The 144179-nt window shown below is 46.6% G+C and overlaps 3 protein-coding genes across 3 annotated transcripts; 1 reads left to right on the top strand and 2 right to left on the bottom strand.

The window, feature by feature from the left end:
• Window positions 1-15621: 15621 nt before the first annotated feature.
• On the bottom strand, window positions 15622-44215 carry LOC139059316 (uncharacterized). Its single transcript, XM_070537546.1, has 2 exons — window positions 44025-44215; window positions 15622-16844 (listed from the first exon to the last, which is right to left on the bottom strand). The coding sequence occupies exons 1-2, from the start codon at window positions 44052-44054 to the stop codon at window positions 16104-16106; spliced, it is 771 nt and encodes a 256-aa protein (XP_070393647.1). The 5' UTR covers window positions 44055-44215; the 3' UTR covers window positions 15622-16103.
• An 18004-nt stretch (window positions 44216-62219) lies between these two features.
• Window positions 62220-131066, top strand: LOC139059315 (uncharacterized transporter YutK-like). Its single transcript, XM_070537545.1, has 11 exons — window positions 62220-62361; window positions 64324-64695; window positions 68319-68488; window positions 69344-69485; window positions 72549-72770; window positions 81659-81820; window positions 82561-82686; window positions 117391-117521; window positions 119011-119185; window positions 126822-127161; window positions 130934-131066. The coding sequence occupies exons 1-11, from the start codon at window positions 62341-62343 to the stop codon at window positions 130996-130998; spliced, it is 1926 nt and encodes a 641-aa protein (XP_070393646.1). The 5' UTR covers window positions 62220-62340; the 3' UTR covers window positions 130999-131066.
• A 6170-nt stretch (window positions 131067-137236) lies between these two features.
• LOC139054381 (gem-associated protein 5-like) lies at window positions 137237-141821 on the bottom strand. Its single transcript, XM_070531298.1, has 3 exons — window positions 139428-141821; window positions 138717-138765; window positions 137237-138674 (listed from the first exon to the last, which is right to left on the bottom strand). Exons 1-3 carry the CDS (start codon window positions 141470-141472, stop codon window positions 138234-138236), a joined length of 2535 nt encoding a protein of 844 aa, XP_070387399.1. The 5' UTR covers window positions 141473-141821; the 3' UTR covers window positions 137237-138233.
• Window positions 141822-144179: the final 2358 nt, after the last annotated feature.

Below are 144179 nucleotides of genomic sequence, written 5' to 3'. Positions count from 1 at the left end.
GCTTGGGATGGATTGCCACACGGCCGGTGGAGAGGTTGGGCAGGCATCGTGCGGTGTCTCCTAGACAACCGGGAATACGCGAGACGACGTCCGGTCATCCCACAGAGCCTGTGAAGGCAAAGCTAGCTTATCCTTTATCACTGAGTGAACGAGTTGAGACACAAATTCTTGACTATGGAGGCGGGTGACTGGTACTCATCCGTAGCTCTCTGAATATGAGATGCTTCGCAAAAAATTGTGGTGCGAATGATTTACCGTAGCTGTATCATGCCCGTCTACAAAATTTGACCCGACAGTTTCAGGGACACATTAAAAACACAGATATTGTGCCATAGTAGTGACGCTGAACAGAATAGCAAAACGGTGAATGAAGAAACTTGCGTTTCATTGGGCGAACCCGTGCCCTCAAAGATAGGCTACACTCCAAGAAAAATGATAGAGGCGAACACAGTCGGTGATCGTCGCAAATCTGATCAGCAAATCAAGCGCGTCGGCTTTTGCACATCAGTCGTCGGAGGTTCCGGACTAATCGCTGGTGCCCGCGTGTCTTCCAGAAAGTACTACACAATTCGGGCCGTGCATGCATGTATTTATATTTGACAAATTTCGCTGATGACAGATAGCGGATAGAACCATCGATAACATTCGAGAAACTTCCGATACATGGAGGCGCTTTCTGCGCTGAGCGATAATATTTGTTAAACCGGGATGCGCGGTCACCCGATAAACAAGTGCCTGTGTGAGTATCTACGGGGTTTTCAAGAGGCATTTCATTTTGTTATATCCAATAATTTTTTTATGTCCCATTTCATTATATCGAAGTTGGACTGTACCACGCATTTGTTATGATCTTTTGTGTTACGTTACAATTACGGGCCCCAAATCTGGTGTTCAGCATCACTAGGAACAACCTGAATTACCTGCGGGTGCGCGAGCCAGTGGAAATGTCAAAGGCAGCTCCATGAATCGTGAAGTGACCAATGTGTGATAGCAGACAGCCACAAAGCAAAACTCTACAACCAGCATAGAAACATTTTGCTTATGTAGCAGCATGTAATTGATTTGTTGCAATAAATATTATCTTATACCTTTGGCCACTTTAGCTCTTCATTTGTGTGGTTAGTCATTATCTATGTTAAGCGTGGCTTTAACACGTCACGTGGTATCGCTTTCCTGACCCGGTTTTTATTTCAATGATACTAACCTGTGTTCAAAGAAATTTGCCATAGGTATTGGGCTGTAAGTACAACAAGCTCTTCATTAATATTTCGAGCATTAGGAAAATTCCTATTTATTTGTACATTTACCAGTAAATGGGAGACACCCAATTGCTTTCTAATTATTTATTTATTTTAATAATGTAAGTATGTCTTGTGTGTCTAAATTCGCGAGTGTTCCAACTCCCGCCCACGGCGGCCGCATTTCGATGGGGGCGCAATGCGAAAACACCCGTGTACTTAGATTTAGGTGCACGTTAAAGAACCCCAGGTGGTCGAAATTTCCGGAGTCCTCCACTACGGCGTGCCTCATAATCAGAAAGTGGTTTTGGCACGTAAAACCCCATAATTTAATTTAATTTAATTTAATTCCAACCATCCATGCAAGAAAAACTTCCGTCACAGTGCGCCGGAGTCCTTAAATATTATTCATTTACAAACGTGCATCAGTGGTTATAAGGTAAGTTCTCTTGAGTCTTCTCACACAATCACATATGGGCAGTGTGTGTCGTTCCTAGGCAGATTATTGAATCTAAGTAGCATTTCGTTGGCTATTTGATATCTGAAGGAGACAGACCATCTCAACTGCAATGATGGGAATGAATTTTTCTGTCTAGACGCGATTTAAGATGCCGTCATCTTTGTGCTATTGCTTCCCCATCACATTAGTGTTGCCGCTGGGAATTGACATCGTTGGTAGATCTTGCTGTCATATTGCAAGTACTCCTACGTCCACAGAGCAAGAGGTGAGTTTCGCATCACTCTTAAAGTGCTCACGGTTAATGTACATATGAAGCAGTCGTGTCTGGATATTGAGCCGCCACATTTCTAAAAAGCTTTGAAATGGTCGGTACGTATGTCACTTTGGCGCCATAAAGACTTAATACTGAATAAAAAGCATGGCTGCGATACCTAAACATTGACTAGAAGGGGTAAACCCTTACTTTTCGAGAATCTTATTATTCCGTTACAGAGGCGTTTTAAGACACCTACAAAGCATCTCACAAAATATTTGATAGCTGTTTACCGAACCGCGACAAGCTGACTTGCAGATCACTTTATCGTCATTTTCAAAACAGCTGCGAAACATCTTGCTAGACGTCTTATATCCCTTATGTGACGGCCCATTACACGGTCTTCACGATGGTTGCAAGACCTCTTAAGACATCGTAAAAAAGTTGCCTCAGGACGGCTACAGAACGTCTTGAATATTTTGTGAAAAATGTCTAGAAGGTGTCTCAGAGGGTTTATAAGGTAATAGCAAGACTACTTGATAAACTTCAGACGACGTCTTGTAGATGGCTAAAGGACTTATCGTATTGAGGGGGATGGACGCCAATGAAAAGGGAGAGTGCACTATGTGAGTGACATAAAAATTAACAAACCAATGTGAACTATTCCATGTGGTATATCGTACTGAGTTCTTATAATAGATCATCGTTTTTTCAAAAAAATTTTGTTTTTGAACTCTCAGCGTTTAACATTGTGCGACATTGGGTTTCCTCCCAAGTAGACTCAGCAGTGGCACGAAAAAATGTAGTACAGCATCAGTGCGACATTCGGAAATAGGAAAACACTTGGAAAGACATGGTAGAGGTGTGGTTTAAAAGTAGAAAAAAACAGGTGTAAAGCTTCTTGAAGAGAGAAAATGACATGGGAAGTGGCACGTTCAATTTTTATAGCTTGAAGATCCACAGCTGTGCAGTGGTAGTACATGCCAGTTACAACACAATACACTTAAAAAGCATGGCATATGTTTCCTCTACGCATAAACAACTACTAAACGCTAACAGAGGAAGAGAAAGCAGCTGAGGAGGAACTGCGCACACACAACAAAAGTCCTGACTATGCATTAAAGCCTGATGTTAGGTGTGATCCGTTGGTTCAACAGAAATAAGAAGCTAAACTGTTCCAATATCACGTCCTATGAAACATTAGGTCGTCGCAAATTGCTTTGCACTGTTACGGTATCAGCATATGGCTTAGCAATACCACACATGAGTCCATTCAATTAACACTGCATGTGAACTTGAAAGTGAGCTTTGATAGACACTGAGAAAATTTGAACATATGCATGTTTCAGCTAAGTTTTATAAAGCGCAAAGGAGCTTCACTGTGTTCAAACATGGGCATTTGGTGTACATCTTTTATTTTAATTTCTCAGAACGTCTTTGTTCTTAGCTCTTCTAAGACTCAAGTTTTAAGTACTGCTCTCTATCGTGAAAAGAAACTGGGAATTCGGTCACTTCTACAGGTTAGCTTGCGTGGGTATAAACTGGGAGCGGTTGTTCTGGTCAGCGCTTGCCTAAAAGATAACCTCTCTTGCGCGGTCATTTACACCAGCTGGCAATGTCATTCAAGAATGGCTTTAATTCAGCTACGCGAACAAGAAGCGGCTTCGTAATTACATTGGGTAGAAGCAGAGGTCCGTACTGCCAAGGAATATTTTTAGTGAAGTCTGTTATAACAATGGGCATGTTGGTGACTCAAATAAACGTGCAATTGCGCAGCTACCAGCAATGGAAATAAAAAATCCATGTAAGCAATATAGCTGCGGCGAACTTTCTCGACTCAGATGAGAATAACATCCACAGTTTTCCTTCATGTCTGTTGCAAATAAACATAGACCCGTCTACAATCTGATTAAAATAAAGTTACGTACTTGAATTTTTATGTAGGCATGAAATATTGCTTATAGCTTCTAGCCAGCGGCTAGTGGGCAAGCCTTCGTTGCATCCTGTCTTTGTTACTTGGTACATACGAATTTCATTGCTCGTCAAATATGCTTCTAAACTGAATTTTTGCGTTATAGATGTCGTGTACCCATGCTATGTTTATTTTTATTACCTATTGTTTTGTTGTCCTCACTCCCACACGCAAACTCCCAATCAGCTGGATGCTCAATCAGCATTGTATTTGCCGATATTTGTTCGCCATTGTAGCTTCACACTGCTTCACGTGCTTAATTTTTTGTTCACAATGAATTTGAATTTATCAAGAAGTTCGCTCAAGTAAACTATACAGCAACACCTTACTGAAATAAATAACTACAGTTAAATGAGAGCATATGACCCGAATAGAAAGTAACATCGTCAAATACTTTTCAAGCACCTGAAACTGAGTAAAACCGTATTCTGCATTTCATTATCCTCTCTAGATTTTACCTTCCAGTGTGCTGCTACTATATGAAGTATTATTACGATAGAACATGTGCGCTTCTTGCTGTAAACACTAAAATATTTTCTTTTCCGTATTATTCACGTCCCAGATGTACAGAATTCGTTATTTTTGGCTTCGCTAATGCAAGTTTAGCAATACCGCATATACGAAGGTTCATCGTGCCTCGCTCATGATTTGTTGTGGCGCCCTGCTTCATGAAAGCCGTGGTTCAGTGACGCGGTCAGCCGGCGTATATAAGGGCACACAGGAAGACGTCTTTTAAACTACGGCAGACCATCAGCATTGCTGCTTGCCTATTCCACATTTCTCTACAGGTAAGTAAACCCGAGCAAGGGACGAAATTCAGTACCTTCTAATTCGCTAAACAGATTCTTTTCAAATGTATGCTTCCCTCTTGGCTACGCTAAGGGGTCGTGCAAGAAGTACAGTCTGGTGGTAGAGTGATACAGCTTGATGAAGGGTGCCTTGTTCTTTCAGTGTGCGTCAATGTTCTCTATGCCGTGCGCGTTGGCTTCCTTTCTCCTGTCCCTCAAGTTTTATTTTGTTTTCAGCACTGAAACGGAGGGACGCTTCTCAGAACCAAAACTACTTACTAACGTAGCCAGCTTTTCTTCACATGTGGGATTAGTTCGCGTGAGTGCCACCACGTGGCTTACTGACCTTAACCTTTTCAAACTTCCTGCAGCGACGTAGTGATGACGCCAGCAGAACAAAAATAAAGCAATTAAATGCTAGGCCTGCGCCCTGAACTTCGCCGCAATGCTTGTCCCACCTGTTATCAGTGTTCTGATAACAGGTGGAACAGGTGGGAAGAACGTTTAGTGGCGAAGAGCGATGATTGATTCCGTGCTTTTGAGACGGTTCTTTTCCTCTTTCTTATGTTTTTCTTTAGTTTTGACGCTACGGAGTAAAGCTAGGGCAATCGTCAGCATCACCCCGTGGCAGCCTTTCTTCAGCTGGCACATACTTCCGAACATTGCACAGCGTCTACGAGTAATGCCGTTGTGGACGGCTTTTGATTCGGACTTATTGATTTAGTTAAGGTGCCCCCAATTATCTCCCTAGCGACTTTGCTATTCACACTCATGGGCTGCCACAGCAGCTGCAAATTGAGACGTGCGTAACTATTTTATGGATAAGTTTTTCTTTGCACCTTGAGGCAAAAGACACGATACGAGATACGTACAAACTGTCCCTGTGTGGTCGTCCGTTAACGTGTTACGGCCGAAGCAGCTCACAATAGTACGTCCAATTTACTGGCCACCGGGCCAGGTACACCTTTGGGCATGACATGTACAGTACTTGCAGTTATTTGTGAAAGTACTGTCCTTTCACGGTTATCCACGTGTGTGAAAGAAACCGTTATATTAAATTGTTGTGCAGTAATATATGGGGGAGCTGTCTTTTCTCCATATTTTCCACCATGTTTCCGTTCTCCCTGTACATTATAGTCGCAATGTACACTACCAGGTATCGTACGCCAAAATGGCTACCCACATGCTCAGAGACCTCCCGCCCAACTCCTGACACTTACATGTATTCAAGAATTGTGCGACAATTCCCAGGACATGCTTAAGGAATCGTAAATAATAAATTATGGAGTATTACGTGCCAAAACCACGATCTGATTATGAGGCACGCGGTAGTGGGGGATTCCGTTATAATTTGAACCAGCTGGGGTTCTTTAACGTGCGCCTAAATCAAAGTGCACGAATGTTTTCGCATTTTGCCCCATCGACATACTGCCGTCGTGGCTGGGATTCGATCCCACGACCTCGTGATTAGCAGCCGAACTCAATAAAAACTGAGCAACTACGGCGGATAAGGAATGTTGACAGTTCGGGTAAGGGGACAGTCGGCACGTGAGACAATTTCATTGCCTCCTCATGGCGCGAGAATCGGTACGAGCCGTTGAAGAATGACCGTAGGGTGCAATGTATTTAATGTTATGGAATCCGCGTCCAAAATTTTATACCCAAATCACTCTGTAACGACTGAAGACCAGGCATCTCGCTTATATGTGCAGTCACCTGACAGTTGCCGGGCACTGGCGTCGGCAAAAGGACCTACTTGAGCTCTCTGCAACACTAGCAAACATTCTCGCCTTATTTCGCACCATCAGGTTTCAGCTGAACTCCTTCAACAGTCAATATATTTGTGCGGAATCTTAGCTACCAAACTTATCGTTTTTTGTCTCCTTTTATATTTAAGGTAGCACGTTTCTGAGATTTCCAGTGGTTTCACCTGTCCCAAAATTTATTATGATTTTTTTTACAATTGCTCTAAAGAAATGGCTTCGCTGAAAGTTCGGTCGTTATTCTGCAGGTGACATCAATCTGCAGTCATTTATTTTTTAACTAACAAAACCGTTCCGATACTACGTTACGCAATTTTACAGGGGTCCCATTTCAGAAATTCTCAATGCAAAAAAATAGCATAGATCATTAGATGGTGACATAGTGTAATTTATAGCTCTCGGACAGCTTCGATACTTGAGTTGAGAACACGCCTACTAATCAGTAGATTTATGTTCGTTCATTTATGTATTCAGACAACCGATAGTTATGTTACGTAATCTCGCTGTGATGTCCCAACCCAATTTATAGCTCTGAACTGCATAGCGCAGTAGAATAAGACCAGGAATATATTAGTATATTTGAAATTATTCTAAGTGGAAACCGGAGCTTTACGGGTCACATCCCTAAACACATGTAGTCTGTTTTATTGCGAAGCAAAAGACGTTTGTAACACCCTACTACAGCTGTGTAAAAACAACTGTGGTCTGACATTACGGGTCTGGTTTATTACTTAAATGAGTGCAACAAAATTGTAGTTGAAGAAACCACGTTAATAATTAGTTTCCATCCCTCTCATTCCCTTGCCTGTCTTCTTATCTGTGGGTCTCGCCCACTACGGGAAATGTTCTGAGAATGTAACGGTTAAGTGTAAGATATGATGTCAATCTTTAGTGGAGAAAGTAACACGAGAAAGAAGTCATATATCTGCGCATATTAGCAAACACAATAACTATAAAGTGAGATATTACTTGCGAAAATATATAGTTTACGTCTGGGCAGTGAATGTAGAGCTAATGCCATTTGGAATGCTGTCAGCATTACTCAATATATGCAAATTTTTCGGGTAGTGCAGCTTTCCTAAACAACGTGTGGTAGTCACGCAGTCTTCAGCCAGGGGTGCCTTCAGGAGTGAAAGGAACTAGGTGCACCACTGCTTGTTTGCACCTCCTTGCTTATATCTCAGGTTTATTTTTTAAATGTTCGTCTATTTTTGGTGCGTGTAAGGTGACACATTGACACCATTTTCTAAAAGAGTGAGATTGTAATTGAATTATTCTTGTTCTTCGTGGTATGCTGCTGGAAAAAAACGACGTGTAAATGCTCCTTGTTTGGTCTGCCTCCGTGTACTTCAAAACATTTTATTCTATCACGAATACAGGAACAGATTTACTTGCGCTCTCTTTCCTATGTCCCTTCACGACCGTTTAGAAACTCAGACGGTAAGGTTATATTAGGAGTGGACCACTATGCCAAATTTTGAATGCAAATTTCATGAGATTTGACTTTAGAATTCACTATTCGAATTTTTCGCGTATTCTTTTCTTTTTCTAGTGTAGGGCATAACAACAGTACCTGGGGAGAAGGTCAGATGAAAGTAGAGACTTCTCTTAATGAGTCTACCGTATCGAGGTCGTAGTTGTGGGCGTAGTTAGGAAACGCGCTGTGTTCAACTTGTGCTCACGCATTGAAAACGAATGCCACAGGTTTTGGAAAACTACAAAATGGTTGTCTGAGAATATGGCAACCAATATATTGATGCGAATGCCGCCCGTGGCTCATTGAGCGAAAAGGGCGGCCTTTGCAGCACCGAAATGTCACCACAGTTGCGACGGGCTGCGACGCCACGCCCCGAGCGCTCCTCGACGAAGCCCAGTGGAAGACATGGTGTTGCGTGAGGGGAGAGGGTTTCGCCACTACGGCACGTGACCAACGTATCTCGACTGAGCATATGTGGCAGCCTGAAGGGCTTGTGGGTGCTGCTGCCGCCCTCTCGTCACCCAGGACGTCTGTGGCATGCGCCGATGAAACCGCAGGCTGCTGCTGCTGCTGCTTCTGCTCAAAGCTGGCTAGAGCAGCACGTACCGCTGTTGTACATTAGTGGCTGTGCTAAGCTCGAACGACCACTCTGCCGCGCTCAGTTGGAAACTAATGCTTTTCGCATTCACGACTCATAAGCGTTGCTTATGTGTTCTCGGATTTTTTTTCGCTAGTTTCATTATGCCTGCATCATTCAGAAACAATGTGTTTCGTGCCATTCACGCAAAGAATACGATCGAGCCAAGTGTCACTCAAAACAGAAGCCCGTTGCTTTATTTGCTCAACTATTTATGCGGTGTGGGTAGGAGAGGGAACACGTTTAAGATAGCTTTCGAGGGCATGCTTGTTGATTCTATTGTTAGTGGGCATGCACAATAATGCCGAGCTGAAAAGATGTTAACATGATGCGCTTGTCTTTGTAAAACACGATACACAATGGGCGGTCGTATCGAACTTGTTCATTTCAGTGAACAAACCTTCGAAGCGTGTAACTCGTTACATATGGTTCACTTCTGTGATTACTAACGATGACGCACTACACCAGATAACTCAAAGGACGTCCTTATATTCAAGTCCCTCAGAGGTCCAGATGTGAAAATGACGTGCCCCTGTATAATTATATACGTGCACGTAACTTTCACATCTGGATTTATGTAAGCATTTTCTTTTAGAGCCAGTCTACAGGGAAAATTTTATAATATGCTTTATTAACAAATCAAAATACATTCGGAATGCGATTCGATATTCTATCGTCACTTGCTCGCATATTTGTACCCGATTCGGTAAAATCGTCATTCTAAAAGATTCGGTTATAACTTCGTTCTTTTCTTCTTTTTTTCTTCATATTGCTATAGCTCCAATTCGGGTGGCGTAGTGGTATAAGAACCACAACATAGCAGTCCTACTTTCTGCTGAACATAGACTATGACGCCAACTTTGTGTTAATGCTTGCGAAGCATCGAGCGTGATTAAAAGCCCGAATTATAGATGTCAAATCGTAAGAGTCTCAAATTTGTGTATGGATTATATAAACCCTGATTTGCTTCCTCAGTGGTGATCTGAGCGCAAAGTGCATTGTTCACAGGTGAATGCACAATGGCTGGACGCCCAGGAATGAACCTTGTTCTGGTGGTCGCCACCATAATTGGTAAGGTTACTTTAGCTGCCCGTAATTTGTAATTCCCTGCAATATTGTTCAATCACAAAAAGTGCTAGCTGATATCGAGTGCTTGCACTCGATATATTGTGTTTACGGATTGACGTAGAAATCTTACTCGCGCAGCTGTCATCCCTGAAAAATCAACGCTGCACTAAGCGTAAGATCAAACGCCCTCCTGCTGTGGTCAAGCATGAAACACCATACTAAAAGCGTTGATAAACGCGGCCATCTTATCGCAGCTTCACACTGGTGTTGCCGACATAATTGTTTTGCGTATGTGTGGGGCGAGCCTTCCTTACGACAGCCACCTAAATTTCTGCAAATTTATTAGTTTATGACTTTGTACATGATTAGAAGGTTTCATACGCTACAGACAACTCTGCTTATTAAGACAAAAAATGCACACTGCTTAGCTAGCGAAGCGCTTCGTCTGATGAAACTAATGCTCTGCGTAGAACACAAGCTTCCTTAATTTTTTTAAGCCATTATTGGACATCCAAGAACAGAGATGTGAAATGCAGTGATCGCATGTTTGCTTACTCTCAATTTTAATTAAACGGCAAAGTTTCCATGACACTCCTTTAAACTGTGCATGGCGAATGTCAACGTGCGACCATTCTGAATTTCTCGCATGTTTCGATATTAAAAGTTTCATTGTATAGAAGACCCGATCGATCGCACCGTCAAGAACTCAGCGGATGCAGCAGAAGTTATTCACGCAAGTTGTACGAAACGCTTATCAGGGCATCTGCTTAGACTGTTACAACCAGTGACCGCCCACCAGTGGACACACTGGTGAGGCTAGAAAAATCATAGAGGACGTTCCTGTAAAATTTGTAAATCTTCTCAAGCATCTTTGTGTCAAAATCATCTGCGGTTAACACGCTGTTTGTCAATGTCGTTCTTCTTTGCAGCGACAATGATCATTTACCCAAGCGAGACCGAGGCCTTGGCAACATTGTACGTGCTCAGAAAACTTGGACGAGATGATGAGTCAGCTGAGCGAGTTGAACCATTTGAAGAAGCTGAGCGAACCGAGCCAGCTCAGTAATATAGAACGGCTTTGAGGATCACCTGGCTGCTGTGTCTTCCATTCAGCACCTGCGATTTGCATTTAATGAAGCGGTTCTTAAACACCGAGTTGAATTGACGAATAAAATGGAGTGCTTCTACGAAGATCGTCTTTTTCCACTTTCCTGTGTCGTAACCTTTTGTCCTTTCTTTTGAACAGAAATCTCTTGCTCTTAGTTATATTTGTTACTGGAGTGCTTAATGTGGCTACTTTAAAGGGCAGAAATTCTAAGGTTTTCTGCTCTGAACAGCTTTTTCTTTTTCAGCCCCAGTTAAAAGACGACATTCACTGCAGTGTTCTGGGTGTTCTGTGGTTCTCCTATATAATACCACGTACGTTCTCTGAATCACCCTGATCTGGCTTCAAATAGTTGTTATCAGATCATTGATTTATAATCACATGTCTTTTTTTATATTTGAATGTTTCATGTTCAACATAGCTCCATAGCTGTTGCTGTCCATCGATCCAATTGAGCATGCTGTTTCCTCACCTCTGACTTTAGGTAACACCGCTTTCCCTGCTACTGTTCTTGGTTTCAGCATGATAATTACCGATAATATTACTTTTCGCAAGTCCCCGAATAAACGAAAGAAAACGTATGTTGGCTCAATGTTTAGACTGCGAGTCAATGCTTGTTGGATGTTCTCAACATTTTCAGTGTTTTCCCAACGACCATTCATGACAACGTTATCAAGCACAACCGTAAGGCGAGTACTGTTGGCAAATGTGGGCGATCGGAGATATTACCTGGATCGCATGCGATCCTGTATTCTGAAAATTTCTGTTGAAGAACTGAATTTATCTGGCGTTAGCCTGACATGGTTATCTTACATTAGAGCAAATGTTATTACACTGTTTGGTGTTCATTCGTCTAACGGAGCAAACAGAACCTAAGATGCGTGTTCGCGAGACCATCATTAACGAAGAATGCAGCGACACGTTGAACTTTAGCCATCACGTAGAGTCGTAAGTGCAATAAACCTTGGCGCAGGTGTCTATGCCTCTGCCTTTAAAGCCATTTACTAAGCGCCAGACAAGGAAGAAAAGGCATTATTGAGTAAATAATATTTAAAAACAATGTTGTGTCCTCATTCGCGTATCAATCTATTCAGTCTGTAAGGTTTACCTACACGTGGGGGCGATTAACAAATTATGTAAAAAGAACTCAAAATAAGACACTTTTCTACTTCAGAACTGGCTCAGGGACAATTCGCCGTACCGATTAAAGAGTGGCACGGCAAGATTCCTCATTTCTGAGCGTATCTCATTTGTTTTGAAACATACCCTGTCATCCCCAGAATTGTTGCGGAATAGGAAAACTTCGAAAAAAAGTTATTTTCTTTCATTGAGGACATTCGAGAATAATACGTTGGCAGGTGCTAAGATATTTGCAATCCAACTTTTCGAAACAGTCAATGGCTCCGACACTTGAGCTATAAAAAGAAAAACCTAATGTACCAAAGTATATTAAGGTACAGTAACTGTGGTATGTGGTTACAATTTGCCACCTGGTATCTCATATCTGCATCTCATACACTTATCACCTGAATATTTTGTATATGCATTACGATATATTTCAAGCATTTTCGCCCAACCTCTACCACCTACGCCTGCTTTGCGTTGCCATGTACGTGTAATTCCATGAGCATAGGTCGGCAAGGTAAACAGAACTCAGTCAGGCTCCCTACAACATATTTCTTTCTTCTTGAGATCTTCCTAATTGATACTCATGAGTTAATTGGTGAATGATGATACTGAAGCATTGCACTTACATTTGACACGTATGCGCACACATAGAAATGAGATGCACAGGCGCTGAACTGCAAGTGGTTGCAGTCGAGCGCCTGTGTATGTCCTTTGTATGTATCCGTGTACGTGTCAGATGTAAGTGCGCCGCTTCAATATCCTTGGTATCGATTCATTTGCATTCAGACTCACCAGTCTTCGTATCAGCCGGGCTCTCTCTGGCTCAGACTCACGGGTCCGTCTGAATCAGAGTGAGCCTGACTGAGTCGACTTAATTATGAGCAAGTTTTCTTACCTGTGCACAGAAACCTCGTGTAATGTCCAAAAGGCATTGCGGAAAATTCACTTGGGACATTGATTGATATAATTGGCTTTGAAAACGAAAAAAAAAGGTATGAGGATCCAACAGACGCGTTCAAATCCATAGGAAAATGTACCTTTGGCGAAGTGTTTCATTAACTGGTATAAAACTGTTCATCTTCTACAGAGCGCTGTGCAGCATAGCGGTCACCTGCCTGCCCAGCATGACGGCAAGGCGCGGTGATCACGTGACCAACGTGACCGAAGTTTACACAGTTTTCTGGATCGGAGCACTCCTGATTTTACTATCAGTGGGATCGAGCATTTTAAAATTGCGCCTTCTCCAGCATCGGTCCACTTCAGATGGCGTGAAGCCAACTCAGAAGAGACAAAAACTACTGGGAAAAGTCGCAGAAACGTTTCTTTTAATGAAGGAATTCTAGTTTAAAGCGTACGCCTGTAACATGGAGGCTATTTACGTATATCCTGTGTTATGTGACTGCATAATTCCATAAGGAACAGAGCCAACCACCAGCAAATCTCTTAAGTTAATACTTGAAATTTATGTAAATAAAAACTGCATCGTCATATACTTACGCATGCCATTGTAATTATAATTTCGCTATTCCTGGAAATTTACCAACCACAGCTACATCGATTACTTAGTTTAACTCATAAATAAAGCAGCACAAACATTTCAGGTACAAAAAACACACAAGAGCTGTATATTGCTCTCTATTGAGGAAACACAATTTTAAGTTTTATATTGCTCTTTCAAAGAGAGTAATGATCCACGCAATAGCACAACTGAAATTTGGCCATGCACAGCCTTCTGCTGGAAGACTCCTGTGCTGCTCATCCCGGCTTTGGCCCAGGGTTTTGTGGGAACAAACTCTCTTCTGATTCCTACTACACTTTCCTGATGCTAAAATGTTTACTTTCAGTCGTCTTCCATGCCCCCCAAACTGCAACTTCCGAGTAAGGTGGTCGTATCCTGCTACTCATAACACCACCTCTTCACTACTGATAAGGCGGCTTTCCTTGGCCATCAATTTTTATGAACACCTTGGGGTTCTAGTATAAAATCCTTTATTGATAGTCGTCTCGGAAATGCTATATTCACACCTGCTGTACAGAAGAAATCACGGCACAATGGGGTCAGGACAACATGATCCTTGTTATTCATAAAGGTGCCCAAAGCACAATTTGTACTTCTGATAATTCACTGTACAGCGCGCAGGAAACAGGAAGGTAGGGAGAACGACACTCAATGCTGATTCAAAGAAAAAGAGCTGAAAGGGCTAGTTGTACGACAAACATAATTCACGAGCGCACATTCTTCGGCTTGGTTGTGTGGCACAGTTCACTCAGGAGAGTAGAAGCGACAGAACGAAGGCATAAGGGACGACACACCAGCACCAATACCTCATTGTATTGCTTTGGGCCTTCGCTTGGTCTCTTCTGAGCTACGCAGTGAATTGTGCCATATAAGTACGGCCAAGTATCTGCCCTCGTGAGTTCGGAACGCTCCAAGAGCAAGATGCTATCTTCATAATTAAGAAACTATAGCAAGTCATTCGCGGTCGTCATCATGAGATGAGGATACGCACCAAATTTGACCCGGACTTGAGCTTCCGTTCTTTGACTTTGTCGTCATTATTGGTCGGAGCTGTCTATCGATAGAGTAAAGAGCAAAGCCACTTTATTCACGTTTCTTCAGTAACGACACATCCACAGATTTGGATTTTTTATGTAGGATTTCCTACCGTATCATGAGAGCTCTCACTATGACACGTGGCATATTGCTGTGATCGAGCGATTGACCTCGAAACTGTCGAATGAAGTCAAACACTTTGCCGAGTTCATGGTCGGCCGGTCCGCTTTCTTGGTAACATGGCAAGCTTTAATCAACGTTATAAAACGCTGTGTACAACACGCAACATAACCACACATGTTAGCAATATGGTAATGTCAACGGGCTACTTTCTGCGGAAAAACAGGCACTAGTCATCTTTCGCCTACGAGATCTCTCTGAGACGATTTCACGGCATTCATTAGCAAGGCCTCGCCACTCCCCATCCTTCAGCCTGAACTTGAGCATGAAATGTTTTGGCTCTGAAACACATATTACCTTTCTTCAGTAATAACTGTGACACCATATTCGGCCCGCAAGGTATGGTTCCCAGAAGTCACGTTTATGGTACCCGTTTCAAGTGCTTAAAACAAGAAGGCGTAAATTGTCGTTATAATTAAGGAGTGCACAGTATGTCGAATCGAAGCCCTGATAGCACATCGGTGACATCGACTGCACCTACTCGCACCTACCATGCTTTAAAACTGGCACCTACCATGCTTTAACTTAACTTGCAGTTTTCTGCAGTTTTCTGCAACTTTCGAGCATTCATGTTGTCTGCATGCCTTACCTCTTCTTTGCATCGTGAATCCTTACCAACTAGCTCAGCTCTCTGTTGTTCTTTCTTATTTGGCATTGCCAATTAAACTTTCCTCTCTTCTCTATTTTAGTAGTTGCAGATTAATATAGAGTCATAAACTTCTTGCGAGCGAGAGTATTAAAGATCGTATTGCGATTTCGCCCAACTCGCTAGAAAGATGCTTATTTTGTCATGAATTGCATTTAACCACATCACAAGGAGTTGTTGGCGTTGTCTGTAGCTGAAACACAAACTAGGCTCAACAAGCTTGCGTGACATTACCGCTCCGTTGTATCCACTTAGCATATATCTATTGACAGATGCCCACCCTATAGAGTGGAGCCGCTCGGTATTCAGAAACGCAGTCGTAGGTGACAGGTGAGACGCCAAAACTATGCAGTGTAGTTCGAAACGTAATGTTTCTTTTTAATATTATAATCTACGCTTCTTCAGACTATGTTGAATGGTGGCCCTGCAGTAGGAAATAAATAAGATGATGCAATGACAAGTCCCTTACGCCAGTGCGCGTGATCAATATGCCCAGCGTAGTGTGCCTTAGAAAATGTTGCACTACCTTGTATGTTCGTGAAGAAGGACATAAAATTAAATCTTCAGGTCTTTCGTTCTGGCCATCTCGCTCTTTTTGCCAAAATGACAAACGACGACCGATGCTACAGCTACTGCTAAAGACGCAAAACCAGGCATGAGCGCTGCACATATGGTGGCCCGCAGCACTTTCTCCTTAGCTACTGACGTCCTCGCGCAGTTACAACCAAGACTGAGTGACACGACAAGCTGCCTCATACTTGCTCGCCAAAGTTTGCACTTTCTCAGCTTCCGGTGCACAACGAGCCTGACAAGTTCTGTCCTAAAAAAGCCTCTTCAATTCGTCACTGCCCCACGCTTTGTCGACTCGTGAATCACGCCGGTCGTCTCGTGAATCGCTTCGAAACCACCGTACTTCTCGATCGCCTTGGACAGAACTTCTTCCAGCTTAATCAGTTCGTCGGCCGATGGCGCCAGTTGTCGCACACTCCGCCTGCGACGTCCTTGAATGGCAGCCGACGTCGCTCCATTAACGAGGAAGAAAGTGTTGGTCATCAGCGACGCGATGATCGGGAGCAAGAAGGCGGACACCGCCAGAGGAGCCATGATAAGGATCAGCAGGGGAAACACGATGTCGTACTCGTTCCTGTAGTCGTGCTTGCCCACGTAGTGGTCGTAATAGTAGTCCCCTTCAAATTCGTCGTAGCGCCGCCTGTCCTGCCTGTGGCGGCGGCGGTGAGGATGGTGGCCGTCGCCCTCTCCGCCTTTACGCTTGTCCGTGGCTGGGGGCCAGTAGTTGTAGTAGGGCGGATAATCGGCGCCGTCGACGTCGTAGTCTGCCACCACCGGAGTGGTACTACTGCTCGAGCCAACGTGAGCACGGCGACGCAGCGGCGCTGGGCCCGCGTCGAGACGGCGACCGTGGCGGTACCGGCGCACTGGACTACGGTGTGGGAGCCCCCTGCTGGCTCCGACAGCGATGATTTCGGTTGGCGATGACGTTGTCGATTTTGGGTACGCTTCGCAGTACACTGCCAGGAAGGCGGACAGCAGGAGACCGATCTTTGGTGGGGAGACCTGCTTGAAGGAAAAGGCGAATAAAAAAACCAGTGAGGAACTCTTGCGCATATGTATAGGTGCTTGACTACAGGGACTTCTAATGAGCATGCACAGTAATTGTGGTGTTTGCATGGACATCACAGTCATAAGCTGACTAATTTCTCATCATCTCGAGAAAACAGGGCAGGTAGACGGTAGCACAGGAAGTCACGGTAGTCTGAACACTGCACTGGTGCAAGCCAAATAACGCGATAATACGTAGCTGCATGTTTTATTCAAGAAACACACATATACAACGAACGCGCGCATATCACTATGCTTTTACCGTATAAAACAAAGCAATAATCATAAATTTATTTGACAATATGGAATATGCGCGAAAACATCGTTAAATTACCTTAATAGTACTAATGAAGTAAAAAGTACTGTATTTTTGTGGAGAACACTGTGAATACAGGCTCGCAAAAAAAAAGGTCGAGCAAATTAATTTGTCACCAGATTGCTGCAAACTCAGCACCCTTCAAGAATAGATTTCGCCAACCAGGCTGCAAAACGCACGCAATAAAAAACGTGTGCGTATTATGCTTTTTCTAGTAGCCCCTTACGTTTTCAAACACCATTACTGGCACCGAGTCAGGGAAGTAAGGACTTACTTGTGAGTATACCATAAAAGCAGGATATCGTGGTGGATTCAAACCCACGAACTTCAGGTAGGAATCTCATTCAATATGCAATATCTTTTTTTTAACTTACCATCCAATAAACAAGTGATTTTTTTTTCTTATAGTACGTTACGAAATTGCAGCTGTACTATATCTGCTTGTTTACGACAGCGAAGGTAAAATAAAATGGAGACCAATGTTTAATTCTTGGTTGTACTATCCATGTGCAAGAATGATTGATGCATATTCATCGGGTTCCTATATTCTGTGCGACAAACCCGCCTATTATCAACGTGTATATAACGTAAATTTCGCTTTCATTTAGATACATTCTGATTGAATAAAGGTACGCGGCATCATGGGTGGGAAATTCTGCAGAGTGGATAAGTGCTACTCACACAAAAGGATCAGCTGTACACTGTTCAACTCTAATGCATGGGGGGCAAAAATTTTGGGGAGTTCGTAATTGTTCATTGTGACGGATACATTCAAAAAGCAAAGTCGGAAACAAGCGTGGTCAACCAATTAAGGTCTTATTAGTCCAAAGCATGAACATTTACGAATGCACCACGTGCAGCTTTGAATCACACAAATAGGAAAATTAAATTTATTACAATGAAAATGCCATATTCGGTGAAACACAAAATATCTTACAAGGGAAGTAGAACAACATCCGGTGTTTCACACGACTGTCTATAATTATTAAAAATAGGGGATTTCAGACATACTGATACCTCTCTATTAGGCAAATGTGATTCTGCAAGTATGCTTCTGCACTAACAATGGTTATGCGATGCTTGTGCAAACACAACAATGCCTTCATAAGAATTTCACAGTTTCAATTCGCTTACAAGGAATATCACTGCTCAAACAGAAACAAAAGCAGTCGAGCAGTTCATTGCCTATCGGTGTGAGTGAAAGTGATAGCTGTGATTGCCTCCTATCGCACCCACTAGAATGATGCCTGGAACAAAAAACTTTAATAGGCCGGGGGCGCTATTAAGATACGTCTACACTAAGGGCGAGAATGCGCGCAGCATGCTGGAGACGGGTGAAAGCGCGCCGCGAAAACAGGTGTTAAAGAGTTAACAGCGCGCACAGACCAGAACGGGGTGAACACAGCGTTGTGTCCTGTTCCTCACTCTGTTTGCGTCTGTGTGCGTCGCTAACGCTTTAAGATGCTTTACCAAGTAGCCCACCAAGCCATTCTTGAAAACAGGCGATCAGCAACGTTTTCCTACCGCGGAGTAAATCGGTCTTGGAGCTATTTTTTGCGGCAGGCCGCCTGTTGTCAATCAGGGAGACCAATTAGGAGCTGCCGATTCATTCACGTGGGCGGACGCTGCAAGAAAATGTATACCCCTCTCCCAGCATCGCTAATCGCAGCCGCAGTGAATCCAGCTAAGGGCGAATCACTTGCTGGCCTTGGTGGCAAGGACGCCTGCAAGTGTGGCCATGCCAATGCTGGTGCGTTCGGCCACCTGCCCCATGACGCGCGCGTTTACGTCGATATAGTGTGGGCGTGTCCTAACGTAAACTTATTCTAGTCTGTTTTGTTTCGATTCTGGTCATTAGCCCTCCGGCGATTAGCGAAAATCCTTTAGGCTACGCCCACTTCACCTGTCTCTCACGCTAAGTCAAGAAAACTCCAATAATTCTCAAAATGACACGTACACACTGCTTTACACATGATTAGGCAGGACATATATATATATATATATATATATATATATATATATATATATATATATATATATATATATATATATATATATATATTGTTACGCATGAAGAAAACGAAGACCGGTGAACGTGCTTGCGGTCCCGCGTGGAGGAAGGAAGAAGAGAACGACGCTGAGTTGATCAATCCGCTGGCCGTTCTTGCGCTCACCTTCGCGACTTAAAGTAAGTGGTCCCCTACATCTGTAAGGGTTATAAACGGTCTCCTTCGCGCGTAACAATATATATATATATATATATATATATATATATATATATATATATATATATATATATATATCTACATATATATATAGTCATATAATGAGAAGCCAACAAACACTGACACCAAGTACAACATAGGGGTAATTGCATGTGCTTAATAAATGAAATAAAGTAATGATAAATTAATGGAAATTAAAGTGGATGAAAAAACAACTTGCCGCAAGTGGGAACCGAACCCACAACCTTCGCATGTCGCGTGCGATGCTCTACCAATTGAGCTACCGCGGCGGCGTTTCCCCATCCACTTTCTTGGGTATTTATGTGTACTAGTAGAACCCTGGGAGTGTTAGCCAGCGCCCCCACTCACAGACCGTGGTGGCAGACGTGGAACGTCAACACGACGTGTTGACGACGTGGAACGACGCGTCCACGACGTGGAACGACGTGGAACGTCGCAGACCATGGTGGCAGACGTTCCACGTCTGCCACCATGGTCTGTGAGTGGGGGCGCTGGCTAACACTCCCAGGGTTCTACTAGTACACATAAATATCCAAGAAAGTGGATGGGGAAACGCCGCCGCGGTAGCTCAATTGGTAGAGCATCGCACGCGACATGCGAAGGTTGTGGGTTCGGTTCCCACCTGCGGCAAGTTGTTTTTTCATCCACTTTAATTTCCATTAATTTATCATTACTTTATTTCATTTATTAAGCACATGCAATTACCCCTATGTTGTACTTGGTGTCAGTGTTTGTTGGCTTCTCACTATATGACTAATAAATATCGAGTCTCTCGGTTAACCCCCTTTCTTCTCGTTTACATATATATATATATATATTAGCCCTCCGTTACTGGTGAAAACATTTAGGTCCCCGCGGTCACGCGACGTCAAAAAAAAACGACGAAAATCCGTGTTTTACTGAAATGCAATAGTTGTACTATCAAGAGCCTGAAAACAATCTGCTTAAGGCTTTCATTACTTTTTGTACGTAGATGAATTCGTCGTGTAATAGATTGGACGAGTAAAGGCAAAGGTCTACCTAAAACAATCAATGACGTCCATTTATTGCTAGGTTATCGCTACTGACTATGCGTCTGGAGGCACGGCCGATCACGTACAGTGCACCAAAAGTGTAATTAACGAACTGCTTCTCGAAGTTGTCAGCGAAGCAGTCGAAGATGGTTGATGACTCTCCGCTTAACAGCGCTGAGTGCTCAACCTTCTCGTCTGGTCCAGCCGTTGCTGCCATTCCTCACTTCTTTTGGCAGCTTAACGTTGTCAAGCCCTTTCGGCACATGGACTACGTCGTTCTGTCAACTGTCCTGCGATAAGTATCCGTTCGGACGGCGTTTTAGCATACCGTTGCGCGCCGCTACCATCGTCGAGAAACCGCCGCAAGTTAAGCAAGGAGAAGCCGAGCAATCGAAGGCACCGGCACCACTCTCCTTATTACTGCTTTTCCTTTGGGACGTCTACAATTACGTCAGCGCGGCTTGGGTCACCCAGAGACGCCGGCGTAACCTTCATATCCCACTACCTACTTTCGCTCTGCTGGCTCAGATCCACTGAAATGCTCTACACGTATGCGTGCTCCTGGCTTGTGAGGGAAAACATGAGGAAAACCTGTCACGATAAACAATGCTAATAGCTTTAAAGCTAAACAGAAGGCACCTTCTGTAAACTAACAGAGCGTTTAATAGGGCTGTTCAAAACAAAATCTTTGTGCATCTCCGTCCAGGCTTGCGTCGGCTGTTATTTAAGTTTGACGTCAGTGTTTTGAAATAAAATCCCAGCGGCATAGCTCTCCATTACAGCTCCCCGGATTTTATTGGCTTTAAATAATTTGAGTCATCGTTTTTTCAGATGATGGCGCAAATATTGCATTCATTGCTTGAGCACCAGCGATGAGCGAGCGTCATCTATAGAGTCGGCTCTGTTGACAGAAAAGAAACGGAGCTAGTGCAGTGGCTTATGTGTTAGCGGTTCTCTGTGTGTTATGTGCTGCGAGCGTTGACCGCGTTGCGTGCCCTGTACCCGGGATGTCTGAGTGGCGGCCTCACGCACGTGACGTCAGTGGAAGGGACACTCTGCTGCCTCGCCGCGCTCACCCGCTCGCTAAGTGCATGTAATTGACGTTCTTGCCCCGCCGGCCCTGCCAGTGTTACCTAAATATGAGTATGGAGATTTGAAGAACAGTATGGTGCGGAATGTTCCAGAACACTATATATACCGGCGTAATGGGGCGCAGTCACCATCGTTACTACGCTTATTGCTCCTGGCGCCGTCTGCTATAGTCATCAGTGTGGCCACATGCGTGTACGGCGTTGGTTTCTCGTCATTGATGTTCCGTTGTCGTGGCCTACTCGGAATCACTCGGCCTTCTTTTTTTGACGATGAAATCAGCAGTTTGCATTCGCTTACCGTGTCTGCGCTGTAGTACAGTGTCTGTGTCCAGTGCGCACTCTGTGATGGGTTTCCCACTCTACTGGCCACACACATTCCAATTTCTTTGATGCCCAGCGTTTTAACACATCCCGAAAAATGTTTCATGCCATGCTAGACAAATTAGGTGGTCGCTATGGTACGGTAATGCATATGCAGTGCTTTAGTGTAATTGCAGCAAAATGCGGTATTATTCTGCACTGTGGTACGGATACAAAATGTGTCATTACGTAAGTAAAGGATGAATCGACATATTTGAATCGTTCGGCACGATGCAAGCCGATTTCGCTCAAAAAGCGCGAAGGAAGTGTGAAAAGAGAAATTGTGTTGCTGAGTGTCAGATGTCTGGTCTGCCCGCTATTCCATACATCTTTCACGTAACAACTTTTTGTCAGAAGGAACTGATGTACGAGGGCAGTACGTTATTAACTAATTCATTTTAGAGGGTTAGATTCAATACAACAAAATTGACCAAACTTGCGCCTAAGCGCATCTACATTTTTAATTGGTGCCTTCGAGTGCTCATTCACACAGCTGTTATAAAATGTGTGGAATAGTAGAATGGCGGAGAAAACTAGTCGGCAAAACTGACAAAGTTCTGTAGTCATCTGCTGATGTGCTCATCTTCGTAAGGTAATTAAACTTGATTACTTCCACCGGGACACATAGTCTGCTCAGACTAACCCGACTTTCCTTTCTCTGCTCCTGCCACATAGGTAGTGGACCCAATTCACGGGCAAAGTTCGTGCAGTGATTGGAATCAGTGATATAGCGCAACAAAAATAGGCGGCAACCATGGCTTAGACCACCATGTTTAATATTACATATAACATTACATATTCTTACATTTAACAATGAAATACATGAGAGCAATAATAGCTACTTCCGTATATAGTGCAGATGCCTTTGTTGAAATCATCAGTGAAACTGATTGGTCACCAATTAATTCTATGTCTGATCCCGAAGCAGCACTAAACAAATTCTGCACTTTATTTTTATTGGCCGTTTCAATTAAGAGACGCGCTGTAAAATGTGGGAAAAAGTATAAATATCCGCGCAACCCATGGATGACGGATGGTCGTCTAGAAAGTTTAAGAAAGAAGGAAAACATGTCGAAGAAAATTAAACGTCAGCCCTTTAACACTGGACTAGCTAGACGCTATAGTTGGTACTGTAAATTACTGAAAGTTTTACTTAAACAGGCAAAAGAAGGTACTACGAAAATAAATTTTATTAGAATAGAGATAACCCCAAAAACCAATGGAAGTTATTGAACCTGTTCTTAACAATCATCTGTTGATGCCTCTATAACCAAAATAAATTGCAATGGTCTCACTCTTTCTGAGCCCAACGAAATTGCTAATGCTTTTTCGGACTACTTTTCTTCCGTTTACACTAATAACAACCTACATGCGCAGTTCTATAATACTTTGAGCCGTACGACACAATCATTCTTCTTGTTACCAGCCACACCAAATAAAGTGTGCTCCACGATTGCTAACCTTAAAAATACAGGGCCTGGCTTAGACAATATTTGTGTCAGGCATTTAAAACTGGTTGCGAATTTAGTTTGCGACACGCTCTGTAATATTATCAACCTTATGTTTAAAGAAGGCGCATTCCCTCCATTCTTAAAAAAATGCCAAGATTATTCCTGTTTTTAAAAAAAGGCGACAAACACACAGTTAATAATTACCGACCAATCGTAATGATTTCCTGCCTTAGTAAACTCATTGAGAAATTATTTGTTAAGCGTCTTAATAACTACTTAACAACGTTTAAATTGCTAAATCACAATTAACTTGGTTTCCACCCTGGAAGTTCCACGAATCTAGCTGTTCTATCTCTGACTGACTACATAAAAAAATGTATTGATTCGGGAAACTTAGTCGGATCTGTATTTTTAGACTTCAGTAAAGCTTATGACACGGTTAACCATCATGTCCTATTTAATAAACTTGACTGTTATGGTATAACCGGTCCTGCGCTAACATTCTTAAAAATTACTTACATGACCGGCCATACACAGTACATGCAGCAAATACTTTCTCAGTAACAAAATGTATTAACTAAGGTGTACCACAGGGATCAGTTCTGGGCCCTTTGCTTTTCCTTTTATATATTAATGATCTTACGGATTATCCTAACTCCACCAACTACGTTCATTGCATTTTATACGCAGATGACACAGCCATATCTTCATCTGACAAATATGTTGGTACTCTTACTTCTAAGTTAAATATTACATTAAGTAACATTAAAAACAGTGTAGCAACAATTACTTAGTTCTTAATCCTCTAAAAAATAAATTTATGTTGTTCAAAAGTGAGTTCACAGGGCTTTAACTTCTATTCCTGAAGTAAAGCTTAGAATTAATTCAATTCCCGTTAGCACCGATGTCACTTTTCTTGGAATACATATTGACCCTCACCTTTCATTCCGCTCTCACTTCCAGCATCTCAAGCTCAAGACTGCGTTTGGTATACGAGCATTATTGAAAGCTCGCCCTTTTTTTTTTTCTCGTGAGGTTCTGCTAGCGTTCTCTTATGCGCTCATTCATAGTCACATTAATTACGGCATTGTTTCATGAGGCAACACGTCCGTTTGTCGCTTATCATCAATTCAACATATCCAAAATCAGTCAATACGCATTATCACTTCTAGCTCCATGCAATCCAATGTCTCTTTGTTACTTCGCGCGTATAATATCTTGCCTATTAATAATTTGTTCCTGTTTAACATACTCGTCTTACTCCACAAGTTGCTTCATAATAACATTACGTTTCCGTTCATTGCAGTTGACCTTTTGCAGAATAAAAATATAACCAGATTTGCGGCTAACAACAATTTCTTGTTACCCATGGTTCATACCAATTACGGCAAAAAAACATCTTCCTTCACTGCAATTTCTTTTTGGAATGAAAAACCATCCTCTATAAAATCCAGTACTTCTCTTCAAATCTTTAAAAATCACCTTAAGCATCATTTCCTTCAATAACTTAACTACGATCTGGCGGTGTACCTTTGAGTTTTCTCTCACATGTCATTTCTTGTATTTCATCCATGCTTTTTTCCGACTTTCTTTTATAATGTGCTTTTTCGTGTTTGATTGTAAATATCATGTCTAATGATGTATTTGATCTGTAGTGGTTGTTTATAATAACGCTAAGTTGCTGGCTATTGATACCACCATCAATGTTGTTATTATTAACCGAGGGTCCCACTACAGTTCTTTCACTTTGGGACCCTCGTCTGTATATTTGTCATGTTGTAATTACTTCTTTTTTTGGAACCAATAAATCTGTAATCTGAAACTAATGTTCGTGAAAAAGCGATTGTCAGGGAAATTATTTGATTATTCGATTATAGAAGTTTGATATATGCAACATGATGTGGCTGTAGAATTATGAGCTCACTAGAATTATGAGCGATGTGTAAAATTTCCATTGAAGAAAAATGCCGTTTAATCAACGCGAAACTTTGCAAATGCGTCCTGTAATCATGCTTTGTTTCCGTAGCTGCACAGATACGGTTACTCGCAAGGCGCAATGCTTTATGAATGAGTCACTGGATCGTGGTCCTGCCCAGAGTGGCTGCTGTTACACACATAAAAAACTAATTAAAGCTTCTATTGCTTTACGTGCCTTAACCGCGATGAAATTGTGTGGCGCGTGGGGGGATATCAGAGTTTTTTTTTTTACCTCTTGGGCCTCTTTAACTTGCACCTAAATGTAAGTACACGAGGTTTTATTCTCGTGTCACTCCCCTCTGAATGACGCCACCTCGGTCGGAACCGAACACCAGACCTCAAGCTCAGCAGCGCAACAGCCACAGCCTACGTGCTACCACGGCAGGTGGTTATGTGGAAGACACATTACACTTGTAGTCCTCCAAATGCTGGTACTTATCTAACACTATAGCGAAACAGACAAGCAGTAATTAGAGAGTTCCGTGCCAAGCAAGCACACAGTCAGAGCTCGCGCAAGAGAATCAATCAATCAATCAATCAGACGGAGCGCAGCAGACTACAAATGCGTGTCCCCCTGCTGATGCCACCGGCGCGCTTTATGCAGGGCCGCCATCGGAAAGGAGTGTGGCAAGAAGTCATGGTGCGAGCGCCGACGTTCACAAAAGCCATTCTGTGCCTAAGAAACATATATATATATATACAGAAAGGCAGAGAGGTCGGCCTGAGCTAAAACTTGCGCCTAATTCTTACTCTTGTTGTACATTGTGTTGTGTGCTATGTTGTGCTTGTCTTGCTTGGACACGGTTGTGGTCTGCATTACGCAATAAATAACAGAAATAAAAATAAAACCAGATATATTTTAGGAGTCGGACGTTAGCCAAAGATCGGTGGACCAGTTGGATTCGGGAGGTCAGGGCAAAACCATAATCGAGGCAGTGCAAGGGGACATGGGTTAGGCCACGTTTGAAGTCAGAGAAGAGCAGGGCAAAATTTATTTGAAAGGAAGACTCAGGGACATGGATAAAAATAAATGGGTGGCTAAAGTACGCAAGTATCTGTACCTGAAAAGCGTGGACACAGAACGAAGGAAGGGGTCAAGAAAGTTGGAAACCAAGTACACGATGCTTGAAAGTGTAGATCGACAACCAGTAGTCATCAGAAAGAGAGTGATAGAAATAGAGGCAGCGAATTGGATGCAAACAGTGGAAACGAAGAAGATCATAGAGATTTAGGAGAATGAGAAAAAACAAATTAGAACGGAAAATCTGTACCATAACAGGAAGGCCATCGCCTTGCTATTTGAGGCTCGAGTTGGTTGCCTAAGGACAAAAACATAGCGGAGCAAATAATTGCAACTAGATGAGACATGTGTGTGCTGCAGCAAACATTCGGAGAGTACTAAGCCCACACCTTATGGAACGCGAAGGGATTCCCCCAGCGAGAACCCTAAGAAACGTACAGCTTCCAGAAGCACTTGGATTTAAAGTAGACGGAAATATCAACCGGTCTGCAGTCTAGATAAGCAAGAGGACTTTAGAGTATTGGTGGAAAAAGCTCAGACAAGAAAATGAAACGATCGTATCCATTACAGACAAAGGGAGCAGTACAAGGTAGATAGAGAAGTTTGCAGTTGTGTTCAAGACTGCTAGAAGGAAAAGCATTGGCAGCATACCTGATTAACTCAAGCTAGCAGGGTGACGATTTGTCTCTGGCTATTTCAAAGGGGATGGCAATAAATCATCATTATTAGGTATCTATTAGGTTGCATCGAGTTGTGAGTTTGGACATACTATAATTACCTAGAGCCCTTCAGACAATTACAAAAGCGAGCCCTTAGAATCATTTCATTTTCTGACCATTCTCGACCCAGCAAGGCACTGTTTACTAAACTACGCGTGCTACCTTCTGATTTCCTTCGTAAAGCAAAAGAAAACTACTGAATGCATCCACACTATAGCAGGAAACAACCTTCCGTTTGATATATCTTCATTTAATATTCCTAGACGCCCAACACGGAGCCATACTTTCGGAAATTTTAACTTAGCCGTAAAAGGGAATCTTTATGGTGAGCGTATGCTAGAGTTTACTGGAACAAAAATTTGGTATAATCGACCGTGTGACCTAAAACTTTCCAACTTTTCCACTGCGATAAAAAATCACTACCTTAAAATGAATGAAACACTTTGAGTTCACGCTTACAGTTGATATTATCTGCACGTAATTTCATAGCTATACCTATATTTTGTTGATAATGTGATATTGCTTTACGATGTGATATGATTTTATGCATTCCCTGTGATCTATGTGGTGTGACATTATGTATCATTTGGGATCTGCGGGATGACATATTATTTGGGATCTTTGTGATGTGATAGTAGACATTCAATCAACGTTGCTATATATATTTTATACCTTGTATAACTTGTTTTAGGCTTGTAGCGCAGCTCGGAAGAGCAAAAGAGGAAGGAGGTAGGAGTAATCAAAGGGAACGGAAAACAGAGTGAGCGCTAACTTCCAACTGACAGTTTATTTCGTGACACAAGACTACTTATACACTCGGCAAACCATATGACATCAGGAGATAACAAAGAAATGAAGCAACAAAACAGATAGTAACCAAGTGGTAACATATTCAGACAGCCTGTGGCTGCAGTCGGAGATACGCCAATTCATTGTTTGATAATGATAATGAAGGTGAGCTTACACATGCATGGCCCAGACCAATGATAGCCTTTGCTTCGATGATTTCTCTTGTGAGCTGATTACGACTGCGACCAAGAATGACGCATTCCTCTAAGACAGGTTCGCAACCACACGTTTTGCAGTGCTGTGCAAAAACCCCCCCCAGCTGTAATACAATTCTTGGCATTGTAACCATGTTCGCGCAGCCTGTCATTCAGACATCGACAAGTACACAAGATTGCTCTTCCGAGCTGCGCTACAAGCCTAAAACAGTCATGGCATACCAACTCGCCCAAACTGCCACGCTTTTGACTTGTATAACTTCTACACGCTCCTGTTAGAATTAAGGGTTTTTAGTTTGTACAATTTTATTACTTCTGGCAATTGGTACTCTGACGAGCGTATAGAGTGCCTGTCAACTTTTTGTACGTTTCCTCTAAACTTCTGTGTACTGACGTTTCTAATTCTGACAAATGGTTGCCTGCAATTCGTTTATCTTTCTCAATTGGACCCTTGGCTAGCCGCTGGCTATGGGTCAAGCAATGTTTTGCGTTCATTCGGTAATCCAGCAAAGAACAACTAAGAACAGCAAATATTCAATCAATCAATCATTCAACCATCGTGTGAAAGTATCCTCATTGAAGCACCGGTGCATGAACTTGAAGCCCTGCCTGCCAGAACTTGTTTTCATTTTAGATACGAGGCTGCACTCCAGTTATTACAACGAGATCTACCCTTTGACAGGTGTACTCAGCGCACTGTTAAGTGCTATTAAAGAACTGACGTACACAAGATTTACCATTGTTCCTCAATAGCTACCCTAACATACCCGTGTAGCAGGCAACAAGCCTGCTGACAAGCTCGTGCGCCCTGCATTGGATTTCATGTCATTGAAGAAAGCTCCGCAGAAAACAAAAAAGGGAGTAAAGAGTTAGCACTGAAGCTATCAAGAACGCCTTTCCCCGTTCCCGCAACAAACACTCACACCAAGTGCAGGTGAAATTTTGTTCCCTCGAGGCCGCTGGATATTTTGAAGAGAGGTGCTTCGGCTCCCCCTCGCATTGCTTTGTCATGGATAGCATGGAGTCGTAATGATGAAACTTGTGTGTGGAAAAGCACAGCTAAGCTCAATGGATGGAGCATGGTCAGGTGGGGTCCGGCTCGAATCTGTCTTAGCGATCAGTCCTTCATTGTGTTACCAAACGACTTGTGTTTCCAGACGTACTGTGACAGGCTTCACGCACCGCCGCATTTTATAAGTGGCACTCCAGCAAAGCAACTGAACGGCTGTTTTTGCAACGCTTCGACTGCCTGCAGCGATACAACAGGTACTATTGACGAACACAACATCGTCGATGCATCATGCGTTAACACCTGCAAAGTCTATACGGATGCTGCCATTCTCCCAGACGGCGGAAGGACATCATTCCTGAGTACTACGCATAATTTCATCAGCGGCCACCAGCGCTATTTATCTACGGAAGCCAGCGCTCTAGTAATGGAACTTCAAGCCATCCACGACGCTGTGCAAGATGCGACATCTAAGCTGCCTACCATCAAGCAACTAGATATATTCACGGATTCTTTAGCGGCTATTCAGGAACTCAAGAAGGTTGATAAGGCGATGGAAATCTGCGAGAGACTACACACTATGAATAGTAAGACAGCTACTTGCGTCAAGGTACACTGGATTCAAGGCCATTCAGCGAACCCTCACAACATTGCTGCTGACCAGCAGGCACACTGCCCTCCTAATCCTGATCCTCCACCTATTCCCCTCCCACCCCAACCCCGTAACTCGCTGCGAGCCCGTAAAAATGTTCTCCGGCAGGACACCCGCGCTCTTATCCCACCGTGTGTCTGCTCCCTCCCCCTTCACCTTACTAGGGCGGAGGAAGTTGTGCTTAGGAGGCTTCGGGCCGGGGTGGCCCTTACACCGGCTGTTGTATCAAGGTGGAACTGGCCGCATTTATCACTGGATGCTACGTGTCCATACTGCTCCGTTCCTGTGGTGGAATCAGATGCATACCACCTAATATGGACATGTACGGGTTTACAATCGGAACGCTCGCGTCTCCTACAGCAAGCCGGCCTCCGATACAGTGTGGCAACCAGCTATGACCACTGGATACATGACAACAGATTTCACAAAACACTGCTTCAATTCATACACAACACAGGCCTCAAAGCACACATATAATACACATATACGCTCCAAGAATTATGCCTTAAGGGCAAGCCTTCATCGCATTAAAAAAAAAAAGACTGCCTGCAGCAAGCAACACCCTTCTTCCTCCTCTGCGCGTTCATTGCGCCCTATCAACAACGTGCGCGTTTTGACAGGAATGACCTTCGTTTATTTTATTTTTTCTTGTACGCAATTATAACTGCAGAATTCTTGGGTGTCGGTTCAGTAGCATCTTACCACCGCAACACCGACACTGACGAAAAAGAAACCTATTCCACAGCTGTAGATGACCCCCAATTCAGTTAAGCAGTACTACACGCAAACCCCAAAGTAGGACAAGTGAAACAAGGGAGTCCTAATTTACAAGGTATTTCAAGGGCGCCTATTCAATGGGACCTTATGTGCGCAGTAGGTCTCTGGGTGACACCGCTCATTTGAGAAGGTCCGTTACACTCTACATCTCTTCTACGTAAGGACACGTCGCGCTGGTGCCTTCTCCCCGTCCGCGCGCCACGGCCGGGCTCAAGAAATAACGAAGAGTAACAGAAGGAGGAATCCCCTCCGCGTCGCCGCATTCATTAAATAAACGCCGGGCACGTGGCACGGTCCCGTGACGGCGTCAATGCGTGCCCTAGTGCTCTCGTCGGCGCCTTTAGTTCGCGCTCAGCGTGCAGACGACGCGTACACGCGCATTTCAATTTTCGGCAGCAAAGCGCGTCGAAAGCCGCCAAGCAGCCGTTCCTTTCTTTCTTTCTCTCTTTCTTTCTCTTGTCGCGCAGCCAGCCGCGAATGCGTGTGACCGACCAGCCGTGAATGCGTGTGACCGACAGGCGCGACGCGATGCGCCAGGTTTCCGGAGGAAGCGACGGAAGGAGGCGCCCCCTAGCCCCCTTCCCCCCCGCCACCCCAACCGCTGTCACGGTCACACTACGGCGGATATCCCTCAAGCGCTGCGTCTTTTGCGTCGCCTGCTGGCTGCTGTAAATAGTTCGGCGTGGACTGCAAAGCCAGAAAGTGCGGAATGAAATGCTTGCTGCAACGCCCTCATTTCGATGGGGGCGAGATGCGAAAACACCCGTGAACCGTGCATTGGCTGCACGTTAAAGTATCCCAGGTGGTCAACATTAATCCGGAGTCGACCACTACGGCGTGCCTCGTAATCGTATCGTTGTTCTGTAAAACGTTTAAGACTGGAATTTCAATCTAACTCTTTAAGCTAGTTTAGTGCCTGCAACCTGTGTGGCACATGATACACAGCTTGACAAACATACCAGGACGTACCCTCGAAGGGGGCCAGAAGACTTTGGAGCGTGGGATCCGCGAAAAAAAAATTATGCTTAGTCAATGCATCTGCTCTTAATTGAAGGATGTAACCGCTACTTTCCCAGGGCTACTTTTCCATTCGACCACCACATCATCACCTAAATTGTACTCTGCGTATAAATTTCACTTTTCAGCGAACTTGATTCCAGGTAAACTTTTTCGATCGGCTGTACTCTGCCAGTCGCTAAGGGGACCATAAGTACATATGCTTCGTCTTTTGATACTGGCGCATTCCAAACCGAATGTAGTCCGTTATTTTGGTTTTCATATGAAGGCCTGAAATGTACTAATTGAGCATAATTAAATCTTAGTCCGATATGTTACGGCCAGTCCAGACCGGACAAGCATTGGGAGGGACGAGGCTGCAATAAACAATAAAGCTTAACAATTAATCGCTTTCATCGGCGTCATTCTAGTGTATAAAACTTACCTGGGCCATAGGCTAGCCCGCTATTACATCTGCTCTAAACTCCTAAATTACTTACTTCCCTGAATGTTACGTTCTACCGATGCTTGAACATATAGAAATTCGCGCCCTTTTTAGTGAAAATGTTATTGTGCCTACGTAATAACACTTAGCACTTCCTTGCTTGTTTGTGCGTATGCTTATTATTTGATTGGTTCCTTTTATTGCACTGCGCTTATTTGCAGAAACTGCAGAACATGTCGTTTGCAGAATCTGGCACATTTGCAGAATCTGCTTTATCGCCGGAACGTTTTGTCTCTTTTTCGTTCACTTTTTATAACCTCTTCACATCATCCTTTGATCTCTGATCAATTTATTGTTCTTGGAGAAGCCGGCGACGCAATGCTCGCAAGCTTTGTTGATTCCATCCAAATAGGTAACTGATTTACAGACGTCCGTAAAGAAAATATGGCTGCCTCGTCAGCATTCTTCCTTTGTACTGCTTGTGCGTAGCAAATTGTTTCTCGCACAATATGTCCTCATCGACCTAACAACTTGAGTCATCTGTCCTGCATGTACGAAAAACTGAGAAAGATAGAAAGCTTCTTGGTAGGTTTCGTTGCTTAGAGTGTGTCAAACAGTCGTTATCTTAATTTTTATGTACAGTATGAAGAAAAAACTTCGAGGACGCTTAAGGTTTACCTTTAAGATTGGAACGCAATAGAATTCAAGATCCTTGACCGCTTCTGACGCTTCCCGGCAGCTGCAGCATATGTAACCGTAATGCTTTCCTGGAAATGGTTCGCGGCGAACGCTACGCAGGAAGGCGAGCTTTCTGGTTCTTTTTTTTTTCACCTGCACCCCATGGCGGGCGCCGCCGCTACCGCAGAAGCGTGGAGGCAACCGCCATCTGGGTGCTGTTGCAAGGAATCGGGCGGGGCGCGCCACTCCGAATAAGACAGACCTCAAACGGAAAATGGGTTTGTGTTTGAGTTTCCGCGTAGCAGAATTATGTTTTCTCGTATATTCAAATTACAATCTGACGCTATCATGTCTGTGGGTGGCGCGTAAGTCGTACTTTACGAATTTTCTGACGCATTTTACCTTGAGAAATTCAATTAGTTCAGAAACGCCTATGCGCCATGCGGTGGGCCTGCCTGGTTCGGGATGATTTTTCTCAACGGACAACGCCGCCGGCGCCGGCACCGGATTTTCTGCGACACGGGGCCCTTAACGCTTTCGCGTTAAAAAATCCCTTCAGTTAATTCAAGTGTAAAAGGTGACTCTTACATGTCACAATCCTTGGAATTATAGAGAGACCTGCTAATAGTAACACTACAAAGACATCTCGCATTGCAATCGTTTACACTGATGACGTTATTGTTACTACGTGCATTTCGCCATGGTTCGGCACGACTTCATGAACAATTGCTCGACGCGAGTTATTTGTTGCTCTTTATTTTGCGATGACGCTGTGTGCTCAGATCACTTTTTCTAAGTCGATGACTCGGGGCATTCACAATTTTTAAAGTAACGTTTCCCGGTAAGCCAATCACAACACTTTAAATCGTGTGTAATTCCGAATACAAGAATATATGGATGCGCATCTATGCTAATCAGAATTCTCCATATTGCAACCATCCCCGGTTGTTTGTGTTTTTTTCTCTCTAAGATACTCCTAAAACAGTTGATTTGTATTATTTAGCGGATAAGTGAAGTTGGACACCATTGTGTATTAATTATCCGATGACGAAATAGCCTGTAAGAATTTTATGAAAAAAAGCCATGAGTACGTACTCTTTCAGAATAACAACATATAAGTAGATCTACGTAGTACCAGCCCATCTTTCCCATGATGTCTATATAACACCATTCTCGTGTCTCAATGCATCCACTAGCGCTACATTTGCAGCCAGTAATAAGCTCAATACTATGTTGAGAAGGCTGGTGTGGTAACGTCACGCTAGTGGGCCACTTTTCGTCGCTGAGAAGCACGCAGCGGACAAAACAGAAGCGCGGCAGGCGCTGCTGCGTGCTTGTCGGCATCGCACGCACAATGGACACGGTATCACCGACAGAATGAAAACTGTTTGCCAGAAACCTGAAAAACATTGCAAATAAAAGTTGTATAACACTTCTCAATACCACTGAATCATTAATTTTCTGAAAAGGCTAAATTAAAGCAGACACTCTAAACTTTGCGCACAAACCAACTATCGTGGGCAGAAGGCACACGGCCGGGCTGCAGGTCCGAGCTGCCTGAACAGGAAGCCCCTTTTTCCCTGCCGCTTCCGCTTCCAGACTCTATAACTCTGTAATGCTCTAGCTGTAATCTAGACTCTGTAATGCTCTAGCTGCGCCTCCTCAGCAGACAGGACACTACCTCGAGCCGGTCATCTACGACACGTCGCTCAATCCCATCACCGCTTTGGTGAGAGCGTCGCCAGTTGACTCATCGCCTTGCTCACCGTCAATCAACGGTGACCTATCTTGCGTTGACTGTAGCTCATGTTCCCGATAACAATGCGCCATAAGGATAATTTGTGCTAGTCTCGTGCTAATTGTAATACAGCTCTCTTGCTCTACTTCATTCAGTGTCTATTATTGCTTATTTCCCGTTTCTTACGTGTGTTTGATGTCTTGTGGGTTACGTGTACAAACGGCTTTGTCCTAATCTGGTTGTTCTGAGGTCATGACTAAGTGACCCAATGAAAAATTTAAATAGAACGTGAAACACCACCCCCCCTCCCCCACCTCCCCATTTTTAAAAACCAAATTTGGACTAGCTGCTGCATGTATTAAGTTCACCCGTGACACTAGAAAACATTGCTTCTAACTGAGGAGCTATAACATAACGCAATTCCAATCTGCTTCTGTTTAGTTTCCGCCATTAGCCTTCTACGAGTCAAAATTATTCAGGCACCGCCCACTTTGCTTATATGTCATGGGATGTCTGGAAAACCGCAAGAAATCCCCATCCCAGAGTGATGCGCACGTACTGGTTATGCACGATTAGGCAGAACACAAGAACTAAAATTATTTCCGACTCTACGCCTTTGTGGCGTTAGCCTTCCGCTATTGATCAAAACTTCTTGGGCCACATCCATTTCGCCTTGTCACACGACGTCACAAGACCGCGAAAGCTCACCACGTCAAAGTGTCGGGCAAAGGCACTAAACATGCGTTATTATGCCGAACCACGGTGAATTTTTTCTGCAATAGCCAGAGGCTGTCCCGTTTCGAAAGGAACAGAAGATGGCTGCTCGCCCATGGCTTTGAAGCTGACTGCTAGGAGCCATCCCCGAGGACTCATTTGATTGCGTACAATGAAAACGAAGTTCTAAACGGAACATTCAACTACAATTAGAGCATATTCCGAGTCAAACACTACATGCCTATTCAGCCACTGCGGGCACCCGTTCCCTCAGCAGTGTTCGCACACCTCGTTCTACTATTTCATGCTTTCCTGCTTGATTGCAGGAAATACAATACTCATGGACTGAAAGGGCACCTTTGTATCCGATGCCTCAATTCATCCTTCAGTGCTATAGGTGAAAGTAAAAGAAACGTGGTTCTTAAAGGCGATCAGGGTCGCTATAATATAAACATTTTCCAAGCTTTTTGATTGCAATTCTTGCATCAGCCCTCCACTATTAGCCAAAAAATTCTGGAGCCCCCCCCCCTCCCCTGCGCTTGTCTGTCACTCGACTTCACCAAAAACCGCGAAAACGCCCCATTTGTATGATAAGTGAACACGCATGCGTGATTAGACCGAACGAAGGAAAGATAATTTCTGATTCGACGCATTTTTCGTCATTAGCGAAAAAGACGTCGTTTGACCAATCGCTATTGGTCAAACGTTTCCGGGCAGCGCCCGCTTGATCTGTCACGCGACCCCCCCCCCCCCCATCACAAACCGCGAGGACTTAACGTCTCCAGGTGAAGTGTACGCGTTAAAAGGGCAGTAATACGCCGAACAAAGCGGGTTTTTTAATAACCGGAGAATGCCCCGTTTCGAAAGGAATAGAAGGTGGCTGTCCGCCAATCTTTGTCGCAGGGGCTCTCGGAGCTACCGGGGAGCGTGGGTTTATGTGCGTATAATAAAAAATTATTCGTGGCAGTATAACGTTATCGAGACATTTCGGCACGGATACGCAATCACTCTGCCAACTTTTCTTTGCTGAGGATCCATCTTAGCGGTATTTCTAAACTTCTGTAGCGCGCTGCCGCGATTTTCGACCAGCCACCGCATGGCGGGGAAGCGGACCAATCGCAGGCGCCGGCATCACCCTCCACATCCAGTTATCTCCTTTCACTGTGCTGGCTCGGCCCCATCGAAACTCTGTCCATTTGGGCGTGCTCCTCACCTCTTCTCAGTCAATTAGATAAGAAAAACTCCTCAATGTAAGCAATGCTATTCGCTTTGAAATCAAAAGAATGTGACATCTTACAAACGAGAAGCGCATTTGATTGGGCTTTTCAAATAACGCTGTGGGTTACCGACCGACGCTTGCGTCGGTGGTTACGTAAATTTGACGTCAGGAGATTCGAAAAGTTTACGTCACACGACACAAGCTGATTCAACAGCGGCTACCCTTTTGCGGGCGCTAAACGACAAAGGTGGGGAATCGACGGACATGTCGCCACAGCTTTCAACATTGGAGCACTTACATTTATTTCGAAATTTATTCGAGGGGTGTTTTCGCGCTGTAAGGTTATGAAACAAATTTATTTTATTCAACAAGCAAATGCTCATTTATTAAGCGTTTTTGTCTAAACTGAAGTTGCAGTACGGCCCCTCTATAAGGAAGCCATACAGAAACGATCAAAGAAGGTTATCTGAGTAAGCGAACAGCTTTGTTATTTCGCGGAACGCTCTGCGCATCACTAGAATGCAGCAGCTGTAGAAGGACAAATCATAAAACGCCCTCCTTAAAGCTTTATTATTTTTTGTGATACATGCATGAATTTGTTGCGTAATGTTTTGGACGAGCAAAGGAAAACGTTTCCGTGGAGCAATCAATTACTTAAATTTATTTAATCCTACGTTAACGTTACTGCGTGTGCCAATGAAACCACAGCCAACTGCGCATACTGCACTGAAATAGGCATTAAATAAGTGCTTCTCGAAGTAAATGCTATTGCAGCAGTCTAACTTGGCTGCTGACGTTCCGCTTCGTGGTTCTGTGCACTAAGCTTTCTCATCCGTTCCAGTCGTGGCTGCCGTTCCGCACATCTCTCGACAGTCTAACGTTGTCGAACCTTTTCGAGAGGTCAGGCCGCGCCGTAGGACACCACCCCAAGATGTCGTGGCACCAGTGCAAGCTAAACATGGGGAAGCATGCCAGTTGCAGACACTTGTGCATCTCCTCACTTCTTCTCCTCCTCCGTAACACCAGCAATGCATAATTACCAGTCGCACCACTCCGAAACGTCAGCGCACTCCTCCTTTCCCTGTAAAGAAAAGGACGAGCCGCCGTCCCGCATGATGAAGCAGCCCTCTACTTCCCCTTTATTCGAACCCGCAGAACTTCCTCGTTTTTCTGCTCAGTTTTGAACATCCTGCGCGCCCCGTGATTGTCCGCGAAACAAACTAATGCAGAAGACTACTAAGTACCACTGTTGTTCCTGTGTTCGTACATGTCCCAAGCCAGCTGTGCTGGGATCATAAAGGTTTTATTCTGCTCCTTATCTTCCACCGATGCTTGCGACGCTTGTTTCATGCCCCTGCTTTTGAGCTTGTCGCCTTTTATGAATTTGCGCTATCGATGAATGATTTTACAAAGAAAAATTTGCTATGAAGGATTTTCCACGTCAATCTGCTGTAGCCCTTCTTGAGAAGCCATTTTTCCGTTTTGCTTTCTCGTCTTCACAGCAAAAGTTGCGGGGATCTTAGCCGTTTGCCTTTTCCTGGGCTGTTTCATTCGCCACTGTAACACCACCTTGACTATCTGCATTTGCACTGAAGGAGCTTACCGAATCCGTGTACTTCCCCGCCTTCGTGTCCGTAGCTTACTCGGCGAGTTGTAGCCATGAGCAGCGCAAACGGCACGCTTCTGCGTCCTGGTAGTCTTGCTTCTGTTTCTATTAGTCTGATAAAATATATTTGGTATTGTTCCACCAGACGCTCGTGGGCACAGATGTGAAGACTGTACGACACCTGAATAGATTGTCGTCTTCGTCTTGCACTTGATCTTAAGACCCACATCTGGCAAACTGCGTTCGACTTTACTAAAGGTTTCCCATTTTCCCAATGTAGAAATCTCTTTATTTAACTACGCGTGGATTTTCGCTGCCACGTTGACGACACTGTCACGGATGTACAACAATGGCGATAATTCAATCCTTGGGTGAGAAGTTGACTCTAAAAATTGTGGTTCCTCTTTGATGCTTATATCTCAGATCGCTCTTTCTGTGGTGCGAATGGCAATTTGCCTCTTTCCAATTTCTTCAACGCTTAGTCGTGAGGCCGACGCGTCTAATGACATGTGCACACTTTTCTTGAGGCCGAACACGAATAGACTAGATGTGGCGATATAGACGGATAGCGCATTCTTTCCTGTACTTCTGTTGCAATCCATTTCCTCAGTGATTCAATGCGAGACTGTCGAGCCTTTAGCATGTAAGTTTAAGCTCTGCTCTGAGCTTAGCTAGAATTATCTAACGCTCGCAATGGTCAACTTCTTCGATCGCAGCTTCCCATTGGTTGATGTCTACTGTATCTTCTATCAAGGAGAAGGCCTAAAGTGGCTCATACCTCCGATGGCCTTGGAGTGAGTGAGTGAGTGAGTGAGTGAGTGAGTGAGTGAGTGAGTGAGTGAGTGAGTGAGTGAGTGAGTGAGTGAGTGAGTGAGTGAGTGAGTGAGTGAGTGAGTGAGTGAGTGAGTGAGTGAGTGAGTGAGTGAGTGAGTGAGTGAGTGAGTGAGTGAGTGAGTGAGTGAGTGAGTGAGTGAGTGAGTGAGTGAGTGAGTGAGTGAGTGAGTGAGTGAGTGAGTGAGTGAGTGAAGACTTCATTAGAAAACAACGTATTGATGGGTGATGTGGTTAGGCCGCCTTTTAAATATGGCCTCCATGATCCACCCCAGTACCTAAAATGCAGGCAATCACTGGTCGACTGCGACATGAGGCAACGTCGGCGTCATGGTCTCATCTGTCACGAAGATTTCGCATGACGAAGTTCCAGACATCGTGCACGATAACATTCATCGCAATCTGGATCTCCTGGACGGTTAAGCCTCGCACACCAGCTTTACTTTTCGGCGGCTTCACAATACTCCTCCAGACTCGAAATGCGGTCGCGGATTCGTAAAGACTGCAAGATCTCACCTCTGAAGGTCCTTTCTCTCGGATTTTGTCAACAAAATGTACAGAAAAGGACGAGCCGCCTTCCCCATGGGGAAGCACCCCGCTTCTTCCCCCTTTATACAAGAGCAAAGATGACGATGAGGATCCTGACGGCACCACTTTCTCATCTTCTGCTCAGTTTTCAACATCCCCAGTGATTTACTTTCGATCTGCTGGCTGGGCTCCGTTAATAACCTTTCAACTTTTGCGCATTCCTTGCCTGTCCTCACGCAATGAGCGCTTCAAAACGAAACAAAATGGACCTTCTGTAAACGAGGAGGGCATTTGGTTAGGCTGTTAAAAACATGTTGAGGGTCTCCGCACACACTTAATTTCAACGGTAGTTAAGTGAATTCAACGTAGGGAAATTATAATAAAATTACAATCGAATAGTTTTACGTTATAGGGCTCCTGCTACATAACACATACATAATCACTGTTAAGTGTTATAACAATCATAGCAGCATAACGCTACCAATTATAAGGCTTGTATTAGCAATTTATTGCAAAGGCCCTATCTAACTCGTACGCAATGAAGTTTGTATGAAAATCCACGATTTTACTCGCCTAATACACCAAACCTCGACTCGGTATCAAGTAGACGTCTCTCAACATGGCGGGCAGTTTCTGTGCTATTCTAAAAAAAAAAAACTTATAGGTCAGTGCAGCGCTTGCGTGAACTTTTTACTGAACAAGTCGTATTTAACCCACGACTTTAAAACTTTTCCGGCACGTCATGCATAACCAAAAAGGGCGTATTCAGGTTAAGGGTGGGGGCACAACAGTCACGTGCCTCATCCACCGATGGACCCCAAAATGTTTCTTTCCGAGGGATAGCTGGCATCAAGAGACGTGCGTCAAACCCGCCTGCCCCGTATTTGCTCGAGAAATGGCACTATGTCCTACACAGCCAACCTGAAGTATTGGGGCGTAAAACATATCATTGATACCGTTGCCTCAAGAGATATAGGCAATATGAACACACCTGCACAGGAAAAGCAAAGGGATCATGCAGTGGATACTATGCCACACTGAACACACGCGCACCCTAAACATATTGGTTTATCTTCGGAGAAGCGAAACTTTCTGTTATCATAGCTGCAGGCGAAGGGCCACACAGAATTAAGGCTGGGAACACGTATACACAGCAACGGTGATCTCGGTTCGCACCGCTAAAACTCACTTCTATATCGACTTCGGTAGTCGCAGCCGACAGAGTCGCACAGTGCGAATAACCAGTTATTCACGTGGCTTTAAGAGTCTATCGAAAACATATGCTGCAGAGAACACTCTGACAGACCCCTGCTTCCTATTAAGCACTGTGGGAGCACACTGAAAATTGCGATCACAAAACGAAAGCCGTGCTTGAATGCTCGGGCCAGCTTCAGCTCCATATGTATCGCACTGTCTCACTTCGTTGCGCTGACACAGCGTCGGAGGCGTGATGCGCGTAACGCATGTGAAGTTCAGGTATCTGGTTCACGTTTCATGTGGGTCACGTTCTTGACACGAAAGAACGCAGCCAACTGGCCGCAGCTCGCCCTCGGCAAACAGCGGGAATCTTCGATGCGGCGTGTCGACGTGCTGCCAGAGACACCCTTACGGAAGGAGAGAGGCTCCTGCTGTGCCTGTAATCTGTTCTGTGCCGGAACCACTGCCGGTGGCATGTTATTTCGCTGCGTTGGGTGATTACAGCGTGCTCATTACGTAGCGTGCATTAATCAGAGCGAAATGAATAGTGAGTGTTACAGTTTGAGTGTACAGGGTTTACAGTTTGAGCAATAGAGTGTGCAGTATAGCACTTGCATGTAAAGGTTTACACGGCAGCTTTAAACAAAAAATAAAAAGTACCTTTTATTTCATTTGAGCGTACAAATCTGGCGCAGTATGTCGTTAACTTTTCTCTGACAATCTCGCAAGTTCAAACAAGTGGACTTCATGCATGGAAATGATTTGAAACGCCTTTGCGAAGTTAAGGAAATATACAATATTTATGTATCCAGATTAGAACTCTTCCAATGGCTGCTTGTCTGATGTTATAACTAAATTGATTCAGGACGTGTGAGGGTAGCATGGGTTCCTTTCTTTCCTCTTGTTTTTTTTTTTTGGTTAGTCGTATTGTTCTTTGTTTTGTTGACGATGATTACGGTACATGACAGTCTTCAAGAGTCAGATTTTTCATTTTCCTGACTAAAGGTGAAAATAACGTTCCAGGAAGGAAAGCTTGTCAAAGATAAATTACGAAAAAGAAATACGAAGGAAAGAGCTTCTTTCAGAGGGCGGTTTTATCTGCAGACGCCCGCAAGTTACTCAAAAGTACGCGCCGTGACATGAACATTGGTTTGACATGAACATTGACATGAACATTGGAACATATGAACATGAACTACGAACAGTAGTGCCTCATGTTCGACCCTGTAAACATTATCACCGCACAAATCACCCAAATCAATCACCCCGATGGTTAAAAATAACTAAGTTTACTCATTCTATTTACATTGCGTATAAAAATATTTAGTTTTGTAACTGGTTCTGCAGAGCATATGTCTATTTTCAAACCTCCAGGAAGGCCGTGGGAGGGCATAATCCGGCTTAGTTTAGCTCAGCTCTCGCAGAGCGAACCCAAAATTCAGTCGTTGTGGAGCATATTTCTTGCCCGGGCCTGACAAGCCAAGCTCGGCAACACGATTTAAATTCACCGCGGTAAATCATTGGCTACGGCTTTGCGCTGCTAAGCTGGAGGTAGCTGGTTCGATCCCTGCCGCAGCGGTCGCGTGTTGACACCCTGGTGTTGAGCAACACCAGGGTGTCAAAAAAATTTATCTCGAGAACCCCACTACAAGTAGTCTCGAAATCAGATCGTGGTTTTGGTACGGTAACACATTAGAATAGCTTTGTTTTCTTTTTCTTCTTTGAGAGTTAGATTAACGTACGAATGTCGTGTGGAGGTTATTCACTACCGTATGTCTCCACATGCTTCCGCCGTTATGTTTGCTGTGCTTCGTCAGTGCAGCATGTGTTCTTTTTTTTTCCTTCATCACTGTGAGCTATCCATAGCCTGCGCAAGCTATCGACCCCGACATCGAGTGACGTCATGTCGCCGTTCCCCTCCCCCCGTCTTAAGCCACCTCACACTCCTCCCCAAAGGCCATTCTTGACGCACCGGCGACGGTGCTTGTTCCGCCGCGAGAATTGATCACCGCCTCAAGAATACGAAAAAAAAATAAGTCGCATTCGAGTGTTTTAGACACATCGTATACTTAGTGTCCACCTAAACAGCGCTTTACCGACGTAACACGTATACGTAATTGTGGGCGTGCATCGCAGGCACCGGCTACTCTTATCACATGTAAAAAAATTCAATGTTGCAGTGATAGACCTTCACACAATGCAGAGGCAGTTCTCACGCATACACTTCACAAACGCCCCGAAATCGCTTCCATTATATTATCTTGAGCGCAATGACATGAAGCTCCGGTATGATTTTTACGCTTGAACAACGTGGTTATAATAACGAGGCGTACAAAAAAAGCATATGGCTGATAGAAGTAGTTCACTCTCGCTATTCACAAGTGGTGACAAACCGAGAGTGCCTTCCGTGCAATTTTCGTTGGCAGGGTAGACCAACAGCACTGTTAACACAATTTATACGGCCAAGCGGATATATAAACGCTTTCGGCACCATGCACTACAAACACATCATTGCAAAACATCCCTTTGCTGAGCTCGAGGTTGTGGTTTCAACCCCAGGCGCATTCTGATAGGAGTGAAATGCAAACCTGCTCTTGTACTTACAGTTATGTGCATGTTAAAGAACTCCACGGGGTCAAAATTAATAAAGATTTCTCCCCGTCAGTGTGCCTCATAATCACATTGTGCGTTTGGATCATGCCACCCAAGAGTCTAACTCATTTTATTTTATTTTATTAAACGTCACTTTTAACTTTGCACGTTTATATTTGGTATGTTACTCTGCGCTCTGCTTCAGAAGTTTCCTCAGGACGTTACTGATGAAAAACAAACAACATTTTTAACACACTGGGAGCACAACCTGAACGCTGTGAGATACGGAGAAGTAATCACAAGTTTATTAGACATTTTATAACAATTATATGAAGCAAGTAGACAGTAAAATCTAGAAGATCATGCATAGAAAGATTACCTGTGTATTTCACTGAAGTCGATGTGTAATAATGAAAGAGAATAAATTTACGATAAGCTTAATTTTCCTTATAACCGAAAGCAGAAATAAAGATGCAGCTTTGGCTCCCACCAACGGCAAGTTATCTCTCCTGCCACATTAGTTTGAATTTTTCTTTATTAATAATGTGAGGATATTCGCAAATTTTGTCTACGTTCGGAATTCTCTATTTTAAAAACACTAAATTCTCTTTTGCGCTCTTTGGCTTCGTTGTCCAATCTTTAGGGTTATTTATGACTGAACATCAAGCCCGTAGAGACCCTTGATTTTTCTTGTTGCTTATTTTTTAAAGTTTTACAGAAACGTTTTTCCGTCGTTTCTGTTCTGGTCATACAATAGATTCCCTTAACACTTCAGAGCTTCACTTCCTAGCGTAGACCACCAGCAGCCTCCATCGGCGCTTTCTGTCGTTAATTAACAGCACCCACGGAAGCTCTCTGCTCAAGCTTCCTCTCAGTGACACAAGTTCAACGAGACGCGATTCAATAGGACAGCGAATAACAGGAAACCATGCCTTAAACCACGCGGAACACTTACCGCCCGTAGTCCTAACCTGCATAGTCTCATGGCGGCGGTTGGACAAGCCGTCCGCTACCTGCCCCAAACCCGAGCCAGCAGGCAGTCACCGATGGCACACAGCTTAGAACAGACCGCTGTACCACACGCGACACACGCAAGGTCCCTGGACTCTTCTGCTGCGCTACAAGCGTACAGGCCGACAGGCAAGAAAGCGAGCCAATCCGCCAATTCGCCTCTTTATAGCGGGCGGCCAAGTGCATTCAAACTTACATCCTCCTCGCCGACGGAAAGACATGCGCGGACCAACAGACAATGAACAGCATCAGGCAAGTGCACCCCGGTAGTCAAGGGGCCCGCCATAAGCAAACCAGAGGAGGAAAAACACGCCCACGAAAGAAGAGCGGGTTGCGGGCGTCGTACCGTGCACGCCAGCCGAGACGTCAACGCGTGGCACTTGTCCGCACAAGCAACTTCAAACAAGAAGACGGCAGGCCCTTCGCCCTACCCTTCTTTCCCCGTCCCTCGCTGCCACTGCAGACATAGCTCGACCTGTGCCTCAGTGCCCGGTATAGAGAGTCAGCTCAGCACGCACGGCAAACTGCATCAAAAATACAAACCTAGATGCGGCGAAGGGGACTCCGTGGCACGACAAAGCAGATGCGCAGATCTGCAATTACAAACCAAATCCAGAGCAACGACGAGACGGGAACAAAAACTTCCAGGGCCAAGCAAGCGGCGCTTGAAATCAAAAGTGAAAGTGCCCGGCGGCGTCTTTTTGTGCGCCGCGGCTTTCTAGGGTAGGGCGCCCCAAGGCAACCGTGGCACGGAAGGTGTTCCCAAGCGTGACTTCAGGGTTGCATGACGAAGCCGCGTGGCGGCCGCGCCGCACTTCTTGCGCCGCCGTTGGAGCCAGCGGTGCGTGGCCGCCATTGCTGCGCCGCACCGACGGCGACAATGGCGGCGGGACGCGGCCGTCGCACTGCGTCGTCGCGGGGTCGACCCGAAGCAGGGGGCGAGGATGTGCAGGCAGCAGGGGGGGGCCTGCGTGCGTTCTTTCCAGCGCATACGCCGACTGCTCCGTATCAGAATTATCATGTCGGGCATAGCGTGCGCCACGCAAACCAGCGCGGCCGACAGATTTGACGAAACAGATTTGTTAGCTTCCCTGTCATCGCTAGACATAAACTTGACACATGGATAATCACGCATCGGGCCTCAGTGAACAGTGATACAACAGGAAGAAACGAAATGGACACGAAGAACAGCGCCGGACGAAGAGGCTGGTGCTGGCTTTTCAGGCAGATCTAACTTTGCCAAGGCGTACGGGCCACAGCTCCATCCACGCACCTCAGTTTAATTTGCATGAGGCTAAACATAGAACAAAGTTACGCGTGGTGTAAGCACACAACTTATCATTAGCGCTGTTAAGAGCGATAAACGAGGAACACGGCTCAAGAAAAAGAAAAACATTGCAGAATGACCCGACTCCAGCGAGTTTTAACCCGCATTCCCTGAGCGGTAATACCTTAAGCGGACAATTAGTGCCACCTAGCTAGTACTGCTGAAGGTCAGTACTTGCTGTAAACTATTGCCACGTCGGCGATATCCACAGTGGGCTTTCTCTTGTTCTCTTAAGTTTTCCTCCCCTTTTCCCTTCCCCAACATAGGGTAGCCAACGGGACTCAGTCCTGGTTAACCTCCCTGCCATTCATTTATCAAATTCAAAGCTCGTGCCTAACTGCTCCGGCGAGCTTATTGTAGGCGCTAAAGAAGATGGCACAGCAATATGGCTTCCTGCTTCAAAAACGTGACGTCAGGGCCTCTTCTATTTTGTTCCTTTCTCCTATGGTGTAGCCATATTCACGCTTTAGGCAAAGCCTCGCTCAACACGAGCGAATACAAGCTTCGCACACCCATATACCGTCGTTCCCATGACTGCAGAACGGCCATTTTGAAACTCGCATGAACGGTGTCGCCAGATTCCCCTCTAGATAATAAATATAGTGAGAAACTGTATGCCTTTAACCCTCCGTGCGCCAGCCACGCATGCGCCGTCACTAGGATGTCTCGATAGATACCGCCCTATAAAGAACAGCGGTGGTGGCGACAGCAGCGCCGATGTCATGAATGAGACTCGAGCGTCTGTAGAATACTAATCGCAATAAAAGTTTATTAGATGGAGAAAATGAACATCCTTCTAAAATGGGAGGTTCGTTGTAGACATAGGAATATAGCAGGGCCGCAACATTCATGAGGGGACGTATTACTAGCGAAGCTGTTTAGGCTTCATACATGCGCTGCATACATTATGCAAACATACATTTTTTTTTTATTTTTCTAATGCGGCGCCACACTACGTGAACACAAGCGCCGCCGCACCGGTATCTCCGACGCGCGTGAAGTTATAACCACAGAAGCGCGGGCCACGATCCCCCTCTCATTATTCGTCAAACAGTATTTAGCGCAAATAACTAATAATAACAATAAATTATGATTTTTTACGCGCCAAAACCACGATCTGATTACAAGGCGCGCCGTAGATGGGGGACTCCTGAATAATTTTGACCACCAGGGGTTTTTTAACGTGCACCTAAATCTCAGTGCACAGGCTTTTTGGCATTTCGCACCCATCGAAATGCGGCCGCCGTGACGTGGACATTAAAACAAATAAAGCGCATGAAGTCCAGCTTGCAACACAAAGTGCTCTTTCTGATATACATACGTTTCTCTTACAGCGCCGAATTCATGTAGTTCTACTTGGGCCCAAGATATTAAACTTGTTTATGGAAGTTGGCATCGTGCTTGTTCGCCTCCGCCGCATGTCGGCCTGATATTGCACCATCTCTGGGATCGGCCCACGCATTACTGTTCATGTTTCGTAACACGGACGTAAGCCGGTCAGGGTACCCCCCTCCCTCCCGGGAACGCATGCGGTGTATACATACTGCGGTGTTCACCGTCTAGAGAAAAATATCTTCGCTGCAAAATAAAAAAAGGAAACACAACCTATATTTCACAGACACACATTAAGGTGTAAGCACACAATTTTTTTAAGGACGCTAGAAACCGGGGTGGATCGGTTTACATACTGAAATAGAGAGAGATACAAAAGAGAAGGAAAGACTGGGAGGTTAGCCAGTGTAAGTGCCGGCTGGCTACCCTGTACTGGAGAAAGGGGTAAAGGGAATAAAAGGAGAAAGAAGAGAGAAAAAAAACTAACGCGATGCTACGCGCTACAACATTCAAGGACAGTCGCACAATTCACAAGCCCTTAAAAACTTCAGCAAAGCCCTTAAGGACGTGAGTGCCGAGACCCGTCTCGACCAGTGTCCTAGAACTTTTTTATTCCTTGAAGGGGCGATTGTCCAGTTTTTCGAGCGCCGTCACGAGCACGTCTCTTGGCACATTGTAACGGGGACAGTCACAGAGGAGATGCTCGATCATCTCCTCGCAGCCGCAGATGTCGCAAGTAGGACTGTCGGCCATTCCAATGCAGAAGGAATAGGAAGAGCTCGTGAATGCCACGCTGTCAGGATTGGGGGCTCAATCCCATCGCTCGTGGTCCTTTGCCAAGATTGGAGTACGGCATGAATTCGAAGGTAGCTGGCCCATGCCGTCGTCCAACTTATCTACGCTGAGGTCGTTGATGAAGTGAAGAACTGCTTCTCATCGAGAACGAGGAAAATGGGTTTATTTAGAGAAATTAAATCAGTCTAACATGACTGCTTGAGAAAAAGAGTATCAGTCCAACATGACTGCATGAGAGAAGTGAATCAGTCTAACATGACTGCTCAAGATAAGTGTGTCCAGCATTCGCACAACAACAGTTTTTATACACTCGGTCCGCCGGCCATACGACGCGGCGACTGTTCGTTTACTCATCGCCAACTTGCCGCTCCGCAGAACAGTTTACGTACACAAAGGCACACACATTCCGATGCCCAAACGAAGGCGTTGGAGGGCTGCCGTTCCGGGAAATATCGGTGCCAATCGTGGGTAGCTCGTTGTCTTGCGTCACGCCGAGTCATGAGAAGCACCAAAATACGGCTTTCCCGCGGCAGCTTGTCCATGCGTGTCAGATCAGGTCCGCGTTGGGGAACTCCGGAACCATTGTTCGCACACCGAACTCGTTCCGTCACAATGTCGATGGGGCTGGAGGAAGGAGGCGGTTTTCAGCACAAAGGCCGCTCTTCGAACGCCTCCTAGCTGCAGCGACGGTGAGGGGGAGATGCGCGTTGTGTCGCCCTGTCGTAACTGGGTGGCAATCTTGCCTAGCAGCTCGCCATTCTTAACAACGCCAAGCCACAGGCGGCACAGAAGTGTTGCTTCCGCTCGTGGTAACCGTGGTGGCGGTGGCAGACGTGGATTCAATCTGTGAAGACGTGCGTTCGTGAATTCACTGGTGTTCCACTGAGTCTGCGTAAGTTCGCATGCGAGGGAGCGAAGACTTGTAGCTGCATCTGTTCTTGACAATGGTATTGCATGGTATAAGTGCACCATCGGGGGCAGATCGGGCTGCGTCATCTGCACTGTGATATCTCAAAATTCCGAAGTGACCCGGTATCCACTGGTAGATGATGTTGTGCCCCTTGTCCATTGCGTGATGGTGGAGTAGTCGGATGTAGGGCACTAATTGCACATTAGGCCCGTGGTTAAAATGGGACAGTAGACACTGGAGAGCTGCCTTCAAGTCACAAAAAATGGACCATAAATGTTGTGATTTGTGACCAATAAACTCCAGAGCAGCACGGATGGTTGCGAGTTCTGTAGCCGTCGATGATGTAACGTGAGACGTCTTGATTTTGATGGTGACAGATTTTTCGGGAATTACCATTGCTCTAGCTGAACCTTTAGGGCGACTCGACCGTCCGTGTGCACGTGGGTGCGTTCTTTGTGTTGTCATGTAGGAATGAAAGCAAAGTTTGTTTTAGGGCGAAAGTTGACATCTCCGCTTTATTTTTGATGCCAGGAATCGCAAGAAGGGTGTCGAGTGTAGGCAGGCACCACAGCGGTAGAGATGGTGGTGCTGCAGGCGTGAAGTTCGACGGTAATGTTCTATGGCTGACGGCTGTCACGTTTCGCCTACGACGCGCGGTATAGCCGGCGCGGATGCAACGGACGCCGGGGCTTCGTTCAAAGCGGCGGACATTTTGGCCCGTTCGGAGCGGCCGCAACGCATCCCCGCCAAGCGCGTCCCGGCATGTTCAGTGCCACGTGTCTTTGTGTGTGCGTGTGTGTGTGTGCCCACGCTTGTCAAAGCGCAGCAGCCGGGGAGAGGAGCTCCCCAAGAGTGAAGCGAGGAGGTCTGACCGGCGCCGGCCTGGCTGATGCGTCACTACACTCGTCACAACATGTCTCTCAGCTCGTCCATGCCTCGCTGTCACGTGGTGTCGTCCCGTGACCTTCCTTCTTGCCCGCGACGCCAAGAGTATAAAAGCAGCTGCCCCAGGACGCCAAGAGGGAGGCTCCGAATTCTTCTGTCGAGAAGCGTGCTCTCCCGTCTCTCCACTTCGGTCGACCTGACCGGACGCTCTTTTGCGATGCTAGAATAAACAAGTTGTTCTGTTAGCAGTCGACTCATGCTTTGCCGGGACCTTCGGATGCTTCCAGTGTGCCCCAGGCCGCCAGGCCAACGCTACCCTTGGGGATTGCGACCCATTTGCAACAACGGGTGCCAGCGGTCCGATTGCAACAACGGGTGTCAGCACTGAGGTTCCAACAGCTGGTTGCCAGCGGTGAGATCGCGACAACGGAGGCCAGCAGCGAAGATATGCGGTTGACTGTATGCTGAGCAGCACAACGACCATCCGGAAGCAGTGCAACGAGCTCTGTGTGATGACTGGTTGGCTGCAGCGGAACGACTGCGCTGAATTCTTGGCTGCGAGGTTTGGTGAGTGCAGGACTTTCTTCTGAGTTTTGCCAGGCTTTTGTTAGTGTCAGAAACAGAGCTGGTAATTGTGGTTGTCGTTGCTGCCGGGTTAGTTTGCGTCAAGACAATAGTAGGCAGTAGAGAAAGCAGCATTCAGAGCAGCCATGGATTCGAAGTCGTTGCGCAAACCGAAATTGCTGGAGCTTGCAAGAGAGTTGGGTCTGGATGTCTCAGACAAACTCAGAAAACCAGAACGGCTAAGGGCTATTCTTGAGTTAGAAGCTGAGGATGACGAGCTGTCGGAATGCCTTGAGACCATTGAGGAGAGGGCACAAAGACAGGAGCGCGAACTTAAAGAACAAAAAGAGAAAGATGAGCATGAACGAAAAGTACAAAAAGAGAAAGATGAGCGTGAACGTAAAGAACAGATAGATGAGCGTGAACGTAAAGAACAGATAGAACGAGAGCAACAAGAGAAAGAAAGAGAGCGCGACCGTCAACACGCTTTGGAAATGAAGCGTCTCGAGTTAGAGATGGAACGCGCTCGTAATGGAAGTCAGACACACGGTGCAGGAGAACGAGTATTGTTCAAAATGACTGACCTGATGCGGCCTTTTAAGCTTGGAGAGGACATTGGTTTGTTCCTGGTTAACTTTGAGCGAACGTGCGAGAAGCAGGGGTTCTCTCGGGAAACGTGGCCACAGCGCTTGCTCACTTTGTTACCCGGCGAGGCGGCCGACGTAGTCGCTCGCTTGAATAGAGAGGAGGCAGAGGATTTCGACCAAGTGAAATCGAGTCTGCTAAAAAAGTACAGGCTGTCAGCGGAGGCGTTCCGTCGGAAGTTTCGAGAAAATGAGAAAGGCAAAAGTGAGTCATATACAGAGTTTGCCTACAGGCTAATGTCAAACATGCAGGAGTGGCTCAAAGAAGAGAAAGCGTTTGGTGACCACGAGAAAGTTCTGCAGTGTTTCGGGCTGGAACAGTTTTATAGTCGGTTACCTGAGAACGTGCGGTACTGGGTCTTGGATAGGCCAGACGTTAGTACGGTGGCTAGAGCCGCTGAGCTAGCCGAAGAGTTTGTGACGCGTCGGGCTCGCGGAGCTAAGGACGGTCAAAAGGGTGAATTTGGCTCCGAGTTTGAGAGGCTGAAGTTCACGCCCATGAGAGCAAAGGGGGACACACGTAGTGCGGATGCGAGTGAAAGCAGTCCGACCGAACGTAAGGAGACGGCGGCAGCCGAAGCCGAACGCAGAAAGCGGTTCGAGACGAGGCAAGTGCGCATGTGTTATACGTGCCAGAAGCCGGGTCACTTTTCGGCGCAGTGTCCAGAAACAAAAACAAAAGTCGTGTTTTTGTCATTATGCAGCACAGACGAGAACATGAAGCTTCTCGAGCCTTACATGCGAGACCTCCTCGTGAACGGGAAAGAGTGCCGAGTGCTTCGCCATTCCGCAGCTACGATGGAGGTAGTTCACCCCTCTTACGTAGAACCCGATATGTTCACGGGCGAGTGCGCATGGATCAAGCAAGCCGTGGAAGCTCATAGCGTGTGTCTGCCCGTAGCAAAAGTGCTTATTGAAGGACCTTTCGGAGCACTTGAGACGGAGGCGGCAGTGTCATCTATGCTGCCGCCCCCCAGTACCCGTACCTATTTTCGAACAGGTCCGATCACCTCCTGCGCGAGAAGGGGCTTTTGTTTGGTGAGGCTAGCGTTCAGGCCTTAACCAGATCGAAGGTTCGGGAGCTCGCTGCAAAGGCGGTAGTTGCGGGGCCGACGTTGTCCAACAATGAGAAAGGGTCAGAGGCGCAGCAAGCTGATAGGCAGAGCACGCCCGAAATGAATAAAATTGAGCAAGTAGCGTTAAAGGCACCAGATACTGGAGAGGAAATGCCCGATGCGGGAAAGTTAGAAGAGCTATCTGCAGATTTGCTCATCGCGCCTACGTCAAACGGACTTAATAGGTTGCTAAAAGTCAGCCGGGCGGCTTTGATAGCCGAGCAAAAGAAGGATGGCAGCCTAGAAAACATACGCTGCATTATCAAGGAAGTTATCGCCAAGAAAAATGCTCGCTTTGTGGAAAGAGGTGGGGTCCTGTACCGGAAGTATCTAGACCGCAGGGGAGTGGAGTTCGATCAGCTGATCGTGCCTCAGTGCTACCGTCAAGATCTGTTGCGCTTGTCGCATGGGGGTTCGTGGTCCGGACACCTAGGAGTTAAGAAAACTAAGGACCGTCTCTTGCAAGAGTACTATTGGCCAGGGTGTTTTCGGGACGCAGACCACTTTGTGAGGACATGTGACACCTGTCAGCGGGTGGGCAAACCAGGGGACAAATCGAGGGCGCCATTGAAGTTGGTACCTATCATTACGGAGCCTTTTAGACGGCTCGTTATTGATACAGTGGGACCTCTGCCGGTAACAGCCACGGGGTACAGAGACATTTTGACTGTGATCTGCCCAGCGACAAAGTTCCCTGAAGCAGTGCCGCTTAAAGAACTCAGCTCAGTTGAGATAGTCAATGCACTACTGTCCATATTTGCGCGAGTTGGTTTTCCTGCGGAAATCCAATCAGATCAGGGCACAGTGTTTACTAGCGCTTTGACGACAGCCTTTCTCGAAAGGTGTTGGGTAAAGCTGTTACACAGCTCAGTGTACCACCCCCAGTCGAATTCCGTTGAGAAGCTCCACTCCGTCATGAAGCGCATGTTGAGAGCCTTGTGGTTTGAACAACAAACTGACTGGGAGCTGTTTCTGCCTGGGGCGATGTTTGCATTGAGGACCGCGCCGCATCCGGCTACGGGGTTTTCGCCAGCTCAGCTTGTGTACGGTCGCTCGCTGCGATCTCCGCTTCGCATGCTTCGAGACGGATCACTGCCCTCTCCAATGGCTGCAGACCATCTCTTCCACAAATGGCCGCCTCCTGCGCTGGAGCCTCACTTTGCAACAATATTCCTTTGAGGTGCGTTACAAAAAGGGGAGTCTCAACGGTAACGCCGATGGCTTAAGTCGAAGCCCCTAACGTGGGAATCAGCCTCAAAATTGTTTGTTACTGATGTTTTTTCTTCCTGAGGCAGGATTTTTAACATATTGCTTTTGTGTAGTGTTTCAAAGTGATGATGTGCTTTCTAGTGCAATTTTCCGATTTGTGGACGCGTTCTGAGTGCTGCTAGACTACTGTAAGGAACTAGGCAGTAGTATAAATGGGGAAAGAGCCTGGCATGGCTTAGTGAGGGTTGTTCCGTGCTTGCTGCCTGAGAGGCTGAGTTTCGGCGTAGTTCTAACGCTTGCTGGGAACGAGAGAAGGATGGCAACTCTCCCGAAGTCACTTTGCAGTGTCCTGTGTGAACCTGAACGTGAGAACGAGGCCTTCTCGGTGCGCTGCGCTCAAGAAACGCCGAGGGACGACCGACTTCGGTTATGAGCATCATCGAGCGACATCCCTCCGGACAGCGGATGCAGTCCCCTGACAATCGGGATCTCCTTCCCCCGGCGGGGCGGTCTGCTACGTTTCGCCTACGACGCGCGGTATAGCCGGCGCGGATGCAACGGACGCCGGGGCTTCGTTCAAAGCGGCGGACATTTTGGCCCGTTCGGAGCGGCCGCAACGCATCCCCACCAAGCGCGTCCCGGGATGTTCAGTGCCACGTGTCTTTGTGTGTGCGTGTGTGTGTGTGTGCCCACGCTTGTCAAAGCGCGGCAGCCGGGGAGAGGAGCTCCCCTAGTGTGAAGCGAGGAGGTCTGACCGGCGCCGGCCCGGCTGATGCGTCACTACACTCGTCTCAACATGTCTCTCAGCTCGTCCATGCCTCGCTGTCACGTGGTGTCGTCCCGTGACCTTCCTTCTTGCCCGCGACGCCAAGAGTATAAAAGCAGCTGCCCCCGGACGCCAAGAGGGAGGCTCCGAATTCTTCTGTCGAGAAGCGTGCTCTCCTGTCTCTCCACTTCGGTCGACCTGACCGGACGCTCTTTTGCGATGCTAGAATAAACAAGTTGTTCTGTTAGCAGTCGACTCATGCTTTGCCGGGACCTTCGGATGCTTCCAGTGTGCCCCAGGCCGCCAGGCAAACGCTACCCTTGGGGCTTGCGACCCATTTGCAACAACTCATGCCAGCGGTGCGACTGCAATAAAGGGTGTCAGCACTGAGGTTCCAACACGGCAATAATTCTGCTAAACGCTGAACGAGGTCGAGCGGCAGGAAGTGAGGCGAGATGATGCGATGGAAGTCGGACGAAGTGCATGATGCGCATCCTCAAAGGATGCCGAAGATGGTCCAATTTGCAAAGGGAAACCGATTAGAAGTGGTAGAGGTTATACAAAAAACGTTTTCTACTCATACCTTTCTCTATGCTCATACCACGTGCTAGCTTGAGCTGCACATATTCACTCAGGACCTCATGGCGCTAGGTACGGCTGAAAGTTTTAGTACGGAACTACTGAGAACTCTTATAGTCCCTTCTGTATATTCAAGAAACTGCATTCCGGAGCCAGGAAGTGACGCGCTTAGTATTCGATATCTCATTCACAGCCGCACTTGTCTACAAAGCTGCATCTCCGTTTTTTGCCACAATATATCTGCTGCACTCGCTATAAACAAAAACAATTAAAGGCAGGAACAGATCATTTCCTTTTAGGGCGTCTCTATCAGTGCTGTATTTCGTACTTCCCCTTTCCCCTGAGAGGAGTATCAGGCTAGAGACATGCTCTCCAGGCCGACCTCTCCTCCTTTCTCTTCATTAAAATCTATTCCTCCTCCTTCAAGTATCCGAAGGTAGTTGTTACTTCGTTACGCTAAAGAATTATGCATTAATAACGTGACGTGGCCTCAAATCATCGGCTCAAGAGTAGCGGAAGAGCAAGCAAGCTCATGCTTTAAGGGGTATTGACACGGTGGAGTGCACGTGCACTAATAAAGAAGTATGCACCCTCTGGGGCTTGTCCCACAACGATAATCGTCATCTGCCTTGCTTGCGTTACCGTACTTGAAAATTTCCGTGCCAAGAATGCTGTATGTCACGCTGAAAACGCGCATGTCGTTCATGACCTGGAAGTACCGGGCTCGCAGCTTTATAGAAATGAAATACAGGCAAGGTAGATGACGATTATTTTTGTGAGGCAAGATACGCCCCAGAGGGTGCAAACTGCTTTAAGAGTATGGGGAGTGCACATCACGTGACAACAGCGTCAAAGTTTTGCGAGAATGCGCGCCGCAGCCGCGCATCCCCAGGGAGGGCAGACCTGTCCGGACGTAATTAACAAACGATCCCCGCTGGGCGGGGGACACAGCGGAATTTCTTGATGGTGCCTGAGAATCTTGACTCAGCTGCACATAAAAGCAGCAACCATATCGCGCATGCGATACAGTTGTCGTATTGCCTACCACGTTCTTGTGGTAGGCGGCCCTGTCGCATTTGCGAAGTTGCGTTGCATGTGGTGCCACAACGATGACCACATTAATAGAAAACTGTTTTCAAGTGGTACTCTTGGTTGGTTTCATCCATGCGGTCCGTGATGGACGTTTGGCGCTTCTGTGCAAATCAGCGAGCAGCCACGAACGATGTCATCTCACCTAATAACCTTAAAGGTCCTGTGCTTCGTGCCGCAGGAAAAAGTTCACTATAAAGTTAAAGAAGGCATTGGCGCAGGTTCCGAGGCAGTTCACGTACGAAGGAGAGCGCTGAGCGCGCTGCAAAGCAACGCAACCTAGATGAAAGTTTAGGCGACGTTAAGCGAAGTGGGGAAAGAGAACCGAGGCGAAACGTCGTAGGCGGGAACGCGCTGGCTTGACCTCCTCTGGCAGTTACTGCATGTTTCGTTTGCGAAACGGACATACCGGGTTCCTCTCTTGACAACATCGTCCTCGCGCACCGTACGCTGTGCAAGGTCGATTGCAACGTCGAGTGCAACGTCACTGACGCTCTTTGTTTCCTCCTCTTGCTTTCGCCTCTATCCACGGGACATATGCGCCGCAGGCCTCCAGTAGGATGCAAGAATGCGCGCGCCCGCAGGCGCGGCGCATCGAGGCACCCGAGCCTCCGGGATCGGCAGCGAAGGCGCTCACTCCGAATATTCGTCTTAACTGAAGAGCATGTCTGAGGCGGTTCGTCTTAAGCAGTTTTTGTGCGAAGCATACTAGCCGCACAACCACGCTCTTCCTTGCTGCGCCGCGCGTGGCCGCGTAGCTATCACATGAACGCGCCGGCGCAGCGCCCCTAGCGGGAGGAGCGGGAGTCAGGTGGTGGCTGCGGCCGCGCGCGACCGCGCGAGTTCGGGCCCAGCTTTTCCTCCGGCTGTCGTGACGTCACGTCACGTGGTTAAATGGTGGCTGCCCGGCCGCGCCCAAGGGCTGAACTGAGTGATTGCAATATGCAACGCATAACAACTAAAATAAAGGCTAGTATGCTTCGCATCCTGGGCTTAACCTTAGCTAAGCCACAGCCATTTTTTTTCTTTTTCATTGAGTCTACGGAAAACCAAACAAACTTTCCAATGTTGTTCGTTATTGCGAACATTTGGCTCAACCGAGTACGTTTTAACGAGAATTCATTGTATTTACTCCACGTATTTCAATCTACGATTATACTCGCCGAGTTCGCATGACCCTTGCAACGAATTCTCTGGAGAACACCAGTTCCGAGATAATAATTTTCAAGTAGTCCGTCGAAATGCACGGGTGTTCCACTGGCTGGAAATTCGTACTTCATCCCGACTGGGATGCGAATGCATTTCGTCGGACACATTCAAAATTAATATCTCGGAACTGGTGCTGTCCAGAGAATTCGTTCCAAGTGAGTACTCCGTGTGAACTCAACGGCAATAATTCGTAGATTGAAGTATGTGACGTGAACTAAATAATTAAAACGTTAATTTGCACATTTAGTAAATTATCCAATTGAACATTTTGACTTCTTGTAGAAGTAATGGCCGTGTCATCGAGTAATTTAGATCAAGGTTGAGAATTGTGCTATCTGCCATAGGCAATCTTCAAAAAAGCTGGGTGCAGTTTGTACCTGCTCTCTACCGTGTTACAATGTCTTTTTTTTTAATTTGTTTTGTCAACTGCTTTTCTTACGCACTCCAACTTGGTCTTTCGACCGCAGTATCTTGTAAATAAAATAATAAATTAAAAAGAACACAATGAATATTTCTTCAAATTCACCTAGTTCTCCGCTTCAGATGTAGTGTCCCCAAGGCGCGGATCGGTCGACCAGGGAAAAAAAGAAGTGGCATCGTCACGTAAGTTCAACTAATTACATGCTTTTTACGCGATTTTTCCCCTCGTTTTAGGTGTACGTCATTTACCGTCTTGAAGTAAGATATTTGAGACGTCGCCAAAGATTGTCCTGTTTAGAATAAGTTTATTTCGACAAGAGACGATACGAACACTGAGTCATAATCACGGCACAATTCCACCAGGACGATAACATATAAAATACGAAGCACACCCCGCTTCCGATGTAATGTCCGAGTCCTCAGGCTTCAACATATAACACGCATAACCACGGAATGGCAAAGTTACACTTACATCTGATATCTCATGTATACAATGATTTTCAATACATACGGTGTACAAAATAGTTATTACGAGTGAAGAAACACCACACAAGAAGTTTCAAATGCTTTTGTCGCACAACCTCAGAACCATGGCGTCAGTTTTCGAACGCTACATACTCTGGCCGACCATGTGGTGCAAGCGATTCACTGAACTAATTTAGTTTTTCAAGCTAAAATGCATAGAAAAATCGTAAGCTATGACTTAAACACAACCTAGAGACATAATAGCTCTCGAATTGTAATTTGAATGTACGAGAAAACCTAATTATGTTAGGCGAACACTCAAACAAACCCATTTTATAGCGTTTCTACAATGAACAGAACGAAGACAGCGGTCGCCATTTGCGCACGCCGGCGCGTGAGTATCTCAGAGTCCACGGAGCAGTGCTCCTGCTTTCTTTAAAGACTTCGAAACGGCGCTCGCCTCTGCCACATCTATGTGGCAGCGTCTGGCCGCGTCTCGACCAGAAAGCCCACCTTCGTGCATAGCGTTCGCCACGGGCATTTCCCGTCGAACATTGCAGTTACATACGCTGCAATTGCCGGCAAGCGTCACAGGCAGTCAGGTACCTTTGAATGCCATCGCGTTCCACTCTTAAAGGCGAAGCTTAAGCGTCCTCCCAATTTTTAATGGCCCCTTCGAGTTCGTCTTGAAGGGAGTCTACTATTGTTGAAAAGTTATTTAGCGTAATTGCGTTATTATTTAATTCAATATTTTGATTTCTCGTAGAAGTAATGGCCCACCCTCATCCAGTAACATAGATCAAGGGCTAGAATTGTGTTATGAGTAGTAGCCGCCAGACAGGGGCGTAGCCAGGGGGGGGGGCTTATGGGGCTTCAGCCCCCCCCCCCGAAATTTTTTCGTGCTCTCATGCGCCGCCGACGAAAACACCTCCCGGCGCCCGAAATCATGCTCGATTTTGTCTAGAATGTCCTTAATTCACGCTCGAAAATACATTTTAGCGCAAACATTGAAAAATTGGGCTGGATTTCGTGGAAACGCCCATGCATCGGGACTCGCATATCGTAACGCAAGGAGCCCTACCGAGTACAAGATTTCAAGGGCGTTTTGATGGCGAGCGGCCTCGTCTCGGCATCTCGCGGAGGCCGCAGTATTTATGGAGCGCTTGGATTTCAATTCTGAAACTTTGTGGGTATAAAGTTCTCATAACATTTTGATGCGAAAGGTGCATTGACATTTCCAAAGTCGTGCTTTAGATTTTCAATTGCGGAACTTTGTGGGTTTAATGCTGTTGTAAACATTTGACGCCAAAGGTGCATCGACTTTTCTAAAGTCGTACATCGGGCCATACAAAGAGACAAGCCAAATCAACATACTCTCAGACAAGTTCACAAAGCACGCAGCGAGGTCCGACGAGACAAAGCGTTGTGGCGGTTCATTTGTGCCATTATTTCACAGAAAAGAATATGAACATTTTTTTTCACCTGCACCAAAGTATCCATGTCAAGACACTAAAGCCACCATTGTACCTAAGTTCTTATTTATTTTTCTACCTAGTCTTTTATTCGTGAGGATATATTGAGCCTCTTTCTCGCTCTTCTTTTTTTGTTCTCGCAGCCCATGGGCTGCTGATCCAACCAGAGCGCATGCGTTTTTCTCGTGCTGCATCGACAACCGCGCGGCGCACTTGGATGCGCGTTCGTTTTTCTCTGGCCGACTGCATTTTCACCTGGCAGAGTTTTGGACGCGTTCTCGCTAGCAGACGAGAAAAAGAAACAATGCATAGTCGCTCGCCGCCAGCACTGCGGGGACTCGACGGATTGCGACGCATTCGCTTGAGCGCAACCTCTCCAGAAAATTTTGTCTCGCCGGTGTAGGATACCGAGCAGTATGCGTATGGTTTTCTGTGGACCAAGCGTCACACGTTTTCCTCGATATTCCTTCGGTAGCCACACTAGGTGCCCAAAGTAGGGATTCGATTGTAGCCAACATGCTTTCCTTTGCGTTATTCTATTTCGCCGCTCCCCGCCCCACAAAACAAAAAAAAAACAAAGAAGACGTTGTGGCGCAGCGAATTGTCGCATGGTGAAAGTTCGATTTTGTTACTTCTTTTGCGGAAAGTAATGTGCCACGGGACGCTTCAGTTGCCGGATACTATTATATTATTGCGATAGCAGCTATATGAAGACTCCCGGCGCATTCCTGCCGTTGCCCTCATGTTCCGTATAAATAAAGGCCAAGGGCGATAACATCGTGACCGCATGCTCTATGTGCGAGTGAAAGCGTGGGGGGAGGGGTTGAGCCGACGATGGTGGCTCAGTCTTGTGTGTACAAGGGAGGAAAGCGGGGAGGAAGCGCGCCGCCTTCCGTCGCACGCCATACATTTTGGGAGTGGAGGGAGGGGGGAGGTGCTGTGATTTGTGAATCTGTGGTTGCGCAACATGTTTATTTGCCTTGTTTGATGCATTATATATAGTGGCTTTTTCTTGGGTCGTAGATTTATTGGAGACTTACACGTATATTTAAACATCTTGTTGCGAGGTTTTGTGTATGTGCACAGTGAACTTTGTTTCCAGTGACAATTTTTGGCCCTGTATCAAACTGTATCTTCACATTTGTATATTCCATTGTATCTTCGCATTTCTAATGTACGAAGGCGAGTCAAATGAAAGTGAGCAACCCGCGCCGCGCAATAATTGTTCGGTTCATTATTTTCGAGGCATGCGCGTAGCACATACGCATCTCATTTACAAGTGACATGCAGAGGTGAGGTTAAATGTTCTTTAATGATCTCATACACTGGGTTGAACACGATTGCGTGACATAATGGACACTCCAAAAGTTGAACAGCTTGATGTCTTGAGGCTTTTGGCAAATGAAGATGTTTCCCAAAAAGAATTTATTCGCCGTATAGCTGCCGTATGCGTTGAACATTGCGTGTCATTGGCCACTGTGAAGCATTGTAGCAAACTGTTCAAAGAAGCACATGAAAGTCACAAAGACGATCCATGGCCGGGCCAAAGCCACCGTGCAATCACCCTCAACACAATTGAAAAGGCCGTGGTCGCTCAGTGGCTATGGTGTTGGGCTGCTGAGCAGGAGGTCGCGGGATCGAATCCCGGTCACGGCGGCTGCATTTTGATGGAGGCGAAAACACCCGTGTACTTAGATTTAAGTGCACGTCAAAGAACCCCAGATGAGGGTGACGACTTTTTGTCTGTAAGTGTGACCGGGGATGACTCATGGTGCCGCTACTACTAGCCTGAAACACTACGGCAAAGCTTACAGTGGAAACATTTGAATTCCCCACTCCCAAGGAAAGCAAAGGCCGTCATTTCTGCCGGAAAAGTGTTGACTTCATTTTAGATCGTTAGGGGCCATTATTGATCAAATTTTCTAAACCTGGAAAGATTCTAAATCGTTTCAGATATTGTGAAAGGTCGGATCGGCTGCGTGTCGCAATCAAGAACAAACGACGTGGAAAATTGAGCATTGGGAACATCTTGCTTCACGACGTTGCCCGTTCCCACGTCGCTGATGTGGTTAATACAAAACTGGCAAAGTTCAAGTGGGAAATGCTGCAACATCCCTCATGCAGCCCAGACCTGTTGCCTTACGTCTTCCACATTTGGTAAAATCTGAAAAAACTGCTCAAGGGAACCAGATTCGTGTCGGAAGAAGACGTGTAGTCATTTACAGATTTTTCAGGCAGCAACCCAAGGAGTCTTATGAGACGGGAATTACGCGACTCGTTAGTAGGAGAAGTGTCTAAATACTTATGATGACTACTTTTAAATAAAGTACCCCGTTTGTCATATATTCGCACTGGCTCACTTTCATTTGACTCGCCCTCGTATATTTTGCAGAACTCCTGCTTTTTATATGTGTTCTCTATTGCGACTATAATTTCGGAGCAATTACTCGCAATACACAACTATATATATATATATATATATATATATATATATATATATATATATATATATATATATATATATATATATATATATATATATAGTTCTCTCGGTTAATTCTATACGGAGGGGGCCAAGCTGCAAAATTAGCCCCCCCCCCCCCCGAACGAAATTTCTCGCTACGCCACTGCCGCCAGAATAGCCTGCTAACACTGGTTTCCCTCCCCGGTTGTCTCACCCGTGTGAGCGGGGGACGTCTACGACGCGTCTACGGGTAAGTTTTCGTGACGGCTGACGTCACTCGACTCGACCCATATGCCCGTGCGAAAATGTTTCTCGTGTGAATACCTCCTGATCGTCATCTGTTTTTTTTTTTTCGACAAAAAGGGAGAATGTTGCGGTTTTTTTTTTTTTTTACTGACCAAGTTTGCAAGATGGCTTTCAACGGGCCGCAATGAACCCAGCATCAGATATTATAATATCTTACGAAATGTATTTAGTCGTGATTGGAATGATAGCTTCAAATTGATGTGCGCCCAATTCCGGTCGCCATTGTGGGCATCAACGTCAGCACTCGACGAAGGAGATGCTTCCTCTTCTTTTTTCCTTGTAATCTCGTGCCCACCAGGCATGCTCCTTCTTTTTGTCAGTGAAGTGCGCGTTCTTTGACTATAGTTGCGTTCCTCGTATTTTAACCTATTTCTAACTGTTTTCTACGTCTCCCATTGTTCTTTTTTTTTCTTCTCGCTGTATATACGCGCAGCATTTCCTCTTTAGTAGCTGCAGCTTCTACGCCGCGAGCCTATAACGTCCTCTTCACCGCGCTCACGGAAAAATCATATTACCACCCGATTCGTGGCCTATCCCCCATAGTGGGTTTGTGCCATTTATTGAGGATTCATCATCATCATCAACCCAGCCGCCTGCGCCTCACGCCCCCAATTCTAACAGCCATTTCTCTTTCAGAACTGCCGAGCCTTCGAAAGCAGAGAAGAAAGCTGCATATCGGCCTTCTAATAAGAAAAGCAAGGACGGCGCAATGTCCCGCGTTAAGTCCAGAGTAAGTACATGGGCACCTCGGCTATTTTCATGAAACATGCCATGACATTTGGCACGTTTTAGGAAGCTACTCCACGCCGTGGCTTGCAGAGGTCCCGTAGACTAAGCTCGCTTTGCCCAAGTTTATAGAGATGGCGAACAGGAAAGGTCACTTGGCGGAAGCGCAACCTCGCGGTATATATTTGGATACAGGGAAGCGAGGGACTTGTTCGTTCGAGCTACTGAGATTCAGACATCAGCTAAACTATTGTCGATGCACCGCTGTTTCTGTTGTCGGTCTTTTGTGTACTGCTCGATGCAACCAGTGCTTGAGAACGTTTGCAAGTGAGTGCAACCACGACATGTTGAATAAAGAAACAATAATGAGGCGATGTACGGAAGTCACACAATATAGAGTATAGCATGCCCGTTTTCACGCAATATTCGTGTCACAATATGCCGACGCCGGCCTTACATGATTTCGTGGTAACAATGTCGCTCGAGGCGGTTTGCTCGCTGTTTAAGTAAGAACGAAGACTGTTTCCCTGATACGAACGCTGTCTTTATTTAGGACAGAACGGTCTTTCACCGGTTGTGCGATATCACCTTCAGTCAGTTATACCGGTACACGCCCGAGACGATCGTGTCTACACGCGACGCCCAGTTACCTCTGCCTTGTGTCAGCAGCCTCCACGCTCACCCTGCAGCTCTAATCTGCAAGTTCTTTGTCACCTTCCACGATGCTTCACTTCACTCCGCGCACATTTTACTCCAGTACAGAACAAGCTATCCGCTGTAAGCTATACATGGCCTGTCCAACTCAACTCTCCTCCTCATAATGTCGAGTAGAATATGAGCTAGGCCACGTTTGCTGGTGAACACTAATATACCTTTCTTTCTTTCTTTCTATGCCTTTCTTTCTTTAAATGTTACGCATGTTGTACGGAACGAAAAAAAAAATTTAGTAGCTTTCTTTGTTCTATTGTTTATTGTGCGGCCCTTAATTGTGCGGCACCCTTAAGCAAACTGGCCTTCCGCAACTCCGGAAACGTCGTCGGCTTTCGTTGGCCAATCAACCAAAGTGCAGAACCGACAGAAGTGCCTAAACGCTTTCTTTGTCATCTGGTTGCTTCAATGTGAAAGGAAGTTTGAGTTCGAGCCAACTGCAATTTCTATATTCAGATACATGCAAAATGTAGATGCTCTGATGGCACAACCGGTGGACATATTTGAATATTTTTTTTTGCATTTTGGAGATAAAGTTTAACTCTAGAAACTCTAGTAAACAGAATTTTGAATTGTTACCTGCACGCTTTTACAAGAATTGGCGAAAATTGATGAGTTTCTAAAAAAATACAAGCGCAAAGTTTACAAATTCCCAATTCTGCGCCAGAAGAAAAAAATATTGTTGCTCTATAAACTCTTTGTTAGAGCATCTCTAACGGGCAAGCTTTATGGATGAACTTATAGCTTACGTGAAATTGTTATAAGACTCACGAGGGTCTTGCAAATGTCCTACTTGTAGATTACTTAATACATCCATTAGGTCCTCTTTAAATCAATGATTACGGGCTGTTTACGGAAACGTGATATGATATTTTCTTTATTTTATTGCAGGGTTTCAATATATATTTTTCCCGAGTTAATCGTAAACTTCATCCCTAAATTTAATAAAATTTATTGATTTTCAAGAATAAAGAAAGAATGGTCGCTTGACTTAAGATTTATTTCTAACAGTTACAAGATCTTTTTTTTGTTTTCCTCTTGTTCCTTCAAAATGCGACAAAGCAAATCCAATTTGGTGCATTGTCTAACTACCAGTTGTCGGAAAAACACTATTTCTTCTTTCCGGCGTCATTGGACAGGACCTGCCGAGATAAAGCTTCCTCTTCAGCTGCGTGGTGGTCTAGAGCTTGTTAAAGCGTCTGCAAGCGTACAAAAATATTCCGGCCTCCGAGCTTCCCCCTACACTTATTCGTCGCAGCGTGCTTCCGACGAGAGCGTGGCCTCCGCCGACGACTCCATCGAGGAGACGCACAGCGTCATGTCCTTCATCATGTCGCGGCTGCCCGACGACTCGCCCATCGTGGCCGAGGTGGTGGGCGCCGCGTCCTCCGGCCTGGTCGCCGGCGGCGCCACGGCCAGCACCACGACGCTGGCGTTCGGGGCACCCCGCGTAGGCGACGGGGCCCCGGCGCCTCCGTTTCCCGTGGAAGTGCGCAAGCGGCGGGTGCACTGGTCCGCCCTGGGTCGGCACTGGTCCGCCCAGCTGCCCCGGCTGCTCCGGCTGATGCTGCTTCTCGTCGTTCACGCGTTCCTCCTCGTCGCCTTCGTCGAAGCGGGATGGGACAGAAACGTGAGGCAAAGGCGTCCGAAGGAGACGTTTAAGAGCGCAGGGTTTATACATGGGCAGGCTAGGCAACGTATACGCCGGGCAGAGGAGCATTTAATGTAGGTTCGGTCTGTCGACAGTAACTCGCGGTAGCAGATCGACAGCGAAAAAAAAAGATTAAAAAGACGGTGGACAAAAAAAAAAGCGCTCAAATATAACGAGAGCATGCGCTCTTTCCTGTCGTTTTTCTTTGTCCTTCGTCTTTTGCTCTTGCTCGTAACATGTTACTCCAACCGAAGCCGAGTTCATGTTATGTGTTGCACAAGCAGCTGACCCTGTGTCCGTCCCGCGTATTTATCAACTATGGGTTGCCGCTGAAAAAGGGAAAAGAGGAGCACGCTCGCAGAGAGACCGTTGTTCAAACAGGGCCGGCGAAACAGGAATCGTCATCTAAAGGGATTATTAGTCAGTGCCCGCCATCTGTCATAAAGGCGTTGTCCAGTAGATTTGCTTCTATATCTCACCAGTCCTCAAATGGGAGCTCATTGATCCTATTGCGCGTTAACGTATACCACCGTGGCAACGTTGTGCTGGGCAGCTAAACGACGGACTTTCAACTCATTTTCCACTTTTCCGGTGGCAGGCAGGCAGACATTTCGGTGATTGTGCCATTCCGGGATGCGCGAAAAGAAGTCGTTAAGCAGGAAAAGTACTTGAGCAGAGAAATTCATGCCTGCTTTTCGAGAGAAATGAGGAGTAAGCGGCAAAGCGCGAACCACTGCGGCTAGTGGCATGGGAATCACGAGACATATCGCAAAAAAAACAAACTAAAAGCATAGGCCGAGCTGGACACCAATAAGGGCACCAACTCTTGCTGCACGAAAGAACAGTATCATCCGATGAGGCTACGCCGACGTCATGAGCACCAACCATCTCAATTCGTGGCGTGAGGTTGGCGAAACGCAGAGAATGAGCTGACAAAGTCAGCCACGCAGGGGTTAAAAAGAAATACGTCGCTTGAGCAGGTATAGTGCCGTCTTTAGGATCTCTTGAGCCGCACTCAAGAATTTCGCAGTCTTTAGCTCCCTCGACTCTGGCACATACACATATGCGAGTAGTTTATCAGTGTGCAGAAACACTCTTACAGTTATACATAATAACGATGCTCGCACTATAATAGAAGCACAATTACTGTTAAAGGTTGTATTCTGAAAAGTACTGCCATTTTTTTCGCCAACAGTTTACATCGATTTCGCGATTAGAAAATGACGCGAAATTTAAAGGCATGCAAACTTTTCGAGACAGAAATGTGGACACGATGATGAAAAGTAAAAATTTACTTTGCGGGTTGCTATTGCTGGCTGTACGATTCGACTTACTACGTTGCGCAATCTCGCGCGACGCCAGAAACAAATTGTGCGGCTTAGAGAAAAAGTATTCGAAAAACTAGTCGACTTGGCACGAGCAAGCCGTTGCACCCTTCGGACAAGTGACGCATGCAGAACAAGTGCAACTGAGGTGCCACGCGGCAGGCTATAGACAAACTGCACTGTTCCAAAGAGAGAGAAATAAAAAAAAACAAAAAAAGCAAGTAGCTCTTGCGACCCACGTCAGCCATGCGGCATATCGCAAAAAATTTTGTAACTGCGAATATGCCCGATGTCTCTCGGTTCGCGAACCATTGGGACGGCGAAATTATAGGGTTTCACATTATCTGAAATTATCTCGCTTCTGTGCGATATCCACAAATGAAATTGCGCAACATGGTTCGACAATTCTTAAAACCCTACAGCGTAATGCATCGCAGCATGTGACGCAGCGGCAAACGCGTGCTACAATCTACTGCCAACTGTGTAATGGCGGATCGTGGTAGCGCATCACGGTTCGATTGTGACATGACAGGCGCAAGCTGTATTCGCTTATCTTGTCCTCAAAGTGACCGCAGCGCCATGTCCCGCGCTGCGTGTAACGCGAGCTTACGCGATGTCCTGGTTTTCGGCATCCTACCCGCGCATAACTTTGTGTCTCAGTGAAAAATTTCCTGCAGCTTTCCGTCTAAGCCGCGCGCACTGTCCGAAACAGCAGCATGCAGATATCGCTGCTTAATTAACTACAACGCCGTGAGGGAGCACGATGCGGAGGTCGTGGCACTGTCATTGCACGCACAGTTCACGAACCGCGTGCTTTCTGCGCGAAACTTACGCGCTTACAATCATCGATACGTGTTTTAATGTGCGCGCAAATATCATCGCCGTATGCCCGCTGCAATTCGTTGTTGAGGAGGGATTTTCAGTTCTCCAAGGTAGGCTTGCTCAGTCCCTCGTTTCCACTGTTTCGTTGCATCGTTATGGCGCACTCCACCATCGTCGTCCTCATTTTCACCATTGCATCATCACTGCACCAGCACCACCATTGCGCTGCGTTAGATCAATCATGTAGGGGTATATGGAATAGGTGCGTAATTAAACAGTCATCGCAATGGGGATAGCGTAAAAAGGGGGACAATGGGCCTGTCACCTACAAACGACGAGTTTGATTATGCACGTTCGAACAAATAAGATTCATTCCACTATTGCACAACAACACTCGTATGACCCGGAGCGATCAGCTCGGAGACAGATATTGAGCACCAAACTGCAATAAAGTAATACGTGTGCTATAGAACCTGAACACTTGCTATTGTTAGTTCGAAAAAAAAGTTCACCGGGATAACGTCGGCAATAGCGAGTAACGACACTGCGTGATTCGCGGCGGCAAAGTCGGCAAAGCCTAAAGATTATGGCGTTTTACATGCCAAAACAACGATCTCCTTGTGAGGCACGCCGTAGTGGGGGACTCCGTATTAAGTTTCATGTGCGCGCGTGCGTGTGTGTGTGTATGTGCGTGCGTGCGTGCGTGTGTGCGCGTGTGCGTGAGTGTGTGCGTGCGTGCGTGTGCGTGTGTGTGCGTGTGTGTGTGTGCGCGCGTGCGTGCGTGCGTGTGTGTGTGTGTGTGTGTGTTTGTGTGTGTGTGTGTGTGTGTGTGCGCGCGCGCGCGTTTGGCGTCGTCTGATAGATCTGTCGACGCTTCGTCTTTCATCGCCTCCCGCCTAACTCGCTGTCACGTGATAGCATTATGACATCCTATGATGCTATGAACAAGAGTAAATGTCGACACCCATAGCACTTGGGCTACCTCTTGGCCATCTGTGAGCTCTTGTGGCCTGATGCTCTACTGCCGTTGTACAGCTTCTCCGTCTACGCGTCCACACGACATCACGTATAGTCGACCGATACACAAAAGCGCTAAAGCACGAAAGACTGTATACGAGACTTTGACTACAGGGCCACTAACGGGTCCAGCAAAGCTTCGCAGAGCACAGAGAAAGAAACTCCCCCCGCAAATTAGCGGAGAGCTGCCGAAAGGTGGGAATTTCCAATCTCGAAATCGTCGTCCTGTTGTCGTTGCGTCTGTTTGGAGAAGCTTGCAAAGCGTAGGATTGCAGGAGCGTTGCATAAAGTTGAGGTCGTTAGGCTAATCGATGTACTAACTGCTGCCGTACTCAGGAGTTCAAATCCCGGGAAAGCCGTTCTGCAGATTTTCTTCCCGTTTACAGTTCAGCGTACCAGAACATTATGCAATCTTGCGTCCGCCTTCTGCTCTTTAAGAAACCCTGGTGCCAGGGACCGGGCCTCTTGCTCCTGCTTGTGGCATCCTTGGACGTCTGCGTGGCATTTGGCTACTGCTTTCGCTGGAGGTTCCACAAGAAAGCATCCAGCCTCATCGACCGCGCGAACAAGCAGCTGTCCCGGCTCACTGACACGAAGTGCTTCTCCAGGTATGAACAGTTTATTTGAACAATCAAATTCTGCCGCGTTCGCGAGGGTCCGACAGACAGAAGTTGCCACGCATCCACTACTCGTGGCTACTAATTGACACCCCCCCCGTTCCCATGCAGTGCAGCCAAATGTCCGCTAAGATGACGCCTCGCAGTGTAACAGCTGAGAACACCTCTTCTCTCCCGAGAAGCGGTTGTTGCCATCCGGTTTAACAATGCAGAAGGCCACGCAGACTGCCTTACAACACGTCGCTCTTGCAGACTGCTATCCAACGCGACTCCTGTGCCTGAATTTCCGGATGCCCCGGCAGCGGCGGTTTGCTGCTGCGACAATCGAGTCGTTTTCGTGGCTACCGGCTATAGCGCAGTGGCTATGGGACTACGCTGCCGGCGTACCTCATAATTAGGTCGCTGTTTTCGCACGTAATACCCAAAATTTATTATTGCTAGGTTATATCGTAACGGGGATATTTTTGTAGCGCCCGTATACGTTTGCCCTATATACGAAATGCCGGAACACCTGAGACGTCGACTGCACACTAACAATTATTTTGCTGCTGGCGCTTTACGCTAGCAACCGCGTATAGCACGGCTGCTCACTCCCACAGTAAATGTAGTAATAATCTGTCAACCGTTCAAACTCCACACCGATAGATGGCGCTATCACCGGGGCAGCTCGGATGCTCAGGTCTGCGCCTGCGGTAACCAAATACTCCGTAGAATGGTAATAGCGACATTCTAAAGCTGTCTGACCTGAGGAAAACCGGCGGTTTCGCTATAAGGTTGTTTTAGGTACCTCAAGGCGGGTTTCATAATGTGTTTATCGTAATGCTAAACGCGCTGCTTCGCTTTCAGGTGCGCCTGTGCCGTGGTGCTGACCGGCATGCTAGCGTTCGTCGCCATCGACTCGCGGCTGCACCGACCTCGCGTCACGGCTGCCACTGGAGTCGTGCTGCTTGTCGGCTTCGGTTACACCTTTTCCAAGAACCGCAGCAAGGCACGCAGACCACGTGATATCTACCACTACGTGCACTAAAGCCCGATTTCTTTTACAAAGCTCTAGTTGAACTCAGCTCAAATAACATCGCCGCTTCGCAAATCCTATTTAGACTGAAGGCCGCCAAAAATGTTAATGCCGACGAGAATAGATTATAAGCTACATCACTTTTTCATCGCATTCTCCGTGTCATTGCTTATACATCAATGCTGTTTCTGCGCACACAGTAAGAACTCACCATCCGGCTATTTAGACTTCTCTTGGCAAGCAAAACCCAAAAGCTCGACAGCTTGGTCTGAAGCTCGCAGCTTTGTCTGTATGCCTCATTCGCTATACTAGACAACGCTCTCGTTTCTTTCAACTATATTTTCGCCTTATCTGGCAGTATTGCATATACTGTTAGCTGTTTATGCTGTAGTGCAAGTACTAAAAGTACCTTGAATGAAAGAGCCATTAGAGTTAGGCCACTGAACGTCCACAAGCGAAAGAACAACAGGGAGGACCTTCCGGTTTCGTTGCAGCTGTGGACAAGCAGCGCACGGAAACAAAATATCACTATAACGAAGTTGTATTCGAAGAGAAACACCTGCGCTGTATCATGCCCTCTAGTGCACCTCCAGCTCGAGATTTTTTCCATGTTAGCTGAACATAATTACTACCGAAAAAGCCATCAGCTGACGTTCTCTCAAATTTGCTTACATTATTCACATTTGAGGTTCTGTCACCTTCTCGTCAATGAGCGGCGAGAAAGCTTAGTCGTTATTGACAGTGTGTCTGTTTTCTGGACTTGGCTAAAAGATTGCATTGATTCCTAAACGTACGAGGATCTTCTGTTCGCATGGTATTTCAAGGTATGATAAGCTCTAGTTCTTGCAGTTTGCTGGAGAGAAAAAATCTAGTGGCCAGATACTGAAGCATCAAAGTGAAATACTTCGTTTTTGAAGAAGCAGACAGCAATATGGTTTGCTACCGGAAAATGTTCCAAAAGTCGCAAATGCCATGGATGACTTTCAACAAGACAACTTTTGCATTTCTAGACGTTTTCTTTCTTATATTAAAGGACGGATTCCTTACATTACCAATGACAATGCCCCTTGGGCAACTTAGTGATTCAATAATCGTGTGTCTGCAAGTTTCGCGTGGTATATGCATCGAAAAAACAAGCAAAGTGGTTACTAAGCAAAGCCAGTGGGGACTTGATGTTCGGAGGAACGATCTGTACTTACCTGCAGCTGTCTCCAGCTAATGTCACTGTCTACAACTGTGTCGAACGTTCTACGCACCAAGTTACAAAATAGCATTTCCTGTCAAATATCTCCTATTGTAGAATGTAGAAAACTCAACTCGAAGCTGTGCTGCTACATTAGTGAGTAAAATGTAGCATTTTAATTTTGTTATTAGTTTTAAGCGCAACACATGTTCAAATATTACCTTCCAAGAATGTCTGCTTTTTATATCAGGCCGTCTGGCCTGATCGACGGCTACCTAATTAAAAAGTCGCAGTTTCGCCCGAAGGGTGAAGCATCGACTGCGATAACAAATTAGTGGACAGCTATACGAAGTAAGTATATGAGTTTTATCGGCCGTATAAGATTGCGTACGTTCGCTTACTAACTAAATTAACAAGCACGGTGTCACGGGCGCGCAGGTAAACATGAACACATCTCGCTCGATAACCGCAGAAACTCGATCGCTGTAAAAAACACTGGAGTGAAGAAACGCGGCAGCAGCAGCGAGCGAATTGACCTTCATGCTGGCTCTAGCTGCAATGCGAACTAAACGTCGAAAGCACAACGCATACTAAGCTACCGGCACTCCGCGTCTTTGTGCACATCGCAGATCGCGTTGAAAATGAGGCCCGCGCAGGCGCCCACTTTTTCCACGATGCAGATCGCTTAAGATACGGCGGCCGCGCGGTCGCGCCGTAAGCAGCAGCCACCGGAGTAGAACGTCCCCCCCCATCCTCCTCCCTTGCCTCGGGCGCGACAGAAGACGGCGCGCTTCCACCCCGCCTTCCTCCCTCGTGCGAGATTGAACCGCGATCGTCAGCTGACCCTCACAAGCTATCACTCGCACATGCAGCGTACGGCACACGGTGATGATGTTATCGTATTTGGACTTTTATATGGAACATCACGACGTCGGCGACGACTACGGTGACGGCATAAATGCGCTTGGAGTATGCATATAATAATTGCTATCGCAGTACAAGTCTTGACATCAGCATTTGGGCTTTCGTTTTGTTGTTCGACAGCTAATGACGCGACAGAGCTAAAAGTGACCCACGTGCAGAAGTTTCTTGTTTTCAAACTTTTCTTTTTCTCGTTTACGTTTCCCAAAAGCCGAGGCTGGGCACAATATCGCAAGCTGCCGGCGACACATGAGCTGTTGTATACATAGAAAATTTTAACACTTAGGGCTGGTCGTTTGTCTCATAACAAACACCCTTACCTTTGAGCTTGCAAAAATTTGTACTAAGCATGACTGTGAGTTGAAACCACTCCGGTGATGAGAGAAGCCGTTTTTAAAAAATGAGCACCAAATTTTACCGCCTTCTTCACATGAAGACATAAGACACGAAATTTTAGCTCTGATATTTATCAAAAATATTTCGTGCACTTTTCATGTCGCGTTGACAGGTCAGATTGTATACTTAGCGCAAAAAGTTTCGAAAAGGGAAAACTTCATTTGTGCCCACCAGTGATTCGATTTTACCCCTCATGACTGAATGAAGGTGTTAGTCATGGGACGAAACAAGCACCCTTAAGGGAGCATATTTTTTTTTTTACGGAGCAAACGTAGATTTACAAAACCAAAACGTCGGCCTCTTCACTTCACATTCCTTTCCTATCGTTATGTGCTTCCTGTTGCAACAGTGAGCCTTATTTTACACTCCAAATAACCTCTGCTAGTCGTTACTCTTATGTCAGTCAGCTGGGAATTTCATCGCTGTTTTAAGGACTCTTGCTGCGAATTATAAGCAACTACACTACGATAAAAGAAAATGTTGCCAAGCTTGGTCTTGATAGTGTTTGTGTAACACTACTTCCTTGTGTTGAGCAGGTAAAGTGGCGTCCCGTGCTGAGCGGACTGCTGCTTCAGTTTGCGCTGGGCTTGCTCCTCGTTCGTTGGCATCTCGGGAGGAGCGTCCTCGTCTGCTTCGCCGAGAAGATAGCCGCCATCATCTCGTTTGCCGGCCGCGGGGGCAGCTTCGTGTTTGGATACCTGAGCACAGGAGAGCTTGAAGGAGGCCTGCCCCGCCAAGAACCCGTGCTCGCAGTCACGGTGGGTATGCTTCGCGCCTCCCTGTTCTCACGACATAACTATAGCGTCAGTAGCTGGCAGCCCGTGTGCATATTTAGCGGCGTGCTGTTCTTTTTCCACAACTCTGCTTCAGCCACTTCCAGTCATTCGTTCTCAATCAGCGATTTTGTTTAATGAATGGAAAGAGCGCTTGCACGGAGCGCGTACGCACCTCACGTGGAAATGGAATCCGACAGAAGGTGGTGCACGTGCCCGGACATGTCTAGTGAAACTGACACGTCATTGAACCGATGTGGCACATTGTCTCCTCATCTTGTGGCATTCGCCTGTACTACGCTCTTCGTTGTTGTTGTTGTTCGGTGCAGAAGCCAAAACAAACTTCTCCCCTGGCAGACATCGCACCTGGCCGGCCTACATGAACGCAGTATAAAAATATCCTCGCACGATACCGTTCTGATGAAGTTGCATGGCATGTTCTTTTTTTTACTTTTTAGGCTCTAGATCCCATTTTAAAAAAAGATTGATTGCAGGCGCCGCGACTACAATCATTTATGTAGGGATGGAAAAGTAACCGACGAGAAGCTAGGCTTTTACATTATCGGTTCCTCGGCAGAATGTAGCTGCTTAACGCAATCCTTCGCTTGACAACCGTGGCTCTCCACTCGGTGCACAACGTGCTTGAACGTGTGTCTGAAGTCGTAACGCAGCAGAGTGAAAAATAACAAAGGGTGGCAGAGCTTCAGGCAAAGTGATGATAATTCACAGTTCACTGGCGTAGTAGGCTGGATGTTGTTGACGGAAGACAGTGGTACGTAATTAAATTCCAGAACGACAGAAAATTTAGCTTAATGTAGACTCCTCTAACTTTATCTTCATGTCCTGAGAGGGTGGAAACGGTTAAAATAACAGTTTCCAGAAGTTACAAATGAGGCAGCAGGCGTCCAAGCGTCACTGCACTTCTAGAAAGATATTTCTTTGAGGCCCTGCTTGCAGCCTAAGGTGAATGCTTGAGATAGCAAGAATTCAATTATGGCATGCATGGCTCTGCTAGTTGATTCACTGCGCAACTGAGCGCCCTATACGGTGCTTTCTGTATCGACTGCACACCAGTAGGACGTGAACCCGCTTGGTTGCCGGACATCATTCTGCTTACCTTACCAGGCTCACGCGCATGCCAGGAGCAGCGCAGACGTATTTTTCTCGTCTTCTAATGACGGAAGATACGTGCGCCTCCTCAATCTACCGAAAGAGAGAGAGAGAGAATAGAATAGATGAAAGGCAGGGACGTTAACCAGGACTGAACTTGGTTGGCTGCCCTGCATTGGCCGGAGGAGGTGGGGAGGGAATGATTAAGAGAAGAAGAGAAAGTCTGTGTTGGATGTCGCCAACGTACTAACACTTCTTTGCCTATGTCACAGAATATCCCTCAGTCCGGATCACTGACGGTCAGTCAGTCTGGCAGCCTTCAAAATTTGTAGCAGCGCTCCTGTGGCCCTTTGTACAGGCTATATGCGAAGCCATGGTCCCAAGATCTTATTCGAGATCGATGGTTTCCTGTCCAACTGATTTAGAGTTATGCAGAGATTATGTATTTCATTTTCAAAGGATGGACAGTAGCATAGGAGATGTTCTATAGTCTCTTCGACGCTGCGAGCGCTATAGGCGCTTTCGGGCATTCCAATAAAATATGCATATGCATTGGCAATTACAACGCCCAGGCGTAAGCAACGCAACATTGTTCGCTCACTTGGGGCAAGCCCAGGCAGCAGCCGCAGTTGCATAGATGAGTCGAGAGAATTCAATCGATGGTGAGTGAATTTATGCGTGTGACACTTCTCGAATGTCATACACTGTGCTAGCTTAGTGTTGGGCGGCGTCAGTGTTCGATAAAGGTACAGAAACAAGGTTTGTTTCCCCGTGTGCTTTCCTAGGAGCTTCGTCGGTGAGGTGATTGCCGGAGATGCCGCAATGACCCGGAAGCCACTGAAACACGATGTTCTGTCTTTTCGCGATCACATTATGGTGCGTCTCTTGTATCTCCGACAGAATTTGTACGCAGGACCTGTCACGAACAGCCGACAAAAGTAATTGTACGCCGCCTTTCAGTCGCAGGATATGGCCCTCCGAAAAGTCAGCCTACCGATAGAGGCTGCTACAAATCCATTAGCGATAGCGTCCTTGTTTATGATCCCAAATGCAACAGAGTTGCGCCTATATTTTGCTTTGGCCGCTGGCGCCGCTAGTCACGTGGTCCCTATCACGTGGGCTAAAATGACGTCAATGTACCACTGCGCTGCAAAGAAGCCAGCTTCACAAATGCGACGCCGACTTTTCCTTACCTTCAATGCCATCAACAAAGCAAGCTGCTTCCGTAACACGCGTGACATGACATGTTATGTCATGAATCCCTTGACGTGACATAAATGACAGGCACGCATGGCATGTCACGATATTATTCTCATGACATGCGTGACATAACATCATGAATAAGATTACATGTGTCACATAACAAGAATGTTGTTGCGTGCATGATATCAAACGCAGACATGACGCTTGTGACATGTGCGCATGACATGACACGCATACCTGGAATGACATAAATGGCATATCATTTATTTCATGATGACATACATAGCATGACACGGCATGAATGACATGACATGCATGCGTGACATGAATTTCAATGCGAATCATCACGACATGAATGGCATGCATGCATGACATGACATGCGAAGCATGAGTCAAATTCACACATGGGTTCACATGCATGACACGAATTACACGGCATGTCATGACATGAACAGAAAATACATGCATGACATAACATGAATGGCATGTCTCGACATGTACGACCACGAGCGCATGCCTAATGGCCCAAACTAGAAATGCGTGACAGGATATGAATGACCTGACATAACTTACATGATAAAGCTGCATGCCAGGTCACTCGTCGTCTTTCACGCAAGACATGTCATGACATGCATATCATGTCGATAATGTCATAATAAACATATTATGCGATTCATGTCATAATATACATACCAGGCACGTACCCAGGATTTTTTTTCGGGGGGGGGGGGGGGGCCACCACCTCCATCATCATCATCACCACCATCATCATCATCATAATCATCATCATCAGCCTGTTTTATGTCCACTGCAGGACGAAGGCCTCTCCCTGCGATCTCCAATTACCCCTGTCCTGCAACAACCGATTCGAACTAGCGCCCACGAATTTCCTAATTTCATCGCTCCACCTAGTGTTTTGTCGTCCTCGATTGCGTTTCCCTTCTCTTGGCACCCATTCTGTAACCCTAATGGTCCAACGGTTATCTAACCAGCGCATTACATGACCTGCCCACTACATTTTTTCCTCTTGATGTCAATTAGAATATCGTTTATACCCGTTCGCTCTCTGATCCAAACCACTCTCTTTCTCTCTCTTAACGTTATGCCTAGCAATCTTCGTTCGATCTCTCTTTGCGCGGTCCTTAACTTGCTCTCAAGTCTCCGCTTCATATGTCAGCACTGGCAAAATGCACTGATTGCACACCTCACTTTTCAATAATAATGGTAAGCTTCCAGTGAGGAGCTGGCAATGTCTGCCGTATGCGATCCAACCTATTTTTATTCTTCTGTGAATTTCCTTCTCATGATCAGGGTTCCCTGTGATTAATTGACCTAGGTAAACGTACTCCTTCATAGTCTCTAGTGGCCGACTGGCGATCCTGATCTCTTGTTCCTTTGCCGGGCTATTTATCATTATCTTCATCTTCTGTAAATTAATATTCAACCCCACTCTCACACTCTCTCTGTTAATGTCTCCAATCATTTGTTGTAACTCGTCTGCATTGTTGTTGAATAGAACAATGTCATCGGCAAACGAAAGGTTGCTGAGATATCTGCCGTCGATCTTTACTCTTAAGCCTTTCCAGTTTAATAGCTTGAATTCTTCTAAGCACGCAGTGAATAGCTTTGGAGAAATTGTGTCTCCCTGTCTGACCCCTTTCTCTATCGGTATCTCCCTGCTTTTCTTGTGTAGAATTAAGGTAGCTGTAGAACCTCTGTAGATATTCTTACGCGAAGGACGAGTCAGTAAGACGAGGAACTATTTACAGAATATATTTACAACAATGGTTGCAGCGCTGACCGGTTAGATTCACAGCGCGAGCCCAGTTCGTTCTTCCTCCTCTTTTCTGGAGTGATGGCGCCTACGTGCCTCGTTCAAACAAACAAATACTACACGCATGTAGCAATATTTTCCAAGCTTTTTACGTAAGCGTGCTGTACTCCTTGATTACGTAGTGCCTCTATGGTTGCTGGTATCTCTACTGAATCAAATGCCTTTTCGTAATCTATATAAGCCACATAGAGATGCTTAATGTACTCTGCAGATTTCGCGATAACCTGATTGATGACATGGATGTAATCCATTGTAAAGTATCTCTTCCTGAAGTCAGCCTGTTCCCTTGGTTGACAAAATCCAGTGTTGCCCTTATTCTATTGGAGATTATTTTGGTAAATATTTTATATTATACTGGGAGCAAGCTAATGGTCCCATAATTTTCAATTCTTTAATGTCTCCTCTTTTGTGGATTAGTATAATGTCTGCATTCTTCCAGTATTCTGGGACCCTTGCAGTCGATAGACACTTCGTATAAAGATCCGCCAGTTTTCCAAGCATTATGTCTTCTCCATCCTTGATTAAATCAACTGTTATTCCACCTTCTCCTCCCACTCGTTTCATGTCTTGCAGGGCCCTTCTGACCTCATCGCTAGTTTTAGGAGAGTTTCTGTATCCTGTTCACTGCTGTTTTAAGTGAGGTATCGTGACTCCTCTGGGTATTGTATACAGGTCAGCTTAGAATTTTTCCGCTGCTTTTACTATATCTTCGAGATTGCTGATGATATTATCCTTCTTATCTTTTACTGCATACATCATTGTTTGTCCTATGCCAGGTTTCTTTTTTACTGATTTCAGGCTGCGTTCATTTCTTACGGCTTCTTCAGTCTTTCTCATGTTATAGTTTCGAATATCAGTTATTTTCGCCTTGTTGATCAGTTTTGACAGTTCCGTGAATTGCGTAACGCTGTGCGGCCGCCAGTCCCATACAACCGCGTAGAGCGCAGGACTCTGCTATTCTATACGTACTGCGCTCACGACGAAAGGTTAGAAATACACCCACATAAGCACAGCAGAGAAGTGGCTACGTGAGGCGGTTCGACCGATAACTGTAGAAGCGTCATTCAAAACAAGTAATTGTTCTCCACTTCCGGTGGCGTTTTCTCTACTTCCTTTTTAAATAAAAAGATGTTGATCCATAAATATTCTCATAAACAACGGTTAACTTTTTTATTATTCGCTTTTGCTTGCAGTTTCGTTGTTGCCTTGGCTCTCTCCCTTAGATCGCTTAATTTCTCAACTCCTTGCGATTTTTGTTTCCAGTTGCCAATTTTGCACGAAAAGTGCTATACAATTAGGGAAAAACAGACGAGGTAACGGGCGACAGTAATCTTGCTTATGGATTTAAGGGTTATTGCAGGGTTTCATGATGGACGCTCTTTCACATTATTTTATTTCCCACCTTATCTAACCCATATCACGTGTATATGGTTCCGGGCATCTGCCAGCGTCGCGGCCAGCCGTATCTCAAGGAAATAATGAAGCAATGGGATAAGTTAAACGCAAGTGGCATTTTCTCCGGCCGCAACTCGTTCCATGAGAGTACAGACCAGCTGAGTAACAGCCGCATCCCTCTCCCGGTCCCAGGATCAGCCTAAACAAAGGAGGTTGAACTAACAAAAGCGACAGCTATGTGCGTGACGGTTGAATAGATGGTGACAACTGAACGCATCTCGATTTAATCGCGCGGGTGCGGAATCTATGAGAAAACTGTCCTTCACGTTACAAGAGGTGCCGATAACTACCGCCATCTAAAAGGAGTGAAAAAGGCAGCATAATGCTGACCGATGAACAGCTGCCAAGTCTCAACATTGATCTGGCGGCGCTTTAGGAATGTGTGAGGAGTGGTGGCGTGGGTGGGGAGACGGGAGGGGGGGGGGGTATGCCACTTGATTTCGGGGGGGGCCCGGGCCCCCCCGGGCCCCCCCCCCCCTGGGTACGTGCCTGATACATACTATGCCATGCATGCACGTCATAACATTTCAAGCACGTCATAATGCGTCATTTTTGTCATGCCTTTCATGTCCTGGATGCATGTCATACATATCGCTATATGATACAGTTAAAGAAATTAACACGACGTAATAGACTCAATCATAGCATTGCCGTCATTTATATCTTGAAGATCATGTCATACCATGCATTCATGTTATGCATACGATGACTAAGCCCTATTAAAGGTCATTTAAACAAACGAACGTTACGGCATCACGATGGCGTACAAGGATGGATGGATGGATGGATGGATGGATGGATGGATGGATGGATGGATGGATGGATGGATGGATGGATGGATGGATGGATGGATGGATGGATGGATGGATGGATGGATGGATGGATGGATGGATGGATGGATGGATGGATGGATGGATGGATGGATGAAAAGATGGATGGATGAAAAGATGGATGGATGTATGTATGTATGGATGGATGGATGGATGGATGGATGGATGGATGGATGGATGGATGGATGGATGGATGGATGGAGGGATGGATGGATGGATGGATGGATGGATGGATGGATGGATGGATGGATGGATGGATGGATGGATGGATGGATGGATGGATGGATGGATGGACGATAGTTAGGACACCCTGTACAATATTATATTAGGAAGAGAACGCTGAATAGCGTGCTTTGTTTCCATACCGACGACGTGCGCTGCTCTGGCGCCATATCGTAGCCATCGTCACCGCACAGCCCTTCTTGTGCGGCACTACGCTTCTCTTCTCGCGATTTCTTTCCACCAACGATGAGAGCAGCCCTTCGTCGCGGGGAAATCGTGCGACCAGTGCCAGCGGCGACAACAACCAAAGGCCGCGTGACATCAAGCCTTACTCGTAGCCGCTCGCCATCGCCCCTTGCAGGAGTATTGATAGACGTCACACACGCTGGTACTGCGGAGCACGGTGGTGCTGCGGGCTGACCTCAGTCGCAGACGCCGCGGACGAGCGTAGCCCTCCCTACCTCACGCCACCCTGCCCCCCCCTCCTCCCCCCCCCCCCCCCCCCCACGTAAGTGCAGATGAGATCGCCCACGCGGCGGCAACTCAGAGCATGCCCAGGCCGTTTGCGCTCCGCTCCTCTTCCATTTCCCGCTTCATGCTTTCCGTGTAGCCCCCTCTTCCACTTTCCGCCTCGCGCGCTCTTTCATCTAACGCGGCGCTCCGCGTTCGCTTTCATCTTTCACCTGTGCTCGTTCGCTAGGTTACGAGGTATAACAGCGTCGACGCCCAACGCACGAACGGACGCTTAAGAGCTGCGCCCTAAAGATATACATGATATAATCGCAATGCATCAACATAATGTCGTCTTCTGAGTGCACTTATGATGCAGTGTTTATTTTTTCATATTTTGGTACAGCATTCCTTTATTGAGTAATTTTGTACTAGACCGTACACTATAGCCTTATGACTATGGGCTCATTTATAGAGCGCATCTTTTAGGCGCCCGTTCCTGCGGCGAGCGTCGGCGTAACCAAGCGAACTAGCGCCGCGAAGAATGAAAGCGAGCACGGAGCGCAGCGGGAGATGAAAGAAAGGCGATAGTGCAGGTAGAGAGTGAAGCGGAACCATGAGGCGGCAAGCGGAGGAGGAGCGGAGGGACGTCCTGCGCATGCGCAGAGTTGCCGGTGGCCTAGACATCCACAGCCGCGTGGGCTATCTCATCTGTGCTTTCGAGGGGGGCCAGGGTGCCGCGAGCTCGGAAGGGGGGGGGGGGGGGGGTGCGTGGGTGAGGCTACGCTCGTCCGCGGCGTCTGCTGCTGAGGTCAGTCGCCGGTAGCAGCGTGTTTGATGGGGATCACTGCTCCTGCGAGGGACGATGGCGAGCGACTACGAGTAAGGCTCCATGTGACGCTGCCTTGGGTGTTATTGCCGCTGACACTGTTGGCAGAGTTACCCGCGACGAAGGGCCGCTCTCGTCGGTGGTGGAACGAAAGTGTGAGAAGAAAAGCGTATTGCCGCGCAAGACGGCCCTTGTAGCGACGATGCCTACGAGATAGCGCTAGTGTAGCATGCGAATTGTCTCAATGAAAACAAAGTGCTGCTTGAGTGGAGGTGCGTCTCCGGCGGCTGCTGGGAGTCGTACCCACGCGCTGCCTCTCGCGATCTCCCCGATTAGCGAAGCACGCGTGCCACACTTCGCTCCACTTGGAGCGTGCCGCACGAGACGGATTGTCCGCGCCAGCCAATATACCGCGAAATGAAAACACGTAGAGCTGCGCTCAAATTTCGCATTAGGGAGTATCGTCGGTGAATTCTTCATTGTCTATTTAAACAGTGAAATCAAGCAAGGGTTTACCACACAAATCGCAAATAACATTTCATATCAAGGAAAATATAGGAATCTGCTGGCTCTTCTTTTTTTTTGGCTTAGTAAATTCGTACAAACGATTACGTGTTGCTTGACTAATAAGTATAGTAGTGTACCAATTAACTGGTAATTGGTTTGCGGAGACATCTAAAATCGAAAACTCGTTACAGCTTATCAAAAACGCTACTATGGACTTTGAGTTACGTTTTCCGCGCTTAAGTTTGAGGTAACCTGTAAAGGCGAATCATGCAGTTGCTGAAACTGCATCAATATGAAAGCACGTACTTTCCCTTCCCGCTGTTAACTCTGAAAGCAGTCTGGGAGATGCGCTCGACCTGCGCGGTTCTTTCGCACGAGCTTTTTTCCCCTTTTTTTTTTGTCAAACAAGACTCTGCTTCTGACCACTCTGCAGGTGGTGTCGACAATGGTGTTCTTCGGGCTACTGGTTTCTGTCCTGTGCCACTACGGTCTTCTGCAGTTCCTGGCGTTCAGGTTCGCCAGGCTGATAGCTGCTGCCATTGGCACCACGGCCCTCGAGTCCTACTGCGCCGCCTGTAACATCTATCTCGGCATGGTGCGCTGTTCTCGGCTTACTCACTTGCAGATACTTAACCGTCATGGAATGGCTTCCTAAGTACATTGGTCATTTCTGCGAATTCTCGTCATTTTGGAACTCGGGATTTTGTTACTTGTGTTGAAAATAGATTCCTGCTGAAAAGGTAGCGTGTGAGTTCACATAGTTTCGTGCGTTCGTTGTTTAATCTAATTAAGAGTTATCTATCCTAGTGTACCTCTCCAGTGCAAATAATTTGGAAGACATACAGAAGTTGGAGAACGCACAAGGATTGCATGCGGGCAAAAGCAACCGTGTTTTAGTGGTGATATACGATTCAATAAAAGCGCAACCTGTATCAGCAGGCGCAATGCACAAGTAATCACTGCACCCCTCTATAACTTGGCTGTAAACTTTAATTGTAAAGATTACGGACCACTTTTCAAAAGTATCAACCCTGCGTTTAAACGTATTATGCTGCTGTGACAGAAGTACTGGTGACAGCCGTGCCACCTATATTCGTGTGACTCTAAACAACAACCTCATATTAAATCAACGTCCTAATATTAAATTAACGTCACCACTTGGCTACGGTGCAAATCAGCCCGAGTTCCAGAAAGGCGTAAAAGTGCTGGCATATTGTCAGTACACTTGTTTCGCTTGTATATAGCCACCGTGGTCACGGCGCGACATTTTATCGTTTCACTAAAGAGATGCAGCCTTTCATCTTATCAGATTACACCTCCACTTTGACAACGCAGATCGACTCGGCGGTTCTGTTAAGGCCGTACCTGGCGCAGCTCACGAGGTCAGAGCTGCACACGGTCATGACGTGCGGCTTCGCAACTATATCGGGGAGCTTGTTCGCGGTCTTCACAGTGTTCGGCGTGAGTACTGCGTTTCTTTTTGGCAGCTTATCTTGCGCAGTCATAAAAAAAACACTGAAAGATGTGCTACTAAATTTAATGCGATAACACTATTGGTCGAGAGATCGGGCTATAGGTACCAGCACCGTCTCCGTGTTAGTGTGTATGGGCCATCGTGGGCGTGCATTGAAATGTACTCGGCGAAGTAAGAGGCAAGTACCTACCTTTTACTTCTTTTTCGATTCTCTGTCAAAGAAAAGATGCTTACTAAGGTTAGTTAAGCAAGACACGCCATAGACACTGGGCTGAGCTGCTAAGGTTACAGGGGACACAAAATGGCATATGGATTGAACGAGTTCGTTCTTCAACGAACTCGATAAAGATAAAAGAAACCTTGGTGCATGTTAGCTGAGACGCCCAATGTCGTTGTGTGATCTAACGGGTATTTTATCATGAGATCTGAAATGTTCCATTCCCAAGGACATCTCACTGCTACAAATCATCCTTCCCAAACGTATAGTGGAATTTCCGATGTCTATTCTTGTAAGAGCCGTGTTTCTTCTTGTTTGTACTGTTCCCTTGCCATATTTTGTCGCTAAGGTAAACGAGCCTTCTGAAATCAGCAAAACTGCTATATGTGGAGTAGAAAGTTTTCGAAATGTTTCGGCCAGCAGGTTATGTAAGCTAAGCTGCAAGTTGAATGCCTAATTTAAACAATTATTAAGTTCTAAACATTTTAGCTGCATCAATTGTAATGAGCAGATGCACACTGTCACATGCCACTAATATAGCAGCGCTACCTTCGTGAGTTCTAGCGCATTTCAATTGCTAATAAGTACTCATTGCTATACATAACTCAGCGCTACGTGAATTCATATCACAGCCGTTTTCGCTGGACGACAGCATCGACAGGTGCTGGTGTTGCTTATATGGACAGAGCAAATGTTGCTCCTCGTGAAATATTTGAAAATTATGAATAGTGACATTCGCTGTTCAATTTATTATAATTATAAAAACCACCATTGTTCTATAGCTATATTTGATGATGTTAGCTAGCCGCCGAATAAGCCATTGCGTATTTCGAGGAAGAGGCACAGTTTTTCGAGCAAACGCGCACGTACACCTTTTCAATATACGTAACCTTAGAAATTGCTTCATAACTGCTTGTGCAGCCTTCGTTAAAAGAAAGCAGATACGCAGTTTTGATCGTTCGCGTATGTATTGAACACATCGCTAGCGATCAATATGTCCAAGTGACGCCGGCATGAAGTTTAACCACATTTAACCTCAGATGCAATCTTTTCGTATTGCATAATGAGTGAAAGATGCGCAAGTTGGTGGGCATTCGTAGCTACGCTCGGGCGACGCGGTTAATCAATGAGCGCGGCGTAACACAGACAATGGAGGAGAGACGGAGGCGTCCCGATTTTCTTATTCGTTTACATTATTTTGTCCTTGTCAAGTCTCAACGCTACATCTACGCATTGCACTCAGGAACAAGGACTACGCAGAACCTTCACGTAAATAAAACAATTGGAACATAAATTACGGAAGCTACCACTAGCGTTTGTTCTGTGCGCTACGTCCACGTGCCGACACACATGAGTACAGCCCACCATGATAGGGACTATACGATCCGGATCCTCGCGAATCGTGTTCTTTGTCGACTCTACGTACGAATGCGTGCGAGTTATTCAAGCGAAGCTGACGAGGGCTAGCGATTCATACAGGAAAGCATGGAACGATGGCACGCCGACATAACACACAGCAGCATCCTTCCTTAGCATCAACGGCATAAAATGCTGTAATACCATGGAGGAAGGAAAAAAAATGAGGAGATGCCCAACCCCCTCCGCCCGCTTGGAGGAAAGTGTGGAGGAAGTCACATGGTATTTTTCGTTTTGGAGGCCACGTTGTTGGGGCACAATCGCGATTTTGTTACGGTGATTTGGTTTCATGCGTGTACTGCCCCGTAGGTTTCATACCATGGCAAATGCGTCATTTGCGCAGGATTGCGTTAAAGAAACGCTGTGTCTAAATACGCTGCGTTATCTAGACCATGCTCTCCTGGCTGTTGTTTTGGCCAGGTGGAACTCGAAGAAGTAAAAAGCGTGGAGCGAGCGTGCATGCAACGCCCTACACCACGTACTAGGCCACGGACGAGAGACGATCAGGGAATATATTGCCCGTGTTCGGTAGATTCGTTCTAACGTGTCGTCAGAGACTGAAACCGCGTTACTTCAGAATATGTACGATAAGCGCCTTGCAGGTCAGTGATAGCTGTGCAGTGTTCCTGCTTCTGACAGCGCACGATGCATTTGTGGCGCGTTGTTACATGCCACGAATGCATCGTCCGCTATCAAAAGCAGGGACACTTCACAGCTGTCACAGACCTGCAAGGCGTTCATCGTAGATATTCTAAAGGGATGAACCCTCCCTACCGCAGATATCTGTGTGCTCTAGGAGCGGAGGGAAGTGAATGTGGGCGGATGCGGTGCAAGAGTGAACAAAGCTTACCATACAGACCATTTGTTACCATACAGAACAATATAGATCATTTGTTCCTCTTTGAAATCAGAACTCAGTGAATCCATCGTGCAACCCCAAAATATAAAAAAAGACCAAACATCGTTGACAGCTTCGCGTCAATCAAAGCGAGAGACCGAGTGTTGAAGGCAGCAAAGAAATGGTAACATAAGTGCTTCTGCCTTGGACTTTGAGGACAGTGCTTCTATATATAATAAACACCTTTGTAGACCAAACAAAGTGCTCTTAGGAAAGGCCCTGGCAGCCAATACGGTGAAAAACTGGCGTTTCGCTTCGGTGTCTGCAGGCAAAATCCTGATGCGAAAGGCTTAGCAAACCAAAGTGTTGCATGTGACATACGCGGTGATCTGACAAAAGTTGTCTCATCTCATGGCTCATAGTGTATGACAAATTGAACAAGTAAAACTAGGCAATGATAATTTATCGTCCCTTCATATCAACGTAAGAAGCACCCAAAAAAATTCAAATAACCTTCTCGCTTACTTGTCGCAGCACTCTTTTCGCTATACGACATTATTGGCTTCACGGTAACATGGCTGAAAGAAAGCGAATACACTCATATACCGGGATACGAATTAATATCTCTACCTAGAGGTCTTCCTGTGGCAGCGGTGTTAGATTGTCTACCAGAAACGGGCTGAGATTGCACGGCTGTGATGTTCAAATATACAGCAAAAATACAATTGAGGCCCTTTTTTGTTAGGTTCCAGTTGTAGTCTTCAAATAAGTGTCACTTACCGGCCTTCCAGCTCATGCACGAGCGAATTTATTGCAGAAATGGAGGCTATTTTGCTGCCGCTCACAATACAAAGTGGTCCCATTCTTATGTGTGGTGATTTTAACATTGATTTATTGGATAATGATTCCAGTGATTACGTATTTCTTCTCGAGTCATTCCAGCTTGGAAATGTTATCATGACTCCACTCGGATGGCGAGTCAACCTGCATTTATAAAAGACAGTATACTGTTCAATCAGAACATCCCTTTACGCTCAAGTTTTTATGATGTTGTCATTGCGGACGACTGTCTTGTATTTCTCTTGTAGCCGCGACCTTGTATGTTACCTCTGCATCAAAGGCATCCAAATCAATTTGTCCACCTATACTATGCGAACGTTAAATCACTACTTGAATGTACCGATTTTGCAGCCTTGCAATGCGTTGATTTAAACCTCGATTTTGATAATTTTTTTCGCTGATATTAAAAATATATTAGCCCAATGTACACATACATGCTCAAGATACAATTATAAGATACCCTTATGTCCGTGGGTGACACAGGAGATTCTTAGCATAGCGAAAAGAAAGGACTCATTCTACAATAAATGGAAAAAAGGACAAAGCGAACAAATACTCTCATGCTCAGTTTATGTATTACAGGAATAAATCTGTTGCAATGTTGAGAAAATCAGAGATGGAATACCTCACTAGGTTTATCACAAAAAAACAAAGGCGATACAACACAGCAGTGGAAGATTGTGAGGGACACAACTGGATTAAACCAAGAAAAGCGAGTAACCCCCAACGAGTTTTCTTTTTTTGTTATTGCTGGAGTGGGGGTGCTGCCTGAAAAGTTAAGTCGAACCGCCGCCATCTTACCATAGGCAAGAAATTAGGTCAGCAAAAAGCGGGAAATATACGAAGCCATTTCTTCCCACTCGGTGCTATTTAGGATGTTTAATTTAGCCGTACATACGAGTATCGTTGGACGTCTTTCTTTCTGTCACTAGTTTCAGAAGGAAGCCTAAATGTCTTTCTTTTTCAAATTAGGCAGCAACTTCGAGCTTTTATGTTCAAATAGCCCTAGCATTTGCAATACCTGACCAAAAGGACGCCAGCTGTCAGAAGTTTCAGCTCTCACGGGCGTCTCTCAAAGTACAGGCAAACTCTGGCTTCACCTGTGATGGTTAGGAACTGCTGCGGCTGCGACTCCAGCTTATTTTTTTTAAACCTGCTTGGTAACCCCTAGTAGCACCTCTCCGCAGGTGGCCAGCTATTTTAACAATTTCTTTATCAATGTAGGTTAAAACCTGGCTAATAAAATTCCACCGTTGACACCTACCGGTATTGTACGCATGGCTGTCGACACTAGATTCCAGTTTCGTGTCATGAGTATCGATGAGATAAAAACCGGTTGTCAGTACGATGTCTGTGAATAAAGCAGCCGGCCATGAGTCCATCCCGAACGAGTGGTTAAGGTAAATATTGATACTCTTTGCACGCACTTATGCCACCTCCTTAATCATCCCCTATAGAGAGTAGTTGCTGCCCAGATATACTAAAAATTGCTGAATTTGTTCCCATATAAAAATCTCGAGATCAGAACGAACTGAGTATGCTATAGGCTTATATTAGTATTAGGCATCATTAACACCCTTTTTGAAATAAACTATATAGGAGCGCAAGAATTTTAATAACGAAACTAATAATATTGTTTCACAACATCATAGCTCTGCTTCAAACAAGTCAACATCTACAGCTTTTCACAGCACATTATTTCTACTATAAACCAAAATAAAATTGCGGTTGTGTTGTATTTATACATTAAAAAGGCATTCGACACAGTTTGCCACACTATATTTGTGCGCAAGTTAGAAGGCTATGGTTTCTCTGATAACGCACTGAAATTCCATTCGAGTTAGTTATCATTTCGTATACAAAATTTGAAAATTTCGGTGCTACACTCTGATAAATGGCAAGCAGTATTGTCCCTCTCCCGTTCTTACAACTTTATGCTTTTCGTTATGTCACTCTCACATTAGCTATTCCGCTGAGTCTTGGGGGCTTACATATGTAACATACTTGTTGCCTTTATGGCGTCTTCAAAAGCGGGCATTACGCGTCATTATGCATCATTAGTTCCAATCCACCATGTCTCTCAGATGAAAATTTGTTTGAGAAGCTCGGTATCTTATCCTTTATGTCACTGCGACATCATCAGATCTGCATCACCATAAACAACATTATCTAAACTAATCCTCCATTACTATAGAGTATTTTCTTTTTCCCAAACCGCATCACAAGGCAAGCTTCTAATATCAATTTCAGCCTACCAAAATATAGCAACGTGTACGATGAACAGTTAATTCAGTTTGCCAGCGCAAAAGTTTGTTAAGAGCTACGAATCAAAGTAAAGGCAACAGGAGATATTAAACGAGTTGTAGATTGTATCACTTTTCTAACCAAACAGAATGGTGAATTTTCTTGTCACTCCTGCACGTCAATTCTTTTTTTTTCGCTTTTTTTCTTTTTTCGTTGTTTTTTCCTTCTTTTCTTAAACCTTAATTTTGGTGTGAAATGTTTGTCTTCATAGAATTGCGCGTTGACATGCATCAAGTACAAACACGCGTTGGTAAAATTTTGTGTGTTTTTCAGTCGTACATCATGTTTACATGTAAAGACATTGAGCGTTGCTTGTGTTTTCTCCCTTACGCATCACCTATATGCATAGTCGATATTAGGACGGCTACTAGCTTTTGAGCTACCGGCCCAAACGGTGTTTTGTACATTTATTTCTGGTTTAAGATAAAGCGGTTCCTCCCCAGAACAAAACAGAAATGGGCTCGACAGAAGTGCGCCTGCGCTAACACGAAACGGCTGACGGTCGCGCGTCCCGGCCATCGCGCTAGCCGCATGCATGCGTAATTACTTTTCAGCACCGGGCGGAGGATAACACAGAACTTTGTTTCCGTGAATTTTCACTCCCCGTGTGAACGATAGACCTCTGGCCGTAGTCAGTGTATATAAACGCGTAGTGACGTTCTCCTCTGCTTTCCTCTTCGTCCACCCGCTGTGGCTCGTCACATCTCCACGGTGCTCGGCCGCCCGAAAACTTACAACCAGCATACGTGTATGTTCTAATAAACTGCAGGTGGGCTAGCCACAGGTCGGGATGTAAGTCAAATGTGCTGCCGGTCATCGCCTGTGCACTCTTGCAATGCAGTGAGAACACACAGATTTATTTCCCCCAAAGCGAGAACGAATAGCCGGCAGCAAGGCTCACTGTCAGTGGCGTAGCACCAGGGGGGGGGGGGGGGGGGGGGCGTGGGCCCCGGGTGCAAGGGGCCAGTGAGGGAGGGGGGAGGGGTGTCATATACGTCTGAAGAAACCCCTCTTTCCGCGGGCTACACCCAGCGGGGGGGTGACAGAAGACCTAAGGGCCCCGGGTGCCACGTGACCTAGCTACGCCACTGCTCACTGTATAACTTTAGGAGTTCGCTGTGAACTCCTTTCAACGCTCTGCTAAAGCACAATACTCGGCGAAATTACTTAGGCCGCGGTATCGCGAAGATGTACACCGCGACTGGATCTGTAGGTCGGATCACCACGACGCGCGCACGTCCGCACAGACCGGCGCGGTTGCGCGCCGAAGGAGTGTAGACAAGAGAGGAGAATCTGCGCCAACAAGATGGCGGAGTAACGCCAACTTGCGGCGTCATTGAGCTTCAGAAAGAGTGACGTCTGTGCGTCTCCTTAGTTCTTTCCTCCCAGCGCAAAACACCAACCAACGTTACTGCAATCAATCGCGCGGAAAGGGGTGTTAAGCTGCGCCACGTGCAATCAGCCATGTGAAACTTGACGTAAAAGTTGACAATGCAAATAGTGTGCGACTTTTAAGCTCTAATAACTTATTTCGGCAAACATACAGTCTGCCTAGTTAAAGGACATATGCGATAGAACAATGCTTAATAAAATTCATTATATGTTTAGATTAACAATTGTAAATTTACAGAAATTTCCTTCAGGTATCATGCTACTAACCGGAACAAATAGGATTGTCTTGAAGGATGGGGTGGCGGAGCCAAACAGTGTTAAAGCGTTCACTTGCTGTAGCAATTGTCTGATCATATGTGATCGCTTCTCGGCCTTTTGGCTAAGATCAGAGTGAGTGGATCAGGTGCGTTTCACGTGCGTATCATCAGCGGGGGGCGGACACTCCGTATACATCCCATTGGCCGTTTTCGAGCAGACGCTCTTTCGACGCTAGCGCCAAGGTCCCCTTCAGTTACGGCCCTAACCAACGGGCGACGCATTAAGCAAAATGGCGGCGCACATGATTGTTTACGTTGTCATGGCAACAGCAATAGCAGCCGCGCGGCACCTCCTCTCCCAGACATTTTTCTTTCTTTTTTGTTTTTTTTATGCCGACCCGCTCCACTCCCTTTCCCCCATGCCGCGCGCGCCGCTCACTTTTTTTCGTTTTTACAGCGGCGCGTTTTTTTTCTTTTTTATACGCGCTTGTTACCACGCGCCAGCTGGCAAGCAATGCGCGCGCTACGCCGCGCATTGGCATTGCTTGCGAGCTGGCGCGTGGTGCGCCGTGGGCTATGCGTTGGCACGCACGCAGTCTTGCCCATACTTATATTATACCAGCATGTGCCGGGACATAAAAAAAATTCCACTTCCAACACAACAGATGTTTAGTCTCGCTTTATTGACTTCGTTTCCGAAAAGAGATTTTTCTTACAACGTGGTGCGATACACGCTCAAAAAATGAGCAAAAGTGACAGGTGCATGACATATACAAGAGTACTAAAGACAAAAGTTCACAGATGGTGAACTAACAAAAGGAAGTGCTAGGAAACGCGAAGGTCATTTCATGTACACACATATAAAAACACGATTTTTATATAACGTCCTCAAGACCTAAATGTAGACGAGCTCCTGGTATGTGCACTAAGATATTGCACGAAATTGCACGACGTGTGTGACATAGTCATGACAACTATAAAAAGGGAAAACTCACTAGTAATGGCAAAAACAATGACACGCAAAATACCTGAAAGATAGAATAAAATGCTAACATGGTTTGATTGAGAGCCATACCAAAAGAAAGCTTACTTATAAATCTGCACGAAAGTGTATGAAGCGCTTGACATGTTCATTACTGCTGAACAAATTGAAAAAAACATGGCAGAAAAAATAACGTACTAAAAACTGAAACACACATTATCACATTATTTTGCACTTTGCCACAACTTGAGTAACGGTGGCAAGGGGAACAGAAGATAGTCGGCTTTTGCAGCAGCACATAGAAAACATTCGCAGAAAGGCTTATTCCTCAATCAAAGACCAGGTAAAACAAGCCAACACGACTTTTCTTTCTACCCGAATGCAATGCTTAGCAATAAAATTACGTCACTTAAGTCACTAAGTCGTACCTACTGGGCTCTCCCTTGTATAATAAACACGAACTGCAAAAATCTGCATGTAGGACACTTGCAATGCTTATGCTTTCCAGAGGGAAAAAAAAGCGTATCATGCCTACACATGAAAGTTGTTCGCGCGGTTTTCCCATCGGGGGTTGCTGAGATAGTACAGAAACACTAACAGTAATTTTTCAGCTGTTAGTACGTTTGTAGAACGTGACACACAGAAAAAGCACAGAGGGCGGTATGGAAAGCTGGGCAAGTTACTGAAGTTGCAGAATGAGACTTGGCACAGAAAAACACAAGCCACAGACCAGGTGACAATGAGGAGGAACATCTATTTGTCAGTTTTCTCTACCGGGAAGAGGCAAGTGTAGCACAATCAAGGCGCAACGACGTCCGGAGCCTCATGGAGTACACAAATGGACAGGGCTGTGTTCGTGTACATGCGCCTTCTGATGTCCTTGGGTCTGAGCGCTCACCTGTTGTCTTTAGGCACCCGGAACAACCTTGCACGACTTGTTTTTGAGGTATTTGTGCACCACTGCACGATGCACGAGCGGTACGAGTCGTGAAACGGGTGAAACATCGCGGAGCACAAGCACACAGCTACCGAGGACCACAGAATTGACGAAACTAGCCACGTCTGTCAACGCATAGCAGCGCACGCATCTCGATGACCGTAGATAACAAAAATAAAGCGTTACGTAGCGGACTAAGCAGCAGCCGGGCCGGCGGGGATGGCACGGCGGCGCGGGTGCGTAGACAGTCGAAGGTGAGGGAGTTGAGAGGGTATTACGAGAGAGGGCGTAGGGAGAGGAGTTGGGCGGGGGGAAGGGCTTGGCCACATGGATCGGCGCGCGTGCGCTCGACGATCTACGAGGCCATGCAAGGGAAACGGATTTTTGCGTCGCCCATTACAGAGATGGCGCCAATTTCCTGTGCCACAGGAACCGGGGAGTGTCCCCCCCCTGTCATCAGCCTGGGCACCACGCATTGCGTCGTGGTTGCTTAGGTGAATCAGCCATGGACAGACCAGCGCCTGCCCAACGCCCAACGAAAGCCCAGTGCTTTCTCTTCAATGTACCGATTTCGGCGCCGGTTGACGCCATCATCGACTCCATCGAAGAAGTCGTAGGTGCCGGAGGGTTGCAGTATCTGCAACATCACGGCGGCAACAAGTTCTTGGCAGCTGTCCGCTCCCCGGCTCAGGCAGCCAAGATGGCGGCAAAAGGTTCCCTGCTGCTCGCCAACAAGGTCGTACCGCTAGAACGCATGGGCACTCCAGTGGTTTATGTGACGGTCTACCGTCTTCCACCCTGTGTCAGTGACGACGCTCTGATTGCTGCACTTGCACCATATGGGAAGTGCCGAGGCATTTCCGACGTCGTTTTCAAGGACAGGACGGACATCAGCAATGGCAGCCGACTGGTCAAGCTCGAGATGTTAAAACCTCCACCGAATTTCATCATAGTGTCTGGCTTTCGGGTAATGCTGGAATACAAAGGTATGAAGAGAGTGTGCTCCAAGTGCGGAGCAGAAGGTCATTTTGGGGCCACCTGCACATCAGCTCGATGCACCCGATGTGCCATTTTCGGCCATGCAACTGCAACGTGCAACGCGCCATGCAGACGTTGTAATGGCGAGCACGCCACTGTTGACTGTGTGTTGCCACGTTCGTATGCTGCTGCAGTGACACCAGTGACGCCCGCCCAGCCAGGACTGGGCGAGAATACTTCTGAAGAGGCGGCACAGACGCAAGCCACATATCAACCAGGAAAAGAAAGTGCCCCAGAGGCGTCGACGCCAGCGTCCCCCGATGCCAGCGACGCTGCGTCTTCTCCCTCTACTGACGAAGAGAGCAACGAGACGCCACCTGCCACAATGGCGTCGTCTGCCACGGAAGACGATGAAGAGCCTACGTTAGACGCCCAGTCTACGCTACCACAGCGGGAACGGCTCCTTGCATGTGCTCCAACACCGAACGCTAGTGGGAACGCGGCTGGACGCCATCGCGGCCTCCCCGAAGTCTCGGCCGGTCCGTCGAGCATCACGCCGGTTGCCAAGACAACGACCGCGCTTGCGAGTGGTGCTTGTACAGCGGTGAATGAGAGACGCACGCGCTCGCAAATAGTGTCTGAAGAAGCCAAGAGAATGCTCTCTTCAGAGAGCTCTACGTCATCAGAACCAATGGCGACACCCTCCAAGAAATGCAAGAAAATGCCACGAGACACCACTACCATGGACGTTGTCTCCGATTTGGAGACGTACTAACAATGGCGCCTTACACTGCATCTGCTGCCCGTAAGGGCTGCTTTTCCTTTACTCCCCGCTACGAAGCTCAGGCAGCGTTGACGGAACGGTGTTTGGCGCAGACATCGCGTTTCCGTCCCTGTGCGAGCGTCTGCAACCTCGGTATTTTAGTATTCAGCTTGCTTTCGGCTAACTTGTGTGCAGAACGTGAACAGTGCCCGTTTCGCTTTCGCCGCTGTGATACTCCCAAGTCATTGCTGACTTTGCCGTGTTCTGGCTGTTGCACTGATGTACGACGCCTATTCAGTTCGCAACTAGCTTGTGGTAAGCCATTTGTCTTAGTCTATTTCTGTACGCAACTAACTCACCATGTATTTGCACATAATGACACTTAACGCACAAGGATTTCGTAGCATAGATAAGCAGAGGGAAGTAATTCATTTCGCTCGCGAGAAAAAAGTCGACCTCCTGTGTCTTCAGGAGTGTAACTTGAGAAACAAGCAGGAAGGTAAAAGATTTTGCGATGAATTTTCTGTTAAAGCTTATTTTTCATATAGCCCCGGGAGATGTCGCGGTGTAGGAGTGGTGGTTTTTCGTAGGGTGCTTCTACATGGAAGTCACCGCCTTTTTGACTTGGAAGGTCGTGTAATAGCTTTTGATTTTTTCTGGGGTGAGAGGAAAGTTCGGGCATTGAATGTCTATGGACCCGCCGTATGGTCAGAGCGCAATGACTTCTTTGCGAGACTCTCCCCTTTTTTGTTAGACAACCACCCATTCTTTATCGTTGGCGATTTCGACTGTGTGCTCGACCCCATGCGCGACTCACGAGGGCCACGACAATACGCTTCCAATGCGCACGCAACTGAATTATCTCGTATAGTGAAAGAATACAATTTATCGGATGCCTGGGTCCATATGCATGGCGGCAGTTTTGGCGCCACATGGCAGCAAAGGCAATCACAATGTCGTCTAGATCGAATGTATTTCCCCCCTGAATTAACACGCAAATTGTCCAGTGCAGCATCCTCGATCTCCCCGCGGACGCCGGGCACATTTCAGATCGACGCCCTTTCGCTGTCGTATTGAACCTCGAGGGAAGGCCAGGTGAACGCACTGACATGTGGAGACTAGACATTGCTTCTTTGCGTGGCCAGGCGACTCTAACCGAACTAAAAGCATCAGTAGCTACAGCAGTTTGCGATTATGAATGCAATATCGAAGCGTGGGATACTTTAAAGGAAAGGTGGAGGTCAGTATGCATAGCAGCTAGCAGGAAAAGAAAAAGAAAAGAGACCGAGCAGCTTTGTGAGTGCCTGAGAAGGATAAGAATAGTACGAGACGGTAACTCCCAAACACAGTTAATCCGCGAATACCTAGATCTTCAGCGTGAACGCTACCATAGACTTATGAGCTGGTACTCTCGCACCTCTGCAAAGGCGTGGATGACCAACAGGCCAATTTCCGACCCTGAGGTACTGCGGCTGGCTCGTGCGTCCAGCAGGAGGCAGAATGGCAGCTCTTTCATTGAAAGAGTTATAATAGAAGATGGCACAGAGAGTGGTGCGAGGCGACATATCGAAAGAATTTTTTGGAACTGGTTTTCAGACGCATTTTCATCGGAAAAGATTTATAATGCAGAGCTATTGAGTGAAGAAATTTCAGATTTTTGCGCTAACCTACCTCAAGTAGGAGATACAGAAGGCCAGAATTTATTGTCTCCAACAAATCTGCAAGAAGTTTTTGATGTTATACGATCTATGAACAGCGGATCAACACCCGGTCCAGATGGCTTACCAGTCGAATTTTACCGATCTTGCTGGGAGGAAGTAGGCACTGCCTTAGTGTCGCTCCTTAACGGCATTCTTGCACGGGAAGGTATTCCTAAGTCGTTTAATCGGGGTCGCGTAATGCTCTTGCCGAAGCCAGACTCCAACCTTGCAGAACCCTCATCCTGGAGGCCTATAACGCTGCTCAACACAGACTATAATATATTGACAACCCTTCTTGAAAATCGCATGAAGATATTATTGCCGAAAATAGTCAGTGTACATCAAACATGTTCCGTGCCGGGTCGGAGTATATTGTCGTCTCTCAACTTAACACGTGATATCATACAATACACAACAGCGCGTGAAGCTTCAGGAGTATTAGTAAGCTTGGACCAAGCCAAAGCGTTCGACCGCTTAGAACACCAGTACTTATTTGCGGTTTTACGATGCTATAACTTCCCTGAAGAGTTTGTAGACATCCTGCGGATGTTGTATTCACGAACAACAGCTGAGCTACTGCTTAACAGCATTTTAACACCTAGATTTGATGTGACAAGGGGAGTGCGGCAGGGTTGTCCTTTGTCACCCATATTGTTTGTGCTTGCGATTGACCCGTTGTTGAGGCGGTTTAGCGAGAGCCCGCTCATAAGAGGTCTTCCTATGCCGGGATCCGGGTGCATAAAAGTATCGGCGTATGCGGATGACATCACTTCGTTTTTACGGGATGGGGACAGTCTTCTAGAGGTATTTCGTATTTATAATCAATATGCTTCAATGTCAGGGGGCAAAATAAATATGAGAAAATGTGAAGCATTAAATTTAGGTCGCGGCGAAATAACGCTACCAGGGGACATTAAACAGACCGAGCATATGCAAATACTAGGTATCAAATTTTGTACAAGTGGTGTTTCACCTCACACGTGGCGAGAAATTGTCAGCTCCATTAAAGAACAGTCAGAAGCAGTGACTGCGTTGCCACTGCCGCTGGCAGAAAGGGCTTTCTTCATTAAGAACGTATTGTGCAGTAAACTGTGGTTTGCTTTAAGGGTAGCTCTCCCGCCGTCACCAACAGTTCGAGTAGTAAACTCACTTATTTTCTCATGGTTCTGGCTAAACAAGTCGCAATACGTAGCGCAGCAATTTTTGCGTCTGCCAAAATCCAGCTGAGGATGGAGCTTGCCGTGCATAGTTACATTCGGTAGGCTGTTGTGCACTAAGTGTACATGTGATCTACTTGATGATGATGAGTACCCTGGTAGGCCACTGCTCCTTTATTGGCTGGGCCATTACCGTCGAACGCTTATGCCGCAGAGTACAGGCAACTTGCTTCCGACGGCGGTAACGCCAGCACCGCAGTATGCGGCGGCTGCGCGCTTGCAAAGCCAGCTTGTACAACTAAGAATTACAGAGTGGCGTGCGACACCAGTTTCCAGGCTTTGTGAAATGTTGTGTGAGACAGCTGTACCTCCACGGACAGCTACTACACAAACATGGACAGCTGTGCTTTCACCTGATTTGCCCTCTCAAGTGAAGGACTTTCATTGGCAATATCAGTGGGGCATTCTACCTACAAAAGACAGGCTTGAACGCTGGCATATGGTAGCGAATGATAAATGCATATATTGCGCACAAACAGAGACCAACGCGCATGTAGTAAAGGACTGCGTTGTAGCACGCACCTTCTGGAAGCTAGTTGCAAGAATGTTCGGAATATCAATCGTGCGGCCACCACAGCGCCGAGATCGGTTTGCGAGTCTCGTCTACTACAGCGCTAGCTATATACATTTTGTGGTGCTTCCGTAACATCGCAGAACGATCTCGGCAGACAAATAGAGCAATGTACCCCAGAATGCGGAAACTACGGGTGTTAATATGGGGTCATCTTGAAGAACAGTTGTTCAAACTCGGTGAAGTCGAGTTTCTTCGCCGCTGGTCTACGCGGTACATAAGCGTCTCCCGAGGCAAAGTCTTTCTACGGCCAGAATCGGTTCTACGGCCAGAATCAATTCGGTTGCCCGAGTTCAGACTGTGTCTGTATGTGCCCCGAGTACCTTTCATAAATTCGAGGCCGACAATAATGCTTTTGCGTGGATGTGGTAACGAGTTTTGTTGTTGTTGTATGTGGCAAAGCCAGTGTCAAGAAGACACCATTTATTATTTCATTTGTTAATCTTTTTTGTTTGCATCAAGTATGATGTATTACATGTGATGTACCTCATATTGTACTTTTCGTTCCTACCACAGTTGTAAGTGTGCCTACGGGTGAATAAATTTCCTTGTCAATCTGTAACTTCGGTCGCGTTCTGCAAGGCGCATAAGCAGCGCTTTTAGCAGACACCGAGTCAAATCGGTTCAGGATTCTTGCGCGGGTCGTGTTGAGATGACGTTCAAGAATAAGGCCGCGCTTGATCGCATCTAAGTTCATCCCGTATAAAAGTTTCGCGATGTGGAGGTTCGTTTCAAGTACGGAGGTGTTGTGTGAGGGCTTTTAGTAACCCCGCGGATCTTCCGAGACCAATCTCTTGTCACCGAGCTGGAGATTCTTTAGTAGGATCCACGAGATTCTCCGAAGAGTGCGTGCCGGGATTCTTCACCACGCGGCCGTGTGGACACGCCGCAGTGCGCGCGCTGCGAGCAGTTCGACCAAGTGTCCTGCAACGCAGCGTGCGTACGATGTGGCGGAAATTACGCGGCCTCGGCGTGTGCTGTCCGCACCTACTCGTCACTAGCCGTGCGGCCCGAACAGCAGGAATCTGCTGCAGTGGAGGCTGTTTGCTTCGCCGGTAGATAGCGCAGCAGCCGACTTGGAGGACGCCGGCCTTCTTTGAGCATGATACACACCGCCGAGGGCGGCGACGATTCCACGGATTCCGGCGCACGCTTTCTCCTGCCTGACACTTCAACGTGCGGACAAGGAGTGGGCGAGGAGGTTAACGCGACTGTCGATGCTGCTGCCCGCGTAGTTGGTGCGGCGCCGGCTGCGGCCTCTGGCAAGCTGGAGCCGCTGACCGGCGCGACCGACGGTCTTCGTTGGACACTGTAGACGAGCAGGAAGTGTAGAGAAAGAACAGCGCAGCAAGCGCGCTGCTCGGCTACCGGAGACTCGACCGCGCATCGATCGTCGGACTTGGGATGACGGGGGCTCCCATGGCTTGGCGCGTGGCGCTCCTGAATTCAAGCGCACTGCTGTGGAACAGTGGCGTAGCCAGAAATTTCGTTCGGGGGGGGCTACGCCACTGGCCCAATATATATATATATATATATGTAGCTGCACGTTTTTCCCTGCAGCAAATTTGAGGTTTGTGGCATTTAAAAGAAAACGTTTAATTCTATTCACTACTGGCTTCGAATTTTTAATTTAGGAGGTCAATTATTTATTGAAAATTGGCCAAAATTGAAAATTTTCGGCAAACGAAACTATCAAGTTTAAAACTCCGTGACTCAACAATGAAAAATGATATCATAATGCTGTGAATTGCATGTAATAGTACATCTACAGCGGACAAAATAAATATGTTACACATGAATCTCAAAAAAATTTAGTATTGTGGAAATACGGCTTTTGCAGAACCCTTGTACACAACGTAACCAATTAACGTAAGATACAAATTGACACTGCAAACTTGTCCGCTTTGACTGTTATAATAAATGCCGTTTACAGAACCACAATATCTGTTCTTCATGCATAGCTATTAGTTTGTAAACGCCGTGCTTCTATTTTTTCAAACTTTCGAATTTTCCAAAATATTTTAAACAAAATTCAGGCCCTAAATCGAAGTTCTGTTTCCAACAGACACTAGGATTTAACTTTCTCTCTCAAATGCAACCAATTTCAATAAAAGCGATTAGCAGGATTATATCAGAAAAGCGTTTCTGCGTTTTACAAGTATTTGAATAGGCCGCGTCGGATTGGGCCCGAGCTAAATCTTCCTCTTAAACAATTTATCGAGGGATCAAATACATGAATAATAACTGCATTGTCATTGCCAAATATGCTGCAAATGAATTCTTGAAAGCTACGCTCTGTAAATACAAGTAAAATATGTATTTTTTTTCATAAAATATTATACTCGTATGTGCCAAAAATTGTGCCCAACATAACTGACGTCAATGCTTCCATGTTTTTTCTCTATTTATTAAGTAAAGAAAATATCACACGAACTTTAGAACTATATCAGTTCGAGACCAGGAAAGCAGTGCATGCCGCTGATATGAAAAATTAAAAGGCAATGAACTGAACAAGTTGAGGACAAATATCTTAATGAAACTTTGTCATTCAAGAACCGTGCTTACATTCTTGTATATATGCAATGGCCAGTGAAAAATCTCAATGACGCTGTCGTTTGTTCCATTGTATTACGCAGGAGTAGCTGTCCCTTGTCGTGTATCGTGAGTAATTGAACCGAAGTTATAGCCGCGACAGAGAGCACGTATAAAAAGCAGGAGTTCTGCAAGATATATGAAGGCAAGTCAAATGAATGAGCCAACAATGGGGTACTTTATTTAAAAGTAGTCTTCATGAGAATTTAGACATTTGTCCTATTGACTGACGAGTTTCGTGATTCACGTCTTACAAAACTCTTTGGGTTGCTGCTTCAAAAAGTCTGTATCTGGTTCCCTTGAGCTGTTTTTTCGGTTGCCCCAAAATGTAGAAGTCGCAAGGTGACAGGTCTGAGCTGTATGGCGGATGTTGCAGCGTTTCCCACTTGAACTTTGCCAGTTTTGTATTAACCACATAAGCGACGTGGGGACAGGCATTGTCGTGGAGCAAGATGACCCCATTCGTCAATTTTCCACGTTGTTCGTTCTTGATTGCAACACGCTGCCGTTTTGGCGTTTCCCAATTACGGAAACAATTGATAGCCTCTCAAGATTTAGCAAATTCTATCAGTAATGGACCCTGTCGATCGAAAAAAAAAAAGTCAACAACACCTTTCCAGCGGAACTGATGGCCTTTACGTTCTTTGGGCGTGGTAAATTCGAATGTTTCCGCTGTAAGCTTTGCCGTCGTGTTTCAGGCTCGTAGTAGTGGCACCAAGGTTCGTACCCGATCACAGTTGCAAACAAGAAGTCACCATGCTCATTGTGATACCCGATCAGATGAGTCAAGGCAGCGCGAAACTTCTTCGTCTTCTCGCGATGGATAAAAATCTTGGGGATCCATTGCGCACCAAAGAGCCGATAGCCGAGAAGCTCATGAATTATGGCGTGAACCGAACCGTGACTGATGTTCGGATGGTCTGCCAGTTCATCGATGCTTATCCTCCGTTCTTGTTTCAGCAGCTCATGAACCTTTGAAATTGTGTGGGGGGTGATTGCACGATGGTTTTGGCCCGGTCTTGGATGTCTTTGCAACGTCCTTTGAACCGTTTGCTCCAACGGTTCACAGTGGTCAATGAAATGCAGTGTTCAACGTACACGGCGGTCATATGGTGATTAATTTCTGTTTTGGAAACACCTTCAGCTGTCAAAAACTTCGCGACACCGAGTTGTTCAACTTTTGAAGTGTCCATTATGTGACGCAACCATATTCAACCCAGTGTATGAGAGCATTAAAGAACATTTATCTTCACACCTGCGTGTCACTTTTGTAAATGAGACATGCCGGTCTCCTACGCGCATGCCTCGCAGATAATGAACCGAACCATTATTGCGCGGTTAGGGTAGGCTCACTTTCATTTGACTCGCCCTCGTACATTAGAAATGCAAAGATACAATGGGATATGCAAATGCGAAAATACTGCTTGATAAAGGACAAAAAAGTGTCACTGGAAACAAAGTTCACTGCATGTATACACAAAACCTCGCAACAAGATATTTAAGTATACGTATAAGTCTCCAATGAGTCTATGTATGTAACTGTATAAGTTAACTGTATATAATGCGTCTAATAACTGTATAACTGTAATAACTGTATAATGCGTACATAATACTGTAATAAAGAAGTAACTGTATATAATGTGTCAAACAAGGCAAATAAACATGTTGCACAATCATAGATTCACAGAATCCTAGATTCCGCCCCCATTCCATCCACTTCCCCCGATGTATTGCGCGCGACGGAAGGCGGCGCGCTTGCTCCCCGCTTTTCTCCTTTGCGCACACAAGACTGAGCCACCATCGTCGGCTCACCCATTCCACCTCCCCTCCTACGCTTTCACTCGCACATACAGCATGCAGCGCGTGGTCACGATGTTATCACGCTTGGACTTCATACGAAACATGAGGGAGATGGCAGGAATGCGCCTGGAGTGTCCATGTAATTGCTTTCGCAATAATATAATAAACGTATCCGGCAACTGAAGCGTCCCGTCGCCCATTACTTTCTGCAAAAGAAGTATCAAAATCGAACTTTCACCATGCGACAATTCGCTGCGCCGCAACAATGTATTTTTTTTTTGTGAGGCGGAGGCCCCGAAAGGAAAAAGAAACGCATAGGAAAGTATCTTGGCCAGAATCTAATGCCTACTTCGGGCACCTATTGGGGCAACGGAAGGAATACCGAAGAAAACATGAGACGCTTGGTCCACTGAGAACCATACGCATACTGCTCAGTATCCTACAGGGGCGAAAGAAGACTTTCCGGAAAGGTTCCGCTCAAGGAATGCGGTGCAATCCTTCGACTCCCCACAGTGACGGCGGCGAGCGACCATTGTTTTTTTTTTCTCGTCTGCTAGCCAGAAAACGTCCAAAACTTTGTCCGGTGAAAATCCACTCGGCCAGAGCAAACCGAACGCGCACCAAAGTGTACCGCACGGTGGTCGGGGCCATACGAGAAAAACGTATGCGCTCTGGTTGGCTCTGGCAGCCCGCGGTTAGGGTAGTGAGAACAAAAAAAAAATCGAAGAGGCTCATTGTGTCCTCGCGAATAAAAGTCAAAGTAGAAAAAATAAATAAGAACGTATTTACTTTGGCTGGCTTGAGTGTCTTGACATGGATGTTCTGGCGTAGGTTAAAAAAAATGTTTATATTTTTTTATGTGACATTACGGCACAAATGAACCACCCCAGCGCTTCGTCTCATTGGACCTCGCTGCCTGTTTGTCAACTCGTCTGCTAGTGTGTTGATTTGGCTTGTCTCGTTGTATGTTATGATGTAAGACTTTAGAAAAGTCAATAGACATTTGGCGTCCAATGTTTATAACAACATTAAACCCACAAAGTTCCGCAATTGAAAATCTAAAGCACAACTTTGGAAATGTCAATGCACCTTTCACATCAAGAGCTTATGAGATTTATACCCATAAAGTTTCGCAATTGATATCCATGCGCTCCACAGATTCCGTGGCCTCAGTGAGATGCCACGGCGAGCCCGCTCACCATCAAAGCGCCCTCGAAACTTTGTGCTCAGATGGGACTGCTTGGCGTTATGTGACTTCCGGTGTATGGGCGTTGCCACGAAATTCAGCCCGAGTTTGCAATCTTCGCGGTTAAATGTCTTTTCGAGCGTCAAAAAGACATTCTAGACAAAATCCAGAGTGATTTCCGGCGCCGGAGGTCACTTTGGTCGGCGGTGCATGGACAGCACGAAAAAATTTCGGGGGGGGCTGAAGCCCCATAAGCCCCCCCCCCCCCTGGCTACGCCCCTGCTGTGGAACCATCAGATTCAGACTCGGAGACGGACGTCCCTTCGGACACTGAGAGTACTTTTATGCTAGTGTACACTGTAGGGAAATCGGATGCGACTGCTCCGAAATGTCGGATACCATGTACGCTTCTACATATGAGGGGTCTGCAATCTCGGAGACTACCTCATAGGCAGTTCTAGCTATTGTAAGTTATAAGGCTAGTATTACTCAATACTAGCCAATTCTTTCTTTCTCTTTTTCTCTAGCCTTTTTCATGTCTTTCCTTTGCATTTCTTAGCTTTCCGCTAAATTTCTTTCACCCAATATGGCTCCCTCTCTGACTATAGCGTCTTTCAATTGTAGAGGTTTGTGTCGAGCTTCCAAACAGTTAGAGGTTCTCAACTTGTGTCCATAGGTTAATTGAGATGAGGCACTTTGACAGGATTTCTCGCACCAGGTCTCCCTAGAAATGGTGAGTCGGGCTGCCGAGGTACGTCCTTCAAATCAAGAAATCAGTAAGAACATCGTCAACGAATATAATCCGACTGCTATAGAGGCCAACCGCATCGCCAACTGTGGTGATCGCCTTCAATGGACCCAAAGTGCCGAAATACGTTCGTTATGGGGGCCTGCTCGCCAAATGCTCGTTATACTGAAAACAGATAGATATCTGCTATCAGTGCGGTCACCTGGGTCACCGCATGATGTTTGCCCGGGTCTGAGAGACCGGATCTGCCGAGGATGCGGTACTCCTAATCCCGATGAACAGCACAAGTGTACCCCTAAGTGTGACCTCTCTGGAGGCGAACATTTTACTGCACACAAGGTGTGCAAAGCTCGCTTCAAGATCCCGTACGTGGTACGAAAACCGCCACGTCGGGAACGAGCAGCTACGTCAGGGAACCGAAACCGCCCTCTCGCCCGTGACGGCGGAAGAGGGCGGAGTTGCTCAAGACCGGGCTCGGGAGCGTCGTCGCCGGGTGACGTGGCCGGGAGCAGCTGCAGCGGGCGCTGCCGGGAGTCGCGCTCAAAGTCGAAGACCAGGAGCCAGACGCTGAAGAGGAACGCAGCAAAACAAGTGAGCTGGGCACATAGATCTCCTATCGCTCTTAGCAACAAAGATTTCCCTCCCCTTCCCTATACCCCTAAGAAATATTGTGAGGAATGCATACAACACTCAGCGCTTGTAGTTAAGCAAATCAGCGCGCTTCTTGCGCGCATGGAGGCATTAGAAAAATAAGAAAGCAACGAGGATGACAAAAAACGCAAAATTGCCAAGAGGGATGCCCAGCCACAGCCCGCGGTAACAACTATGGAGGCAGAGAAAATTTAATCGAGTACGTTTGAGGAACTGGCGTGGGCCAAGCCCATTCAAGCCCTCACCGAGATGGTTGCACAGCTTGCCAGCCAGATCGACTTGGTAACGTCCAGGATGGTGAAGCTCAACACGCTAGAGGCTAGTGTCAATCAGCTCATACTAAACACTCAGAAAGCCAAAAAGGGAGCCTCGTATGGGAAACCGTGTACGGAAGCAGTCTCACGACTACCAACCTGAGCCAAGATAGGCGACATGCGTAAATATAGGAAGGAAGATACACCGACCATAGCCCAATGGAACTATCGAGGAATCAAGGACAAAATAGGGGAATTATACATAGATAATGCTGAACACAAGCCCAATATCCTTGCAATACAAGAAACGAGCGGGGAGAACAGCACAGAAATCCTAGACCGAAGCAACATAGCTGCGACGCACCACATGCCCAGCTGGAGAGGGTGTGAACACGTTCTCTTGGAAATTCACAGCAGAACCATAGGAAGCAAAGACATCTACATACTCAACGCATACTGTCGGCCATCCAAGAAGGACCTGCACATAGAGGCACGTTACTCGACAGCAAGGGAGAGGCAGGCAGCCGACCCTTATTGATATTAGGAGATTTCAATGCACCTCACTCAATATGGGCTACAAATTTTGCTCAAAGAGACGCAGGGTGCTGGCGAACGTCATGGATCAGCGCAACAACCTAGCCCTCCTCAACAAACAAGACACTCCCACCCGCATGGGCACAAATACGTCCCGGGACACCACTCCAGACCTCACCCTGCTGAGTGGAACCTCGGACGTGTCGCGGCAGAACAGGGGGTGAACCTTGGGTCGGACCGCGATATACTCAATATCACCATCACTGGGCCCGCATTTAAGCCCCGCATGGGAATAACCAAGATAACAGACTGGGACAATCTTCGAAAAAGGCAAGCAGCCACCGAAGACGTGGACACGAACAGCACCAAACCGTATGGGGAAGAGGCCAAGTAACTCGAGCTGGTACAGAAATACACCCAGAAAATTGCTACCACACTGCAGACACCCTTTGTGGACGCAAAGCTTGCCCACCTCTGGGAAGCACGACACAGCCTCACCAGACGCTGGAAGAAACAACGGCACAACAAAAACTTCGCAAACGCATCCATGAACTCAACAAGCAAGCTGCTGAATACGCGTCCAAGCTGTGCAGAGAGAACTGGCTGAACGTGTGTAACGAAGAGCAGAGCACCCTGTCTACCAGGAAGACGTAGTGCCTCCTTCGTCACCTGATCGACCCTCTCGGCAGCAAGAGCGCCACTAATGAAAGCCTCACGCGCACACTCAACCACTATACTAGGGGGGGGGGGGGAGAGACGAACGAACTCATCAAAGACCTGAAGGCCAAGTACCTGAAAACGGAGAAGGGTGACCACCGACACCGAATTGATCTCGGCAATCTCTGAGAGCAACAGGGGCAGCACGCCGGGACCCGATACCATTACCTGCAAGTTACCCAACAACCTCGAGGACAAGGCCCGCAGAGAGCTGCTTGAGTATATAAACCGGGACTGGGAGTCTGGCAAACTTCCACCGGAATGCAAATAGGCAGAAGTCCGCTTCATACCCAAGCCTGAGAAGACACCTCACGCCGACAACATGCGACCGCTATATCCCTCACGTCCTCCGTGGGGAAGGTCATGGAACGTATGGTACTCAAGAGGTTGCAGCGATACCTGGATGCCACCGACCGGATACCGGAAGCAATGTATGACTTTAGGCAACACCTGGGCACCCAGTAAGTTCTCGTACAACTTAACGAGCTTATAATCAAGCGGGCAACGATGCAGGCGCCGCGAGCGCTGCTAGCGCTCGACCTCAAAGGTACCTTTCATAACGTCACGTATGAAAATGCCCTCCGCAACCTACGCAACACGGGTTACGGAACGAAAACGTACAACTACATCCGAGACATTCTTGGCAACCGAATGGCCAGGATCACAATAGGAGAGGGGGCATCCCAACTGATCTTTCTGGGGGATAGAGGAACGCCGCAAGGTTCGGTCCTTTCCCCCCTCCTGTTCAACATGGCTTTCCTGCCGTTGCCCAAGCTTCTGGAATCAATAGATGGCCTGGGCTATGCATTATATGCCGGCGACATCACCCTCTCGACTGCGAAGGCAGGTTCAGATGGCTGGATAAAAGACACGCTCCAAAAAGCGGCTGACACGGTCAACAGCTACGCGAAGACCTATGGCCTTTGCTGTTCACCTCAAAAGTCGGAGCTGACCGTTGTCAGACCACGTACATCAGGGAAACAAGCAGAAAACATAGGAATCACTCTGGAAGAGATCAGGAAACTCCCGGTATCTCAACTCAGGATCCTGGGCCTCCTGATCCAGGCAGACAGCAAGGCAACGGCCATGATAAGAAAAATCAAGCTCACGTCAGACCAGATCTTGAACATGATCAGACGAGTGGCCAACATGCGGATGGGTCTGAAGGAATCGGACACCTTGCGCCTCGTTCAGGCTCTTGTTATCTCACGAATCGTCTACGCAGCGCCGTACATGCAACTCCTCAAGAAAGACGTCATACAAAGTCATACAACTTCATGAAATAATCAGGAAAGCCAAGAAGCAGACCCTGTGTATTCCCATAAATTCATCCACGACAAAATTACTTCAAATGACAGTCTGCACCACAGTGGCCAAGCTCGTAGAAGCCCACCTATCCAATCAAAGGGTGCGCCTTAGACAGACCAAGGAGGGCAGAAGCGTCATCCGCAAGATCAGATGGCAAGAATCACTACACCCGCCACGGCCAATTACACTCTAATAAAAGTTTGCACCCTTTGAGTCGTATCTTGCCACACAACGATAATCGTCATCTGTCTTGCCCGCCTTTCCTTTCTTTAACGCTGCGAGCCCGGTACTTTCCAGTAACGAACGGCATGCGCGTTATCAGCATGACAGCATTCTCGACAGGAAAGTAGCGGGCGCACCGTTTTCAAGAAAGGAAACGCATCAAGGCAGATGACGATTACTGTTGTGTGGCAGATATACACCCCAAAAGGTGTAACCTTTTCTTAGAGTGTACCCGAAAAGTGGATTGAGAAGCTGGAATGCAAACCACTACCGCGCAACATGAACCCCACAAGGCACGCCGCACGACGCGACGCCCGGGCAAGAGCCATCTCCAGGACCCTGGAGGAGGACGACACTGTCCTATACACAGACGCCTCTCCGGCTCTGATCTGGCTGGGTGTCCCTTGCGGAACTAAAAATCCTCGGAAAGGCTACGCCTCCTAAACAAACAACCGAACTACTTTAGGAGTCGGCCCACTCCTCAGTTGAGGGCAACTAATATGCTCAACAGGCCCGAGTGCTCAACTCCCGGGCCACCGAGAAGCAGGCAAGCGGATGGCAACCCATCATCAGTTACACAGATATAGTCAGTATTACAGGGACAGTAGAGACATTCTCACGCCCCCCCCCCCTCCACAACTCTTTGGCTAGAGTCGAACAAATGACATTCAGGCAAATCCAGGCAGGATCCTTTTCCCACCCCTGCCTCCGGAACAGAATATGCCCAGAAAGATACGAGAACACATGTCCTCACTGCAATGCACTAGGCACCCTCTGGCACGTCATAGGATAGTGCAATTTATCCACAGACCATCCCCACCTACACCCGTGACTAACTCCCCTACTGAACCCACTCTTTACAAGCGATGGGAGACTTTGTTATCCAGCCCCGCCCTGGAAGACCAGCTCGGACTGATTCACAGAGGCCAGGCGCTCCTGGAAGAATATGGAACCCGGGAAGAGGGAGCCATCCCATCAGGCGCTTAACGCACTCCATTTCATTATGGATCAATAAAGTTCTTTTTCTCTTTATCTCTCTCTCAATTTCATGCCGGATTTTAGCGACTTTGTTCTTCGTCATGCCAGGGATGCCGGGGCCGTATCCTGTCAGTGGATCTTGATTGTAGCATTCGAATGGTTAATGTCCACGCTCCAATCAAGGCTAGAGGTCAGAGAGAGTTTGTCGCTGCATTAGATCCATACTTGGTAGGCCCCTCTCGGCTTATTCTTTCGGGAGACTTCGACTGTGTGTTAGAACAGGTTGATCGCTTCTTCCGCAGAGGAACTCCAAAATTCAAAGATAGGGCTGGAAATGCTGCACTGTAAGAGCTCGTCGATGGGCTTGGACTGGTCGGTGCTTGGCGCGTGCTCACCCTGGACAGTCAGGAATGACTTGGACAGGGAGGGGCTTGCAGATCCGCATCGATCGTTTTTACGTTTTATCGTCCCTGGCTTTCAGTATGCATTCTTCATGGTTGGTTCCTTCTGCTCTTAGCGACCACTTCTTCTTAATTCTGCGGTTTACCGATTCGAACACAGTCTCGCAAGGGAAGAGACCATGGCGTCTACATCAACGTTTCCTGAAGGACAGGCAGGCAATTGCAGACGTATAACCCATTTTCTTTCGATGGCTGCACAACAGAAAGAATCTAGATGGCATGGCATGGAATGAAGTGAACTCTAGTGAGCGCGAGTGCTTCAGGTTATGGGACAAGCGTAGAGCGCGCGAGGAGATTAAAATCGTCTCCGACGCGATCCTCATGCTCTGGAAGCCACTGTCCTGCAGGCCTACTGTTGCTCCGGCGCTGGCCTGACTACGAAAGGAACTTCGAATTCTCCTGAAGCGACGCTGGGATGGCTTGAAAGCCACAAGTCTAGCAGAGTAACGGGAAATGGAAGCGTGGTGCAGCAGAAATGTCCTGCGTAGACATCTTTCAAAGAAGAGAACAACTCTCTCTTTCCTAGTAGATCCAAGTAATGGTACCATAGTCTATTTATCAGACGGAGTTCTTGCAGTGGCGAGGCAGTTTTGCACGAAATTTTATGCCGAATCAGCTGCCACTCCAGCTGTCTTTTCATTCGTTTGTGCAGCTGAGCCGCCGGAAGTCTGTGACTCAGCCATAGTCGAGGACGTGCTATTCTCGGTTCTGAAGTCTATGAAGCATAATTGCACTTCAAGGTACTATGGTCTGACAGTTGAATTTTATGTGAAGTTTTGGACACTGTTAGGGAAGCCGTTCACATCATTGGCGAACAAGCTTCTCAGTGAAGGGACTCTGTCAGCATCTTAAAGAGAGGGGCTAAACACTCTCCTTTGTAAGGATGAGTCGAGAAGCACCGATTTAATAGCATGGCGTCCAATCACACTTTAGAACTGCGATTACAAGCTCACATCAAAGTGTCTGTTGTATGCGACTCAATCCAGTACTCAACACTGCTTTGGGTCCATACCAGGCATGCTGAGTCCAGGGACGTTCCACGCAGCTTCACGGCTTAGCAGTCAGAGACCTTCCCCTGTGTGCAAATGCCAGGGAACTTTCAGGTATTCTGTGATCCTTCGATCAGGAGAAGGCTTTCGATATCATTAGACATAGGTACCCGTTCCGGGTTTTGAAAGAGGCGGGCTTTAGCTTGGGTTTTCAGCAGATGATCCAAGCTTTGTATTCTCGACCGACTTCTGCTGTTCTCTTATAGCATCGCGTCTCGGAGGCATTCATTGTGGGACGTGGTGTACGGCAGGGGCATTCCTCTCTGGCCTGCACTCGGTTTCGAACCGCTTCTGCAGAGGTTGTCCTTTGGCAGTAGAATTGACAGGTTCCTAATTCCACTAGGTTCCCCTCCGGTTGCACTGTCTGCCTATGCGGAGGACTTGTCTATTGCCGTCCCGGGCCTTATGGTTGCGTGGTGCATTCATCGTCGAAGACCACTGCGCGTCTCTTGTCCAGGTGCGCCGCTTCGCCTTACTGCCTCACTGGAGCTTCGCTTAGAATGCGACGTCGGTGGTGAGTGAGTGAGTGAGTGAGTGAGTGAGTGAGTGAGTGAGTGAGTGAGTGAGTGAGTGAGTGAGTGAGTGAGTGAGTGGGTGAGTGGGTGAGTGAGTGAGTGAGTGAGTGAGTGAGTGAGTGAGTGTGTGAGTGAGTGAGTGAGTGAGTGAGTGAGTGAGTGAGTGAGTGAGTGAGTGAGTGAGTGAGTGAGTGAGTGAGTGAGTGAGTGAGTGAGTGAGTGAGTGAGTGAGTGAGTGAGTGGGATCTCTGTGACCTTACCGCGAACGGTCGGCCGGGGTACATCGCCTCCGTGTAGCAAGTGAGCGCAGAAGAAAGCGCAAGTACGTACGCCACCCGTTGTCGTGCCATCTTCGCCACGCCGCCGCCATCGCACCATCGTCGTCACATCACCACCGACGTCGCGTTGACGTGCGGTATATCAAAATATGTGCAGGGTAATTTCTGCCGCCATAGTCAAACACCTCTTTGTCGACGTCAGCACTATACATACTTCGGAACTATTGCTGGTATTTCTTCTATCCGCTACTGGTTTCACTGACAAATATTTTTTCTCACAGGGCAGCAAATGAACTACAGTAAGGGCAAGTTTTATTGAAAGTAATCACAAACACATTTCCAGGATACAGAATTGTCAAAATTTCAACACGCCCGCCACGGTGGCGTAGTGGCCTTGGCGTTGGGCTGCTAAACCCGACGGCTCGGGATCGAATCCCGGCCACGGCGGCCGCATTTTGATGGAGGCGAAATGCAAGAACTCCCGTGCATCGTGCATTTAGTGCACGTTAAAGAACCCCAGGCGGCCAAAATTAATCCGGAGTCCCCTACTACGGCGTGCCTCATAACAAGATTGTTGTTTTGGCAGGTAAAACCTAAGAATAAGGTCTTTAGAGGTTCAAAGCAAAGCTGTGATGTGATGATGTGTGATGTGATAACTTTATTTGGAATCCGGCGATTGGGAGGCCCGGCCCTGGGGCCGCCTAGATGGCCACTGGGAGCTGCTGCTCCCATGCGGCTTCCTTGGCTCGCTGGACGGCCCAAAGTTGGTCTTGGAGTTCTGAGCTGAGCAGCACGGCCGACCACCACGCCCGTAGATTTTCTGGGGAGACTGCCATTTAATTTGGTATATTTCACATCCCCACAACATGTGTTGAAGGGTGGCTCTAACAGAAGTGCATAGCTTGCACATATCGCTCTCGTATATATCAGGGTAGAAAGTTTTTAGTTGCACGGGACTCGTATAAGTTTCTGTTTGTAGTCGCCTCCAAGTAACGGACTCAGCTCTCTTCAGTTTAGTGCGAGGCGGTGGTAATACTCGCCTCCGATTTTGATAGAATTTGGTAATATCGCTAAATCTTGTTAATATATCTTTTTCTCTCCAGATTTCCTCCTCGGTGTTCTCCTGACCAATGGAAGTCACTCTTTGCTCAGCTCGGCGAGTAAGACCTCGAGATTCGCGGTGTGCTACCTCGTTGAGGTTGGCTGTGGGAATGTCTGGAGTCGTATGCGATGGGAACCAGAGCAATTGCCTGCCGTTCTTCTCTGCATTGGAGAACTTTGCTTCATTGCCGACTCTGATGCGCCACGCCTCAGGAGAGATCCTACCTCTTGCATAATTTCTAATGGCCGCTTGAGAATCGCTAATAATGTACTGAGCATTCGTGGAGACCAATGCTAGTGCAGTGGCTACCTCCTCTGCAGTCTCGGAATGTTTGGTATTAATTGATACGCTTGTAAGGGGTTTTTGGGTGTGATCTACGATTACTGCTACATAGCTATTTCTGTCTGGGTATGCAGCCGCGTCTACGAAGTTTGCCCTGTCGTCTGACCCAGCGCTTCGGATAATTTTCTCTGCTCTACTCTTGCGTCTGCCGTCGTTGTAACCTGGATGCATGTTCTTGGGTATATTTGGTACTAGGAGTTTGTCACGAATTTCTCTCGTTATCGCCCTCTTTTCCCCGTATTGATTGTGGTAATTCATTCCTAGTTTGCTTAGTATATGCCGTCCCGTTTTGGTTTTGGTTAGTCGCTCTGCTAGAGATATTTGTTGTGCTTCTATGAGTTCGTCCAGTGTGTTGTGGAGTCCTAACTTTAACAAGAGATCCGTGCTCGTACTGATGGAAATCCCTAGTGCTAGTTTGTATGCTTTTTTTATCATGTTGTTAATTTTACGCTTTCCAGCTGCAAACCAATTGTGGAAGGCTGCTATGTATGTGATCTGACTGATTACAAATGATTGTATCAGCCGTATGTGACTTTCTTCCTTCATACCTTGGTGCTTCTTAGTAATTCGTTTGATTAATCTCATGGTGTTTGTTACCCTTGTGTCTAACTTCTTTACGGTTTCCCTATTTGTGCCTTTGTTCTCGATTACCAGACTCAGCACTTTGAGCTGGTTGACTATTGGGATATTCCGCCCGTTCTTGGTGTGTAGCTTGATTTCCTCATGAGCCTTGTTTCTGTCGTATCCTTTGGGAGGCCTGCCTCTAAGTGTGGGGCGGTACAATAGAAGTTCAGATTTCTCTGCAGAGCATGTGAGGCCTGTTCCTATGAGGTGTTCCTCTACTGAGTTAATTGCAGTCTGGAGTCGTTGTTCTATTGACCCGTCGCTGCCATCACAGGTCCAGATAGTAATATCGTCCGCGTAGATTGTGTGATTCAGGGACTCTATGTGATTTAATTTTTCGGGGAGTCCCATCAAGACGAGATTAAACAGCATCGGCGAGATGACAGCGCCTTGCGGCGTGCCGGCCCCCCCTATGTCGATCTCGGGCGACTTGAGCCCTCCGACGGAGATGACTGCTTTCCTATCTAGGAAGCTCTTGATGTAGTTATACGTCCGTTGCCCTAGTCCTATTCGTTCGATGTTTTCCAATATGGTTGCGTGGTTGGCATTATCGAAAGCTTTTTTAAGATCAAGGCCCAAGATGGCCCTTGTCGAGCGCGTTTTATAATCGATTATCTGATGCGTAAGTTGGAGCATCGCATCTTGTGTCGAATGATTTTTTCGAAATCCTATCATTGTATCTGGGTATATGTTATTATCCTCTAAGACGTTGTCTACTCTGTTTAAAATTACTAGTTCCATTAATTTTCCGACGCAGGATGTTAGGGAGATTGGTCTGAGGTTGTCGATCTCAAGCTTCTTACCAGGTTTTGGAATGAGCGTTATTGTCGCTTTCTTCCATTGAGCTGGCACGTCTCCCTTTACCCAACACTCGTTTATGTATTCTGTTAGTTTGGCTATCGATTCATCATCGAGGTTCCTGAGAGTCTTGTTGGTTATACCGTCCGGGCCTGGGGCGGATTTCGTGTTTAACTTTTGCAGGGCCGCGCGGATTTCTGCCTCCGTGGGTTCCTCGTCTAATTTTGCGTTTGTATTCTCGTTGTAGCTAGGACAGATGCAAGGGGGTGCCTGTTTTAAGTATTTCTGCTGTAATTCATTGAGAAATTCCTCTTCTGCGCCCTCATATGCGTGTATTAACTTATTAATGGCTTGCATGTGATTTTTCTTGTTATTGTCATGGTCAAGCAGGAATCTGAGCATGTGCCAGGTTTTGCCGGTGCTTAATTGTTTGTCCATGGAATTACATATCTCGTCCCATTGTTGTTTGGTCAATTGCTTAGCACGTTCTTATATTTTTTTGTTGAGGAGTGCTATGCGCTTTCTTAACTTTTTGTTATGCTTCTGACCGCTAAGTCTATTCTGAAGCGACTGCTTAGCTTCCCACATGTGGAGAAGTCTGCTGTCGCATTTATCCAAGTTAGATTCAGGTGGTGCTATTTTTGTGGCAGCTTTGACGTCATCATTGAGCTCCTTAGTCCATGGTTCTATGTCTGCGATTGATCGTTGCTGTGTCGTCTCTCGCGTTCTACGAACTAGTTCCCAGTCTTTGATTTGATCTGTCGTTCCTTGAGTCTATTCGGCCCTTCTCTGACGTGTAACTCCAATATGCGGTGGTCACTACCCAAATCTTCCAGTGTGTTGTGCCACGTCGCCTTTTCAATATTCTTGGTAAAGGTTAGGTGTGGGGTTGTGTCCGTTTAGCGCCGTGCCTACTCTGGTTAGGGTGGCGGGGTCTGTGACGAGCGTGAGGCCTAATTCTTGCGAGTCGTTCCATAAGTTCCTTCTTTTTGCTCTGGTATATAAGTATCCCCACGTGGTGTGTGGGGCATTATAGTCTCCTCTTATAACTACCGGATTTTCTCCAGCAAGTCTGAGTGTTTTCTGGAATAGGTTCTTGAATTTGTGTTTATGTAGCATGGGGTTGCTATAAATGTTGAGAATAAATAAGCTACGTCCTGTCTTTTTTTGTGGGATGAGTTCCAATAGAATATTGTCAATGTTGGTTATGCCTGTGTTGCGCTGCACGCAAGTTATGTTTCTTTTTACCGGCGTAGTTAATGCCCTGGTGTCCCCTTCGGCATAGCCAAAAGATCTGTATCCTGCTAGCTTTGAAATCCCGTGTGTTTCCTGCAGAATTATGACATCCGGTGTATCCTTGTCTTTTAAATACTGCTGCAAAACTGTCTTTTTGTTTTCGTAACTTCCACAATTCCACTGCCATATCCTGAACCCTTTTTTAGCGCGCCTCATTTCGGGTGCGACCATGGGAGGGAGACGGGAGGTTGGAGAGAAGCTGATCTTATATAATTATGTGGTTGTGAAGTGGGTAAGGATTGTGGTGCTTCTGACGCAACGGAGGGGAGTCCATTACCTGGTGAGTGGTTTGCCTCTAGGATGTCTAATCTACTCATAATTGCTGCTATTACCTTAGCCATTTCATTCATCATTTCGTCCCGTTTTTCATTTGACTTTTGTATTTCTGCTAGGGTCTTTTGAATATCGGCTAATGCTTTATCTACCACTGCGTTATCTTGTTTATCACTGATGGCTTGGGCCTTGCGTTTGAGTGGAGGCGGGTCATCCCCTTCGTCCATCTTATTGTCCGGGATTTCAGATGGCTCTTTCGTGCTCGCGTGTGGAGCGGGAGTTACCTGATTTATTTGGTTTTTTCCTTCCTTGAGAATTTTGATTTCATCGCTCATACGTGCTAGCGAAATCCTCAACGGCGCGTTCTCGTGTTTTGGTTGCTTAATCTCGTTATTAATGGCAGTCTCCTCACCAGCCCCCGGGCGCATGCCATCGACCACGTCTGCAGAGCTCACCGTGTTTGTCTGTTTTGCTGAAGAGGATGGCCTAATTCTGGACCTGGATCTGGATCGTGTCTCCGGTGTCCTGGAGCCGGACCGGGATAAGGATCTGGTGGTGGATGGATACCTTGTTCTCGACCTGGAGCGTCGTTACCTGGTGTTTAGGAGACCAGGCGTTCCGCGAGACTCTGCTCTGTCTTCTCTTGGGATAGCGTATTCATGTTCTTCTTGTTGTTCTTGTTGCAGTCTGTGCCATTGTCTCTGTTTAACGATGAAGGGCTTTTTGAATTTGGCTTTGCACGTCTTGTCTGCGGTCGGATGGTCCTCGCCGCATAACTGACATTTAGGTTGGCACCTGTGGTCTTTGTCTGGGTTTGATGTTCCACATCCCGCACAAATCTTGTTGTCAGGGTTGGGACATACATCTCCTCTGTGTCCAAGTCTGTTGCATCGGTGACAGAAATCCACTTGTTTCCTGTACAGGGAGCAAGGGAGTAGCGCTGCCCTGTATCGGACGTACGTGGGCACTTTGTGTCCTTCAAAGAGCACAATCACTGTGGTAGTATTACTGAGTCTCTTTGCTGCTATCGCCGTTGGCTTTTTACTCGTAACCACCGCTGCTGTGATGTCTCTTGGGCCCTCGTCGAGTGGGATTCCTCTGATGACTCCTTTGGCCGTCATGTCAGGCGCTGTTTCGTAAGCATTGGTCTCGTAAAACGTGTCTTGAATCTTGATACGTGCTACTTCCTGATATTTGTTTGCACGCTCTTGATCCGATGTATTGACGATGAGGATATTTTGATAATTGTTGGGGCAGACAATGTCCTCCTCCCTTTCGTCTCGAGGAATGCCTGCCGCATCTTGTACCGCAGCTGTGAGGGCAACTATACCGTGCTCGGATATTTTGAGTCCTCCACGCGGTCTGATCACAATCTTGTAATCCCCTCTTGGCAAATGTGGCATTCTGCTTGCCTTGCGTATTTGCTCTAGCCTGCCTTTCCATGGGTTATTGTTGCGCTTGTCGAGCCGCGTCGGCGACGAGGTGCTCTCGCGGTGTTGAGAGGTTCGCCAGTCTGATCTTCTGTGTCTGACCTCCTTCCATCCCTTGCTCGTATCCATTTCTTCCTGAAATATGCTGCGCCCCTCTACGGTGAATTCCATCATTGAGAAAATGATCGGCAATTGTTGAGGAAGCCGGCTCCGGCGCGTGGCCTTGCGGCTCTCCCGCCACGAGGTCCGGCCAAAATATTGTCGTAGAGGCTTGAAAAATGGGAATCCCACCTGGTTTTAAGTATCCACTTGTTCCTGAGAACGAGCTGAGTCCATTGGCGTGCAATAGCGGGTGGCTTTTACACGATTTGCGCTACAAGAACATTCGTGGAATACGGAGCCGACGTGATCTTTAAAATCTTTAAAAAGATCAGAAACACCCACTCTTTGCAAAAAACAGCAATAGATATCCATTGATTCGGTGGTCCCGAATACGGCACAGCCAGAAAATTGAAGTCGCCGTCACGAACTTGAAAACGTCGAGTGTGTCGGCGCCTTAGGGTGTACACCATTTACTTCTATACTCCTCCTTTTTATACTTAGCGTGTAAAGCCGAGGAAGTTAAGCTGGAAGTTCCTTCGTCAAAATGTACCACTTCGCGCGTTTCGTCGTCAAGTGGTCCAGACATCAACCTTTGAATCAGAATGGTGTACGTGGATTAGACACCTTGGCCTGGAGGTGTTTTCAATTAACCTTTTATTGTCAATTTAAAATTTTATTCACTTGCACTTTGTGCGGCCTTTCTTGAGCATCATAGCAGATGTCATACGACGCCACGAAACATGTGCAGCTCAGTATCGGCTGGTACGCTTCGGTGCACGCCTGAAATCAGCCAGTTCATGTTTTTGTGATGCGTCAATTCCTTGTACGTTGAGAAGCCGGACTTCTGGCTATGTCCTTTCATCGCTAGCTACGAGTTGTTACACTTCCTTTTTTTTTTCTTATCTATGCAGTTCAGACAGTACAATCGGCGGGCATACTATCTTTTCGCGAACTGACGCATTCTTTTATTTTTATCTGTGTAAACTTCACATTTGAAAACAAAGTGGGAATTTGCACAGGTCAAGGCAGAGCACATGGTGGCGGCCTCGGTGATGTCTGCGCCAGCGGCTCTCGGATTCTCCAAACTATTCTACCCCGAGACAGAGGATAGCAGCAGCAGCCTCGAAAGTATTAGAGAAGTTCGAAGGAGGTAAGCAATTACAGCTAGCTATTGCTAGTATTGCTGTTATTACAGATAGCTATAGACCTGCTATTGTAAAAAAAAAAATTTCCTCAACACGTGCCCGAAGGCACTTATGAGGGCCCGGGGCGGCTTGCACGAACATTTATTAAAGAAAATAACAATGAATTTAAGAACGCATTCTTAAATTTTCCATAGACAACGCCTGGTCCGCACAAGAACGCGTTCTTAAATTTGTTGTTATTTTCAATAAATGTTCGTGCACACCGCCCCTGGTCTCAAAAGGCCGCTTACATGTGTGCAGCGTTTTAAAGAGCGCGTTTTTTACAGTGGAGCTGTTAGAACCTCGCTGGTTTTCTCTTGACGTGCGCAGCTTCGCCGAGCTGGGGAAGAGAGAGCTGAGAGAGAGTGAAAGCAGAGTATACAAATAGCACCGCGCAGCATAGCGACGTGGCGAGGGTGGGTGGAGCCTAGCGGGGGAGAAAAAGCGGCGCGCACGCGAGCGAGGAGCGCCGCCCGGATGTGTGCCCTCTCCTGTGGTGCGCGAGGCAGGGGATCAGGCGAGAGAGGAGGGGCGTTCTCCTCCGGCGGCTGCTCGGTGCCTCGATGTCCTCCTTGCCCGCCGCTTCCTACAGAGTGGAGACATCCACGGCGTATTCTACGGAGTTGCCCACGCAAATCGCGTACGCCATAGGGACGCGTTGCCGGCGCTCGTATTTCTTGTGTGCGATTTGGCACTGCTTTACTGGCCTTCTCCCAGCTCCACTGATCTCTGGTGTCTGCGATGGCAGAGCCACGCATAATTTTTTAGAGTGCAGCTCTTTGGGGCCCGTTCCCGCGTTTCACGTTGCCGTCGGCCTCGCCGTAACCAGGGTCTTCATCCGTGCGCTGCTCTAGCTGAGCGCGCTCCTGCTGCCATCTCTCGCGCGCGGCGCGAGTCTTGATCTCTCCTTATCCTCCAAAGCCGGATCACGTGTTCTCGCCTGTCCTCTCGCCCCCGTCCCCCACTTATAGCGTTTCGTCCCCTTACTTCTATACATTGAGACCTGTCTGTGAGTCAATGTGTGACCTCTACTCAATACCTCTGTTCTTCACCTGTTTCCTCATTCCACCTCAGAAGAAACATTAAAAAAACATAATTGCTTATCTCCCCCCCCCCCCTCTCCGCAGCAGTAACCCACTTCATGGTGGCGCGATGGCACGTCGCCGGAGCGCCCGCTTGATAGCGGCGGATCGCGGTGTGTGCTGCCCAATACGAAACGCAGAACCGCCTCCGTTCGGCAATGCGTGTTCTATATATGCGGTTGCCTGTTGTTGAAATAAGAAAGCAGCTTCGCTAAACGATCGCATTACCAAGGAGCGTAATCGTCGGCCAATTTTTTAATTACAAGCAACTCCAAGTTCTTATTTCAACCACTGGATAAGTGGCTCCATTAAAACTGGCGTTCTGACTGTGCTAGGTCGCGCAAGCCTGCCATCGTTTCATCTCAACATGCAGGTGCCGGCCCGACTACACCGCGTTCGAGTCCGTGGCGCGCGGCATGTCGTCGCTGCTTGCGGTGGCGGCCAACGTGGCGGCGTCGCTTCTGGGATTCGTGGCGTGCGTCGCGTTGGCCGACGCCATGCTCGCATACGTCTGCGCTGCGCTCGGCTGGAAACTCGTCACCGTCAACGTAAGCGCACCGTGCGTGGTCAAGGAATACGTTTGTTTCATCGAAGCAGGATCGGCCTCGAGTCAGTCTCATATTTGAATAATTTTCGCAGGGCGGCGTATTGCAAAGTGCTTTCGCCCCTATACTACGCATCGTTTCGCGAACTGGTGATGCGTTGAGCCACCTCATCTGAAAAACTCAACAGTGCTGCTACCGTAAGAAAAAGTCAATCGCGGTAACTTCCACCTATGCACGTATACTGAGAGGTCGCGCACACAAAAACTATAGGCGTCACGATATAATTTCTAGTTGTTTTATTTTCCCATTTTACAAAGGCTCACTTATATTCGCTAAAAATATGTTTGAAAACGTACCTTAAGTCACTTGCTTCAGTAAGACAGAAGTACGGCACGCGCCGAGAGATATTGGTATATGAATCAAACGTCGTTTCCCTTCAGTATTGCTGGCATAATGCTTGCCGAATTAAAATCTTAGTGTCAGCGTAACTGATCGCAAATGCCACCATCATCGAAGTTCGACGCTCACATTAATAGGCCAAGCGTGCGCTTTTGAGTGACGCAATCAACAAGGGATTTTCTCGATTCCAAACACCACCCTCCGCGCCTTATTTAATCACTAGCTGCTAACGTGATAGACAAGCATGCCCGAATCCTCCTGTCAGCTCAGCTGTTTCCTGCCCGCCTTAAAATTAACTACCACCGAGAGAACGCTGCGGTAGGTTGTCATTTTCTACAGATATGCGAGTCGTAAGTATACATGATGAATCGGTGAGCACTTTAGTGTGAAGGGTGCCAGCGGAAACCAGGTTTCGTGATGAATGACAAAACAAGACGCCGAAACAGAAATCGCGGGTGCGTTCAGCAACTATTCGTGTTGGCAAGTTTACGTGGCTCTTACTCTCAGTACTCGTCATAGCCTGACCCCTCAAAGTGCGAATTTTGAAGTCGTGCAAAAAGCAGCACTCTGGCATTGTTCTGTTTTATTGCCGGACATTTTTCTGCAACATTTCACGAAGGTAGTTTGAGCGCTATCCATTAGCACCGTGAGAAGTGTGATAATATAAGATCGCCGGGCAAATGAAATAGCTCATCTGCACCCACAGATAAAAAGACTAGCAAGTTCCTGCTTTGTGTAGTGGCCTGTCGTAACACTCATAGCGCAAATGTAAATATGAGACGTTTTCGGCGACGATCACTTTCGGCGATGGTATCGCCTCGGCCGTCGGGCGCGCGCTGATTGGCTAGTTGACCACTACGTCACGCGAAGGCGATAATATCGCCGAAGTGATCGTCGCAGAATACGTCCAGTTGACACAACCTTTCGACCATCGCTGCGAGCGCATTTTCGCACCGTTTCGTGAGCATTAGGCCGCAGCATGTGAGCATTTGACAGTACACAAGTAATCATTGTTGAGTGCACGATATCAGAGCTGTTCGAAAATAATTTCGTTATAACTAGGGACTTCGACGCCTACGGCAACTTTTGATATGTGCCCTCGCGACGATTCAATCTTTTTTTTTCTTCCAAATTCTTGGACGCATCGCACTTCATGTTTATCGGTCTTCTCAGCGAGCAATGTCGAATACATTCATTTTTGGTGCTAACAGAAATATGAACATATGCCATTTTTTCAATGTGTTTCTTACCGTTTCCTATCCAGTCCACTGAACTTGCCAGTATCTAGCACCAACAAGTTCATAGATCAAAGCTTCGTGACATTATCCGGGCGAGGGAGAGCGTCTCAGTGCGCGCTTTGTGCTGCTCACCGAACATCGCAGCCCTGACGCCGTAGCAGAAATCTTCCTCGAGGAAGTGCTTTTGCAAACCCGAGTTGTAGCTCATGGCTGCTTGCCCGTTTTAAGCTTCGCGATTCACGCTTCACGCAACTTCTTGTCCTGTGGGTGCGTGTGAATTCTCACACCGGGTTCCGTTGCGTACGTCCGGCACTGCGGCACCGAGTGGTAGGCTACCGTTTTGCGCGCTTTCAAAGGCAGCCACTACCTATTATAGTACTTTCAAGTGTTGTCAAGCACACACCTGAAGCGGGAAAACAAGAGCAATATAAAGAGCCGAATACATGTTAAAGCAGAAGCGATTAATGAAGAGAATAAACGGTGATAACGAACAATGTTTCATAGTAGCTCAAACAACCGCCACAAAAGCGGAGCAACATATATGCAGAACACAACGCAATGAAATGAGTCGTGATCTGTTAATAACGTTACGCCGGGCGGAAGGCGAGTCCACTCTGTCGATGTACGAGGTAGAAAAGAATGAAAAGGGGCATTGGTTTTACAACTGATGACTTTTACTGCCTAAGGATGGTCGATGCGGAGTGAGCGACAAGATGGTTGTGAAATGAAAGCATCCTTCAATTGCTCATGGTGATAAATTTTGTCGAACAGGCCAAAGCGAGATACTTTCCTACGGAACTCAAGAGATGGCAATGATAGCGTTGGCTTAATTGAAGTTAATTATGCTGCTATAAGGTTGTAAGTGAAAAGAATGAAACGCGCCGCATTGTTCCGGATCATCTCCAGTGAGGATGTTAAGTTCGTAAAACCGGTGTCCCAAATAGCAGAAGCTTATTCTAATTTTGAACGTACTAAGGTCTTGCACGTAGTCAGTTTACCTGACTATGTACAAAATTTTGGCGCATGTAGCCAAGCATCCAATAACTGTTGTTAATTATGAAATCGATATGATACTTCCCACTAAGATCATTAGTTATATAAACACCTAAGTATTTGTAAGGTGTTTCAGTGGAATTCTCAGTGGAATAAGTTAACTAACGATATTGTGTGTTGCAATAACATCGACTCTTTTATTAACCGCATTCAGTGTATTTACTTTTCACCATGATTTTTTTATCATTACATTTCTGTACCACTCCTGCACGGGCCGTGAAGGGCCTGCAGTATACTAAAATAAAAGAAAAGAGGTAACGGGATATAAAAGAATATTATTTAATTCATAGCAAACATGAGTAGTGAGATTAGTGCACGATACTCGCATAACTTTACATTACATAAAATTTAGATATATGACCCATGTATTACGCCATTTACCTACACTATTTGGGTCAATTTGTAAAGCAGAAACTTCGATACGGTCAGCTATTTCGCGATAAGTATCGTAGTCTTCGACGAATAAGTGGATAGGCGAAGTCACGCAGTTAGGAAATTCACTAATATAAACTATAAATAGAAGATGTCTGAAAACGGACCCCTTTGGTAAACCTGACGTGACAGATGTTAACGATGAATTGTTATTGTTACCTACACTTACTTCAACCACCTCTTAAGAGAAAATGCTATCCAGCTAAGAAGATTGACATCAATATTGAGGCATCTGAGTTTAAGAAGAAGAATGCAGTGGTCAATTTTGTCAAATGCTTTAGAGAAATCTAGGAAAATGCAATCAACCAAAGAACAATTGTCAATATGTGTGAACATGGAGTGAGTAAAACACAGTAACCGAGTCTCGTAAGAGTACGACTTCGTAAACCATGTGGTGCCGAAGTAAAATAAGAGTTGGAATCAAGAAAGCTAGAAAGGTTCGAGTAGATGACACGTTCAAAAATTTTGCAGGGTATGCTTGTAAGAGAAATGGGGCGATAATTAAGGGGTGATTGCTCATTACCTCATTTATGAAGTGAAATCACCATCGCCTGCTTGCAATGCTCGGGAAGAATACCAGTATTTAGCGATTGTTGAAGTATTTTAGTCAGACAAATAATGGAATACATCTTTGTTTCTTTGAGGAATCTTGCATCGATCTATGCAGTCAACACCAAAGGAGCATGAGGGTTTCAGTGTGTCAATGAGCTTTAGAATACCGGCCACATCTAATTCTATTGGCTGCATACTGACGAAGTCAGAGAATGGATATGATGGTAAGGAAATATTGCTGGCGGATGAGAAATTCAGATCAGACACATCGTTCAAAATAGATGTGCACTCTTTCCTAGGCTCAAGTAAGTCATTTTGGTCAAATAAAGGAATATCCGTGTTGCTCTGGGTATTAGGTGCAATGTTCGAAAATTTCCGTAGTTTGCTGATAAGCATGGATGAGAGCGTGTTTTCAAGAAACTAAATTTCGCAGAAGCGACAGCTTGAGTGTAGGTGTTAGACGCAATAGTGTGTGCATACCAGCGTTGCTCGGTTTGCCGCAATTTGGCTAAACGAAATGAGCGCTTTTTCCTGTTAGAATGTCGATTTATATATGAGTTAAACCATGGTGTGTACTTGTTGGTACTATGTTTAGAGGAATGTGGGATTTTGTAAGATTTAAAATTAGGATTGCAAATAGGTCCCAGTTCTTTTGGACAAAACGATATTCGAAACCATGAAGATGGTTATCAGGAAAATCGAAAGTTCGCTATTGATCAATTCAAAGTTTGCCTTATTGTAGTCAAGTATAACCATTCGTTTTTTCGTAGCTGGGCATGTAATAAAGCATAGATCAATCTGAAGTGAAGAGTGATCGTTGAGCATGAAAGTTATTGTGCCTACCATATCGGTGTTAGTGATCAGAATTGGGTCAAAAAAGTTTGCGGAATTGCCGATAACGCGTGTGGGACCATCAGCAATTTGAATAAAACTGATAAGAAAGCAAGTATCAAGGAACGCTTTGCAATCCAAAGAATACGGTGCGTAACATGGTGGTGCCGATGTTCAGTTTATTGTCGGATAATTAAAGTCGCCTAGAATATTTACTGGGGACGATGGGTATCGAATCAGCGCAGAGGTAATAGCGACGTGCAAATCATTGACGGAGGAATAGTCTGCATGAAGTGGACAGCAATATAAACCGATTATGCGCGCTTTTCATTGTTCAAAATGACACCGCACCAGACAGATTCGATATTACATGCGATGTTAATGCGGAACGATGTTAGACTGACAGCAACGACGAGCAGCGTACCTCGCCCTCGTCTTCCATCCGTGTCACAATGATAGACACTGAAAGACTTGGTACAAATTTCGCTGTCACCTGTGCGAGCTTTTAACCATGTGTCTCGGTAAGTGCTACCAGGTCAGCATCGCACGTGTTGATAGCTGCGCTGACGTCGTCTCTTTTGCCTAGAACACTACGGATGTTAGTGTAGAGGACAGATACAGGGCGTTGATAACCACTACCCCTTTCTGACTGTTAAGAAACGGGACGCGCGTGATTTGAACTCAAACTGCTAGCCACCGCGCATGCGCCAGCAGTTTCGGATGCAGTAGGCGGCGCGGATGCTTTCGAGTCATCGGACGCGCTATCGGGAAAAGAACAATTGATGGGATGATGATGATCGTGATGATGATGGCGCTTAAAAGTTGGCGATCCAGGCAAATATTTTGCGAACGCAGTTAGCCTCTTGCGAGCGAGCCTCGTGGCTGAACAGTAGTCATCGGAAAGCGAAATTTTGCCAGTTTTGATCCTGGCACAATGTGCTATCACACAATCTATCGATTTGAATTTCCAAAATTTCATTATTGCAGGTCCGCGCTTATCATGAAAAAAAGGACCACCAAGACGGTGCGATCCTTCTATAGTGTGAAGTGTAAATTCGGAACCAATATTTGAGGACAGCAGATTTACCCCTTTCTTTCTGTTTCTTGCCGTGATTCATCACCATCGGGGCGCCATAAAGTATTGAATTATTTCTGCGAGACCTATCCTCTTGATCGTTGATGCGGGAATGAAGTGCACTGTTTTGTTGGGCCAAGTTGTTAGTGCTTTCGTTCGTTACCTGCAGTTCATGTGCTAGGCTACTAACAGCGTTGACTTTTGTTTCAACGGAAGCCAATCGTGTATCAATATTGGACAGCCTCTTCGCTAAACACGGTTTATTGGCTTTTATGTCAACAGCTTGTGCTAATTTAACTTGAGCAGCCGCTGACGCCTCACAGGTGGTGATATGTGATAGCACAACCATAAGATCGTTATGACAAAGACTGAACGGCTAGCCGTCGTCTTCGGCTGACTCAGACTTTCCCTCTGCTATTTGACTGCGAGTGGGCACCGGGTTGAGCTCAGTATCTCCCGAGCATTGCAACTTAATACGTAACGCCTCTGTACAATCGCAACACATGTCACACAGCACTTGTAGGCACGGAAGCATCAGTAGGAAACGATTAGACGTTTTCTTGGCATGAAGGGAACACGATCGACCAACCTGGGTAACATGAAGACGTCGATCCTTAGCCATGTGTCCTATTGTGCTGCTTGCTCGCGCAATGAGGTGGCGCGGTTGGGTCGTCACTCTTACGACATGGTTGGTTGACGTTCCTGATGATGCGGCTGAGCCAATGAACACGGGGTGCACTCCGACAAGGAAAGCGCAGTGATTAAAAAAAAAAAGCCGTAGTCCTCAAGATGGCATCGTCGCAGGTCGGTAGTCTCGTCCGGGTCTATTGCTCCTGTTGAAGTGAGCAGGCACGGTAGAAGGCAAACCAAACCTGGATAACATGAAGGCATCGATCGTTAGCCATGTGTCCTATTGTGCTGCTTCCATGCCCACTCTTAATAAAGCTATTCGCTTTATTAAAGGAATGATGCGCAGCGCATCAAGGCGTTTGTTTGTTACAGTGAGGATACTTAAGCGGCAGTTGTTCCACTGCGTAATTATGTAGAGAACAGAGCCGTTAGCGAGAACATCTGCGGCAATAGTACATGTGGCAACACACACAAAGCGATTCGTCGTGTGTTTGTCTCTATACAGTGGCCCGAGCGTATGGCAGGCGACTGCCATGCTCCTCTCCCTCCGCAGGAGCCTTCTCCCGCAGCCGCCCAAGTGGGAGAGGGTGGTGGAACAAAGATAAGGGCTCTCCTTCGCGAGCGGTACACCCCAAAGCTCTCGCGAGGCACCACGAGCTTCTCAAAGAGCTACAATAGTTGGTGTTCCGCGACGAACGCGCCCAGCGACCCGGTTGCGGAAGAACAAGTGTCAGGAGAAACAGCACGTGCGTCTCAACAAGCTGTTGGACTTCGGTGACAAACGACAGCCCGCAAGCCCGCAACTCGTTTTGTGCGAGAGCACGTGCCCTTTTTCAACGTCGCCCTCTAATTGGCTGTGCAAAAACAATGACTGCGATTCGCTTTAACAATGCATAGATGTTCTGTCTACATATTCCAGGACCGGTCGTACCGAATGCCCGAGACATTCTAGTTTGTGTACTATTCTTCTATCTTGCATGTACGCAATAACGGAGGAAACTGCGTTCTTCGATTGCACACGTCAGTAGCCGACCAATCTTAGAGCACTTTTCTCTGGGGGCACTTGGCCACGCTCAACTCCTTGCGGCAGGTGGCTCTAGTAACAGCGCTCTGCCGCGTGTATCGGATGGCGGCGCTGACACATGCTATGTACAGTCGCGGACATAATATTATGGACCATGAAATCTAAGAAAAAGCTAAATATCTCCGCAACCTCACAACGCAATCTGGTATTTGCATTTTGGACCTCGACTAGAATATGCTAACAACGTTGTCGTGGGCAGTTTTACTGGTTACTGCTACAGGCTGCTCGGGAATTGAACGTTTTCGGAGATACCGTGGTCCATTTTATTCTGTCCGCGACTGTACGTGCATCTTTCATTTACACAAGGCATATAGCACTTTAAACGCTAGCGCGTTAAAAACGCAGTGGCTCTTGGGCCGACTGTTCGTCCCGCTGACACTGGTCATGGGCCTGAGCGTGGACGAGTCGTCGCGCGTTGCTTCCCTGGTGGGCCTCAAGACGGTGCTGAACGAGGTGTTCGCCCAGAGCGAGATGGGCAGGATGGCGCGCAATGGCCTGCTCTCTCCGCGGGCGCAACTCATCTGCACACACGCCCTGTGTGGCTTCTCCAGCCTCGCTGCTCTTGGCGTCCAGCTGGGCGTGTTCGCTGCACTGGCACCCGAACGGATGCCGGACTGCGCCCGTGTCGCTGGACGCGCACTGGTCGCCGGTTCGATTGCCTGCTTCTTGACCGCCTGCACCGCCGGTAAAGTAAAAAAAATTACAAAATTACGGATTAACACGTTTTATACCACGAACATCTGCTCCTGGCGAATAACCCCAGGGACGAGGCGAACAGTAAAGGGGAACTTAGAAGCAGCGAGTGGAGAGTGCCCAGACAAAGATGTCTCCTAAAGCTACTCCCGGAGCGAATCAAGGGTTCTCTTTCTATTCCTGGAAAACTTTCAGTATTTTGTGCTGCGGATCGCCTGTTTAAATGTTTGCTCTTGTGAGTCACTCTGTCTGTCTAATGCAGTCTGGCTTTTGTGAACACCGGCTGAAGTTTCCTAGAGCTATCCAGTTACCACGTGATTTCGCTTTAATATAGACAAGGCTAATGAAATGTATAACCTTTGTTTCTGGACTCCTGCATTAGACGCAATATTATAACGCTGTAGTGGCAGTGAAGAACCAGACAATGCCAAAAATGTACGTTAAGAGTGTTAGGCTCATTTGGGCCAGAAAAAGTAGCACGTTAAATCACAAGGACAGCGGTGAGTACGGTCGCCGGTCGTCAAATCTTCACGGGTCAACTCACACTATTTATATAGGGCCGCAGCTACAGTCCTCCAATAATCGATCACTTACATTCCAGACTGTCCTAAAACAGAACTCGCGTCCTGGGCGCAATCTGATTAGGCAAGGCTCTCTCGCTGCAGAATTCACAAGAACGCCAAAGAATCTTCGAACACAGTAATCGCGCGTCTTGTGCCCAGTGACAAATCGATATCGGTGACGGTCCTCTGAAAAAAACATTAGCGCACAAAAGAATACGCGATCAGTCAATGAATAAATAAATCAAGCTTTATTAATATAGCAAATAACTACAGACTTGAAACATCATTAAGTAGCGCAAAAAAGACATGGGACCACAGCAAGAAGCACACAAGACAGGGGCTTCTTGCTGTCTTCCCATGCCTTTCTCGCCCTCGTTAAGGATGTCTCAAGTCTGTAATAAGCACCGACTAGCCTAATTGTCTTCTCTAATTGCGCAAATATTCACATACAAACGATACGATGTAGACACCGGAGGTCCCAGGTTTAAATACCAACTCTATACAACACATGACTGGAACACCAAAAAATACATTGGAATATTTAGCCCGTGTGAGAACCTATACCAACAGTGTGTTCATGTAATTTACGAAAAAAAAGAAAATTACAGAGAGAAAAAAGAAAAAAGCAGAGACAAGGTAGCAAGATAAGAATGCAATAAAAACTACAATGAAGAAACAAATGAGCGTACATTTGTTTTGAAATCAATCATATTAGTGATATTCGTAGTTCTCGGCGGTAAGAAGTTCTAGAAGGAAGTTGCAGCAAATGTAGAAGTGAATTCACCATAGTTAGTTTTGGGCATAGGTAACAACAAGTTGTTTTGCGTTGCAAAATGCGCGGAGCTATGAATAGGAGACTGACATCTGCTAATTACAGCTACACTCTTAGACAAAGGTACACCCTTTGGGGTGTGTATCAGCCACACAACGATAATCATCATCTGCCTTGCTTTCGTTTCCTTTCTAGAAAACGCCGCGCCCGCTACTTTCCTGTCGGGAATGCTATGTCATGCTGGTAACGCGCATACCGTTCGTTACTGGGAAGTACCGGGCTCGCAGCGTTAAAGAAAGGAAACGCGGACAAGACAGATGACGTTTATCGTTGTGTAGCAAAAAGGTTTATTTGGTTAAGAGTGTAGAGGAAGTTTACTAAAAATAGATCTGTGCGCAAGAATACCAAGGGAGCGCTTGTTAAGCTTGGAAACTGACACCATTTTATGACACCGTATTAATGACGAAAGATTGCACTAAAAGCTGTTGACTCTGTGGCCCAATTTTGAACATGCTGTAAAGGAGCGTAATGGATTGGGTATGTATTGCCCCATGATGAAATACGGTAATTGATATGGCTGGGAAGGGACACACAATAAATGGTCATGAGGTCATCTGTAGTAAAAAACGAACTAACTGTTGTTATAAACCTCACACCACGCCTGACTTTCTGTGACTAAGTTAACATCTTTGTAAAATTTGAAGTGCTTAACTAGTTCTACAGTGAGGAAACTAGTTTAACTAACACTATGTGTTTCCGTTGATTCGATTAATGCCAATGGGTTAGTTGTAGGAAGCTTTTGTGCCGAGAAAAAAAATTAGAAATCTTGTTTTACTGGTGTTAACTGATTTTTTCCGACACCAGCGCACAACATTATGAGCATCCCTGTTAAGTCTCGTCATTAAATCGTAGATGTAGTTGTCAGAACACTAAGCGGCAGTGTCATCTGCATAAAGCAAACGTGAGTATTGAAGGCACTGCAGCAGGTCATTTATGTAAATCAAGAACAGATAGGAACAAGGCTCGACCGTCGCGGAACACCGGTATTAATTATTTTCCGTCGGGAGGCAATTCAGAAAATAGAAATAACCTCTTCTCTATCAAGAAGATAACTGCGTATTAGTTGTAAAGCGGGACCAGTGATACCAACAGCATTCATTTTTTTCATTTAAAATAACATGAATCATTGAATCGAAAGCTTTAGACAGATCTATAAATAAAGCTTCAACCAAGTTACCGCTGTCAATGGCCATCCTTATTTTATCTGTTACGGAAACTAGAGATAATTCAGTAAAAAAGCCTGACCTGAACCCGAACTGATAAGGCGAAAAATGTTTAACTTTGATAGGTTACTCGTTGATCGAATTACTACTGCCTTCTCTGTAAGTTTGCCAAAGAATAACACCATAGCGATGGGACGATAGCTTCAGCCAGGAAACCTATCACCTCTTTTATTTTTTTAACTGGTATGACCTTCGATATTTTTAAATTTAAAGGAAACATGCGTGCCTTAAAAATAAGATTAAGAATATGCGCGGCAGGTTCACAAACAATATGCGCTATCAGTTTCATATGTAAAAAATAAATGTTATCCAATCCAGGGCTTGTATGTTTGAGGTTGTGTATTATACATCTTCTCAGGTGAAACAGGGAAAAGATAGAAACGCTAAGATGGTCTTTGATATACATGATTACAAGGAGAGTTGAGATCTGGATTGCTTAATGCTAATTTGAAGATTTACCTTAAATATTGTTAATAACCTTTCATTGCTTTTAACATCATTTCCAGCTTTTTGAATTTCGAAATCATAGTATCTGTAGCTCATTTTAGCATTCTCAAGAACTCTACTTAGAATATTCGAATAGGTTTTGTAGCGTTCACACAAACTAACATTAAATGGTTGCAGTTTAGTTTTCGTATAAAGAGTGTCCTGCTTTTTTAAGCGGCTAAGAAGATTTGATGTCCTCCACAGATCTCTAGGAGCTAAAAACCGTGTTTTACAAGCTACTGCGGTTGTTGACAAAGCAAGTGCTTCCGAATAATAATGGAAAATTTGTCAAAAGCAATATCAAGGTCATCCTTCGAACACCAAAATTTCCAGTCTGAGTCAGCTATAGTCTCTACAAAAGAGGAGGAACTCAATTCTTTTTTTTTTTTAGTAAACCGTACATCACTTTTACTCGGAGAAACTTTAAACAAACCAAAGCAAGGCAATGATCTGTTATGATGGTTTGCGCTACAACAGCATATGAAGTAACCAAAAGATCGGACATCATAAAACATAATAATAAAACATTGCAATTTCCATCGAGAACTTCAGTGTGCGCACCATACAGCCCACTGGACGTAAGTTTAAGTTCGCGAAAAATTCACGCAACTGCATTGGAATGTTACATTGCTGCACTACTGGTACTTTCCTTTCTTACAGGCGCCCTGATGGACACAACCGTCTACGAGGTCCCAACGCTATTTAACAGCTACGACTTCGTCTAGGATTACAACTTTTTTAAATGTGAAAACGCATTTGTGAAATAAAAAAGAACGCCTCCGAAAATCTCGTACCTTAGTGGTCAATTTTCTTTGACATAGAAAATCTGCAATTGGCCAGTCAGTTTATCCTGCCAGTGCTCATCTAAAGAAGCCGGGAAAAGGAGGAAGAGGGGGTGGAAGAATCGTGAATGTTTGCATACAAGCGCACCAAGATACTGAGGACACCGTAATTTGAAAATTGTAGGACATTATAGATGTCAAACCATTAGGTAATAATACTGCGACATGATTGCGCAAAAAAAAAGAAGGGTGAATGACGTGGCTGAAATTTACAGGACGAAGTAGTCAACACCGAATACCAAGCATTTCTTCTTTTACGGAAGAAAGGGAAACACAAGCAAGAAGTGCACCGTATGTCAACTTGCTTTACCGCACAAATGATTGCATGCATAAAAGGCTAGCACTCGCGGCAAACTTCGAGAATACATCGATTTGCATCAGTGGCGGGGGGGGGGGGGGTCAGGCGAGGGAGGAGGGGCGTTCTTCACCGGTGGCTGCTAGGATGCCTCGATGTCGTCCTCGCCCGCCGCTCCGTACAGGGTGGAGGCAACCGCGGCGTCTACTACGGCGTTGCCCACGTGAATCGCGGACGCCGTAGAAACGCGTTGCCGGCGCTCGTGTGTCTTGAAAGCGATATGCGACGTGACCAAAGGGCGCGCCCGCGTGGGCCTCATCTTCAAAGCGATCTGCGATGTTTGCAGAGCGCGCGTAGTGCCATTAGCTTCGTATGCGCTGTGATTTCGACGTTTCGTTCGCGACAGACGCACGGAGTTCAATTGGCCCGCGGCTGATGCCGCGATTCCTAACTCCAGCGTTTTCACAGAAAGTTTGCGCTGCCATCGAGGTAGATGTGTTTACCTGTGCGCGCGTGACACCATGCTGGTTAATTTAGTCAAAACGCGTTGATGTGCTAGTTGGTTTGAATCCATGATAGAATGTGTAAGCGCGAGTGAACAAGGACGTAGAAAGAAGCAGACACACAAAGACGTCCTCGTTCTACGTCCTCGTTGAGTCACGCTTAAATATTCTGTCATTGTTAATTTGGTTAGTAAGCGAATGTTTACAAGCTTATACGACCAATAAAATTGCTATCCTTACTTTGTACAGCTATCTACTAATTTGTTATCGCAATCGGTGCTTCTCCTTCCGGGAGGAACAGCAAATTTTTTTACTCTTGCATACTGGTAAATGACGACAGAACAGAGTTAGTTTGTGAGTTCTTACATGGCATTGACTACGATTAAGTTTTGTAAGGCTTAGAGAAACTAAGGAGTAGTAGAAATAAACTGCACACTGGCGTCGAGAAACTGGGGATCATAGTGTCAGCTTATAAGGGATCAGTGCAAAAAATACCCGATTGTAAGACACCAACTAGTTATTTTACCGCAAAGTGCTCCAAGATAATCCATGTACGAAGCACTCGGACGACTAAGAGGGTACAATACATTGGCTTACACTGATGATAATGATGACGTCCCGTCATCCAGCTAGCGCCAAGATACAATAAGGTTGTCCAGCATTCTATATACACTTCAAAGAACAAAATATGAGAGCGCCAAGTCAGTCGAAAGACAAATTTGCAGTTACAAATGAGGTGAACCACAGTCACTCATTAATAAAGGACAGGCAGACGTTATTGCAGACCCAGATGAGGCACCTACTAGTCTACAAGCTTTGCAACTTATTTAGACCAAAGCACCAGTGCAATTTTTACATCAGCAGCCGACTGCATTTGGCATTGTATAAACCAAGTAAGCATTACAGTTATATTTCTGTTTTGCTATTGGCGGCGAGGAGTTACGAAGTCGCCATGTATCGGAAGCGCCTCGCTGGCGTAGTATGAAGGATCACGTGGCGCGCTCCTCATATGTTTTGCTGTCAGCGCTCACTGAAAACACCACGCGCGAGCTCTCCCGGACATTTCTGTAAGTACTTTCGAAACGAGAGAAGTTTCTTACTATCTAAATAATAATCTTGGGCAAACTGAAAGCACACAATCGTTTACAGACGCTATCTCTTTACCGAATACGTACAGTGAACGCCACTGCGCGCGGTCGCCACGATGGAGTCTCCCGAACCGGCTTCTTGCGTGAAAGGCAGGTAAACGCTGAGAGCAAACTATGTGAAATATGTTCTTATAGTGTTTGTATAACTAAATGGAGCGTAATAGAACGAAGCCTCAATGCAGCGATCGCGCAGATTCGCAGCGACCCACTGCGCGTCTGCATGCTTGTCCGCGCACTGTTTTGCTTTCTCCGCGCGCGCGTTTTCGCACCGTGCCATGAGCTTTAGGCCGCAGAATATGAGCATTTGACAGTATACACAAGCAACCATTGTTGCGTGAGCGCGACTTTTATGCGAGGGTTTTGTTTGTTAGTTTTTATGGTTAACGTAGCACGAGTCAACTTAAGGGAATGCATTCGAAGAGGATGCGCTGGCCATAGTAGTGAATCAGACTGGACTCGCCGTGTTTTGTGTCCTTTTGTTCTCGCTTGGGTTACAGCGTTGCGTGCGTGCACGTGTGTGTCTATACGGCTTGTAACGTTCCCACTTTATTGGCCTCGAGCTCCACCACTGGAAAAGCTGGCGCCACCGTCGGCGTGACGTGCTAGGAGGGATCACGTGGACATAGCGGCCGCGTCGGCTGCTTCGGGTGCGCCGAAGCGAGCTGAAAACTCGTACGCTGCGGTCCTCATTTAGCGGCGAAATTTTCCCGCTTCGAGTGTCTCCTTTACAACGCTTGAAAGCACTACAATAGGTAGTGGCTGCATTTGAAGGCGCGCAACATGGTAGGCTACTGCTCGGTGCCGCAGGGCCGGACGCACGTAACGGAGGCCGGTGTCAGCCTTATTCACACGTAGCCGCGGGACAAGAAGCTGCGTGAAGCTTGGCTCGCGAAACAAAACCAGCAAACAGTCATCGGCTACAACTCGGGTATGCAGCAAGCACAGACGCGAGGAAGATTTCTGCTACGGCGCCCGGTCTGCGATGTTCTGAAAATGCGCACTGAGACGCTCGCCCGAGTCCGCTGCCCGACTAATGTCACGACGGTTTGGTCTATGAACTTGTCGATGCTATAGATACTGGCAAGCTCAGTGGAGTGGAAAGCCAGCGGTAAGAAGCACATTTAAAAAAAGCAAGGCATATGGTCATGTTTGTGTTATGAATTAATGCAGTGGATTACAAAAAAGCAGCAGCGGGAAATTGCACGCTGAGAACACCGCTAAATGTACAGTGCGACGCAACTCGAGAAATAATATTGATAATATAGGCGTCGAAGTCTCTACAGTGAAGTTATTTTTGAACAGCTCTGATAGCACCCACGCAAAAATGGTTGCTTGCATACTGTCAAATGCTCATATTATGCGGCCTAAAGCTCATGGCGCGGTGCGAAAACGCGCGCGCGGCGAAAGCGAAACAGTGCGCGGACAAGCATTCAGACGCGCAGTCGGTCGCTGCGAATCTACGCGATCGCTGCATTGAGGTTTCGTTCTATTACGCTCCATTTAGTTATACAAACACTATAAGAACATATTTCACATAGTTTTACCTGCCTTTCACGCAAGAAGCCGGTTCGGGAGACTCCATCGTGGCGACCGCGCGCAGTGGCGTTCATGTACGTATTCGGTAAAGAGATAGCGTCTGTAAACGATTGTGTGCTTTCAGTTTGCCCAAGATTATTATTTAGATAGTAAGAAACTTCTCTCGTTTCGAAAATACTTACAGAAATGTCCGGGAGAGCTCGCGCGTGGTGTTTTCAGTGAGCGCTGACAGCAAAACATATGAGGAGCGCGCCGCGTGATTCCTCATACTACGCCTGTAAGTAAGTAAGCGGTCCTGATCCATTTTGACTCAGGGCAGGCGTTTGTCAACGCCACAGGAGATGTTCAGAGTACAAAAAGGAAAGAAAGTAAGGAGAGAAAGAACATAAAACACAGTTTTGTCACAGTCTGTGAGTCCGTCTGGTTGGTCCGGTTTGATGTATTCTAGGCTCCAGTCGCCTCGGATTTCACCGAAGCCACGACAATCCAATCCGCCAGCGATGCCGGTTCCGAGGCGCTTCTCTTCCGATAGAGTGACTCCGTACTCCTCACGGCCAATACGTAGCAAAAGGTCCTTCGTCCGGGTTGCGCTGTCCACCTCTAGGAATATGTTGTCACCAACTCGCCCAGCTTGCTGTGTTAATAAGACACCATAAATCTGCAGTTGAAATGAAGCCCCATTATAAGAGCGTACGCGCGCAATCGGTCTCAGCGCCCGCAGTGAAGTCACGTTGAATGCCGAGTGCGAAGAACGTTGGTCGGTTAATTAGCTTCAGCGTGCGCTCGACCTTTCTGTGTAACGCACCTTGCTGGCTTAAACTGAACGCTTGCGCAGTATGCCTTGCTCGGATTGTGTTCAGCGTAACTGAGAGGAAACGTAGATGTCACCGCCTGGAGTGTCCATGTAATCGCTATCGCAATACAAAATGCTGGTTGTGCGTGCAAAAAAACAATACAACAATACCGCTATGAGACACGCCGTAGCGCGGAGCTCGGAAATAATTTTGACCATTCAGGGTTAACCACGTACACATAAATCTACGTACACTGGCGATTGCAGCTGGTTGCGGCGGGTGGGTTGTGCTACATCTTGCTAGCTGCGTCTAGCTGTGCATCTCGCCGCCGTGATATTGACACGTGTATTTTTTATTTATTTTTTTATTGTTTCCCTTTTTCGGGTGGCCGCTTTTCACCGTCTAACAAATGTTATCGCTCAGCGCGGGACGCGCCCGCACGTATCTAAAGTTTCTCGAATGTTATAAATCATGTGGTTCATTTTGCTGCATCCGTTGTCACCGAGCCTTGTGTAATCTCTGATTTCATGTATGCGCGACGGGAATGGTGTAGAACGAAGACACGCGAGCACTTGCGATTTACTCTAGAACCTTCAATGACTGGTGTATAAAAGCCGACGCGCTTAATTGACCCGCTCATCTGGTTTTCGCCGATCGCCGACTGTGTTCGCCGCTGTCGCCGTTCTTTGAGTGCAGCCTGTTTTTGAGGGCGCGAGTGCGCGCCCAATAAAACGCTGGTTTCGTCATTCCCAGTTTTGCTGCTTTCTTCACCGTCAGTACTCCGTGACTGGGAAACCGCTTTGAAACTGGCTCACAAAATGATAAACATGCCTATATAACCCGCAAATTTCCGAGTATAATCCGTTGCCAGCACACGATGATCTTTTGTAGATACATTCCACTTCTACGTAAGAATTAAAAAAGGAAATTTCAGCATTTGCGAAAATAGGCTCCAGCATCCACTTTGACCCTCGAACACCTTGAGCCGTCATTTCTAAATCAGTAAAAAATCATAAATCAGTGCAAAAACATTATTTTCTCGCATGCAAGCCGCGGCAACAGTACCAGAGGGCCCGAAAGCCCCCCGACGCCACGGTTGCGAGCGCCGCAGAGGAGGAGTCGGCCGCACCCACCTCTGAAATTATCCCCGTGCGATTGGGACGGCCGGAGGAAAACCAGCCGGCGCACGCAAATCACGGAGGCCATGTGTCAACGTTTGTGTAGCCGCCGCACTGCCCCCGTCTAGTACACTGTAGTTATGCGTTTCGCGGTGTACAACTCACGATTGTTTGTGCTACCCGAAAGCGACGCACTATGTTTTGCTCGCGAGCGCAATCGGTGCGCTGTGGCCGCTGGCCTTATTAACCTCGCTCGTTCGTTGAATTAATCACTTCACATTTCGCGACATCAAAGTATGACACGGCCACACTAGCGTAAAAGCGCAAGCCGAGGGAACAGCGACGTTATCTCGCCGTGGAGCGAATGTTTCCCATACTCGTCTTTAATAAGAGACGCACTTTCGGTCGTGAATCCGAGCATTGGGAAATCTCTCTCACCCTCGTAGCGGTGCCAGCTATTAAACAGTAATCTTCATGAATGAGCGCCGCGAGTTTCAAAGTGGATGCGCGACCCAGGTACCGCAGTTTTCATACGTATACTTCAATTTTGAGCCTAAGCTAGCATGATGACAATTACAAGCTATTACGCAAGTTTTCAGGGCAATTTTTCATTTACTTGATCAAAAAACTCTGCACAATCACAGGTCTTCAGAGAAAGCTAGAACCTAAATTTAATAGAACATCTTTGTGTGCCGGAATATGCACAGATAAGAGAGACCAGTGTAAAAACAACGTTCCCAAAACAAACATTTAATATTTTTCTTGCTTGCCACCACAAGCAAAGGAAGACAGAATATGTTATACATCTGAAACGAGTTGTACCAAAGCCTCAAGCCTAGTCTTTAGCTCAGTGCAACTCCTGTGATCTGTGTTACCAAGAAAAATCACAAGACGCTTGAGCACTTCCATCTGTCCTGGAAATGCACAGTACGGAGCAGCCAGTTTGAATCCCTCTAGGCGAACTTTGCACAACTCGAATTCTTCCAACAAAGACGTCGACAAATTATATTCGGCTGCACTTGTCTCTGTCGCAGAGGTCCTCTTCATTTGTAGTCTAGTACTCTCTAATTTGAGGTTCTGATCTCTAAACAAACAAATTCTTCTCGGCTATGGCACGTCTATTGGTTATCTGTTCCAAGCAGGCAATGGTAGGTGAAAGCACCAAGGAGGAAATACCCTGTACAAAATAGCTGCGTGCACTCGCTGATTCTAACTGATCACATACATCTACGAGTGTATCAGAAAGATGGAGCAACAACTGCCTGCCTGGATCTACGAGTGCATTAGTGTTAGTTATCAATGTGCTGAACATAGACCAAAGAATTTGGAATGATCATGGAAAATCAAAACACTTAGCTTTGAAGTCAGCAGCTACATCTAGCTCATCGAAGAGCAGACAGCGGCTAGATTAATGTCCACATTTACTTCTCTTGCGAAGGTGCTCTCCGTCACTTTTCCAGAAAAGAGAAGCATGCGCAGGCCAGCAAACAGCTTGCAATCATAGATGTAGGCTGCCGACAGTGCCTTTGCAAAGTAAACCTTCCAGTGTTATGGGCTGAACAGCGAAACAGCCAGACGACCGGCCACACGAAAAAATATATGCTCTTTCGTGTCATGCAGGAGTACTATTCTTATAGACGTGCTCTCCATAACCAAGCAGCCCACTCAGCTCTGTAAAGCCAAGTGTGTAGCTAAGGGTTTGTAGCCATTGCTTTCGTAGGCTCTCAGTATGGAGGACAGGAAAGTGGTTGCAGTGCAGGCCGCTCTTTCTTGCTATTTAAGTGGATGATCTGAGTTAGTGTGGGTCTCTTCATTTCATCAGAAACCGCTTTGTCGGAATGCCCGATGGCAAAGTAACATTTGGTGGCCTGCTCGAAGTTGCCAACTCCCGCCACCCTCTCAGCCCACAATGCATATATCTTTTCAACTTCAAGATCATCCCCTGAGAGGTGCGCCCTAGCAATAGCGAGGGCTTCATGGTGCAGGCTGTTTTCGCAAAGGTCCAACACTTCTTCAACCTTGTGAAAGGCCAAGTAGTAAAGCACAGCACGGTGGTGTTCTTCATTTGTTATCTGGGCAGCATACCGCTCGCACATTTCGAACCACGCACGTCTAGACAGTGATGCATCGCTTGGGCTATTAGGCCATCGGTGATCCGCTGCTGTCTCTCACAGGGCTGTAGCAAGGTCCCCCTCCCACCTCATCACTTCTAACGCGTAGTCGAGGTTCATGTTCATGACAATGTACATGAGGTGACTGTGATCAGAAAAAACTCTACTGGGACCTCCTTCATGCTTTCCAATACGTCAGCTATAGGTATTGGGCATCGTCTGACCAGTTCTCTTTGGGCAAGTTCTCAAGCTGAGAAAAGCATGGGAAGTAGGACTTGGTGGTCTTTGACTTTTTTGATCCGCCTGCTGACGAAGCCTTGCTTGAAGACTTCGCAGGCACTGTGCCAGCATTACCCTTGCTCAGTGCACCAGTCGTCTTCATAGCAAGTGTGCGCCCGCCATCAGCAGTTGCACCATTGACACACACTTGAGCACCATTGTTGGCTTGGTCATCAGCTTTGGCAACATCGTTTCCGGTTTTGTCATCTGCTTTGGCTTTCAAGTCTTTCTGTGGTTTGAAACCTATACGATTTCGTATAGGACCCACACGATTTCATACAAAACCTATGTGTTTTCATACAGGACCAATTTGAATTCATAAAGGATTAATATAGGAACTATGTAGGACCCACACAGCTGAAATATGGGACCTATATGGCTGAGCGCAAACTCGCATAGGATCATATGCCTGAATATAGGAGCCATATGCTTGGTGTATAGAACCGATATGCCTGACCAAAGGACCCATATAGGATCTATTTGGCTGAGTATGGGAATAATATAGTACTCGCACAGGAGCTCTAGGGCCGATGCTGTTCAGAGAGCTTCCAACATCTTACGATGTTGTCTGCCCCTCCACTAAATAGAATGTCCGAGTCGACAGGGCTCCAGCAAACACTGAACACGCGCCTTGTGTGGCCTTGATACGTTGCAACAAGTTGGGCTTTGTCAATATCCCAAACCTGGACTGTTTGGTTGAATGAAGCAGATGCCAGCAAGTTATCTCGAAAAGGGCTCCACGCAAGTGACACGACTTTGTTACTCTGCCCCGAAAACTGCAGGGTCGGCTGAAGAACTTTGTAGACACTGAGGTTATGTTTTTCGAGTCTGCTCAAGTCAAGGACGGATATCTTTCCATCAGTGGATGAAAAAGCAAGCCAGTACATCAAGCGGCTGTTGCAGTCAGAAAATGGTGCCTTAGCAGGATGCCATGCAAGACATTCCGCAGGCTTCCTTTGCACTTCAAGGCGAGCAACCTTCTTTAACAGTGGGCCTTCACAACTCTTGAAGAGCTCTACGAGGCCATCGGAATAGGAAAGTGTCAAGATGCCAAGGTCCTGGTTGAAAGCTACACAGACACATTTGGGGTGCACCTTCTTTTCGGTTGGGCTAAATAAAATGCTCTCAATATCTGCAGCATCTTTGTCAAGCTTGGAAAGCCTGTGAATTTGCACCCTTCTACCATCACACGAGAGCAAACACGTCTCAGGAGATGCTCCTTCACTGAGAACAAGGTCCGCCCAGCAAAGAGCGTAAGTTGTCCTCTTGTGAAAGGTTTTTGACACCGTGACCTGCCGCGTATTGATGTCTGCCACGCAGACTTTTCCTTCGTCAGTACCCAGTGCAAGAATAGCTTCCTTTTTGGGGTGCCAAGCAAGTGTGCGGACCCCGTCTTTCTTTCCAACAGTGAGCACCTTGGCACAGTAGGGGTTTGTGACACAGTCGGTCCGCCATACCTTGACGCTTCCATCGCCTACACCAACAGCAAGTGTGGCGCAGGCGAAAGGCGAAAATGCAAGGGAGTAGATTAACCACCCGGCGCATGAAATGCAGTACGCTGACTTCTTGGTCACTAGATCCCAAAAGACAATGTTTCGATCTTCCGATGCAGAAACAACATACATTTTTGTTCCTTTCTCGGCACCTCCAACGATGCACACATTGTACACTGATGCAGTGTGTCCTCCCGAGTCTGCATCATGGTCCAAGAAAGTGAACGCTTTCACTGCATTAGGGTCATAAATACACACATCTCCACTGATTGATGAGCTAACAATCTTTGGCCCACCGCCCGGAATCCAGCAGGCGGCTATCCATTTGTCCCGAATGTTTGTGCTTCTGCCCTTTTTGGATGACGGAACTCTGAGCGACGCCAAAAGTGTTTCTCCAGCCACGTCCCATATCTTCAGAGTGCGATCGAGCGCAGTCGAACACAGGCAGAGCGGGTGCTGCGAAGGGTCTTCCCCAGGCGTAATGTTCCAAGATAACGATAGCACCATAAGGCTGTGTCCCTTAAGCTTGTAAAGGACATTGCTTCCCTTTTTAAGCCCTTGCACGACGACAGCGCCGCTGTAGTAACCAACTGCGACGACGTCTGGGTTGGTCGGATGACAGCGCAGAATTGTTATCTCTTTCTCCTGCGGTCGGCCGCCCGCTGGTACGACGGCTCCGGTGATGAGGTTCCACTTGAGTATCCTGCTGGCTTTGCCGCTGAAGACCACGGACGTCGACAGCGCGCCTCTCCAGTCGGCGCAGCATGCCGAAGACTGAGACGACACCGTGTGCCTAACGGCTCGCGCTTTCACATCCCACACTTGTACCACGCCGTCGCTGGTGACGGTTAGCAACGCGGGCACCTCGTCAGCGTCGGCACGTTCGCTGCGACAGAACATGACAGAAGCAACTATTTCCGTACTTGGCGCTACCACCAGCCAATCTCTCAAGACGGGCGCGCCATTCCTGGCGTCGAGAACGACAACGGTGTCTTTCGCCGCGTAGCAGTAGAATCCGGAGTCACAGCCCCCAGTTGCAAAGGGTTTGTACCAGTTCGGCGCTGGAGGCAGGCACAACATCGTCACCAGCCTGATGATCAATAACCACTAGTTGCGTTATAAATTAAAGCACGGGGGCGAATGCCGATTTCGTGATTCCTCTACTTAGGCCGCGGTCACAGAAAGAAGTGGTTCTCCATCCTCCGAGGCAGTAGGTCGCGCTCCGACGCTCGTGTAGGCAGCCGTATAAATTGGCCTTATCTTAAAGTCACGTGAAGCGTTAAGGCATAGAACAATGGTAAAGGTACGCCCTCACTTATGGAAATAAGCGCGCCCATAGAGAAAGGAATGCGCGCCGCCTATTTCCGCAAGTGAGGACGTACCTTAACGCAGCAGCCATGAATAAAGCAAGGTTTTTCTCACAAGTCTGTGTCGCTCATGTTATGTTGTTTGGGTTAGTTGCGTAGGGTTTCAAAGATGCGACGGCACGAAGCTAGGCCATAACAAAGCCGCGAGTGACAGACTCCATTTCTTGAGAACAACCATTCTCTATGGAACAACTGTGCCGGCCACGACTGGCCTAGCCTTTATTAAAAATGTCGGATTTGTAGGGGGCGCCAGGAGATACATAACAGCTCATTGTAGATACGCCGATGCCATTTGCAATAAACAGGTCGCACCTTGTGCAAAGCAAACGAACCTGCGTACGACACGGCCGGGAAGCGAGGGGTAAAGATACTCATCGTAAGCCAAGCAAACGCAAAAAAATTTTTTGCCGCGTACGTGACTTGTCACGCCGCTGAAGGTGGTGGCGCGCTAGTGTCCCTGTTTAATGTACAGGAAATGCTAGCGGCGCAGAAAGCACGTCCTAGACGGCGGGCGCGTAGTCACGCACAGACACGCACACACGCAGGCAAGCGTGCACGGGCACAATTGGATAACAATAAAAAATTTAGCGAATTACTTTTCAAGGTTATGTCCAAATCCACGCCGCAATGGTGACGCCTTTTGGATAACAAATACATATCTCAAAGGCCAGGCTTTTGCTTGCTGCATGCGGCAGAATCGATTGCGGGAGCCGAAAACACATTATAGAAGTCGAGTTTTCGACACACAACCACAACATCCTGCGTCCATGGCGTGTTTTGTTTCCGGCTCCCACAATTGATACAGCGCCTTTGAACAGGTACGTCCGAAAATAGCATGGCCTTCGAGATCAGTATGTTACCCAGAGGACGCCACTATTGGGGCGTGGATTTGTACGCCACGCATTTACCCAAGGCTGAATCTGTTTCCACGGACGTGTCAGCAGACAAATCCAAGTGCCTAATTGGATGCCAGGGTAGCCAGGGTCTAAAAAGATTTTAATTCGGCCAAGGTCATGTACGATGACTTTCCAAACCGTGTTATTTTTTTTTTTTTCATTCATTTTTGCAGCGGCTTGTCGAAAGAGGCCAGATACACGATAACAAGCTCGTTTCACTCGGATAAGATTAAAATTACTGGCGATTTCTCAACCTCAGTGTTCACAACTGGGGCGACTTTGATCAACGTGAACATGCATTATTTGGTCTTAGTAGTATACGTATGTGCGTGTGGGTAGGTGTACAGGGTATCACCAAGATAGCTCGGCCTCAACAGCCCCCTAACCATGGAAATGAGCATTTTCTTTATGGTAAATAGGCTTGCTTAGCTGTTCATTTACAGCTGTACACAGCAAAAAAAAATGAGAGAGACATTTACATGACCTGCAGACAGCTAGACAAAGGCGCTGCAAGCCTCTTTAATTAGCTAGGCTTGCAGCGCATTCGCCTAGTTGTCCATATGCAGAAGCTGCACAGAGTTTTCGCAGCCTTTGTGTGGGGCTCTACTTGGGAGCGAACAAGCCGGACCAATTTGTTTTGCTCTGTGAGAGGGGGAGGTCTGGAACTAGCCCATTTGTTTTTTCGGCAGGTGGTGTCTACGTTCCTTTTTTTTTTCCCCGATCAAAGGGATCCCCTTTTTGCGAACTGTAGTGTAAGTAAGGCCAAGTGGAATGTTATCCGATTTTGTTGTGTCGACAAACGATGTAAGATGCATAAGTGCTCGTGGTTACTTACGCGAGGTTGTTTCAGCTTTCCAGCTTTTGAAAGCTTTTTCTTTGACATACTTGTCTAGAGTTAACGGAAGAAAACTGTACAAAGATGTACCTCATGTGATGCTACCAGTGCCTTTGTGCGAATCCATATATGGTGCAGGTCCGGAAGGTGACACTCTGAAGTAGCTAAAAAGATGCCAAGTTGTTTTTCAGAAAAAAACTACTTTTCCAGCTTGACAGCAATACGTAGCCAGTTAAGCCCTGGCTTGAAGAAAAAGGCTTTTTTGTTCCGTGGTCTGCTGATTCTCTTTTGTGCAAAGAGCCAGAGACCCATTGAACATATCTTTCTCGAATGCTGGAATGCCATATTCCTGTCGGACATCCTCGAATGAACCTTAAAAAAGGACCTCCATTGTCACATTGGGGCATCCGGTTTTTACCTGTCTCAAACTTGGGAAGCATACCCCTGGATATGGTCACATTACTGGGCCCGCACAGACTTTGTAAAGTGCGTACAGCAGTCTGCAATGCTGACATTGACGCTCACCCTGCGAGGCAGTACTTTATTGAGAGCATTTTATTTGTTAGAGATGCACTAAAGAGTCGAAGTGATCCTCCAGAGTGGATCAGTATGATGGATGAACTTGCTAACTTGAAGCGTTTTTAATGAGCACTCCACCCATCGGCAGTGGGTGTCTTTTTAAACACTTC

The sequence above is a fragment of the Dermacentor albipictus genome, chromosome 1 (assembly GCF_038994185.2).
Source record: "Dermacentor albipictus isolate Rhodes 1998 colony chromosome 1, USDA_Dalb.pri_finalv2, whole genome shotgun sequence".
NCBI lineage: Eukaryota > Metazoa > Arthropoda > Arachnida > Ixodida > Ixodidae > Dermacentor > Dermacentor albipictus.
Note: the sequence above shows the minus strand (reverse complement) of the source record. Positions and strands in the feature narration are given on the sequence as shown.

Bases quoted from the DNA above. Each gene is read 5' to 3' on its own strand.
- LOC139054381 (XM_070531298.1), bottom strand. From the start codon at position 141,472: ATGTTGTGCCTGCCTCCAGCGCCGAACTGGTACAAACCCTTTGCAACT. The intron at 138,766-139,427 runs GCCCTAGAGCTC...TTCTGATCACAG, and splicing joins AAGCTCTCTGAACAGCATCG to TCACCTCATGTACATTGTCA. The intron at 138,675-138,716 runs GTGATGAGGTGG...GCCCTGTGAGAG, and splicing joins ACCTCGACTACGCGTTAGAA to ACAGCAGCGGATCACCGATG.
- LOC139059316 (XM_070537546.1), bottom strand. From the start codon at position 44,054: ATGAGACTATGCAGGTTAGGACTACGGGCG. The intron at 16,845-44,024 runs GTAAGTGTTCCG...TCCTTCAAGCAG, and splicing joins GCAGGTTAGGACTACGGGCG to GTCTCCCCACCAAAGATCGG.
- LOC139059315 (XM_070537545.1), top strand. From the start codon at position 62,341: ATGTCCCGCGTTAAGTCCAGA. The intron at 62,362-64,323 runs GTAAGTACATGG...TATTCGTCGCAG, and splicing joins TGTCCCGCGTTAAGTCCAGA to CGTGCTTCCGACGAGAGCGT. The intron at 69,486-72,548 runs GCACGCAGACCA...TGTGTTGAGCAG, and splicing joins TTTCCAAGAACCGCAGCAAG to GTAAAGTGGCGTCCCGTGCT.